Source organism: Lepisosteus platostomus, chromosome 15 (assembly GCF_059453375.1).
Source record: "Lepisosteus platostomus isolate fLepPlt1 chromosome 15, fLepPlt1.hap1, whole genome shotgun sequence".
Classification (NCBI taxonomy): domain Eukaryota; kingdom Metazoa; phylum Chordata; class Actinopteri; order Semionotiformes; family Lepisosteidae; genus Lepisosteus; species Lepisosteus platostomus.
The window spans coordinates 17,138,577-17,282,755 of record NC_142625.1 but is presented as its reverse complement, the minus strand read 5'-3'; the positions used below and the strand labels follow the sequence as shown (position 1 = coordinate 17,282,755).

At 36.7% G+C, this 144,179-nt stretch overlaps 3 protein-coding genes across 6 annotated transcripts; 2 read left to right on the top strand and 1 right to left on the bottom strand.

Annotated features, from left to right (window-relative positions):
* Positions 1 to 39,695: 39,695 nt before the first annotated feature.
* cd40 (CD40 molecule, TNF receptor superfamily member 5) lies at positions 39,696 to 53,147 on the bottom strand. 2 transcript variants are annotated; one of them, XM_088608465.1, is made up of 9 exons: positions 52,991 to 53,147; positions 47,968 to 48,052; positions 46,378 to 46,503; positions 46,109 to 46,255; positions 45,339 to 45,432; positions 44,589 to 44,647; positions 42,765 to 42,854; positions 42,126 to 42,151; positions 39,696 to 41,363 (listed from the first exon to the last, which is right to left on the bottom strand). In XM_088608465.1, the coding sequence occupies exons 1-9, from the start codon at positions 53,015 to 53,017 to the stop codon at positions 41,166 to 41,168; spliced, it is 852 nt and encodes a 283-aa protein (XP_088464591.1). In that variant the 5' UTR covers positions 53,018 to 53,147; the 3' UTR covers positions 39,696 to 41,165. The 2 variants fall into 2 exon arrangements, with proteins under 2 accessions (XP_088464591.1, XP_088464592.1); XM_088608466.1 differs by having other exon boundaries at positions 47,977 to 48,052; positions 52,991 to 53,059.
* Positions 52,594 to 110,618, top strand: LOC148648104 (uncharacterized). 3 transcript variants are annotated; one of them, XM_088608463.1, is made up of 18 exons: positions 52,594 to 52,760; positions 54,253 to 54,315; positions 71,348 to 71,473; positions 76,405 to 76,479; positions 77,229 to 77,402; positions 78,425 to 78,582; positions 80,177 to 80,365; positions 80,950 to 81,493; positions 82,705 to 82,867; positions 87,819 to 87,930; positions 90,119 to 90,209; positions 92,790 to 92,876; positions 99,882 to 100,034; positions 102,959 to 103,088; positions 103,187 to 103,219; positions 103,794 to 103,891; positions 106,195 to 106,278; positions 108,106 to 110,618. In XM_088608463.1, exons 3-18 carry the CDS (start codon positions 71,375 to 71,377, stop codon positions 108,208 to 108,210), a joined length of 2,295 nt encoding a protein of 764 aa, XP_088464589.1. In that variant the 5' UTR covers positions 52,594 to 52,760; positions 54,253 to 54,315; positions 71,348 to 71,374; the 3' UTR covers positions 108,211 to 110,618. The 3 variants fall into 3 exon arrangements, with proteins under 3 accessions (XP_088464589.1, XP_088464587.1, XP_088464588.1); XM_088608461.1 differs by lacking the exons at positions 52,594 to 52,760; positions 54,253 to 54,315 and adding an exon at positions 69,291 to 69,500; XM_088608462.1 differs by lacking the exons at positions 52,594 to 52,760; positions 54,253 to 54,315 and adding an exon at positions 69,360 to 69,500 and having other exon boundaries at positions 71,353 to 71,473.
* A 15,200-nt stretch (positions 110,619 to 125,818) lies between these two features.
* On the top strand, positions 125,819 to 141,416 carry cbln4 (cerebellin 4 precursor). The gene is made up of 3 exons (XM_088608046.1): positions 125,819 to 126,982; positions 133,366 to 133,482; positions 137,790 to 141,416. The coding sequence occupies exons 1-3, from the start codon at positions 126,686 to 126,688 to the stop codon at positions 137,985 to 137,987; spliced, it is 612 nt and encodes a 203-aa protein (XP_088464172.1). The 5' UTR covers positions 125,819 to 126,685; the 3' UTR covers positions 137,988 to 141,416.
* The last annotated feature ends 2,763 nt before the right edge of the window (positions 141,417 to 144,179 follow it).

Below are 144,179 nucleotides of genomic sequence, written 5' to 3'. Positions count from 1 at the left end.
CTCACACATTTTAGTGAAAACAATTAACCTGTGTATTTATTCAGTACATGTTAAACACACTCCTCTGTTTCAACTATCTTTTCACAGTTTACTGACTGGTGCAGTTCGTCTAAGTACTTTACTAATGAAGTAATTAATTACGTTACTAATTCACTTATTAATTAAGATCAGATCAGATCACTTTATTAGTCATATACAACTTCTTGAATTGGGAATTTGTCTTTTCGCATACCCCACCTTGCTCTCCATGAGACGGACGAAGAGAAAACCTTGGGGTCAGAGCTTAGGGTCAGCCATTTATATGGCGCTCCTGGAGCAGTTGGGGTTAAGGGCCTTGCTCAGGGGTCCAATATAGTAGGATTCCTCTTCCGGCAGTGGGATATGAACCACCAACTTTCCAGCCACAGGCTCAGATCCTTAGACAATTATTAAATCTGTGTTTTTGTTATTGTGAGCAATTCATTTAGATATATAAAAACACATGTAACAAACCAGTTACAGTATAGGGCTTTTGAATGCAAAGTTTACTTAATCAAAACACCTTGGCATTTCTTTGGATAAAAAACAAACTAGTACTCCAAAGCTAAAACATTTGTTTTATGTAACTCAAGTTCACTGTACCACCTACATCCTAAACTAATCAGAAAATGTACTGTCCAGTCATTCTTGTGCAATACCAGGTGGCAACAACTTAATCCCTTGATTTCAGAATTTCACAATTGCTACTGAAGGATTTAGTCTTAATTCCTTGTCTGATAAGTCTTTTATATCTTAAACACTTGTGTCTTGTAACTTTCCACTCCAGCAGTTATGAAAGTATGTAGTTCCACTTTTGTATATACTGTATGTTGAACTGTCACTGTGTTGAACTGCCTTGTATTGAGGAACTTGCTTGACACCTTGCTTGACTACCTTGAGGAACTTGCTTGACACCTTTCTTACATAAACAGCCAATGTTTAATCCCTTTTATGGACATGTTTTACAGCAGGACATAATGTACTGTATGTAATTTATCCATTGTGAGAGTGACCATTTAACTTGTTTACTATATAAAAATACAATACTTCTTTGGATCTTGCTTGACAAACCAGGCTCCCATATGAATTTGCAATGTTTTCTGCTGCATGAACAACAGAGTTGAAGCCTTTTAACTGATACTACAGACCTTACTAGAGTAAAAGTCAGGAATAGCCCATAAATACTCCATTTATTTCTTAATATGAGTCTGGATTTAATTCCAAATGCAAGAGTTTTATATCTTTACTCACTTTCTGTAAAACCTTTGCCTTTAGGAGATTATAGGCAACATTCCCTTTTAGGGAAATGCAGTGTATACAGCCATGTACTGTATGAAAGAAATAAAATGTGAAGATAACTTGAAAATACCACTTTTCCAACATTTTGTTTCTGTCCAGAAACACAGCAGTGCCATCACAACTTGTCTATGTTTTGAGGGAATCCTAACCCTAACCCTAACTAAGGATATGGAAGTTTAGGGTTAGGGTTCAGATTTAATTGAAAGAATCGATGCCAACCTGTACTCATTTCAGGGAAAAAATACTTCAGTGAATGAAAATAACGGTCGGACCTGACATAGCAACCTCACCAAACCAAAGATAAAGCAACATAAATGCTTACATTTTCTTTTATGTCAAGTAATCTGTTAATGGAAATTTCATGTTAAATGGTGTCCTTAATGAGCATTGTTGTGGTCTGACTGTAGCTAGGGTAAGAGTCAGGAATACCCAATAAATACTTAATTTATTTGTTAATTTGCCTTTGGATTGAATGCCAAATGCAAGAGTTTTAAAACTATACTCCCTTTATTTGAAACGTTTGCTTTAGGGCAATATAGGCAACATTCCCTTTAATGGTAATGCGTGCTGTAAGCCAAATCTTTCTGGCCACCCCCATGTTATTGTAATATCTTATATATCTTTCATCTGGGATTGTAAAACTTTGGGCTCTGGCTGTTTTTGTCTTTGTGTAGGAAAGGGCAAGAGTTTCAAAACAATGATTCTACTTGTGCTGTGTTGGACAAGGTCGATTTGAATAGCACCTCAAGGCAGCATTCATATTGAATAAGTAATAGGTTTATTCCAATGCTGAAAAGAGAAGAAAGAAAACACAACGTTTCGGCTGTGGAGCCTTCTTCGGGTGTGATTCATATTGAATGTCATTTTCATTTAGCAAACAATGCTCTTTATGGTGTTCTAAACACTTTTACATTCCGTTTGTATGTTTGTACTGCATCTGTGCTCCACATTGTCTTGTAAAACAGGGTGGCCAGGACAGGACTGTAGAAATGGAGGTGAACCACCAGAGGGCAATATTGAGACAGTCCCTGGTACACATTACTCACATTCTCATGAGGAATGTGCTGCAACTGGGGACCCCAACAGCACTCACTGTGGAGACAGAGGTGATCTATCCAGACTCTTACAGTCACTCAGGACAGAGATAGTATGATCTCAGAGTGAGATTCATATGGTAGGGGTCAAATTACTATCCAAAGGGTTTTGGAATATCTTCATACTGAAAAACTGTAGAATAACTTCTAATAGAATGAAGGATTTAAGCTTACTCTTTTGAATTGAGTTGTTCAGTCCAGTGGTGTGTTTAAAATCCCATCACATGTAGAACTATAACGATCCACATCTTTTTAAGTAACACCCCCTTCTTTTCTTCTTAGAGGAAATGTGTGGCCTCAGTCAACCAATGTGTGCATGTCAGTAAAGAATAATTTTACCCAGAAGTTTATGCAAAGCATAAATATATGCTTGTTTCCCACAGGGAGGTAATTTTACATCACATGCCAATGATTTACAAAAGTGAAACATATAAGCTCGAAGATGACACAGGTATTTTTTCTGTCTCAGGACGAGTGTTTTTATTTCTCATTAGTTCACTCTAGTATTCTACACACATACTGCAGACAGTTCATGATTTGCATGGGAAATCCAAACAGCCATATGTCTTTGTAAATCCAAACCAAAAGCATGATAGCTTTCTAATTTGCAATGGGACTTTTTTCTTATAGAAAAACATTCATATGTTATGCAGAGAGAGAGAAACGTAGAGTAATAAAATCCTGCTGAAAAATTCAACAAATTAGAGGGCTTTCTGGAAGATGCTATTTATACTGTATCTAATTTTGCCCACGGATGAAGCTTCAAGGGTGATACTATGAAAATGGTAATGCAGTGTTGGAAACTGTGAGGGGTTTAATGCCACAGTAAGGTGTAACTGGCATTTATATCCTAAGGAGAACTCCAGATCAGACTGGCACTGTGAAAGATTGTCACTTTGATGAGGAAATTGAAAAGGCATGGATGAAACCCATTGTGGTGAATGCTTTCAGCAGCTTTATCTCAAGGTAATATTTTCTCCACATAATTGCATTAGCATCTTATAAACTAATGAGACAGATCATTCTCATTTTTGCTTCAGTACTCTTTTTTATGTAAATAACTCAAAAATAGTAAATAAGAAGAGTATTTTGCATCAAACCCACATGTCTTTGCGATCTGTTATACAATATATTTTGCAGGTGGAAATATTTTCTTTGCCAGAAAAATTGCAATGCCTCTATCAAGCTCTCCTGGCCAAGCCACTTGTGTGAACTTCCTGTTACCTGGACAGAATGTGACCCACATCTGCTACTCTGAGGACTTGTCTGGTGACACAAAAAAGGCCTCATCCAGAGGAAGCCTTTAGGGGAGCAGTGTTTAGGGTTTTGGCCTTATAATTGGAAGGGTGTGAGTTCAAATCCTAGGTGAGGTGCTTCTGTTGTAACTTTAAATGTTGTGCAAGAGTAAACTACACAGCTGTATGATCAAGAACAATTATAAGTTACTTTAAATGAAAGCATTAGAAATTATACAATAATGCACTATTTTCTGCAACATATCTGTGCACAATGGAATGCTCACATCACATCCATAAAGCATTTTATATTTATATTAATATATAAATATAAAATTATTTATATATACGGTGCACAAGTCTAATATGTCAAATGACGAAGGCAATTTTCCAGAAGTTGGTGCATCTTATTTAAGGTTAATTTGTCTTCTATATCAGATACCAAGACTGTCATTACAACTCACATTAAAAAAGTGGGGTATAACTACGCAACAGCAGTAATACCTGTGGCACTGGGGTCCTGGGTTCAATTCCTGGGGAGCTGTGTTGGATGCAGTTTCTACAGTATGGTCTCCCCAGATTTGTGGTGTGATTCGGTTTCCCCCCACAGTCCATGGACATGCTGTTAGGATAACTTACTTCTGGGAAAAGTGGCTCTGGTGTGAATGTGTTCCTTGTGATGGATTAGCATTCCATCCGGGGTGTATCCCACTTTGCTCCTGCTGCTTGCCGGGTTAAGACCTGGTGTCCACTGTGACCCTGTAATGGATAAAGAAGTTAGACAATGGATGGAACCTGGAGATCATATTATGTATGTTTTGCTGAGACCTGCCTGTATAAATTAACTTAGTTAGAAAAGCAACCAGCATTCACGATAATCCAAAGTTGTTAATGAGTGAATATCTATTAGGGAACTAATATAATTTCTGTCTGTGACAAATCCTTTCAGTTTAACACTTCTTACTGTACTGTATTTACAGTGCTTTGATAATCTGATTCCTAAATGACATGATGGCTTCACTTTCTCACTGTCTTCCAACAACAGGTGTCCCTGTCTTCAGCTGTTCAGACAATACAGTCTGTCAGCTAATGATCTTGAGAAAATGAGACTGTCAGAAATCTGCATCCGTCCTTAATCCTTCTTTTTTTAAATAGCATTTGGCTAGGAACTCTCCTTCTGAGAAAGACAGTGAAATGAACCTAGTGCAATTACCCAAATGCTTCACATCAATTAGTAATATCATTAAGCTCAGAATTTGATTAATTGCATGTTAAAAGAAAGCAAGAGAAGGTGATCTTCTTGCTCATTACTAATTAAGCATGTTACCTGTTACCAGCCAAATTGAATAAGCTGAAGATCATTGGAATTGAGCACAAAAAGGAAACAAGAATTTTCATGGGGTTTTTTCAATGCAGAGTTGCATTAAATACAATAGAATAGGGTAGTTTCTAAGATATTTTGAAGAAATGTTTAGAGAATCATGTTCTTTTCTAGGTCCTGGAAAAAGACTTTAAAATTTACTGTTTTTCTACCTACAATCGCAGGCTGCCTTGCAAAGAGTTTGAAAAGCAGTAGGAATAATGTTTTCCATTTTTATATTGGCACCATCAGTTCTAAAGATAACTGCCTTGATTAAGGACTTTGGCTGCAAATATCATATTTAAATAGAGCTCAACACTGTATCAAGATTTCATGCTTAGATTTGCATATTTTTCACAGCTGATTAATATCCACATTATTCTTTGTTGACAGTCTGCTGGAGGATAGTAAGCTATATACTGTATGTGTTTAATGTAAAGGCCAAATATTTTTGTTTTCTTGAAAAATGTTTCAATTATGCACTTTGCACTGTATATCATACAGTATACTGCACAGGTAACTGCTCTACAACCCATATACAGTACAGTATTTGTACAATACCCATTGCCAGTGTGCCTCATAATGCTTACAATTATCAGGTTTTAGATATCAAATAAATACAATCATATAAATGAATTGTAACAAGCTATCATATAAAGAAATGATACAGAGTGTTATTTATAGCACATACAATAATTTATGTAGTACAAAACATAATCTTGAGAGCATGTTGCATTATAGTTTAACTGCATTTTAAAAAGCAAATATGACCATTTGTTTTCAGGCTTGAGAGATGGCATTGAAGTTATAGACTGGCAACCAGCTTTTTGAATGCTTATACAAGATCCCAGGTTTATATTTGTAGTTTAAAAAGATGTTAAAATAAGTGTTTAAAACAAAACATGCAGCATAAGGATTTTAGGTTAAGGAGAGTCACATAATATCTATGGTACACAGGAGAGAACTGCTAACTTTTTCACTTCATCTTACATAGTTACATAGCTGTTACATAGTTCTGTATTTTTTTTATTTATGTAACAGGAAAAAAGGAACAACAAATGCCTTCCACAAAAGATCTAATACATTATTACAGGTGAAGCCTTGTCTCTGTCAGATGTCAAACATGCTAATCATTAGTGTAAAACCACAGTAATTTGAAGTATGAGGTTAAATAGAAACCATCTAAGTATACAGATCCTCTCATTTTAATCCTCTAAGCAAAATTGTATTTTGTAGCCAAAATGAGGGTCTTTTGCTCAAACTAAGGGGCAGAATGAAAGTCATCCCCTTTTGTTCTTTTAGTGCAACATTAGACTTTGAAACCTTTTGAAGGATGAGCACTTAAAAAAAATGTCCTTAAAAATGTTTGTTGATTAATTATCTGCAGCACAATCAAAGTAGCCAAAGATTTAACCTGTACTCCAGACAGAAGGGAAATAAATATCTGAAAAGCAAAGAGCAAGAAGCTCTGCACTATGACAGCCCAGGCACCGGTACAATTTGCACAAAACTGAGTGTAAACTGGAATAAAAGCAGTAAAGGCTGTGATGGTATTTCTATTGAGTGAAAAATGCAACAAAAAAAAGCCAGCCATTAAATAAACTTCATCAAATGTTATATTTAAGTAAGCTTGTCCTACCTGGATTCACATTAGTATGCATTTTTATCCCGCTGCTACAGTTTTTGAGCCTGGAGACAGCGGGGTTGTGGGTGGTGAATTTCAAGTGAAATTTTATTTTTTGAGGGATGAAAGGACTTGTTATCATAAATTTAGCACTCTCAGTGGAAGGCTGGCTTCCTGTGAGTGAAGTGCCTGCATAAAGGTTGTCTTTCTGTCATTCTCCTCCTGATTTTGATGTTCCAGACAAGCCGGGCCTTAGAGCTGACACAATGGGGGCCTTTGGAAACTGTCACTGCCAATGAATTTTTACTTTCCAAGCCGACAGCTCTCTTTTTCATCCCCATAGAAGTACTTTTAGGAACATGAAATTGAATTTGGTATTCCTTCAATGATGTCCATTTTCCGAGAGAATTTTTTGATCAGTTGCATTTCCACTGCTTCTTCGTTTTCCTACTTGGCCCTATCTTATCGCACTGCTCTCTACTGATGTTTATATGAAGATGCCTGCCAAAAGGACATCATGTGAAGAAACAGATTGAACATTCTCAGATACGTCAGTTATGAAATTAGACATTCTGTGTCTGTTCTCCAGGAAAACGTTCTGTGTTTTTAGTGTAAAATGCTTATTTTCATGCTTCTTTCCTTCTTTCACCTGTAATTTCATAGTATTTTAAAATAATTATCAGTACAATTAAAACAACCAAAGCAGACAGCAGTTGTCACTATAAAATGACTTTCAGAAATCAAGTCACAGTTTGTACAACTTCAGGACCAATTCTAAACTACTGTACAGTATATACGGCATACAGTACTACAATACACATACTGATATAATGAAGCTAAATGTGTAGAATAAAAATTATATGACAATACAAGACACAAAGAGGGTAATACAACAGACGATGAGCAACCTAAATAAAAATGGTAAAACACAACTAAAACATGTAAAAATTTAAAAACATTTAAAAAGAGAAATTATTCTGTAGTAAATATCAGGAAGTGGGGAAGGTTGATTTGAAGGTACAGTATCAGGGCAGGAAGGATGAAGGAATGAAAGTAATAGTTTGGAACAAGTTGGAATGTACCAAAAACTGTGATATTCAGTAGTATATACCAATTTAATCATTACCATTTTTCTGTACCATGATTTCTCTTTTATTACTGAAAATTAACAACAGTTTTCCTGTGCAGCATTATTCCACCTCTACAATCAATTGGTATAACAGCAGTACTATGTCCTCTATACAGTATACTGTACATACTGCATATATTGGAGTACAGTACATAAATACTTACAGTATAAATTTAAGTCACACCACCACAAAAGTGACACTTGGTCTTACATCTTTCACAAGCAATATGGAATCTGGCAAAAGTTACTCTGAAACTGTGATCACATGCATTTCATTTATGTATGTGCCAATAAAACATACAAATGTCCTTGCAGCGTATACAAAATGTGGTATAGTATTTCCCACACAAATAAGTGACAATTCAATTCTCTCCTTCTTAGTGTACTGTAAATGTAAGTTGATTAATCCTTATGAAACTGGCCACATCATAGAATCAGATGGGTCATTTGTGGCCAGTTGCTATGGGGATAAACAGCAGGACAGAATAAGGAGAAGGAAAAAATAGAATTTACCATCAATTATTATTTCTTAACTAGTATATAATATAGGACTCCAATTGCTATGATACAATTTGTTTACACACATAACTATTTGTTCACCATTTAATTTCAGTGTCGCAATTCACTAAATAGGATTTTTTTGCCGTACTGGAGACCTTCTGTGAGAGCTTGTAGCTTGCACCCAGAATCTGCTGGCCAACTCACCATGCTTTACATCTTCATTAAACAGCTGGCATGAATTGCCACTAACACTGTATGGTGCAGTATTACTGAAGAGCACAGTTCATGTGAATAATTGTGTGTGGAGGAGGTTTGTTATAGTACTTTCTACTTCTTGGGAAAAACTCTTAGTCCTGATGTTAATATGAATCATTCTACTAATCCTCCACATCTTTCTACGTGAGAACCTGGTCTCACCTGTCTGAAAACAATAAGCTGTTCTGGCCAATACCTACAATGGCTTCTATTTCTAAAAATGCCTTTGTTGAGGGGTTGCTGGCTTGTGTCATGTCTGAAACCGTCCAAGCTGTTTGGCATTCACCTTAACATCTGGCATGGGAAAAACATCTGCCATCCTGAAAGAACAAAGCTGTTTTACGTCTTTCTCTGAACAGGAGGCTGTCATGTTCAAAATACACTTGTCTCTCTGTGTATCAGCTGTCATGGCTGTCTGTGCATTCCCTGCATTTCAGCTTTACCTGTTGTGCGTATGATAAGTTTCCATCCAGTACTGAAGTTTTTATACTTTCCTATTCTGTATCCACAACATGTGAGAATGTTTTCAAACATACACATGGAAGATCCTTCTTCTAGAATCTTTGTCCATGTGGGGACAGTGGGCAAGAGCCCGTAGGAAAACTGCCAACTCATTGGACTGAAGGGAGTGGAGGGGTTGAGGACATAATCTTGGCATCTCTCCTACAGTACAGTATATCCAGGATCAGTACTGAGGACAGTTTATGTGGCTGAGAGAAAGAAACTCTTTTACTGTATGTCTCTTTGATTTGAGGTGTGTTTTTCTTGTTTGAACTTTATTTTCTATAAGTGTTTCTGATTTTGTAATCACCACAGTTAATGCATGAGAATAAGAGAAGGTTATTTAATGTCACCAAACAGGGATTTGTGTGAAGATCCTACACAGAATTTTCATGCAATTACTACCATAACTGCGAGGCATGGAGGCTCACTCAGAGAGCCCCTTACGTCTGGACTTGAACTCAGGGCTGCAACTCAGGTCATATTACAAGTGTTTTTTATTATGTTTCTTGACCAAGGGGAAATTATGGTAATGAATAGGTAAGGAAAATATTGAACCACTTCAACCTGGTGGATGGGCTTCATAGTTCTTGCAATTCAAAGTTCCCTAATTTAGCCCAGGTAGCCTGTAAATTTATGTTTATTCCTTCTCTATCTCCACCTGTAGCAAGACTCTTCATTGCGATAGACAAAGTTTTCAGGTACAGTATATGAGCAGTTCAGCTTATGTCATGCAATATTTGAAAAGATTGTGTTTTCAGTTCTGTTGATACAGTGATCTTAATGGTTGTACTGTATGCATGACTTGAACGTTTCTTTTTTATGTACTGTAGTACAAAACTTTTTCTTTTTGTATTTCTTAAATGTGTACATTGTATGTTAATGAAAGTAATTGCCCATTACTGTTGTTCGCTGTGGTCATAAAAATGAAAACGAAATGCATGTTGTGTACGTTGGTTGGATTTGGAATGACAAAATTAATAGGAACCTTAATATATAAATGGGAGCAACAAGGACTAAAGGAATGGATGTGCAGAAGGGAACTGAGTTGTATTTGATTAAGTGGAATCGACCAACTCTATCAAATACTGTAGCAATTTCACTGGATTGCATAACTTGTAATATGAAACAGGGACACTGAGGCATACTCTAACTTGATTAGTCATTATGTAGCCAATCATAAGCAAAACAGAGTTATAATGAGTTTTTCTTCAGCTTTAACTTCATCTTCAGGTAACATTAAAAAACAAGGAACACTTCCAATGTCAATATTTCTGATACACACAAGGTATTTTAAAACATCCACCTTTTTAAAGTTGTCTTATTTAAAATGACATTGACAGGAGCTTGCCAGAATAATTTTCATGGTCTGAATGATAGTTTGACAGCTTCTCCATTTAAAATGATAACTGTTGACTAATTAACTCTCTACTATTTTTTCAATAAATTAGTCACAGTGGGAGAGATGCTTCTTTAGAGAAAAATGTGGAGTGGGATGGTCAGATACTTTTCTAACTTGCAGGTCTCAAAGCATCACAGCTGTATTACTAGTTAAGTGCTACTTTGGGTTTATTTTGGATAAGTAAACATGCTAAAAACAGAAGTTTAAACTGTAGGTGCAGTGCTGTTTTGTGACTATTTTGTGCTATTGAAAAATAAGTCTGTAAATAATAAGTTTCAGCACTACATCACTTCTATATGGTATAAGATAAAGTACCACTTGGTATTTTCAAGTCTTAAACTGCAGCAGATGCATCCAAAACCTTAACTTTCTTAACAAGAAAATAGGAATAACGATTCTGATCATTTCCAGATGGAAGAGTCTCATAAACGTACTATGGATCAGGTACTGAACCAGACTATATTAATCCTGACCCTGACCACAACATGGGCTATTTCCAAGGTAAATAGTTCCACTTACAACACTCAAATTGACTTAGTATCCACTGGCAAAGTGTACAGTTAGCTTTTCATTACACGCGCATGTAAATGTGAGAAGAACACATGAGAACAGCCCATTTGAAATTGAAACCTGTGACCGGAAAAGTCTGCCATTTTAGATTTCAACTCATTTAATACTGTACTTCCCAACAATGAAAATAAATGTGTACTGCAGGCAGGAGCTGCTAAAATAATAAGGGGTTTCATCTTATGAAGTCTCAGCAGGCCCATTATTTTTGTCCATGTTTCACAATAGTTTGATGTTGGCAGATCGTTTCAGCTGATGAATGAAAATTGCCTTTTTTGTTTGCTTTTTGAATATGGAGTAATGGCGTAAAAGCTCCTGTTGTTAAGTAAGCACTGTATTTTACTGGCATGTACTGTGTAATGCCATTTAATCCATACAAAATAAATGCGGCTGTAATTTTTTCTGATTAAATGTCGCGGCTGAAACCTGTGAGGTTTTTCACAGTCTTCTGGGAGGATCATCCTTCAGCACTGTCTTCCTCCTTTCCCCTACTGAACAGCCCACACAAGCATGCTGCAGACTGCTGTTTGCTGCAGAACACAGAACAAAAGAAATTAAGAACAGATTACAAAATACTCTCCAGTCAGTGAGTGCTCTATCTTTTTGGGCACAAAGACAATACATTTTTACATTTAAAAGTTATTAGTGAAATGTTTGTGTTTCTTTTAGCTTAAATACTGTACATTCCCAGATAGATCAATGAAACTAGGATATAAGATCAGGAAAAAACTTAACATTCTGTGTTAATCATGAAAAGGTACAATTCAGTTAGTAATGCTTAACACTTGTGGATTAAGAAAGTAATGAGATGAGAAAACCTTGCTGGACATGTTAGTCTTAGAGATTTCTACTCTGTTCAGCAGACCAGGGTTGAGGACTTTGTATGTTTTCCTCTAATACATGCAAAAACAAGTCATACATAATTTTGCACACTGTGAGAGGTGATTCACAGCCTAATACACCCAGCTCAAGGGTGCTATTCAGATCACTATTAAGTAGCAGTCCCGCACTTTGGGAATCCTACTTTTCCACTAGTGGCAAAGCCAAAGCTTGAACTGTTAATGTGTGGATCACAGGGCTCAATGTCTCATCTGAACAGAAAGTAATGATTTCTGATGTTACAGTATATGCCTTTCATAAATAAGGCTAATTTTATATAATAAAACACTGGGACAATGCAGGAGTTCGTAAATGTGATGAACTGGAACTTCAGATTTCAGCATATGTTTGTAAAATCCCATTTACTGGAAGAACAGATAAATTGCTTCTCTATAATATGCTTCACTGCTTGATTTTTTTTTATTTATTTGCTATCCCAGCTGATATTAACGGCTCCATGGCGATGTTAATGAGCCAACGGATTGGACAGTATTTTGTTTTATTAGTTTTATTCCTTGTGATCATGCAAATATTGCTCAGCAGCGGGCGGGATTTGCGATATTTATCATTTGGCTGTTATGAAGATTCGTTTAACAAACTATGTCTTGTGACAAAAAGCCTCTGTGCAAAGCTGTCGATAATGACTCTGTGCACACTGCTTTGAAATATAAAATAAAAAAGTGCAACTAGCAAGAGACTAACAAGTTGTCTGTGTGAGGCGGTCCAGATAATTACGCACTCGCAGAAGTCTCTTAAATCTGCATCACAGGGGCACTAATGCACTCGGTGATACATATTAAAAATAAAGCAAAAGAATAAAAGAATGACATGGAAAGGTGATCTGTAGGAAAAGAACTGAAAGATACACTGGGAATGAAGGAAGGCAGACAAAAAAGCTGGTTCTTTTCAAGCCTCTTATTTTCACATTTTAATCAGAATAGGATATTCAAAATGAGCAGCTGCTGGTGTCTTGACTCCTCTCCACAAAATCTCTCACGGTCTGGGAATATAATTAAACATCAAGTATCATTTTTTTCTTACAGCCTAAGCTATGAATAATTGAATGTAATTATTCTCTTGTTCTTTCTCCTCACAATAGTATAGAACTAGAGATAGAGCAAAAAAAATAAGAAAGAATCCTCACCCCAAATTTAATTCCTGTTTTTTTTTTCCTCTTTACCCCATTGTCTTAGAATTAATATCTTTTTGGTGTGTTTTTTTTTTTTTAATAAGGGAGCAACTGGCACTGTCACAACAATAACAATCTAAAACTGCTTTAAGTAAAAGATCTAATATGCAATTTTGTTTTTTTTATTTCTCAACTCGGTTTTGGTCATTGTAAGAATATGTGTAGGTTAAACATATTGCTCTAAGATCAGTATCTGTGCAGTGGGCAGTGATGGGAGATTAAAGGAGAGGTACAGTATATGAATGTTCACTTATACCACAGAAGACTTTATCTTTTCGGTGGGTGGGGAAGTCTAACATTTTCTTTCCTTATATAAACCTTTGCTCAAACCATATGCAGGGATCAGGATTGACTTTTAAATTGGAATTTCCTCTCTCCCTCACACCTGAAGAAGGCTCCAGAGCTGAAACATTGTTACTCTTTTCTTTTCCTTTCATCAGGGAATAAACCTTTATGTGTTCCTTTGCAGCCTACGCATGCTGACACAGCTACAGTACCTACAGTACTTGGCTTTTAAGGTGTATTTGATAGGGTTCTCAAATTTCTGCAAAGCCTTTCCATTTTTCCATTCGTCTTAATTTTAACACTACAGTAGTTAGCTAATTGACGTCTGCTGATGAATGTAAACATAAATAAAAACATTAGCATGTGCTCTCATTTTTCATTTCTTAAAAGTCAGTAAAGGCAAGGATACCAGGTGCTTAAAGAAAGAAAGGAGGAAAAAACAGTGTATGTATTCACAATTCATCAGTTTTGCAGAGAATCAGATCAGATCAAGAACCCCCACTAGCAGTTTCATCCTGTTTGGTTTTATGAGTTGATATGTAAGTACACTGGATATTTCAAGCTTGCCATCTTATCTGGAGTACAATTGGATCAACTTCAGATGAGTGAAGTTAAAATGTATGCTCTCTGGCTGTAATACTTCCTGTAACAGGTCTAATACTTTGTCACAAGAAATAGATCAACCATGCTATTGCAGTAATGAGAGTCCTGTATGTTGCACAGAATGAAATTGCTTGCAAGTACTACTATTTTCTTAAGGGAGGTTTGTTTATCTTTTAAATAAACTGTTTTCTCTGTACTATATAGAAGTAGGTTAAAAGTGTTAAAATGACTGTGTTATAGCTTTAATAATCTACTCATTTTGCTAAATAAATATATTTATTTTATGTGAAGTAGGATATATATTTTTTTATATATTTAAGCAGCTTCAGTAGGTTTAGAGGAGCACCTGTTTATTCTTCAGTTATTAATACCACTTTTCAAAACGCAATTCAGTGCCAGTGAATGAGATGATGAATAACATTAGCTACAGAAATTACAACCCACTCCTGCTACAGCATACTTTATAACAGACCCCACAAAGCAAGATTACTGAGACAGATTTTAAAGGATAAGCCAAGAACCGACAATGCTCCATATGTTCAAGTAATAAAATATTGTCATACAGTATATATCCACTTCTTTAAGGCTTTGTTAGAATTGTGATGTTCTCAACATCTCTCTATCCTTCTTACAGTGTGAACAACGTGAGCACAAATGTCATTTTTGAGGTAGCCAAGTGTCCCACATGAAGAATTTTCTCTATATCAGGCAGATGTACTAGCTTCTTCATAGGCTGCTAACTCTGAACATCCCGTGACCCACATTACACTGCACTCTGAAAGCAACAGATATCGAGCCTGCCTCACAAATCAGTCAATTCAAATTGTTCTACTGGGCCAAATAAAAGAACAATCTCTGTACTAACTTGGAATTGTTCTATAAAGGTGAGAAAAAGCCCACACCTTCGTTTAATGATTCACTTTGTGTAAAGTAGAGTATGTTGTTTTCCCCTGCTGATTTTCCAGATACCACTGAGAAATTGAATGAGATATTTCCTTCTGGAATCTGTACCTACACATCATGAGGCAGATCTTAGCAGTTTTCATAAACCTCTAGTATTGTGACATGATTGGCGGGCAGACTGAGGTTTGTTCTGTCATGAATATGTTCTTCTAGCTGGCAGCCATGTGACTGTCATAGAAGTCATGGCAGACATCAAAAGAAATGGTCTATTTTAGGCTTTGCAGCAGAAAGGTGATGTGTTACTCAAGGTTTTTGGTATATACAGTTCTAACGCTGTAAGTATTTGGCTTCTGAACACATACAGTGGGTTATTTGGGAAGCAATACACATACTCATTTGTTTTTAAGCTGTAAAGTATGTGGAAAAGTGTGTCTGAAAAGAAAGCAAATTTAAAACTGAGTAGGAAAGCAGTGTCTTCTCAAATCCATCCCTAAGTCTTCATGAGTCTTTTGGAAGCCAGCAGTTTATGTTTTTAATGGCTAGTGTACTAAAGTGTGTGGCTGTTTCTCACTTCTCACATATGACTTATCACAATTGTTGCATTCAGTGGTGCCTAATTCAATTGGCCATTTTAAAATAATTGTAAACATTTCAGTCTCTTGTGATTCAACATAAGACTTCTGTGAAGTAGTGATTCTTAACAGACTAGTAGTGAAAAGTGGTTCTTTAAAGATGGCAATTTTGCACACTTTCTAGACCAACTAGAATCTGCTTAGGTCAGTTTAAGAAAAACAGAAGAATCAGTTATGAAGGTTACAATGGCTTTTATTATATTTATAACCTTCAAACAGAATAAATGAACCGGTAGTATAAAAGAAGTCCATATAATGACCTTTGTGGTTAATTTTATAATAGAAGAGAAAGCATGAAGTACAAATGTAGCAATGTAGTTTGTCCTCAAACTGGAAGTGATAGACCCAGTTAAGTGATTAACCACCATTTAGCAGTATTCATTAGGAACTATCTTTAAAAACCACAGGTGCCTTTAAAAAAAACAAATCACACACAGTTTTTGATAATGACAATCAGACTTTCTGTAATTAACTGACAATTAAAATTACTATAAGGCTATTAGTTAAAACCATGGAGTGTAAAATACACAAAAAACGTGGAACCCTGATGTAATGATATATGTCAAAACTTTTTCTTTTATTAAATTTTGTTCAAATTATGTGTTCTGTTTTGACTTGTGTTACAGTTCTATTTCCAGGAGTGCTATTTGACATACTAAATAACTGTTTATGGAAAAATAAACAACTAAAAAAAAATAACCTCATAGAAAAAGGTCCAAAGAGTCAAGAGGATTTGTACAGAGAATTTAAATTACTGCTATAAAAATGTCAGGAGCCTATACTGCTGAAAAATAATACTCTTCAGTTATTCATGATTTTTTTCTACATCCTTTCCTTTTACTGCAAAACACTTTAAAAAGATACACTTGTAGGTGACAAATGACATTCTAATTAAAACCTATCAGAGAATTGCAAAGGATTCATATGACTCAATGACTGTGTGGTCAGCATGTGCTGTACTTCTCAGTTGGCACATGCTGCCAACAAACACTGAAGATGGCGCTGGAGACAAGCAGGTGGTTTACCTACCAGCAAGAAATGAAGAAAGGTTAGAACATTGAAGCAGATTCAAAAACATCAAAAATCATTATTTACTGAAGCAGGAGAATAAAGTTGCACACAAAGAAGAAATGCCAAAAATATTAAATAAAAAATAAAGTTGATAATGAAAGAATAACACACAAAACTAAGTCCTTTAATAGATTAACACAATTACTCTAGCACCACATAAGGTATTACATACACCAAATCCTTTGTTTGTATGGAAAGGAAGTAGCTTATAGCTATAGCCATGAGAACCTACTGTACAGTACATTCATGACTTTGAGTCTGTCAAACTTGACAGATACTGAAGGGAAATACTGTACTTGCAAAGTTGCTCACCTTTCTTCTACATCACACATATCCACAATCCACTAGGCCAGGTAATACTTAGGGTTCTGCTTTTAGTCTACTAAATCTAAATAGATCGATCTGATAATCAAAGCCTTGATGGGGCACAAGGAGTGACTTGTTTGATATGGGCTGTTGTTTCAAGAACAGGAGCTGAAGAACTCCAGTGTCACTGATTAGTTGGGATGGAAAGTCAAGAGAAGTTTTGGCATGGGGGGTGGAGCGGTGTCTCTGTGGCTAAGGATCTGTGCCTGTGACTGGAAGGTTGCCTGTTCAAATCCCATGACTGGCAGAGGAATCCTACTCCGTTGGGCCCCTGAGCAAGTATGCTCCGTACTGAACATGGAAGGTACATTAGTACTTTGAACGCTCTCCAGTTCCAACTGGAACTTTCCAACTGTTCCAACTACCTTCTCCATCAATATCTCGATCAAGGGTAAACAGACAGGTGAGGGATTAGGATATCAAGCAGACAAACTAATTGGAGAGCTACAAACACACAGTATAAAACAACTTTCATACTGCCTACTACCTCACTATTGTTGTATGGATATCCTTTAAAATTGGAGGTTCCAGAAATCAGCAAATATACAGTTTTCATCTCATCTGTGGACTGGACTGTCCTTTGTACATCAAATGGCATTTTTAGCCTAGGAAGCAAGAATCACAAAAGTCTGCTAAAACTCCACACCAGCCTTAGACTACAAAAACTAATATGTCTAATTTTTAGACAAAAACAATGGATTCTTTCCAAACCTTGTGGACCGTGGCTCTTTTGGCACAAAAGCATTGTCATAACTCTGAGTGTTAATAGACAAACAAATGAAATCTCTGGAGCTCACCTACTCAGCTCTCTGGTGTTTGTATAAAATACTGGCCTGAGGGAGAGAGAGGCTTAGTTGCATTTCTTTCCAATTGTTTAACCAGGAAAATAGACTCCAACTGTGTCTAATAATATCTGTGATTTATTATATTTTCATCACCTGTTTGTTTTATCGAGTGCTTGTGACTGCAAAAAGATTACTGGCATTACAAACCCCACAAAATCTCAAAATAAACATCAATGATGGTGTTTTATTGTCATTTTTTTCTCTTCCAGTTTTTTTTTCTAAATTCAGAAAAGGAATACAACTACAGAATGGGAGCTTTTGATCTCAGCCAATGAACTATTACTTTTTTCTGTCCTTTCAACCATGACAGTTCTCTACTGTCCTTACATAGTATGAGAATATTTCTTTTTCAGAACACAAATCGTAGTTAATGGAATTTTCATGAAAATAATAAATGTGAGTGTTTCAATAAGCTTAAAGTCCCTGTGTGTATTAAAGTTACAGAGCCAATGTATTGGTACAAGTAAAATGGATATTAATGCAGGGAAAGTGTTCATATACAACAAACCAGCAGAAACTAATCACTGTAACCTCTTAAAAATGTATTTTATGCACAATACACTTTATAAAAATTATAGCTAGCAGTTGACACCTTTAAACTGCAGTGACAGAGACAGTAGTGACAAAGCCAAGGCTTGTTTTCTCACTTACAATAGTGCAAGGCAGACACAAGGTCTGCAACAACAAAATAAATTATCGTTCCTTTTTGCCAGATGTTTTGGCTAAGATTGCGACAGAACATCTGCTTTATCATCTGGTATAAACCTTTAGCAGGGTGGGAAGAAATCGCACATTATAGGGACAAAGTGCATCCAGTTTTCAATCATACCTCATGCTTGACCTCAGAATCCGGCCTATGAAAATTGGTTCTCTTATGAAGTAACTTTTAGTTGTTGTTTTTCTTTGCATCGCCTGCATCAAAAACGAACTATTTCTCTGAGGTACTGAACCTCAGTTGAGCTTTCTTTTGAAATAACGCCACTTGGGGAAAAAGTACTGTAGCAAATATTCTTTCATGTATCTAAATTATTAATTTGCTAAACTTCAGTTGATCGAGCAAAGCAAACGAGGGGAAAAAAAGAAAAGGCTCTAGAGAGTAGTTTAGCAGAGAGATCGCGCTGTGCTTACGCTGTGCCTGAATGCATTCTGCTGAAAGATACAAGAAGTAATTAAGATGTACAAAGCAATTGCATGATTACAGCCTTGTATGGCATGGTGCCACATTGAAAAGTGCTTTCACTTTGAAACTGTTATGTCTGGAAGAAATCAAAAAGTTTTGTAGACTGATCAATACACTCGGACTGTGTGAATAATTACTGCAGATACACAAAACTCTTGATTAGAATTCCCCAACTCCGAAAGCCGAGCAGTTCTTGGTAATCCTTGCCAGTGGGCCCACAAATGTCTTTGGAGTTAATCACAACTAAACCTCTCTTCTCTATAATAGCATTTCAGAATTCAAGTTAGGAGGAGTATCTTAATCACATATTATTTTTTAGTATTACACGGAGTCAAATTCAATTGAGTTTTGATGTCTTGCTTCACAATAGCAATGGTCCCTGATTCAACTCACAATGAAGTGTCTCAGTGAACAGCACTGTGCATCAGAAAGCCAAGGGAGCTCTCCCTGTTATGTCACTACAGTGTCAGTGTCTGTGAAGTAAGCTGCAGTTTACATTTATTGTCTTAAGCCTGTTTTTTAGAAGGGGTACCCAGTTTTCACTGTTGATAAATCATGGTTCTCAAGGGCTTCCATCATCCCTAAAAGACATCTAAATTCCATCCATTGTATAACTCCTTCCTCCAATTTAATAATAATAATAATAATAATAATAATAATAATAATAATAATTGCTTACACTTATATAGCGCTTTTCTGGACACTCCACTCAAAGCGCTTTACAGGTAATGGGGACTCCCCTCCACCACCACCAATGTGCAGCATCCACCTGGATGATGCGACGGAAGCCATAGTGTGCCAGAACGCTCCCCACACACCAGCTCTCAGTGGGGAGGAGAGCAGAGTAATGTAGCCAATTCATAGATCGGATTATTAGGAGGCCATTATTGGTAAAGGCCAATGGGGAAATTTGGCCAACTTAGGGTCAACTAGAGCCTCTCCTGGCAAACAACGAGCACAAGGTAGGGTACACCTAGATTGCATGCCTGTCCATTGCAATTCAGACACAAACACGCATGAGGAGGAAACCCATGCAAACATGGGGAAAACATGCAAGCTCCGCACAGGTAGGACCACAGGTCCAGAATTGAACCCTGGGCCCCAGTACTATAAGGCAGCAATGCTAACCACTGCACCACCTGCTGTACACTTTAAATTAGCTTAATGGCTTCAAAGATGACATTGTGCTGAAGGCGTGAGAGCATCTCAGTTAGGATCCACTAGATGTTCCCTAAGAATGTCTTTTTGAAATAATCCAGGGAAATCGTATGCGCCACATGTGGTATGATCCCTTGAGGCACTTAAGTGGGTATCAGAACCCTTTTTTTCCTAATAATGAATGTCATAGGAAAAAGACATTATGATTTTTCTTGCTTGCTCTTTCTTGTTGCCTGTAAAGTTTGGAAAGATCTTTTAAAAATATTTTGATACTTGTAGGCTGATGTGGTCTTGATAGCTCTCCGTCTTTTGTCTTAGCAAATTGAATGCCAGTCTATTTTGCTCTTCCTTCAAATTAAAAGCTGTCCTCCCAGTTGGTGAACTGAATCAAGATCAGTTTTTGTCAGGAATTCAAGGTCTTAAAGACTAGTGTTCACACTTCTATCCAACCAAGGAGCTTATTCTCAAACCCCTCTATTTAACCAAGTACAGTAGCTTATTCTCAGACCCCTTACTGTAATATTTTTGTATTCAAAGCACATTTAAAGATTGCCTTTTTTTCTTTGACTGGAGACTTCTAAGATTTGTACTCTTTTGACACTGTCAAAATAGATAACAACATCTACTTTCCTGATAAGAGCCTACATAAACTCCAAAACCAGATCATTCTGTAGGAGACTTTGGGACACAGGTCATCTTTACTGATTGAGCCATTCTAGATCACCACAGAAGGAGTAGTTCTAACTTAAGTTACAAAGGTTACACATTTCGGCTTCTAACAGTGTGTTGTTTCTCGTTATAAAAACCTAAAAAATCGTTATAAAAACAAAAGGGAGCCATTAGACCAAGGTGCAAGGCAGGACTGCGATCATGTTACCACATGACGGGACCATAGAGAAAAGGAAAATTTAGATTTCCCAACCAACTGGCATGTTGGTGTGAGGAAACTGGATTACCCAGAAGAACAAAATGAGGCACGCGATTATCGGTGTGACACTGGTCTCCAGCTGAAATCCAGGAGAAACTTCCAAAACAGTTTGCTTGTATGCAGTAGTTTTCAGAAGAATTTTGAGCATAATGCTTTGAAAATTACTTTGTTGTAACTCCCTTAGGACCCCCAGCTAACACCCATTTTAGGCAATATACTGTATTTCTCCATATATTTTTAATCTGGGTGAAGGAGGAGGAAACTCTGTTTTTTTTACTGGGAGAGCTACTCAGAGTAATTGATATCGACTGCCAGTAGTAGCTAGTTGATAGACTGGCAGAATGGCCTCTCACCTGGTGTAACCTTTTTGCAATCGTACTGTATGTTGAAGGTTTTATAAAGTGTGTTTGCCTCTATCAGTACTTACTGTGTCTTTTCAAAATCTGGTGTTGGATATGTGAGTTTTAAAAATAAAATAATATTTGGCTATGTTCCTTACCTAAGCATATCTAGGGAGTTAAGAGAATAAAAAAATATTAAATGACATTTATGTTGCATTACATAGAGAATGTTGTTTTTCTTATGTTGACAGAGAAATTTCTCCTCTCACCTTCATTGTCTTCTCTTTTATTTTTATTGATCATGTGCATTATTATATACACTTTTAAAATAGGATGTTTTCTGTTGCATTTCTGTCCTGCAAAGTAAGATCAACACTTTCATGGTGTAACGCATATGGCCGACATTACAGGTTGACGTCACCGCCCTTCCCTGTGAATAGCAGGGACCTCAGCCTCCAAGCTGATGGGAGATCTCCCTTTAGCTCAGCTGGCTGGTTCCCTGTTGAGTGATGCTGGAAGCCTGGGTTTGAGCCCCCAGCAGAGGGGGCCGACCTGAGGTGGCAGCGGTGAGGGCACATACCCACGTGAACCCAAAAGCTCTACAATGGTTTTAGAAGTGGGATGGGATAGCCCTTCGACAAGGATGGCAAATTAAGCGAGGGAGACTGTAATGCATACGGCCGGCATATGGCCTACATATGTAATGTCGGCCGTATGCGTTGCACTAGCAAACTCTCATCAAACATTAACGCTGAAGACTTCTCTCCATTTTGAGATTTTAAAAGCCTCTCTTTATAATTCTGAAAAGTTAGATTGACGTTAGTAGTGGTACTGTATTGTAGGTCGAAAGTCTGCATAGCTCTCTTGTTAAGAGCTTTGTGCAGACTTCATTATTCAAGAGAGCTCTAAATTATTGAAACAGAAAAGACATCCTCTTTTGTTATTACTCATGTTGGAAAACCCTTAGAGCGAGAACTGAAAACACGGAGATATTAAGACAGACCTCTTTCTGATCCAAGTTATTTTATGAGACAACGTTGCCTGGGCCATAATGCTTCCACAATGAACATCTTTGAAACTAGATGTTTCCATGTTCTTGGTTGTGATCAAGGGAAAAAGAAAGAAATTTAACTTAGAAATATAATCCCAAAACATGTTGTTTTTAGATTCAAGGCTACCTAATATTGAGCGAGAAAAATCTGTTGTAGGAAAAAGTCATACAGGGTATGTTTCAGTGTATTAAAGGAAAAGTAATTTTGAAGCTCATTGTATTTATACTGTACATTTTCATAAAATGTGCATGTATTAGTTGAAACCATTTGATACTTAGAAATACCATTGTTATCTATGACAGTACACACAGTATCATACTGACAAATAAAATATTTTATTGTTCATTTGTGGGAGGTGGGACAATTCACTTTTCACATTTTAAAAATCAGTGAGCTCATTTAGTTGTTTAGTGTCCATACGGAGCATGACAATACCTTCTATGTTGCCTTCTTTAATTCTAACAATTTCAGAGGGATAAATAAAATTTATTTTTAAATATGCTGTAATTTTGCTTTGAGGACCTTTGCTTTGAAACTATAATGAACATTTAAAGAAAATATTTATAATATAAACTCTGGAGCATTGCATTATATAAAAAAGGAAACAAATCCTTGAACTTTAAGAAAAGGATAGTTTTCTTGAGATCACAGGGGGAAATCCAAAAGGAAAGAATTGCAGTTTAAAAAAAAAAACTTTATACTTCCTTGCTGGTAGCTTTATGGGATATTTAAAGTACTTTGTTACTATTCGGTTCAGGTTTAGTGATAAAAAAGCTATTATGTTCTGTTGCCTTGCACCAGTGAGATGTAATTTGCAGAACCCACAAAGTGGCCCTGAAGTCCTTTTGCTTTTCATTTACTGTATGTAGAAAAACCCTAGGAACTGGTTTTCAGAAATGAAAGTTATAAAGCCCTCTCAGGGCTTTACTACAATACTGTCAGATTTTTTTTTCTCTAGATGCAATAATAAATAACAATGGATTGGATCATAACTAAGAAAACATTAATAAAAAAACATTAAAGGGCAATCATGACACAATACAGTAGGACAAAAACTGTTTTCAGTGCAAATTTCAGTAAACTACTGGGGTAAATGCAGTTTAAAGATTCTTTGCCATATGAATGATTTGTTTTCTACATCAGTGATGTTTTCATAGTTCTCAGTGTTACTAAATCAATAGGATATATATTATACTGTCTACATGGGCTCTTAAATATGCATTTTACATTACATTTTAGCTTCAGTCTACAGTAAATTTTAACTGTATCCAATCTACAGTATTATGATATTATGATATTGATGGTGTTCTAAGCAATTCATCTGCAGTAGAGGTAAGTTACTACTGTATAATGTCAATCCATCTTGTAATATTTTATTAATATATTTTATTTATAAGTTGTCTACAACTTTAATTTGCGACCCCTAATCAAAGTATTGCCTTATTTCAATTGAAATATTCTATATCTTCATTTTGTGGTTTTCTTTGTTTGGAAAGAGGTACTGTACGTATAAATTGCTCTTGAATGCTCAGTGTTGTTCTTGCTGTTTGATGTGCCCAAAATGGCATTATGTTTGTATTTAAATTTCTTAGACTTTTTAAAGACTGCAGAAGTGTTCGTGTCTTAAAACAGAATGGCATGTTGAAATTGCAAAATGAGTTTAAAAAAAAACTTAGTACATTGAAAAGTTCATCTTCAGTGCTCAATTATCCAATCTTTCCATTATTTTAAATATAGCAATAGATTTTGTCTTCTAAATTAAATTCTATTTCTTCGTGCACTTGTTTTAAAATCAAAGCAGTACACCTGTTTGGGAACGCAGACGCAGGTGGCTAATATTGAAATAGACACATAGTTTCTATTTCCCAGGTTGTGCTGAAGCATTTCTGAAGACACTTGTAACAAACCTCTGGGGCAAACGCTGAGACTTCCTGTTCTAATGGTGCATAAGGTCTCTTAGGGTCTTATCGAGGATTTTAGCACTCTAGAGAAAGTTTTGATCAAAAGCAAAGGTTAGAGCTTAATTAAACAATACCATCTTCCCGGTAAAATTCCATTAATTAAAATTGGAGCTTGTTCTTTGTTATATAATTAACCTGCGTGCCTTCAGTGTACACGCCGTGCAGTGTTTGATAGTGATAACAAACAGGCACAGAACTGCAGTGGGCAGATCCTTATTAACCTTTCAGTCCCAGATGTTTTTGTCAGGAGGCAGCAAGGAAAAGCTTTAAAAAGGTAATTAAAACAGCTCACACAATGCACAGCCTTTGATATTAACCTTATTAATTCTTCTGTGTTTACTCCTGACCCTGCATAGTTTCTCTGCTTTTTTGTCCTCACACATTACAATACTCTTTTTATGTGGAGCTTTATAAACTGTAAAAGGAAAGAGGAGCAGTAATTAGTGATGGATGGGTCAAGGTCCAAGAAGTCAGTATCTCCAGAGAATGCAAAAATGCCTTAAAATATGCTGCACAAAATAGCATAGGTCTTCATATAGCCAGCAGCCATATCACCCTGCAACTCACAACTGGCAACCCACTGAAGCTAAGCAGGTGTGAGCCTGGTCAGTACCTGGATGGGAGACCTCCTGGGAAAAACTAAGGTTGCTGCTGGAAGAGGTGTTAGTGGGGCCAGCAGGGGGCGCTCACCCTGTGGTCCATGTGGGTCCTAATGCCCCAGTATAGTGATGGGGACACTATACTGTAAACAGGCGCCGTCCTTTGGATGAGACGTAAAACCGAGGTCCTGACTCTCTGTGGTCATTAAAAATCCCAGGGCGCTTCTCGAAAAGAGTAGGGGTGTAACCCTGGTGTCCTGGCCAAATTTCCAATTGGCCCTTACCAATCATGGCCTCCTAATACTCCCCCTCTATGAATTGGCTACATTACTCTCTGCTCTCCTCCCCACTGATAGCTGATGTGTGGTGAGCGTTCTGGCGCACTATGGCTGCCGTCGCATCATCCAGGTGGATGCTACACATTGGTGGTGGTGGAGGGGAGTCCCCATTACCTGTAAAGCGCTTTGAGTGGAGTGTCCAGAAAAGCGCTATATAAGTGTAAGCAATAATAATAATAATATGATGATGATAATGATGGTGGCTGTCCATCAATATCAGTGCTTAGACTATGTGATTAATTTCTGTTCATTTTAGTTGGAGCTCTCACGGTAAAGTCTGTGTTAATTTTTTTGAAAGAATTTTTTAGAATTATAGTATAGAATTTGTTGGTGGTTCTGGGCTCTTTTCTTCAGCTGATACCATTGGCTGGATACCATTTGTTTGAAATTGTGTCATCATGTATCATCTATTTCCTCTTCAGCCCGTGTCTAATGTCTATTCCACCCATGTTTCTTTTGGGGAACCTCATCCTGCTGTTCTTTGTACCTTATTACATTACATGAAGTACTTCATCAATGTTTTCCAAGCTTTAGAAGAATGTCTTCTTAGGTAGTCTAGTAACAGCATGTAACATGTAACATGCCATGGTTAAGAGAACTCTAAAAAATGTTGCTGGCAAAAACATCAATAAGTGCAGCTACTAGGTCATTCACAGACAATCCATTCACTATCTCTAAGGGCTATCTTCCCTGTCATGTGGCAGGAACAACCACTGGATAACCCAGACTCATTTAATCATATGTGCTAGTACCTCTGGGGATCACCTACGGTACACATTGCAACAAATATCACTACTATTAAAATGGAGCATCAGGGCAGACCCATGAACCCAAAATGTTAGTAACATTTAGCAACATTGACTAAATGTTTCTGAATACACTCTGTTTTCTGCAATTTGTGATGCCCCACAATGGCCCTTTCACTCTCTGTATTAACCCGATCAAGCATGTTGTATGATGACTTAGGTTGATGCTTCAGTCAATAGTTCATTTTTGCCAGATAACTTCACTGATGTGGAAAATGAAACAGACTGCCTTACCTTTGTTCTCTCCCAGCCTATACAGTGCCATTTGCATTTTTGTGTTCTGTCTGATGGTGGACAGATCAATGGCACAACATAAGAATGTTTACAGATGTGTCCAGACAACAATCATGCTTCGTATAAAGATTTTTCATATTCAATCATCTCAATTTCTTTTGTGTTCAGGTCCAAAAGATAAAATACATTTTATTATGTTTGTATACAGCATAACAGTTTAAACATAGAATAAACCTGAATTTATCCTTTATATTATTATTCAGATCTATTGTTTTGAAGTATTTTAGAGTTGTGTAGTGTATATGTTTCTGACGTGTTTCAGAGATGTGTACTGTATACAGTATGGGAACAAGTAATAGGTTTATTCCCTGCTGAAAGGAGTCAGGTGTCTGTATACAGTATATTCACCAAGGAATTATAGTCTATTATGACTAAAACAGTTCTTACTCTGGTAATGAATGAGATTCATTTTGTTAATGTTCAGGGGTCATATGGTGCCCTGGGCCCGAAAAATAAGTTATAACCTTCACAACTCATTCTTCAGACTGCAGTAGAAAATGTGAGACATTTAATTTTTTTTTTCCCATATGAAACCTTTCTCTATTGCAGAAAACCATTAAATATTAATATAACAGCTGGACTTTAAATTTTAAACGAATTCATATGTGGACTAAAATAATTAAAAATGTGTTTATTTAAGACACTACATTTGAGATACAATGCTATCTCTTAATACATTTCCATGCTTTTGACCACAAAGCAAACCTAACAGTGCAAAATGATATATGCGGTATATATGAAAAATTAAAATCATCTGCAGTAAACCATATAACCCTTACTAGCAAATTTATTATGACAAGTGTTATTACATTAGCAGAAGTTAATTACATTCTCGGAGTAACATGCATTTGTTATGTATAGTTTGATAAATGACCCATTTCAAGCAGGAGTTCACAACTGCAGCTTCAGTTACAGTCCTGAACACATTGAACACAGAACTGATCCTGCCATACTGCACAACTTTCCACAGTTTGACAATTTGTGTAAGAGACATCAAGTAAAGTTGGAAATGGTTATGAAACGGGCCTTTCCAAAAAGCTTTTTTTGTGGTGAATAAATGCAGCAACAGTATTAAGGTTTAACAGTCCTGACTCATATAAAGCTTTTTAACTTATTTTACAGCAGCAGGTACAGTATATCACCCTGCAACTGAGAACTGCCAACTCACTGAAGCTAAGCAGCTGTGAGCCTGACCATTAGCTGTGTGGAGGACCTCCTGGGAAAGCTAAGGTTGCTGCTGGAAGAGGTGTTAGTGGGACCAGTAGGGAGAGCTCACCCTGTGGTTTGTGTGGGTCCTGATGCACCAGTATAGTGATGGGGATTCTTTACCATAAAAAGGCATCATCCTATGAATGAGATGTAAAACCAAGTCCCTGAATTTCTGGTCATTAAAAATCCCTGGGCATTTCTTGAAAAGAATAGGAGTGTTAAACTTAGTGTCCCGGCCAAACTTCCCACCGGTTTTTACCAATCATGTCCTCCTAATCTGAACTGGCTTCATTACTCTGTTCTCCTCCCAACTGATAGCTGATGTGTGGTGAGCGTACTGATGCACTTTGTCACATCATCCAGGAGGGTGCCATATTAGTAGTGCTGAATTCCCCTCCACATTACCTGTAAAGCACTTTGAATGGAATGTCCAGAAAAACAAGAGGGCTGTTTATTATTTATTTCCATTTTTACAACCACAAAATAAAATTATTAATTGCTGAGTTTATTTTCTAAGAATATGTTGTATTAGACGGTTAAATCTTTGCTCTAGAAACATGTGATTGGTTTTCTAAATGTGGGACAGGCAACTGAGCCATGTTGTTGAAGTCCATGTCCTGACTTCTTTCTGTCCTCGAAATGATGCTTGATCAGTTAGATACCAGCAAGGAAGGAAGCTAGACTGGAAAACTGGCATCTCATTTGCAACCTTCCTTCTGTTCTTAATTATGTATCCTATTCCAACAAGTTGACTGTTCCTTTGGAACATGTCCTGCAAAGAGAGAAGAAACCTGACTGATTGGACTGCAAAAACAACAAAGTGCATGACAGCAAAACTGAGAGGTACTGTAAGGAAAAACACAGTAAATACTCTTTCACTTGGTTAGTGGAAGCTTCTCCCTCTCTCTGTTTTTTTCTCTGTTACCAGTGTTAGAAATTAGCCTGGACAAGCCATTTAGTGTTGAAAACCCAATGTTTCTCTTTTCATCTCTTTAAGTGGCAATAAAAACACATTTATTTTCCCAAACTATTTCTTACGACTATGGAGTTAACCCTCTCAAAACAAAAGTTCAGAAGAAAGTCCAACCCTACTTTTGCCCATTTCCACCTACTGTACATGTGTATAAATATCACAGTTTTTGCTGACTTGCTTGTGGGATTCATATCTCTCCCTGTATCCCGTCCCTCGCTTAAAGGTGGAGTCCTGTTATTGTTCAAAATGTCCAGTTATAATAACAATAAAGTTCTTACCTCTTATAAATTAACCGAGTCTAAAAGGAGTAAAACTAAATTTTGGGTTAAATATAGTTTCAAAAACAATATTCAGTCTAATATATGCTTTCAAATAATTTATATGATTTGTGCTGTTTTTATTCATTTGTGTAACATTTTTGTAAAATATCAAACTGTTTTTGTTTGTTCTTTTTTGGCTTAACAATATATATATAGTCTAAATTTTTCCACTGTAGATCATTTAATGATTCATATACAGTATATTTTGAAATTCAATAAAATAGAAAAACAAGAAGATTAAATCTATCGTCTACGACTTACCTATAAAATGGTCCTTTTGACAATTTCAGATTTAAATTGTGTCCAATGTGTTTTCTTCCAGCTTGTTGAATTGAAATTGCTGTTTAAAAGTTTCAATGTAAATTTTCAAATCTATAATTTGACTGATTTCTTTGACATCTTTCAATCCCTGACGTTGGTCTTTCCCTGGGCTTACTGTACCTTGAAATTGAATGTGATCAGCTTTTGTTTCTTACATGATTTTAAAAGAAAATCATGGATCCCTGACGTGTTAGATCAGCTATTTGACAGCCAGAAAATTCAAATAAGGCTAATAACCAGCCACAAAATGGAGGAGACTCAAGCACTAGCACAAAAATACTATCCTTTTTTGGAGGGATATTTCTCTACAAGCTGCACATCTTTACTGAGAAGAAAAAGGAGATAGAAGAAGAAAAAAACTCAAACTAAATGTGTTATCAGAGGCAGCTCTGTCTCGGCAATATTTGTTTTGTTGTCCTCATTTGCTAACAGCGTAAGGTATTTCCCAGGGTGATAGTAGTCCTACTGGTAGTAAAGTGTATTTAAATAATAAAATGACAAAGAAAGAAAATTTTAATTATTCTTGCAGAGTCTGCAGTTAGCAAAACCAGCTTTTCCTGGTGGAATGCACAGTGAAGTGTGCACATACTGTACAATAAATGATCTGACTATATGACACAGAGAAAGACAAAAATACCCCTGGAGCTTTTAGACAAAACAGATTTGAAATAATAATAATCCCCAATTTTAACTAACAAGGTTGTTTGTTTTGCCTTTCACAGAATAATGGAATTCATCTCTGATTGGAAAAAGCCAAGAAAAGTAAAAAAGTGTAGAAACTATTATTAATAAATAGGCCTAAACAAGAATCCATGTTATTTTTAAATTCGCAACTAAACTGATTAATAAATCAGGCTATTTCCCCACTTCTTTATATACAGTATCCCTTACAGCATTTAAGTAAAAACAATTATAATATTTGCATGGATTAAAATGATGATTTTTAATCAAAATTAATCACACACAGACATGAATAGAGCAGACATACACTGTATAGGGAACACAGCAGGGCCTCAGAGGGAAACTATAATGGAGCACAGAGCAATGCTCGGTCAGACCCTACATACCCTTTTTCACAAGGAGCCGGTGAAGGAGGTGATTACTCACAGGTGAAGCAAGCTCTCTGTCTGATTGAGTTTCTATGGCAACCAGCCTGACTGACAGGTGGGAGAGGTGTGGCCAGCTGCTGCACACCACAACATTCCTGCGAGGAAAGGTGTAGTATTCACAACACATTCTAACACTACTTCGGTGTCTCCATGTCTTCCTTGTTGGGCCCCTGAGTAAACTAAACCAGTAAAGGCACACTCTCCAAGCACAGGTCTGTTCTCCAGACTTTGCAGGTCCTTACCTGGGTTGTGACGAGTCTACTGTAATTGGCATTCCCCAAGTGGAAGCATGCCGTTTGGCTGAGTGTCGTGAGGATTAATTCTGGGCATAGGCAGTCATGTTAGCCAACAAGGAAAACAGCATGTCCTATCTGTCCCTGCAGGCTAGCAGTGACATCAGTTAGAAAACATACAGTACTGTACTAGTCCTTCAGTCCATGCTAGGTCTCCAGTAAGACACTGTGGAGCTTGCAGGACTGAACAGTATGTCAAAAGATGGATGGACCTGATGGATGGGCCAACCATAGCAGCATGTCAGTCCATTCTCATTATCCCTGTGCAACACAGCTGAAACATTGTGTACACTCAGAGAAAAGGGTGTGCTACAGTATAACCATTGGATGGCATGTAGAGAATGGAGCAGAACAGAAGCAGAATATTCAGTGAGAGCAGGCAAGCTCACCACCATCCCAAGGAAGTCTTCTAATCGGTTCTTTAATGACCCCCTTATTTTAGCTACAGCTGCTGAACTGTTCCTCAGGGTTGTTGTGCACATCACCATTTCTTCTGTCTCCTGCCTTCCGGCTGCAGTTGTTTGGGGCGGAGCGGTGGCTCTGTGGCTCAGGATCTGCGCCTGTGACCGGAAGGTTGCCGGTTCAAATCCCGTGGCCGGCAGAGGAATCCTACTCCGTTGGGCCCCTGAGCAAGGCCCTTAACCCCAACTGCTCCAGGGGCGCCGTACAATGGCAGACCCTGCGCTCTGACCCCAAGCTTCTCTCCCTGTCTCTGTGTCTGTGTCTCCCTGGAGAAAAGCTGGGGTATGCGAAAAGACGCATTCCTAATGCAAGAAATTGTATAGGGCTAATAAAGCAACATTATTATTATATTATTATTATTATTATTATTATTAACATTACATTAAACTGAGCTTCAAAATCCTTGGGAGTGACCTGTTCTTGGGCATGCAGACCACAGCCTACAGAGGTTATGGGAGTGTCTATTATTCAGTCTGCAATTTTAGGCTACATGTAACTCAGTAATTGTTAACTGTAATGTTTTTTGAATAACATTATATGAATAAGATGTCTCTTAGGATCCCTTTTCTACCACTGAGTGAGTTACTTTATTTAATCTCTTAAAATTCAATGCAAGGTTAATGCCTTCATTAATGTGATGTTATTAAAACCATATTGTTTTAAAATTTTACTTTAAATCTTTAATTGTCCCATGAGTTCTGAAATCTATTTATTGACCGAAATATATTACAATCCTACAATGTAACAGCTGATACAGCCTTAATCTAGAGCTGAACAAAGTACCACTTTGATCACAATCTGCTTAAAGGCTTATGGGACTCAAAACAGCGAATCTTATTTTATTTTTGATGACTCAGAAATTAACCAGATCTGTAATCATCCCAGTGGGGTGCTTTTCAAAATGACTTGTAAGATGTACTGTATAACACTTCTCTCCATAAAACTCCCCCTCTGCAAAGAGCAGCACATACTGTACAGTACATAACATTTTTGTATGATAATATCAGTGTGAAACACCTTCCTTTTAAAAAACGAGTCCCATTAATTCTGTGGTCAGGGGATTTGAGACTTACATTACACACTTCTCTTAAAACCATATAGTCCAGAACAGTGGCCAATGACTTTCAAAATGTACATGAAAAGTTGTCTTGTGTGCTCTCAGGAGCTACCTAACCACACATTGTACAGGTTCTAACTAGACAGTACCTTTAACATCTCCCATCAACTTCAACCACCAATTTCCATTCTTACTAGCTTGCTAGCCATACCTGTTCTTACACTGTACATAGGTATCGTGCATTTACCAGAAGACAAGAGTAGCATACTGTATTTGAATCTTGAGGATGTCTATGTACTTCAGTTAGTTTATATGCAAACAGCAAACATTTTAAGACGGGCCGTGCTCCTTATATTATTAGGTATTGAGATAGAGTTTCAATGTATATGTGCTGCAGTACACCAGGCTGAAAGCAATCCAAATATTTTCTCTGTAATACTGAAAATACTCTCTCAAGCAAAGCTTATCCTATTAATCAAAATATGTTTGTGTGTAGGCATGATTATACAGTTTAGAGACACAGTCTGTGAAAATGTCATCAAATATAAAAATGTGACAAACAAATGATGTGGAGACACAATGTTAATTGCTTTTTATCTCAACTGCATAGCATTTTCCTTTAGAAGTGCCAAAATATTTGTTTTTATTCTTCGTTCACAAAGTGTGGGTCTTGAGTTCCGTGGAGCATCCATCAATCCATCCATCATCACTCCACTATTCCTGGTGAGGGTCGCGGTTGTAGCAGGCCGAGTAGATCAGCCCAGACTTTCCTGCCCCCAGCAACAGATCCCAGCTCTTCCTGGGGGGTCCCCAGGCGCTCCCAAGCCAGTCGAGAGATATAAACGGGTTTGCCACAGGGTCTCCGCCAAGTGGGACGTGCCTGGAACAGCTCCAGCAGAAGCCGACCGGGGGGGCTTCTTTATAAAATGCCCAAACCACCTCAACCGTCTCCTCTCACTCCAGAGGAGCAGTGGCCCTGCTCTGAGGCTCTCCCAGAGTGCCGAGCTCCTCGCCCTGTCACGGAGAGTCTGCCCAGCTACCCTGCGGAGACACCTCAATTCTGCCACTTGTATCCACGATCTCATTCTTTCGGTCACTATCAACAGCTCGTGACCATAGGTGAGGACAGGGACGTAGATTGACCGGTAAACTGAGAGCTTTGTCAGTGGAGCATATAATGAAAAAAATAGGATGTAAGTCCTCTTGAATGTAGGAATGCAAACACATGAATATGTGTGTATTAATTCAGGCTTAATTTGTATCAAGGCATTAAAGATCTGTGAATGTGGAAATAAACACAGAACCTACTGTACTATAGGAAACTGATTGAAAATGGCATCATACCCAAGGTGTGGCACTTTAAAAACTCAACTACAATTTTGCTAGAAACAGTAGCTCAGCTTGTACAATGTAAATGAAAATCGTAGTATGCTGTTTTTATCACTGAGTATTACACATCCTCAGAAACAATCATATTTCTGAGGTACTCTTGGAATTCTGAGTTCTTAATATTTTCCATTAACTTCACACAATATGGATTCTGGCCAGCAGAGGGCAGTGCTGGGTCAAGTGGTTAGAAATTTCAGCAGCAGGTGCAAAGAATGACAAGTAAGGGCCTCTGCCTCAAAAAAATGAAAGACTGAAATGTAATCCTAAATCGTTTATATTGCACAGGCTCAATTATGAATACCCAGGGAAAACACAAAGACAAGGAATATCAAAAAGTTAATTTGCCTTTGCCTAATGATTTGAAAACAAGGAAGCCCACAGTGCTGCACCCTTGACATCTGAAAGCAAACTGAAAGACATCTGCTTAGAAAAAGTGCACCTGTTCGTGTAAACAAGAGCACCTGTGAAAGATTAATGCAATCAGCTAGATATTAAAAATCTGAGGGATACGTTGACATTTTTTTTTCTTCTTCATGATGCAAAGCAATGTGCTACGAAAAACGATTTAAGGTAGTAAGACAATGTAGCAATTGCTACAGTAGCAATTTAAGTTTCAACAAAGATGAGTACTGTTCAGGTGTGAGGATAAATCAACTTTCATTTCTGTCCTTAGCATGCACCTCTTACTTTGGGGTTAGTTCCTGTGAATAAATGCATTTAGCACATTCACTGAGCTTATGTCTACACCTAGTGGCATGTCAGAGATTTGTTTCTGTCTCAAGGATGGTTCATTTATATGAATCAGATCATACTTTAGCAAGTGTGGTCCTGAGGACCTCCAAACTCATTGGTTTCCATGTCACTTAAGATTGTTTTGGAGATTGCATGTTGGAGATCTTAACCTACTGCCCTAGTAGTCTACATCATAGACAAATACTGTAGATAGTAATTCTGCTCAGATTGCCAAACATCTGATCCTAAGTACTGACTTTTTGCAAAGAGTCTGTGAAAATTAGGAAGATGTACTGTATGAATTAAGAGAGTGCAACAACCAGATCTGCATAATAGTTTTAGTAGTGCCAAGTGATAATTCAGCAACATCTCACATTTAATAAATGATTATTGTTCAGTTGATGTGTTTCTGCTTAGAAGCAAGGTGACAGACCTGCTCTGGTTGAAGGGTGAGCATGGGCCAGTCAGAAACCGTACTGGGAACCACTGGCCTAGAGCAGTCTATATAATCAGATCACTTTGTTAGTTGTAGTTTTGATTACATGTTATTAAGTTCGATCACAAGGAAACATGTAGCATTTTAGGGACGATTGTGCAGTTTTTAGGTTTTCATTTGCAAGTCAACCGGGCAATCAATTTTTATTTACATAATTGTTCGCTACACAGAAATTTTTCAGCCATTGTGGGTCCTTCAGATAAGGAAATCAGTCTTTAATACAAGCAGGTGGGACAATTTTCTGTATGAAGATTTATCCTTTGTGTAAGGTTCCTGAGTGGAGCAGTTTTTCTTACACTTTCTGTTTGTAATATAAGAAAATGCACAAGAACATGAATAAGCGGTTCCATTATCAACAATGGAAAGTAATTAAAGTGCAGGGTTATAAATTGACAAATAACGTCTCCCCAATCTCAACTTTCTTGCCAAGACATAGACATGAAAACCTGTAAGAAAAAACATGTTAAAGAATCAAACATCCAGGTGGATGCTGCACATTGGTGGTGGTGGAGGGGAGTCCCCATTACCTGTAAAGTGCTTTGAGTGGAGTGTCCAGAAAAGCTCTATACTGTATAAGTGTAAGCAATTATTATTATTATTATTATTATTATTATTATTATTATTATTTAAACATGTGAGGAACATGATTATCAGTACGTTAAATGATTAACTAACAGCTCCACCTAGTGGGAAAATAATTGCTTAAAACAAGTGCAAATCAAAATGCATCTTACTTAATTATTTCGTTTTGTGCCGTGATGTCCTAGTCTCTACTACATTTTGTGTAACTTTTGATTTGTGTTGCTCTATATGTATGTTTAATGTGCAGTGTTTTTAGGATAATTCCGCAACATATCAGAGATTTAAACTAAACACTTTTCACTATGTTTCCAAGCAGCCAGAAGGATGCTTAAAAATAAAAGCACGTCCTGTATTCTTTGGATGTATGAATTGAGGAACTCAGTATGGACATTTTAGAGTGCATTATAGGGCTCGTAGTGCTGCTGGTAATATCAGGAGCTTAATGTTTAGCCTTCTAGTCATGTACTTTGCTTATTTAGTGTCTCGTGTCAGTGGAATTTGTTAAAGCCTAGTGAGAAAATAGCTACTTGTGTTGTAAAGAAGTGCAAATTAAAATGTATCTTATACAAAACTTCATTTTATTTTCATTTTGTGCTGTATTAAAAGGGATTGAAGCTGAAAAAAAATGTCTCTGACAACCTGTTATTCAATTCAATTTTCCTTTTTACCCAAGTCAAATCTGTCTTGGCAATATATTATTCGATAGTCAATTATGCACTTATGCTTTTAGAAATTGGAATTCAAAATGTATACATTGTACAAAGAGTATTCACCAGTCATATTTTATGGACATGCACATGTAGTGTCTGTCATTATGAGGGAAATGAAAGGAAGCAAGAACTTGGTGTAAATACTGCTGAGCTATCATGTGGTTTTGATGAAAAGGAGCCTGTGGTAGCGCTGTGCATGTATAGGCGTGAGTAGATCATTATCACATGCAATATTTGCAGTTTATTATAGAAGCCAAAGGTTATTGCATTCAAATGGCTTGTTTTTAAAAAATGGAAATTACCCATTTTTCCAGATAATGATTTCTGATTGCAATGGGGTATTGTACTGCACAAGCAACATGGTGGTGTTACAGTTAGTGCTACAGCCTAACGGCTCATGAGTCTTGGGTTCCAGGCTTTGGGACTTTATACAGTATGGAGAATGTGCATGTTCTCTCTTTGCTTGCATGGGCTCTAACTTTCGTCCTAAATTTGAAAGACGTGTTTTGCTAGGTCCGTTTCTCTAAATTGTCCCTGTTTGAGCCCTGTGATGTACTAATGTTGTTTTCCGCTGAAAGATGGGTGTGCTATACGCAGTAATATTTTATTATAAATAGCATATTTGTTCATGCTACGTCTAATGTTCATATTTGATTCCACAACTAATAACACTATTGTGCAGAATCCTGTACAAAGAAGGTCTACATTCAAGCTTCTCCGGAGCTCCAGTTGACATTAGGTCCCCATGGAATCACCAGTTTTAATGACTTTACTGTGATCAATTCCACATGCAGTTTGAAAATGAATAATTTTGAGATAATCTGGAACCAAACTCCTGAGTACTTTTCAATCCCACAAAGATTTCAGTTCTCTTAAGCAGTTTACTTGCTCACTGATAGAAGAACTAACATAAATTAAGACTAACTGGACTGGGGCTCTCCAGGCTCTCCCCTACAAAGATTCTTTTGGCAGTTCCAAGCAGCCAGCAGAATGCTTAAAAGTAGATGCATGACATGTGTACTTTATAGTTCAGGTGGGTAGCTGCGTCAGCATGCATAGGCTGCAAAGGAACAAGTAATAGGTTTATTCCATGCTGAAAAGAGAAGAAAGAAAACAACATTTAGGCCGTGGAACCATCTTCAGGTATGAAGGTGTTCATGTGTACTTTATGTTTGCATTGACTAAATCAGTATGGACTTTTTAGAGTGCACTACAGGACTGAGTACCGTACAGTACATGGCAATAACAGAAAAATAATTCCTTGCATCCCAGGCTTGTATTTTGGTTAAATAAAAATCACATGTATTACTTATTTATGTGTTTTTACTGATTATACTTCCTGGTTTGTAGAGAACTGTGGCCTCTATTTATGATTCCTTGCCACCTACTAAATGTGTTTCTCTTAGTTTTGGCTGTGAGCAGAACAGAAAAGAGATTCAATGGTGAGGTAGTTCCTTAGGGGTACATAACATGGTGTTTATTGCAGTAACAGTGATAAGAAAATGACTTCTCACAGGGCATGCATCCTCTGCATAGGAAGTCAGACTGTTTAAAGTGACAGTGATGGTTTTGTTACCCAAATGTTTAGTGTTTGGATTTTGAACAGAAAAAAGAATCAAAGTGATAGGATGCCATTCTGCTTATTTTGCTTGCTTGTTTGCTTTCTAGTAGGTTTTTGATTCAAGAATCCCATATACTGTACCATGTTAGTAAAGAGCCAGCAGAATCTGTTTCAACTGAAGTAATGGGCAGGTTTGTCCAACACATCACACATTCTTTTAAAGAAATGTGCACTTTTCTGGGGGTTATACACACTACAACACTGTACATGAATACAATACATTCCTCATCACCATTCACGCCTCTTCTTTTCTGTGCTGTGATACCTTATTTCTGTTTTCTCAACAGGGGTTTAACTGAAGACAAGTGCATTTAGGAGCTTTTTTAATTATAAAGATAAATTGATTTGTTTAAAGGATACAGTAAATACACTACGTACAGCACCACTTTATGCATTCAGAAAATAATCTAAAATATACAGTATACAATCCAATCCTTAAAAATTATAGTGTTTTGCATGGAATTGACAACAGAGGAACAAAGTAGTAAGTAACTCTCTTATTCCAATAGAGGGTGCCATACAACTAACAATAAAAACATAATATACAGTATGTGCTCATTATATATCCCAGGCTCTAAAAAATTGATCCTTAATGTGTATTTGATGAAGTAGAGTTAAAATCATAATATTAATTCAAAGTAAAAATAATTTACTAAATTATTGACAAAGAAAAATAGTATTTCTCTAAATCTGTTTAAACCTACAATCTTTGTTGCAGCTTTCTTAATGACAATTTGACCATTAACATACTGTATATAAGGGTTTGAAAGTTTCAAACAGAGGTTACAGAAGTTTCACTCTCTGTAAATATTTTATATATCCACCTCTGCTGAAAACTGTTATTATGCAACTGTAAAAGGTGTGAAGTCAAATTATCCACTTCTTTTTTAAACCTCTCATAGATAGCTGGCACAAGTATTTTGGATGGTAGACTGCAGTATTCCACAAAGTTATAATAACAGTTTAGGACGTCATAATTCTATCCCCAAACAAACGTGATATCTCAAATCACTTGTTAATGCTTAACAAACATCTTCTTAGGCAAAAATTAAGTATTTTGGAATAGTTTACATATCTAATTCCCATTGCACTAAGCTGTATAAATGTTAAAATATTACAAGATGAGATGTAATGTTAGTACTCCTCAAATCTTGCATATTAGGTCAAATTTAGTAAAAAATCTAGGTAAACTACACATAATGGGTCCTGATTATCTTCCTTTCCTAATACTTCCAATTACAAAATTCCCAATATTTGTGCATGTATAATTAGTGTAAGTGTTAAATGATTCCAAAGAAGAGAATTTAAATTCTGAAGAGAATGTTTCTGCCCATGGCTCAATAATTCACAGAGCACTATACTGTATCATAACACTTTAAATACTAGCACTCGTCACCCTATTCTTACTATTAATATGCAGCACTTTCTGATGTTGTATTGCATTTTAGATGTTCAAAGCTTTTGAAAAGGCACATTGAAATTGTATCAAAGGGGTCTGTGTGCTCAGTGAAGGTGTGCATTACATTTAAACTTTTAAACTGCTCTTAGAAATTGTCTGTTATTATAATTGTCAGTTTGATATTTTAAAATGAAACCAGTTTCCATGACTTCTCTTATGGATCATCCTCTGTACTTTCCTTCTTCTTTTATCCAGCTTGAACCCTTGCTCACTTCGCTACAGTGAAGTGAGACTACCCCTTTGGATCATCCTTTTTGCTCTCCTTTCGGACTCCTGCCTGTGTGACTACAATTTCGGACTGTGTTATGGTTTCATTTCAGCCTGCCTGTGCACTGCCTGCCCAGCTTCTGCTCCTGAAAGTGGATTTGGCCTCCTGTCTCAAGACCACTGCATTTCATCAAGTGAGTGTTGCAGTACAACACTGTGAAGCTAAAAAAACACAAGTAACTGTAAAAGAGAGCCAAGATCACCATTACGTATCAGAAAATAAAGGAGGTTAAAGTTGATTGTCTATGAATTTTGAATAAGAAAATCACTGAATCCAAAATAGATTTAAACTTTTAATGTTTCATAGGTGAGACAAAACACTAATAGCTGTACAAAAGAAGTAATACAGTAATACATTGAATGTAAGTACTGTACTTGGGTGAAGTAATGTGCCACAGAATTCAACACATTTAATTTCTTCTTCTACCTGTCAGTATCAAAAAGAATTGGAATCCATAGCAAAGGATGCACTGTCGAGAAAGCAATAACTGAATTCACTATTGTAATGTCTAGAAAGCTGTTGTGCACTTCTGACAGCTCAACTTCACAAAAACAGTTATAGAATTTTAACAACAAAAGTGTATACCTACACAGTTATGATACTACCTGAAATGTACAGATGAACTGTGCTGGACCAGTTGCTTTATTAATAAAGACCTTCTAATGCTGTAATTACGCTGAGCACTTAAAAAACGTAATTATTTTTTCAGAAAAAAAAACTGACAGCTGCCCAGCTTACTTGATAGTTCGAATAATAAATCATTAAACATTAATTCATAGGTATACAACAAAAGTCATTTTTGCCTTAGATCCTGTTCAATTACAAACAAGTTATATATGTATTTTACGGATTATATTACTATAATTGGGGCTGTCCATTTTGTGTGGAATGAAAATTAGAAAAAACTCAGAAGCAATCCATCATCAAATCTCAGAACATCTGAAGAATTTTCTTTCACATAGTGAAAAACATCAGGTTCTCTTTTTGCTCAGATTGGTCTGGAAAGCAAGTCCGATAGATTATGTCAAAGCTATTACAAAAGCTTTAAACACATTACATAATGTTGCCATCCAACAACATTTTATTTGTTTTTTACAATTTTTTGTTACATTCTTCCCAGTTCGATGTTTTACATTCCACCAAGCCTTGCTAGCTTGAAATGAGTCTTACTGAATTCGGATGCAACGCCACAACAATGTGGTTCAGTTATTACGAGATTCTTATTCTGCTAGTGTTCACTCATTTTCTATGCAACAACCACTAGCCACTGAACAAAAAAATCTATGCCATATTACATGCAAGCATGCAAGCAGTAGTGTAAACGGCTAATGTGAACAGATAAAGGAAGGGTATCTTGAGAACTAAACACAAGCCAATATGCCTTCAGACTCTTTTCTTTTACAATGGTACACAGTATTTTCTGTGGCATTTACAAAATACTGCTACAGGTAAAATTAGGTTTTGTGGGTCTTTATTCCTCCATCCTCTCAGACATTCATTGAACTTTCAAAATGAATGTTGATCCACCCTAAAAATGTAGGATATCCCCCCAAAACTACAATTAATGCTTGCAACCTGTTCCCCTAAAACAGAGATTCAGACTTACAGTACACCTTGCATGGTAGGATAGATTATCTTCAGCCATATATTTGTGCAGTCCACAAATACATCCCACACACAGCACAGATGAAAAGGTGCATTTCACTCTCATCTCGGGATTCAATGTCATTCCATACAGATGTTCTTTTTTCAACATTGAGTGTTCTGTGAAACCTGCTGAGACAGATTTGCATCCTTGCCTTGCTCCTGAGCCACAAGCCTGTGGTTTTCTGTCATCTGTGGACTCTGTGGAAGGTCCTCCTGAACAGGTGAGCGGGCGTCGGTATCAGGAGTTTCTGGCAAAAAGTGATCTGCTGGCTCAAGGTGCTCATGATGGTGACGGCATTTCTAAATTAAGTCAAAAATCAACAGAACAGTGTATAAGCAAATCAGTTTGGCACTTAAAAGGATTACCATGTACCAAACACTATTTTCTGAAGCTGTTAACAGTATATACTGTAAGTGAATGATGCTCTGCGATTGCTCACTGAAAAATCCGAAAACAATTACAGCAGTGTTGATCATTTTTTTATTTGTAAAGTTCAAAATACTGGTTTCTGGCTTTTCATTTAAGTGCTACTTGCATCTGCTAGTAGTATCTAATATTAAGCTTCTTAGACCAACTGTCATTTTTGTTATACGTGTATATTAGATTTGACTTTGTTTAGAACCAAACATATTATATTTACTTATTCTTGCATGCTTCCATAGCATCAGAAATATTTTACTTTGTCTACTAATATTAAGTAAACCAACTGAAAACTTATTATTGTTTTATGAAAATGTACGGGGCTTCTATATAATTTCTAGCTCAGTTTTTTGTACTTCTCTGGTATAGCTTTGGGTTTTTTATTTTTTCATTTTTTTTAAATACAGCATTGTTAAATACAGTATTTTGAAATAAAAAGTAGTAGAATTTATTTAGGCTTAATATAAGTCAGTTGTATAATACCAATATAATACACAGTAAGTAAGTTGTATGGTACTGAAAACCATTGAAGTTAAAAGGTAACATTTGCATATTGACCTACAATATCCGGTAAGTTATCATTCCATTTTCTTGCCTCACATTTCTTTCCAAACTCCTAAAGAAATAAAAAAGACTCTTACCGTTTCATATAACTTTCTTAGATGACCTGAAACAACATCAAAGAAGCAACAAAGAAAGATTGAGATAACACATAAATGAATTTAGATGTATTTTACTTTAATCAAAGGTATTTTGCGCATGTAACTTAAGTGACAAGGTGAAGACTGCCTGTAGCTGGAGAGCTAAAAGCATTTTCAAACATCATATAATAGAGCACACTGCCATGCTTTCATTGTATGTTCCTGGTATTAAAGCTCATGAATGTTACGGCACTGATGTGGCCAATTAAGGTAGCACAAATTTAAACTATCAAAAAAGTAAATTTTTGACATTGATACATAAAAAAGAGACTTTAAAGGAGTTGTATATAAAGGTCAAATTTTCTATTTACTAAACTTAATTCTAAGTTTGTACTGTACAACATAGGAAATGTAGGTAATGAAGGACTCTCTACAATACAATGATTAAAGTTAATGAAGGACCTCTGTAGCAGGAGACATAAATCCAATTTACTGTAAGCTAAAGTTTTAACTAATATTTGCCATACAAAGGCCAAATGATAAAGAATACCTGCACTTCTGTTGTCATCAATTTCTATACTACTTTTAAAATGGTTGTCTATAGACCCAAAGTCATATAGTAACAGTAAGGGTTATTACCATTTTTTAGCAGATACACCATTATTGCTCCAGCAACAAGAAGTAATATAATTGGTATTATAATTGAAACAGCTCTTCTGTGACTCCAACCTAAAAGATACAGAGACAAAAGTGTCATGCATATCAATCTCAGCTTTACTGGATTCATTGTTATTTTACTTTTTGTCAGAGTTTTTGAAGAATGTTCAAAATTACAATCACAGCAAAAATGGTAGTTCAGAGCTCCCGTGTCTGAACTCTTAATTGGTTTGAAATGATCAACTAAGAAAGATGCTTCCCATGTAACAGAATATTTTGTTAATGGACAGAAAATTAACACAACTAAAAAAACACTTAGTCAAACAGCAAAAGAGAACCCGGTATACAGTACATAACTGTTAAGGATATTAACATGCACATAGTCTTTTAATTAAGGGGAAAAGCCCAAAGGTCAAATTCTATTCTAAATCCTGCTTCCTCAGAATCCTGGAGTAGACAGCGAAAGAAGTCTTGTTTCAGGAAAGAGCTGGCCCAAGAATCATGATACTGAATCTAATCATCTTAACATATTTCAAACAGGAAGGAAAGTCAGTCATGTGTGAGAGGCTTAGCAATGAGCAATAGCTGAAGAACTTGTATTCCCATAAGGAAAACCTTGGTTCGTCACTGTTTCGTTTCTTTCTTTTTTTAAATAACTCTTCACAGAAAAATGGAAGTGAATCTAGCCGCCCACCATCGTTTAACTTTCCAGGTTCCTGTTCACATGTTTACTCTGTAGACCTCACTTCCTCTGAAGAGGACTGAACATCAAAACTCATGACAGCTATTAAAACCAGACAGCAGTGCAACACTGGAAAGTTAAAAATATCCCTGGGGCCGAGCTACCTCTTATGAAGGACAGCTTTCATTTACTCTTATCGGATATTTAAAAATGGAATCACCCATTATATTTCCCTTTTATGCCCTCTCATTTTGAAATGTTCACTTTTTTACCCCCAAAAACAGTACTAGAAGGGAGCTACTGTAATACTAGTGCACATCATGACATGACTACTGTTAATTGATTTGCCATTTGACACTATGGAAGATCTACAGTACCCAATACAGATTTAGCATCATTTTGATGAGTGATGTATCTCTCATTGACATATCTGCATTCTCCTGGACACTTAGTCCGTCTTACAAGTCAATGTAACAAAGCAAGGTGAGGATATCTTGCTCAATCAAACCTACAGTAGCCAATCCTGCTGGTCGATCGCACTGCTCAGGGGCAGACGGGCATTTTCTAGAACTAAGGGCCCCACTTCTGCTAAGCTGGTACTTTTACTCGTTGAGCCTCTTGCATGCCTATGTTGTTTAAGACCGGTACAAAGTTAGAACCAAACTTATGAGTTGTGTATTTGTGAGGATTGATGAAAGAATGCCTGAACGAAATGCATTAACAACTGAAGTGTGAGAGCAAAGGTAAAAACCTTAGCCACGGCTAATAAAATTTAAATCCAGTAACACCAGCCCTCTCCCCTTCCTCATCACTGTACAGTACTTCCCTCCCTCCACCCCATCTTCACTCATGCAGCAGCCTCTCATCTCATTGCAAATAGTGAGGGAAGGGGGTCTTTTCATGCACGATGTGAATTCTATAAAGCAGTTCTTCCTATCCCAAATGACTGCACAACTTTGGTGTATCAGGCAGTCAAATGTCACAAAAGGTGCTCTTTGACTAGACCTGAGTGTGGAAATTAGCATGATTTACAAGACTTAAGTAGCCACCAATTTCCTAAAAAAAGACTGGATTGGCAAAAGAGTATTCTTTCATTCTTGCAGGAGGTTCATAATCATACTCACCACAAACTCTGTCGGATATGGGGGTTCCTGCTTTTATTTCTACTGAGTCCCCTGTACACCTTAATGTAGATAGGAAAAATATGTGTGAGTAATCAGTGTCATTACAAACAGCCCTATAGTTCTTCATAGAAAATGCATAAACACTGTCTATAATAGTAAGTACACCTGAGAGGTATGCAACACAGAGATCTGCCTTTTAATATTTCTGGACATGTAAGTTAGTTCTACAGTATATGAAAGTAATGGATTTAAGACAGCAAGACAGTTTTGCTATTTAAATTAAAAGAAATATGTTATGATTATTTACTTAGGTTCTGTTTAAAATGGCAATGTGTGCCATATCTGAGCTGTGGATTAAATCAAGAGAAAATAAAGTCGTGTTAAGCATCCTTGCATTATAGAAAATAACACACATACAGTACTACTGTATATATACAGTATATTATACTATAATACTATATAATAATACAGTACATAGCAGCACATGATACTAAAAATGAAGAATGCCCCTTTAACCCTAAGTATGTTATTTTATACACAGCCATTTATTCCGAAAACAATCAGCATACCAAGGAACTATATTTATAATTAGATAATTTTGCTGAGTTCATATTTTACATATTTCATTCAGTATAAAAATGGGATAGCAGAAGTCATGATTAAGTTACAAAGGAAGGAAGACTGCTCAGAACTTCTGCTTTTTTGTTTTCTCCATTACTCTCCAGAGTAAGAAAATTCTCAGTTTCTTACTCTGTCCATTTGAGACATTTCTCCACTGCAGAAGTGATGTTAGAGAAGCTTTCATTGAGGCAGGACTCACACTCAGTGTCTCTGTCCTTTGTACCTGTAGAGACAGATCAAACATCATTCTTTTTCCTGTATTCAGGCCTGCAGAAACTGGTTACCACTGTTCAAGTTAGTCAGCAGTGCCGTAGTGGTTGGGACTCTAGACTGAGAACTGGAAGTTTGTGGGTCACTGCTTTTGTGTCCTTGACCACCTCACTCTGATTGCTTGACAGATACACCCTGCTGTGCAAAGGGGTAGAAATGTAACTCTCTTCCAATAAAAGCAGCAGACAAATAATCAATTAGTAATAATCGTAACACAACAAGCAGAGAAAGAAACAAATCTGGCAGACTGAGTTTAGCCCCAGGCACAAATCCACAGTAGAACATGCAATGATATAGTATATCTCCGTAATCTTCACATATGTTTTTTTTTCTTTATCTACAGCTTTGTTTTCCTGTGCAGTATTGCTTAGGTTGATACGAATTTACAGTATGAAATAAAACAAATATCAAAATTATTGATATTGCATTGATCCTTTTTGAGTTCTGCAAAAGCTGAGAAGTGAAACACGTGCAAGGAAATGTAGTTCATTTATCTCAACATATATAGAAATAAACACAATGACATACTGTTAGACTCACTGAAGATTATTTGAAACACTTTGCCCTTGGGTTAATAGAATAAACAAAAATCTGTAGTCTACTATGTCAAACCGGAGATTAAGGTTTACCTGGTCTTTGAACTCCTTCTCCCACTTCGCATTCTGTGTGCTTAGCACAGGTCACACAGTCCTCACTGCTGCAATGATAGCCCTCCTTGCACACACATTTTCCAACCTCCGTCTTGCTTCCAGGATCCTCAATGATGAAGTTCAGATCTGCACATGCAAGCCGTGTATGGATGTTAATAACAAACCAACAGAAAGCATCATCTGGAGACCAAACACGAGAATTCTATTAACTCGTCTTATTCGACTTATAGCGTGAAATGAAAACCTACTTCCATCACAGTTAGGCTGAATTTTGCATTTTGTGTCACTGTTGTAGTTGGGCATATATTCACCATCCCCACATGGATCGCACTTCGGTTTATCACACGGTTGGAATTCATCTTTCATCTTCGTTCCTGACATACAGAAATGCACATAGGTCATTTGAACAGAATACATTTGATATGAAGAGAACTAGGTCAGTTATTTTCAGGTATCGTATTTCTACAGAGCAAGAATCATTATTAACATTAATCTTTTTCTCTAATAGTGTACAGTAACATAATGGACAAGAGCGTCTCATCACAGGAAAAACTACTGGTGTGTATATCCATCTTAGCTGTACTGGATATTTTATTAATTTAGATACATATGTTTTTGAAGGCTATACACAATTTAAAATAAAAAAAGTCTGAAAGGCTTGAAATGATCGACTGAGAAGGATGCTTCCCATGTAACAGGTTTTATTAATGGATGACAATTAAGCCAACTAAAAACATTTTGAAAAACAGAATACTGTTGACAAGACCTACAGTACACATGATATATTACTTAATTAAAGCATTTTGTAAAATATATTATAAAGAAATATTAATATTATAAAGCACTAGAATTGTCCATGTTCAAGGTACTGTATCTAGGAGTCAAGCAAAGTTGAAAAGAGGGAACTGGGAATTAATTTCCTAAATTTAGTGTCTCATGCAAAGCCATTGCATGAATGCATGAGTACAAAAAATGCAAGCTAGAGAACAAGTCTTTAAAAGACTGGCAGCCGAAACTGCAATATCTGGTAATGACAACCCTGCCAACCCTTTTATTAATACACACAAGGAAGAAAATATGTTACATTTTTTAAATGTAAGTATAAAATGTCCAAATGAAAAATACTTAATCATTATGTTAATATAAATAATGTGATTTAAATCTCATTGCAGCACTAAATATGTATAAAGTGATGCTTAAAAACTGAAAATATTCTTAGATGTTTGTAATCTACTAGTGTTTGTAGATCATGTTTCTTCCAGTAAATGGAAGTTCTTAACTTGCACTAAGAGTATCACACACTCTTATTGGCAAAGTCAAACTGACTTTCATCGTGAACTGTACTAAAGATTGTAGTGATAGTATAACTGATCATTATTAACCATATTTGTGAACATGAGCCATTTTCTTCCAGTTCTGTTCTTTGTTCGTCTTTCAATTCACGTCCACAGCTCCCTTCCCCAGCACTATTTGTTATGTGCACTGTATCTCAAAGCATATTAACACTTGCAAAAATGCATTTTAAGATGCAAATTCACTATTGTAAAGAATAAAGTACAGTATACTGTACATGCAAGATGATGCAGACACTTTTATAGTTATTTGTACTCTTAGTTATCGCCACATTGTTGACCCTCACTATCTACCTGGTTAAGCAAGAAAATAACCTAAAACTACTCAATTCTTGATTGCTTTTATACCGTTTGAGTTCAGTTGTGCTGCCACCATGCACCTTTCAAAATGATGTGTTAAACTTTGTTGCAAGTAATAAATTGTGCTGCAAATAACATTTTGCATGCACCACGTATAAAAGCTTTGGATGTACAACTAAACCTCACCTGGCTCACATTTTTTACAGCATTCTCCATTCTTCATATAGTTCGTTGTCTCATCGCAGGTCAAAACAGTGGCAATCAAGGACACCTAAAAACAAGCAATGAAATTAACCAGAAGCAATCCCTCATAGTAATAAGTACGAAATGTATTTTTTCTGATTTTATGTCTAATGCATGTGTTTTATGTATTTCTCAGACTTGCCAGGTATGATTGGCTGTATCTAACTGTTCCATTCTCTGTGGCTCTGCAATACACTACTGTTCTGTCTGTTGGAAAGCAGTCACGTGCTCTTAGTCCTGCCTGGCATCCTATGCTTCAAATTGAACATCAACATAAGGATCACTGCAGTATAATGAAGTATTACCATATAAGATGCTTTATTTAATATAAAGCAATGCTAGTAGTTTATGTCATAGCAACAAAACTGTTTTTTCAGAACATCATTAAGAGGTATGATGTCTAACTGCACAAAGACCATTGATTAAGAAGGCTTTCTGACCCATCAGACTTATCTGCTTCTATTTCAAATACTGAAATATAAAGTTCTATATATTCCTATAACCAGAACTGGTTGTACAGAAAGCAACCCCAAGTATGAAAATCCAATGAAATTCATCACAAAGTTCTAACCTGCACCCATGTGAGCATGGGCAGAACTTAAACTCTGCAAAGACAGACTTCCCAGCCATCAACTGAGGCCCTATGAGGCAGTAGTGCTAATCACTAACTCCAATATAATAAACTCCAATATTACAAACAAGTGGCTTGTTAATGAGCTGCACTAAGGCTGCTTGCAAACCTTTGAATTGCTAGGTTTTTCATCCTGAACAGACTCGAGTTATTGTACATAATTTTGTGACTTTCCTAAACTCCTGTAAAGGATGATATGAATTCTGTACAACAAACCAAAGAGGTGAATGAAAGTGTAATATTAAGCTTTCTATTAAACAGCTTTTTCACAGTTCTTAATGCTTTATAGGTAAATGTCTCTCTTTATATTTATAGTTTATAGTTTATATTAAGATAATGATTAATAGGCTCGCAGTGTGAACCCTAAACCTTTTCAGAAGATGTAGCACTAGATAGACAGATTTTGTCTGACTAGATAAATGAAAAAATAACAAATCCTTCCAATCTCCAGGCCTAACATATCCAAGGCAGGCCCGAAAGTTTTTTAATGATCTCCTGAAAAACTTCCAAGTTTTCCCCTTTTAAAATAGCACATACAACTGGGGTGAAACAAAGATCTAAGAAATCAGTAAATGCATTCTGTAAAAGTGATAAAGGGATACTGCTCCACCCTAATAGCTGATTTTAAAGACCAAGATGTATAATAGATGTATATTTTTTTCTCCATCATGAAAAGGTGACTAGGTTGGGGTTCAGATGAACTATTTAAAGGATATTTTTAATCTTGCCTCTAAATTTAAACAAATCAATACAGTACATACTGTAAGTTTAGCATTAATTGACAGATAAATTGGAACTGGTGCTAATTGTTAGAAAACATTAAAATACATTGTTGTTGCACTATATAAACAAACTAGATCTAACCAGAATATATATTTTTTTATAGGTTCTACTGTATTCAGCAGCTACAGTACATGCTAGGAGTTTGATTTTGTATTCTTTTGCTAGTATATTCCAGCAGACTGTTCTCAGGACAGAAGTAGTGATGCTGTTCAGACCAGTGCAAGCTCGGTAAACATAAAGATGCATTCACCTATTCCAGCAGAGGGGGTTTCACGCAAAGCTCTTGGAGGCATGGTGTCATTGTGGTCTGTGTTGCTGTTTCACAATTCACGAGCTCTTTGTTCACTTCTAGACTGCAGCACCTTCTGTGTGGAGTTTGAACTGCTCTCCATGTCTGCATGGGTTTGAACCAGTTTAGTCCCAGCTTCTAAAGATATGCATCCCACTCCCTACTATGGACTGGTACTCCTAGTCCTTTCTTGTGCCTGTGCTTCTAGGATAGGCTCCAGGTTGCTGCATCACTTACAGGAAGCGAGTTGCCTTCTGATTAAGGATGGATGAATGCAAGGCTCTTTCTGTCACAACATGCCTATAGTAACTGATATGAGGCCCGTTGGGAAACCCAGGTCCTGGAAAACCCCAATGCAGCAGGTTTCATGCATGGTCATGAAATCATGATGTAACCTTAGGTCCTATTTGCGTTTTCTTCCGTTGAGCAGTTTGTAGTGTTTTTGAGTCGTGTGGAGTCCTTTGGTTCAGTTGGTGGCTAGGTTTACGGTACTGTGACTCTGTGCCTTCTGATTAGTTATGGGGGGAGAACGTGACGAGGAAATGTGGAGATCAAGACATGAGAAAGGGAGAACAAGTGTGAAGAATATTCGTCTCCATCCTGTTCCATTCTGTACCGGCAGAATGTTAACAACCATCACATGGACCCTACAGTTACAATTATTTCTAAAGTCTCTGAGCAACTTCATTGTGAATAATTAAGCAGGAAGGGATTTGCTAAATTAATTTACTAATCACCTGTTGAAAAACAATTCTAAGTACCCCTCAGACCTCTGACAAACAAAATTATCTTAATTGAACTGTATACTGTACGTGTTTATATGGCCAAGAATTAGTGGGCTTTCCCAAGCTTTAGAAACAGGTACTGTACAAAATCAACTGGATTGAAGCTCTTTGGGACCAAGGTTGGAGAGCATTGCTGTATAGTGACATTTTCTAAGTGGTATTTAAAATTATATCCAAATATTTAAACCAGATGTGGTGATGTGATCAACTTTGTACTGTGTTAATACACAATACACAATATTTTGTTACCTGTATTGTGCATTAAAAATATATGCTGTAACTTATTTCCATTTCAAACACAATGTGCACACAAAAAATAAAATAATGTGCACAATGTTTTCGACATCTAAGGATGTTTTTTTTTCAAGAAGTAAAATGTTTCCAGACCCAGATATACAGTATGCCTTTTTGTTTTGTCTATTTTGCTACTAGTGACAAAGCAGTTCTTAAACGTTAAGGTTCCTCCCAAAGTAACCTCAAACAAAACACACAAAGAAACAAGCTAGCCTCACTGTAAAACACCTGCATGGCATACGTGTTCATATGTGGTTAGATCAAAACGATAACACCTCATCTGTTGTGTGAAAACCCGAAACTTTTACTAGGACCGAAACGGCACAGAAAACCTACTTTTTTCTAAATAAAAAATTCTAAATAAATAGAAGAAGATCATATCTATTCTTTATAAATACCGTACCTGTATACAGGGATATTTTAAGGGAAAAAATGGCAATAACTGTGTGATTGTATAATTGTGTACACAATAATGACTTTGTGATTGTCTGTCTTCTGAAAGTGAGTGCACATTCATATCGCAATCGTTGTATTAGTCAGACAGACCTTAAATACAAATCAGCAGCCAGAAGTGTATATTTCTGTTCAGCTAGATAGCAGAGAGCGTGTGAAATTAACGATGGGGGTCGGCAGGTGTCAACAACGCCGCAAAACTGCTGGTTGTAAGAGCCGTGACCCTGGTCAACATAAATTGTAAAACATTGTCTGATGCACAAGATGTAAAATGATTAACATAAACAGAGGGCATTACACTGAACTACCAAGTGCAGAAATACTGACATCTGTTTGTATAATAGAAACTGTTGCATTCACGGATAGCACAAACAAAATTATATGATACCAGTAAACTTTATAAATAGCTACTGTATATAAAGTTATCCGTCGTCCTGTTTTGGAGAACGTTTTCATTTGATCGATATGATTTTAAAGACATCTGACATTTTGAAATCAACACCACACCCTATACAATGCGTTAAATAATATTTTTGCAAGACTTTCTTTTGGAATAAATAAATAAGAAACATTGAATAATAAGAAACGGAAAGATCAGCTGCACATGCAAGGGGGCAAAGTGTATTTTATACGGGTCACTATTCATTTTACATTCAGAAGTTAAATGTTTTAAAAATGAAGAGATTTATCTCTCAAGGCCAGAGACATAAAGCCATAGCGGTTAAACTTGCTTCCTTTACGGAAAGTCCCCTCTCTAAAACTCTGCTGTTAAGCCAAAAGTCCCCAACATACCCCCCGAAGTTCAATTGAAAAGCACTGTTTTTCATAGAAATGCTTTAAAACTGTTAGAAAAACATCACTGGAATGCCCAAGATATACCAAAAGAATTGACAAGATGATAATTTACGGCATGTACGACTACTAAATATCACAGATTCTTCGGTTTTATTAGAACTGTCTCGGATTTTAACGTTATTTCACGTACCGGTAAAAAAAACAAACAGTTGAAGCATAAAGTCTGTCGTTTTTTTTTCATTACTTCAATTATATTTATAAATTATATCGATAATTCGTATACGTACTGTATGCAAGCAAAGGGGAAAGTACTGGTAAAAGTATAGGTCAATGCAATAAAAGTAGCATCTAGGCATATCCAGGAGGATTTGTGTTCTTAAAACAATGCGTCGTATTTCTGTTAGAAAGAAAGCGAAAATACAGCAAATTGTATTTGTTATTACGCCATAACGACACATCATCTGCATGGGTTGGAGAAGGTGGGAGTTGGGTCCTCTCTTGTGAGGTGACACCCCTAACACAACAACCAAGTCTCAATAGCGTCTACTTTTCTCCAGATTCTCAATCTAGCAGTAGTAGCGACTACATGCTGTACATAAACATAAAATAAAGCTGTAAATTGGACTGCGTGCAGAGAAATCGAAAGTAAAAACATTAACGTCATACTGCAGTGTCTCGCCTGACTGCCCCTGCCACCTAGACACTGGTGAGTGATTTTTAAAAAGAAAATAACACATAGAAACCTAACGCGCTCCTGTACCAAGCATAACAGTAATAACACACTACAGTATATCGCATTTGCACTAGGAACCCTGACATATTTCAAAGTACATGAAAGTATGTCGTTTTTACAACATTTAAAATGGTCAAAACTCTAGCTACTCTAGCTCTACGAACTACTGTACAAACTGTACATCGCTACGCCCAGGTACTTACCACCACGATGATATGGAAAATATTCATTTCTGCACTGTTGTCTGGGTTGTTCTCAGTCGGGTACTGCACCGTACTGACTGCTCGATATGTGTCGACTGCGGTTATCGAAGCTAGCTACATCAAAACCCCGACCTGCTCCAGCCAATCACTGTGCACGGGGGATTTCCAGAGTACTCTGCAAATTCTCACCAGACGTTGAGTATTTACACTATAACAATTTTAATACAAATGCATAACATAACTTTTTCATAAAATACACACAGAAAGGCTAGGACATTTGTTTCTATCAGTATTTGTAAACCTACACTATGTGCTGTACAGATATTATCTGAACAGTAAGTGAATAGATATCCAAATTGCAAATTGTCTGTTCTGGGAACAATAACATGATAGGATTAGGGATTAATTCCTGTTCTTGCCACTGTTTGCCATTTGGTCATATTACATACTGTAAATGTATTTTGGGGACAGGGATATTAAGACTGTGAAGCTGCAGTCTGTATCTGGAATGGAGTCTGACATTGCAGACACTATGATACTGTAACCTGTTCTAATGCTTCTGCTTCCTTCCATCATTAATCTGCATGGTAATGTGAGTTGGGACAGATATCCTACTTGGAGCAATTAACTGTGTCAAATGCAAGTGACAGTAATTTTCCTTCCCACACTGCCAGCAGTTATTGTCCATTGATCCAAATACCATCTCCAACAATTTTGGATTGACTGATATATTTTGTGTGAATGGCCATGCTTGACCGTGTGTGACCAGAAATGACAGGAAAAAGTTAAATCAATGGAAAAAAAAATAGAAACCCAGGAGATTCTGGTAACATCCTATGTGCTCGTTGCAGTGAATAATAATTTTAAAAAAATCATTGTGTGCAGGTGAATATCTGCCTTCATGTTTTGTTATTGCCTACTATTGTCATTTTATTGAGAAAACATGTGACGTCTCCCTTAGGCTCATGAATGTGTTCTGCCAGATTGACTAGGATCCTGTACCTTTAAGTCTGGTTTGACCAATGCTGCACGGGGTTGCCCATAGGTTCTCATACAGTACAGTATTCACCTTGTATTGACTACAGTATATGCAGAATGAGACTTCCTCTATCCTCTAACATTATATACAACTTTACATATTGTATATTAAGAGAAACTATAAGACTGGTTATATGTACAATAGACTTCATCTAGTTGCAAGTACTGTAACTTGTTGCTATTCCTAGTGACTGGTCACCTGTTGCATTCTTATCTATACCCAGAAAAACACCTGAAATTTAACAAGAATCCTGTCCAGGAGTTCAATAGAAAGAAGGGGATTTAAGGTGAGTAGCAATATTTTCTCATTTGGGAAATTCAGCAACACACTGTGATGGCATGTCTCACTCATTGTTCGTTTGGCATCATAAACTTGTTAACCATGTCTGACTCTAAGATGGTAGTTTCACTTCAAGAAAATGGTTATAATTTTTCAGAGTAATGTCACTTAAAACAGAATGGTCCCCCAAGTAGGACACTTTGAATACAGTATATTATAGTCACTTATTGAAATGCATGTATCATATCACAAGTGAAAAAATATGCATTTCACTTGTCTGTCCTCTTTGGATACTGTACTATTGTAAATGAAGCGTGCCACCACCTTCAGTTTTTCCTCCAAGCACTGAAAATCAAAAGCTACAAAACCTCAAGAGTAAAGACTTTAGACTTTGTGATAAGATATCACATCTTTGGTTGGTACTTAAACCTTAACATCTGAATAAGTGCAATGGAATTAGTGGAACCAGAGTAGCCAAGCAGTAGGATTAACAGACCGAATGCCCCTGGAGATGAAGCCAGTTGATATCTTTTATGTTCACAAAACTCTGTGTTTGGTTATGGTGCCTCTTTTCTAGAACTTGCAGAACTTACACAACTTTTTAAGGAGAAACAAACTCTTCTCCATACTTTTCCATTAGGCTTCAGACAACACCATAGCACAGCCCTGGTGAGGGTGTTGAATGAGCTGCTTCAGATTCAGGAGTGTTGGTTGTTCTGCTGGACTTTTGTGCTGCCTTTGACACTGTTAATCACGAAATACTTCATAAAATAAAATAAATCATTTTAGAGACTTATGTTAGAATCTCTGGGGTAGCTCTTATTTGTTTTGGGTCTAGGTTTCTGTTGAAAAGAAATTTGTGGCTCTGGGACTAATGGCATCTAACACCGATTTACTGAATCTTGGTGTTCCACAAAGCTTTGTTCTAGGGACTCTTCTCTTCACTTGGCCTGACCTCTACTGTGTTAACTTATATTGTTACACTGATAACTCTTAAATTTCCATGCAGGCTAAGGCAGGCATGGATTGAGATATCAATTCTTATGAGCTGTTTCTAAGATATTGATAAAATGGGGGTTACAAAAATGGTGAAAATCAGGAATTGACCAAGCAGTAGCCAATAAGTAAAATAATTGTTCATAACTGATTTTTCTAGAATACCCAAGCAGTTGGTATAATTAGAGGCACTTGAATTCCTTATTGTCTGGCACAGCTTTGTTGAAAAGAATAATAATACAGGCACACTTGGTTAAACAAATATTTATTAATGATGACAATACAAACACTATACTACACACAACAAAACATATACAGTATAACACAAATTACTCTATGTATACAATATTTATAGACAAGGCATTTCAGAGGCCTAGCATTCTTATCACTCAGAAAACCCCCCAGACTTCTACTGAGTATGAAACTTTTAAATAATGCCTACAGAGGCCAAATAAGAGATAAGCTGCCTTCTAAATAAATGTAAAACAACTTGCAGCTAAATCTCTCTCTCTGCACCTGGATGCCACAAAATAAATGGGAGCTATTCTAAAAGCTCACTCACAAGCAGGAAAGACATCTCTAAGCAAGGTATCTTTTACCCAGGAAGCCCAAGTTCCCTAAAAACACAGAATTGCAAACTCTCTCTAGCAGGGCTCAGATAATAAGCTCCAATCAGGTTTTTGTTTGGATGATCATGGAGTACGGGCTTTCGCCTGGTGTAAGCTTCAAGTTCAAACTTCTCTCATGTGGTCTGACCTCCTTTCCTCACCTCTACTTTCTCCTTTTCTCGTTGTCTCTCCCTCTCTCTGTGGTCTTAATGTGATCTTATACAGTGTGTTTCTGGACTGCTCATTGATCATCATTAACCCACAACCTATTGTAATTACCTACAGTAGGTACTGTATACCAATGTAAGGGAAAGCTTTGTTAGTATCACAATTAAAATAAAAATCACCTTCAATGTTCTGTTTACAATACAAGGGCTTCCCCCGGTTGCTTTTGTTTCCTCCCACAGTCCACAAACATGCTGGTACTGTATTTAATTGGCTTCTGTGAAAATTGACCCCAGTGTGATTGAGTGTCTGTGTCTATGTCTGGGTCTGTTGCTTGCCCAGATACTGCAGATTCTAGCTTCCCCTCAGCCCTGTATTGGATAAAGTGGTTTGAAAATGAAGGGATGGACAAATTAGAGTGATTTTGAAGTCAAACATATTCTTTAATAGTAGGTTTATGCTTATTTATACTTTATGTTTATAAATTAATTTTCCTAAAAGAAAACATAATATCTGTCCATATATAAATCCATGATTCATGAGCTAGTCCATGATTGTGTTTAACTAGCACAGAGAGTTGAAGTTGCTGCTACAAAATAAATAATTGTGTAGTGAATGAAGCAAACATTTGCTCAATGCTTCTTAATTATTTCTGAACAGAACATTTTCTGTTCAACTATGAATTAACAACAATCGGTTTAGTTTATCTATCTAATCTTGTAATGTCTTATCTTTCTCACCGCAAACAGCCATCTAAATTCAATCTGTCTGACTGTGTACCTGTGCAGCTTTGATCTGCAGTTTATACCAGGACAGAAAATCCATCTACAGCTCGGATTGAATCAAACCTGATTTTGATCTAATCTACCCCCAAATTGCAAATCACAAACCAGGAACAGGATGACAAATGTTTCTTTGCCAGAGACTTTTTTTTCTTCTGGCTAAATGGAAACCCATCATCACAGGCTGGTTATTTTTTCAAATTACTGTAAAACATCTGTCTGTTGGGAGTTTATGAAAATCTCCAATTCACGTCATGCAGAGTCATTAAAGCCACGGGATATTGACCTTTTGACAACATTTGTGGGAAAAGCCGAGAGACTCTTTTTAGAACCACTTCTGTGTTTTCAATAATATTCCAGATTCTTCCTGTTTTATGTTACATGTAACTCCTTCCCTTCTAACATATTATTCAGTGTGTCAAACTATTTGTCCTCCTTCCAACTAGTATGGTTGTATATGCAGTACTGTTGTATATAATATCAGGATATAAATAATACCAGTATATTACATATAATATATATATAAACATACTGATCAATATATCTATATATTTAGACTTGATCATGTATTTGAATTAAGAATTGTTTAAAGACTATAAAACAGAGAATTCAGATTGGGGTGATGCAGTTAGCAAAACAAAACAGTATCACAGGGGTCTGTGTTAGGATCACTCTTTAATGCTGATACGGGTGTTACCAAAAACAGGTTAGAAAACACCACAAAATAAATTAGAAATAATCTTTTTCAGAGTTCAACACAGGGCACACCTCTGCCGGATGATATTTAATGCAGACAATTGAAGAGTTTTCATGTAGCAAAAACAAACTAGAAATACAGAAGAGGAAACAGTGAGCTTGAAATTAGCAATGTGTGAAAAAAGTTTTTATGTTGACATACTATAGTTTTCATCTTCTAGACAGTGTGTGAAAGCTATAAAATTGGCACGTAATATTATAATATGTAGTCAATTCGAATACTTTAAAGGGACTTTATGTTAAAATTGTGGAATGCCCTAGTGGAATGACCTCATTTTAATAAACGTTAAAGTTTAACCACCAAGTTACAAAAAAGATACAGTACAGCTGCTTTGGAATCAATCCAGAGTGGGTAAGGTATATTCCAGGTCTCAAAGGAATTTCCTATTTTGTCTAGCTAAAAGAAATCTTTATTGTCTCTAAAAGAGAAGTCTAGCAGTGACTTAATTAAAGGCACTGGGCTTATTGGACTTCCTTAGAATTAACAGTGAAACACAAACCAGAAGACACAAATGGAAACTATTTTTTTAAAAACTCATATCCTGATTTGTGCTTTTCTTAACTTTGAAGTTAGCTGAGTTGATTTCTCTTCATGGTTGAATCTGTGCTCTGAAGCACGCAACAGAGCAGGTGTATTTATTCAGAAATCATGTGAACCACTATTATTGACTTATGTCATTTAACTGATTGTGTGACTTGTAAAAGTAATTTAGTGCACCTGAATTTAAAAACAAAACTACTTTGTCATTGCAAAGTGGAAGAAAACTTGATATATTTCTTTTTTTTTGCTACAGAATTTGTTAAATGTTTTTAGTAGATGTTTAACTTTCAGCTATTAAAGTTTGAGTTTCAAGCTTGTTTATAAATATTAACTTTGAAAGCATGTGTACGCATTTATACACGTAATTGTACAAAATGAGACATCATTGGAAGGGTGTTAATTGTTTTACAAGGCACTGTAAATATTCTATGTAACATACATACATGTATACATAAATGTTAGTATTTTGTGTATTTTATATAGAATATTTATACTGTAGTATATATTTTATACAGTAGTTCTTTAAGTAAGAACTACTGATGCCTATCAATAGTGCTGTCAGGTAGGAAACCCTGTTTTTAAATTACAACCAGGGAACTTGAGTCATCATTTTTATACTTATAAAGTGTCTTGTTGGCAGTTTCTGTCTTAAGGTACTAATGTACAGTAGGTATGTCTATGTTGTATTGCATTTTGAGTCACATCAAATTGCTGAGCTTGTCTTTAAATGCAATTTCTGTTCTCGTGTGAATTATATGTGAGCTACTCTGAAGAAATGAGATTAACAGCTAAACTGGTGCGAAACTACGTTATACAATATGAAGTTCACACATAAATGACTTTCGATGATATTCAGCCTTCCAATAGCAGCTTTGATATGTGAAGGTTTTCATTGCTCAGAAACCACAAGCAAAAGATCCCTCATTCTACCACATCGTTCTCTTACCTTAGTTCTCCCAGAATACAGCTTTACAACCAACAATGAAATTAGTAATTTAGCTAGAATAAACACCAAATGAACCAAATGAACACCTCTGGTTCTCAAGTGGATCTTGAGAACCAGAGCCGCAGATGAAGATACAACCAAAAATACTGTGAGTTGCTACTATGCTACATTGAAAATCCCACTGGCATTGTTTTTTTTTTCATAAGATGTCATTGTAAAGTTTTATCTACTGAATTAACCAAAAAACACCCACAGACAACCTGAGCCTACCAAGATCCTTGTGGATTCAGGAATGTGCTATTGTCAATAGATTTTGTTCATTGGATTATAGCAAGAGATGGATACCTGATAAGATGGATGGGCAGGCATACAATCAGAAAAGCTCCAACGGCTTCTGGAGTATACACTCTTTTTGATGTTTTCCAGATTCTCCTTTTTCAACTTCTTAGATCAAGCTGTGTCAATTGTGTCAATGGTTTTATGGACGTTAAGTCCAATCTTGTGTTCCCCTTATTTGCTTGTAAGAGATTTAGTCTACAGTTATCGAATGTCAAAAGCACACAATTCATATTATGTTGTCCAGAAAACCATCATCTGGAACAGGCACACATTATCTTTTAATAGGAACTCTTCTGTGAAGTAGATCATAAGACACCAGGTGCAAGACTATTGTAGTTCCTTAACCTATCTACAGTATTTCCACCATTGCATTTGTAGAATTGATTGACAGCTACAATAGCCTGCATTTCACTCCTCATTTCCACTGCCACTCTTAGGAAGACAGCAATATTTTTATTAGTGTTCTGTTCAGTATTCTGTTCAGGTCACCAAACGCTTTAAATATCAGGTGAGTGCATTAAACCAAAACTGAAATGAGTCTGAAAAGCAGATGGACCAAAAATGATTAATTTATATGTGGCAGGTGAAACTAATATGAACCAATGCTCTGTCCTCTGCAAGGCAAGTCTCAGAAATGACACCTGTTTGAAAAAGAAAGGAATCTCTAGTGGCCTTAAGAAAATAATGGGTAAAGCATACAGTATCAGTTATCGATCCCTTGAAACACATATCTTGGTACTTTCCCATAGTAAGCCAAGAGTGTATATACAGTAGGTCATATTTGAAGAACTCATCATCAGACTATATTAAATCTATTATAAAAGGGATAATTTTATGATGATGTTCTGGCTGAAGTACAGATATTTAGTGCCATTTAATGCCACACAGTATGTATGATACAAGTTCTAAACATCTTTTCTAAACATTGCATTATAGTTATTTTCTCCTTCACCTGTGCATGTGCACCTATTAACTTGTTTCCATTGGTGTAGAAAATTAATTAAATTCAAAAGGCTGTTCCAAGACGATACTGTGCTTGTGATCACAGACCTCTGCTATGGGAATTTTTGCTGATGTGCTCCTTGTCATGATCCTTTGGTTATTTATCCACTAAATCGAATAGTGACAATACAATAAAGCAATTAGAGGTAACTGTGCCATTCTGATGTTTTCATATATGATGACTGATTTATTATTTCCTGTCTGGTGGTATGACTAAAATAAGGTTTGTAATGTTGTTTATCATCACCAAAAATAATTCAGTTGAAATTAGAAATATTTAGCAGAACATGTATGTCTTTTTATTTTATCTACTAGAATATTTTGCATCTGAGTCAGCTGGGTGGAGGACTTTTGTGTGTAAAAAGAAGACCAAATCATTCTTAGACCCCTCTTCCTGCTCACTGTAAACAACCATGTATTTACTTTGCCAACAGCTAGATAAAGGCTAAAGTTATTTTACTGTTATTTCAGTATGATCATTAGTTAAGATAGAGTTGTTATTCAAATAAAGAGTGTAAGCTTTTCAGATAGTCTTGATCTGAAGTTCTTGTGGCTGTACTTTCATGTTTAATTGTTTTTACAGGAAGCACCATGGAGAAGTGCCAAGGTGAGGGAAATACAGTGGAAGTGGATTAGGACTGTGGATGTTTCCAAAGCCTCTCATGTGACTTCTTGGAAATCATTTACTTTCTCTGATTCTAGACACAGCAGTGCTTCCAGTGCTGAACTTCAGCATTGCATCTGCACATTTTCTGATTTTCATGGAGAAGGGATACGTTTCACTTTTCTTCTGGCCATCCTACTAGGATTATTGTGGAAGAGAAACAAGAATGTATGTCAAATTTGGCTGATTTAAAGTGGAAACGATTGGTATGACTAATTTAGAGGAAAAAAGCTCATTGCCTTAATATGAAAACACTAAAAAAGATCTGTACTAAAACAAAATGATTAGGTTTCTGGAATTGTAAACGATTTTTTTTTCTTTTGACCGGATGTATTGTCACACCTCTGTACAAATTTGAAGTCCAAATTTGAAAAGGCGAGAGTTAATTTTAAAGTTTCGGATTTGATGAATAGTGTAAGGTTGTGAAATAGGAAAGACATCCCCACCTATGTTGGACTCAGTTTTACAGAGTTTCCTGTTTTCCATTATGACAGAAAAGGGAAAATAGGAGGGGATTTAGTTCTGCCAGTGTCTCACAAAACTGTTCCAGGACTTTTATATTACACACTGTGCCTTACGTTCTTTGAATGATATTCAATTTTGTTCAATTACAAACAAGATAACACATTTTTTTAATTTATGATGAACATTAACAGCTGGACATGCATCACACACACTCCTGAAATGACTGTTATTTATTTTTCCTTCTGTATAGGTTTAATCAGTTGCATTTCATCTGATATGCCTGAATAAGATGTGCTTTCTAAGTGTTGGCTCTTCAACGAAGCACTGACAACTTATTTCTGAGCCTGCAATTCCTCTTGTACTGAGCATCACATCGGAGGAGGGTAAAACTAACTTGGCTCCTGACCATCTAGCTATCTTTGCTCACTTTCCTATTAGTGGGTGAACAAGCCAGTGCTTGGTGATTTCTGCTTCACAATGACAGAATGAAAAGGCAATGTTTCTGTGAATGCTCGGCCTCTACATACATAGGGTGCATACCAATTACCAATCCATTTACCAATTTCCATACCTATTACCTTTTTTAAGAACTGTAAGCAAATTTAGTAATGTACCTCAAATACAAAATAAAAAGTGACTAGCTTGTAATTAAGACCTTGGCTGGAAAAAAAACAACAGAAGATGGGAATATCCCAGGAACCAATCTCTTCACAGCAATATAAAATGTATACCATTTGAGAAATTCATATTTGTTCATTGTAGAAAATCATTCCTTTATTGTTGTATATCCCTTTGTTTTAAATTGTGTTCATTTATCTTGTTGTGTCACCCATTTAGACCAAGACATATAGTCTCTTAAATCTACCTAGAGTCTGATCTAGCTGCAATGCTTACTAGGAGTGGAAAATCACCATCCTGGAGGTGTTAAATAAAAATACAGACCCAAAATTACAAATTGCATACCCCTTACCTTTCAACAGCTTTACCTTTCCCAAGACTTTTTCCTTCTACAAATAAAAACTGTTTATCAAGTCCTGGGTTTGTGAATTGTGAGTGGCAGGTGGATTGAAGGTTGAGTTATTCTAGGTCTGAATAGTATGAATGCCCTTATAAAACAAATTTACTATTGTATTGTTTTCAAAGAAAGCATTAAACTAAGGGTGTATTGTAATTAAAGGAGGCTGTGTGAGCAGAGTAGTTGTTGTCTGGAGGAAGTATAGTACAGAATGAACAGGGAACAACACTTCCACATTTCTGTGATTGCTAATCTTATACAGTAGTTACATCTGAAAGGTCTTAATTTCAGCTTTGTCGGATACACATCTGGTACTTTAAATTAATATATATATTTTAATACATACCGTATGATTAATTAATTAAGAACAGTAACATATCTCTCACAATTTGAAATGCTAACTGAAGGGTTTCACTATAGAAACCCTGTACTTTCCCTAGTCACCTACTCATCTGTATGGAGCTAATTGTTTGTAGCAATTGTTGCAGCATTATTATTATTATTATTATTATTATTATTATTATTATTATTTTATTATTATTATTATTATTATTATTATTATTATTAGTATTATTAATAAATACTAATAATAATAATAATAATAATAATAATAATAATAATAATAATAATAATGCCATTCCTTTACAATGCAGTCACAATTTGCTTGTAGTTATTTTTTAAAGAACAGTATTACCAAAACTGTCTTGATGACCATAAACTTCAGTTATTTTTCCTCTGCCTTATAAATATAATTTTGAAGACTGGAATTATTACATTATCTAAAAAATGTTTGTTTTGTTTTTTAGTAAAAAGGAATTACTGGGTTTTATTCAATAAGTTTGACATCTACTCAAAATTCACAGATTACACAATAAGATTATTGAAGAGTTGCTTTCTTTCTATCAATAAAGGGCTTGTTTTATATGAACAATAGTGCCACATTTGTTGATTCGTGAGCAGTACATCATCCTAGTACTGATCAGGCCCAGCCTTGCTGAGCTTTAAAGATCTGGCATGATGGGGCCCACAGAATAGTAATACTGCTTTACATGTAATACATGTTTTTATGTTTTAAACTTGAAACATTTTTTTTTTACTTTTGCTTGTAAGCTTTTACAGCCCTTATTACTGAGTGGAGAATACACTAGGGGTGTAACTATGGCAGGTACTGTAAATTTGTATCTACACGAATAGTGGCCAATCACTCCCTGTGTGTCTCTATGCATCTGTTCTTCAGAAAAGTTATGTTTTGCTCTTTTCTCCCTCCTAAACACCCATACATTATTTTCCTCCCTTCTCTTTCAGGAAGTTTTACACTTGTGTGCTTTAGTCTTCCTTAGTTTGAAATATCCTTGTCCACAATTACAGTACCATGTCTTTGGCAACGTTTCTCACAAACAGACCTGTCACCTTTAATTTATTTATAGGGAAGTGCCAAAACTACCTACCCAATGACCAAGCAACCCAGCAGGTTCATCTGCACGAACAGAAAACTTTCCATGCAATTTTGAACAAGACAACAGAAATTACAGTTCAAATCAGCAAGGAATTAAACTATGAAAATCCAGCACAAACTTTGAATGCTCTATCAGCCATCCACAAAAAAAAAATGAAAAAAAGAACAGGAACTGATACCACCTGTATATTTGTTTTTATATGTCACCAACATTTCCCTCTTACTTTACACAGTGTAACGCATAAAGGAATGCTCTCCTAATAAACCAATTTTATACAAAGTACATACAGTACACGGAAATATTTACCATAATGTCAGCAAACATTACAATTCACTAGACATAAAAATACAGATGGGTCTAAAGGAAAGGGGGTGTGTTAAAAATAAAACAAATTTAGTATCATGTTATTTAACCTTTGCCAAGAATTTTGTACTGTATGAAAAGGGGAAACCCAACAGCAATTCTCAGGTTCACCACAAGCAGTCACTGCACTTTAAATGTTATTAAAAAAAGAAAGAAAGATTAATGCTAGATTTCCCCCCAATCAAGTATGCACACTAACATGGTTTAGCTTTTAACAGCAACTTATAATGATTTTATTTACTAATACAGATGTATTCAGTTCTGCAGCCTGAATAGAAATATGTAAAGCAAATGCATTGATAATTATATTTTTTTTATTTCTCTTAGCACTGTCTCAGATTATTTTGAAATATGGAACTTAGCAATTAAGACTTTTTTAGGAATATGTAACATCTTCCTTTTCAGGTATTAGCAAAGCACAAATGACTATTCACTTATGCACTCTTCACATCCACAACCTCCAATTACAGTAATCTAATTTAATGTTTAACATCACTTTATTAACCCTTACAATTTCTTGCATTAAGAATGATCTTTTTGCATACCCCAGCTTGCTCTCCATGAGACACACAGACAGGGAGAGAGCCTGGGGTCAGAGCACAGGGTCTGCCATTGTACAGCACCCCTGGAGCAGTTGGGGTTAAGGGCCTTGCTCAGGAGCCCAACGGAGTAAGATTCCTCGTCTGTGGGATTTGAACCAGCAACCTTCTAGCCACAGGCGCAGATCCTTAGCCACAGAGCCACCGCTCCCCCCCAAATTTTTTATTGATATTATTTTAAAAAACACCCCAAAACCTTGCTATTCACTAGCCCTGTGTTACTGTACCTTCCTGTATTCCATCACACTCTGTGTACTCTTTTTGCCTTCTTACAAACACCACTTGCTTTGTTGCCACTAAAGAATTGTAGACCCAAGAATCCTCCATTTTGCTGCAGCTGTACTTCTTGAAGCATTTATATTTATGTATAGGCCTTCACAATCTAAGAACAGTATCTTAAGAAAATGAGAAATACTTTAAAATGTGAACAAATAAACACTGAAGCGAATGACTAATGTGGTCAACATGGAGGTAGAGTGGTTAGCATTACTGCCTCACAGCCTGGGGTCCTGGGTTGAATTCTGGACCCGGGATGCTACTGTATGTGCGTGGACTTTGTATGTTCTCCCTGTGTTCACGTGGGGTTTTTGAGCAGGTGCTCTAGTTTCCTCCCACAGTTCAAAGACATAGTGAAAGGTTAAGTGACTTCTGGGAAACCTGGCCTTGCACCTGTTGTTTGCCAGGATACGCTCTGCCTACCCCACGGCCTTGTATTGGATAAAGTGCTTAGAAAATGTATGAAAGAATGAATGCCTAATACAACTGAAAATAAATCAACATAAATCTCTTTTTAGGTACTGTACTGTATATGTGAGATTGTAACAGAAATTTGCACTCATTAATGGAAAGTACAGTTGAGGTAAACATCGGATACGACATAGTGCACGTATAAGCCATTTTTTGCTTCCTTGTACTGTATATATAAGGCTAGAAGGGGAAATTGCTGTAGACATTGGTTTACAGAACGTCAGAGTGACCCTTGTTTTGCTTTTCCTGCGCTTTTGTGTTAGAGAAATCGAACAGTTAGGTGTAATCCACAGTGATTCATAAATTGAATGGGGGGGATTTCCGATATCCCAAGGGGTAATAAAACATAGAGATTTAGGTAGAAGGCTGAAGTTTGTAGACCAACGGAATTCCCCCGGCAAGACAAACACTGCTGGCCACTCAAGTGGGTAAGGCTGCACCTGCTAGCTTGGTCACATGATTAGAAACAGGCAGCAGCAAGTAAATCTGAAAGAACCTTTGATTTTAGTCTGACTGATCTCCTAGCTGTTGGAGACTCTTTTGTTGTAAATGTAAAGATAACCAAAAAGAGTTAGTAGTGGTGTGAACACGATGGGTTTATGTTCCTAACTAGACTGAATATGTCAGCAAAATTAAAAGAAGTCATCAGCTTTACAGTTGGTTAGCTCTTACCTTGGTTGTTTTCAAACAACACCATTCTTCCAGCTGCCCAACTGTCCTTTTCTCTTTGATCACTCAATAAAACTCGATAGAACAGCAGTACCATCCAAGAGCAAGCCAGTAATTAGTTATCCACTAGACAACCAATTTTCTTCCTAGAGTATCAGGGGACATGGAGTCTACCCTGGCAACATACAGTACAGCCTTAGGCAGAATTACTCCCTGAACAGGATGTCTGCCCATCACAGGTCACATAAACAAGCACCTACTAACAGGAGGATTTACAGACACCAGTCAACATAACGAGCTTGTCTTCTGAAGATGAGAGGAACAGAACACAGGGAAGAACACAAAAAAAAGGAAAGACATGTTTACCTCACACAGAAATATGGAGAGGACATGCTGATCTCTCACAGAAACATAGGGAGGTCATCTCACCAATGAATATACCATAGGGAGGACATGTTAACCTCACAGAGATGTGTAACACTGATTTGTGTGTTTACACATGAAAACCCAAGAGTAACCTATTTTTACCTCTTCACTGCTTAGCTCCTTGCAAAAATTGTGAATTTCTTTTTCATGCTCAGCAAAACACTCTGTTCAAACACGTTTTTTCAAATATGTTTACAAGGGTTCTTCTCAGCTAGCAGTGTTACTTCCACAGTATGTTATTTTTTTCTCCGAAAATGACACAAAAACTACTAGTTAAGAAACAGATTTGTTTTTGGTTCATCTCTGAGCACATACCTTATTGCTCATTAAGTGTCAGAACTACAGTCTTAAATTTTACTTTTAATTTCTTTAAGCCAGTCTGCATTTTCGCTGAAAAACAGAAGTTTCTCTTTCCTACACTGACCTCTGCTGGAAGCTATTAAGAATGACTTACATTTTAGCCCAAGACCACCCTAAGGGCTGTTTAAATAAGTAAAATCAAATATCATAATGTAATTTTAGCATATACCTATTTTTTCTGAAACTTTCCAAAAGAAAAGTAATCATAGATTAGTTGCATAGGTATAAGAAACAGGCATAACTAGTAGATGGGTTCAAGTTGTGTAAGTAATATAAATATTATATGAAATAAATAATACAAAAGGAAATTTTTAGTCTGTTATGTTACTTCCTGCAAACCACCTAGGCTCCTCAGAGCTACACTCACAGAGTAAGATGTAAATATTTGGTTTGTGATCATACTGAACGTTGACAATGAGTAAGAGAAAGCAGGCAATGCTTGCACTAAACTGAGACAAAAATCTTACAGTGTTGCACGATTATTTTCTCGGCACAGATGTAGTGTTGAAAATGGGATGCAGCTGCATCTCTTGCACAGTTGCATTACTTTTCAAATGAACCCTTACTCTTTTGAAACTGACAAGAACAAATATGAAAATTCCCAAAAAGAGTTGACATTTATGCAACTGAAACTTTCAATACTGTACCTCTAACTTATAAAGATTCCTATATTTTACCTAGGTAAGACGTACAGTACAGTACAGCTAACATTCATAGAAACGTAAAAATGTACGTTTTTAAAATATAATTTAACACCACAAGAATTGCTAACAGATATTAATGCACCTACTGCATTTCCAGTACTGTTCTGTAAAAAACGATCCAGTAATTAAAAAATAAAAAAAATAAATAAAAAAAACAGTCAAAAGAAAGAGTGTAAGAAAGTAGTGTAAGAAGCTGCACTAACAAAGTAACAAAGTAGTGTTGTAAAAGTTCAGTGAAGGGTATCGTTAATTTATTCTGTATCGCCATTCGTACTGTATACTCACTTATACAGTATCAATGCCAATTGATCATATCCACGAAGTGAAGTGACATGGAACCTAATATGTGTTATGGAGAGTTTTATATATACATACCATCTTAGATTTAATACATAAGTTTTGTATATACCTGTATCTGTGTCGGGACGAATACCTGACATTCAAGCCAAGGTCCCAAGGTGACAGTAAAAAAATGTTTGACTGATTTCTGGTCTTCCAAAACGAAGACATCTGTTCCCAGACATCTGTGGTCCTGGTGGATACAGTAGATTAATAAAGAGATACAATAAATAATGTTTTTTTAAAAAGCTTGAAGGCATAGAGATCACATTTCTAATATTTACAAAGAAATAACAGCCCCTAATATTGAAGAGCACCCTTCATCTTTTTTCTTTACTTCATGTAATTATGTTCCGTTAAAGAATGAATGACTTTAACATTAAGGTCAAAAGTAGCCATTCTTGAGCGAATTGAGCCCTCTGGTGTGTAATCAAAACATTGCATACGATTTTATGGGTGTCTTTTCAGGTTGCAGCCTTTATCTCTTATCAATATAACTTTAGGAAGCAAGTTGCAAAGTGCTTTTGATTAATTGTTTTCGATGGAGATATACAAAATCATAGATTGGAGAATTTAAATCCTGCAGCTACTATGTTTGTTAATTATGGGAGTATATGCACACCTATATTCTGGTATTATAAATTACATTTAGATTACTTGCTGTACACAGACCAGATATTTAAGGATTGTTAATCCACATTACAGCGCTAACACAGTGTTAAGCATGGTAAAGATATTATTTTAATTAGAGAATATAAAACAATATCTATTAACAATATCTACAAAACACAGTATGTAAGAAACGTATTCCTTTGAACCTTATATTAGGCGCTATGCGTACAGTACGCCGAAGTACACACCTCCACTGTGGAAAACCCTCCTTGCTTCAAATCCTAAAGGGAAATGAAATCTGATCTCCTCTTAGGTAAAAGCGTCGGACAGTTACTGCTTCAGTGAAGCAGGTTCCCCAACTGCGGTTCTTGCAAATCCACGTTTCTTCTTGAATAAGGAAGTTGTTCTGCGGGTAATTAAGGTGTGTTCTCACGACCGGGTGAGGAAATAATAGTCTCTTTTACCTATGGCACTAAAAGGACTATTCGCTGGAAAAGGAAGTCTCACAGCCGAGAAGCAACGGTGGCTGTTCAGCTCTGTGAGAACTGGGAGGCTTACTTTCGGACAGGCTTGGGATCTAATGAATGAGGACGTGAAGACTATGGAAATGCCTAAACTCGCCATAGACGTCCCGCAGGTGCAGTAGAAAACCCGTTTTAAGGTTATATAGATATGCAGAATATAGATATTGTTACATTGTCACAGTTTGATTGTCACTGATCTTTCCTGCTGCTGCAGAGTTACAACTTGCCTTGGTGACAGAATTACTGTACGTTCGAGTTCCTTGGATGCTTATCTGGTGTTTTATTAAAGCTGTAGAGTACTTATAAAAGTAAGTAGAGTAATTATAAAAGTAGAATATTTGACTAAATAAAAAAAACATTTAAAAACATGCATAAATACCATTGACGTACAACCCAGTGTATAACATCAAACATATAGCCGGAGATGGAATATTCTGAGAACGGTGATTGGGTTGGTTTGTTGGGTCAGTAATCTGCAAGGAAAGTACAGTACGTCTCACGTGTACCGGCTCATACGGTTTTGAGCTAGAAATGTATAAAGCCTCTCTAGAAATACAGATCAGGCTTTACATCTTACAGCTATATAAATACCTCAGATAACCCCACAGTTCCATATACAGTACACACACCCAATACCAAGTGTTGTTGTAGAAGATGCTGTCACTTGAATGAAGCATATTCAGAATCTGTGTAAACTGTGGACAGTGTTTGGTGACTATTCTTTGACAGTTGTAAACGTAACGAAACTAAGAACATGAGTCCCTAATTCCGCACTCTTAACGATCCCAGTAGTCTTTTATGTGCTATGAAAGTAGCTGTTCAGATGATTTCTTTGAGTTAGAAGTGCATTTTAATTTGAGTGCGTTTGCGACATTTTGTACTGTTTTCCAGAAAGGATATGCGAAACGTTAATAAAATTATACATCATAACATATGACGGCTGTCTTCATCAAATGCTTGTATTGAATATAGCAAGCTTGAAGTTTATGAAGATGTGGAGAATTCCAAATTATTTTCACATTATTCTGTGAAAGCATGTCATTAACATTCATTTCCTTTTTAAAAGAAGGTAGTAAGCGCAGCTGTTCATTCCCTGGTAGTTTTCAGAGCAAAATAGAACTCACTTTTACACATTGCAAATTTGTACACTTATGAACTATTTTATAATTATAAGTATTATGGAATATTTATCAATAATGTGTCATTGATATGCTGTTAATACATCTTCTCTGAATCATACTTTAGATCTGATAATTATCTGAATAATCAAAGGTCTCTATCACAGTAGTACTGTCTCTACCCAGTACTTTTTATTTCGAAACCATTTTCTACACAAAATATCATGCATGCAACAATTGTACAGTACATGTTTATTGTGCAAGTATTACAATTATAATCAGATGGCATACTGTACATACTGTATTATGTCTACAGCCATCAAAGGGTTTAAAAAGCTAAGAAAAAGTACAAAAGGGCATACAGAAAACTGACGGTGGGTATCCAAAATCAATACTGTATTTCTGATGCTCAGTCTCCAGTGGAATTATCGCAGGAGTGCAATATAGAAGGTTACACTGTGGAGTGATCACTTGTTGACCACTTGTTGTGTTTCTTATCTGTTTACTGTGTTCCTTATTACTGTAACTGCTGTTCTCTTTTTCTGCTGGTCACCAGACTGTTTGACTCTCTGAAATCCCAACTTTTACTTTGCAGATCAGCTGATGTGTTTTATTCGTGTCCTGCAAAATAAAGCCCTTCAGAAGCAATGTGCTAAAAAAGATAATTATATAAAGAAATGTAGAATTAAATAATGCAGATTATATGAAACAATGTAGATAATATGGTTGAATGCCTGACTTTGTAAACTATCCTTTTTATCATTTTCTTTGTACTTAATTGAGCAAGCCAGATGGAAAACAATTAGTGTGTTTTCACTTTTTCTTTTGCACGTGTTTTTCAGCTCAGCAATGAGAAGCAGCTCAGTATCATGAATATGGTGAAGAGAGGGGAGCTGACCATTGAGGAAGCTTTAAACGAGGCCCGGAAAGAGAAATCCGAAGTCCTGAAGCAGAACAGGCTATCCCATGTAAGGACAATCAGTACCTGTCACTTTGCTCGATGTACAGTTCATGCAATGGCAAATGACGAGATGTTTTATCTGTATTTCCAAGTGCAGCACTTTTTTACTATAATAGGAAAGTTCCTCCTATAACTTGAAAACAAAAAAAACTGTGGAGGCCATTCAGATGTGCTTAGGTGCTTGAATGTGGCTTTGACCTTCTGAAAGAAACATCAAAGCAAAATGGACCTCACCACTTTGTTCATAATGTTCCCTGTGCACTAATCCCCGTATTGTGTGTCGCCCATCAGCTCAGCGTTACAAGGAACAGTGTGAATTACAGTATTAGCTGCAGCTCTTTTTTTCTGCTGGTCGCCATGGCCAGACTGCTTCACTCTCTGAAATCCCAACTTTCACATTGTAGATCAGATGGTGTGTGTTGCTCGTGTCCTGCATGTCCTTCAGAAGAAATGTACACATTGTGTTAAAAAAAAGAGTATTATTTTTTGGTCCTGAAGTACTTTGAAACCCGTTCAGTTACTATATGGATGTAACCTGGTAGTTAGAATGCAGAACATACAGTATGTGTTGAAGTAAGACATCAGAAAGATATTTGATTGGAAAATCCTTGAACTAATACACTTATTAGATATGGATTTTGCAGTCAGTTTCCCAGTAGGTTTGTATAATAAAAAAGCTCTATTTAGAATTGCATCAACCTTGCTTATCGCGAGCAGAACTCTTACAGTTCTTAGATGTCTCTTTAAAACCAGCTTATTTGATTAGCTAGAGTTATAGAACCCTGCAGCCTCACAAGTACTGAATTAATGGAAATTTTCACACTACTAGTAGAGCGCAGAATTGATTTTATAAGCTACCTGCTTACTTTTAAATCCCTTTATGAATATACAACACTCTTACCTGGCTGATGTAATGATTCTAAATATTTCGAAACAAGCCCTGGGAAAGATTAGAGTTAGAAGTTCTTAGAGCCTGGTGTTACTGTAATTCTTTTGGCACTTGAGAGAGAGCTCTCCTTATACCCTCCTAATGTCTGCAGTACACCAAGTAGATTAGGCAAAACAAATCTTTCTTTTAGGGCAGCATGGTGGCACAGCACAGAGGTTAGCATTGCCTCTTTGCTGCTCTGGGTGGCTAGGTTCAATTCTAGACCTGGGGTGCTACAGTATGTACAGTATGTAGAGTTTGTATGTTCTCTTTGTGTTTGTGTGGGTTTTCTCTGGGTGCTCCGTTTTCATTCCACAGTCCAAAAACATACCAGTAGGTAAATTGGCTTCCGGGAAAATTGGCCCTGTGTTGGACTGGGGTCCCACCTAAATGCCTATTACTTACCAGGATAGGCTCCAGCTCCCCTATGACTCTGTACTGGATAAAGGGATTAGAAAATGGAAGGATGAATCTTTCTTTGTGCCATATACAGAGAAGCTGCTTTTCTGCAAGGGAAAGGACAATAAATTAGCCCTTTTTACAGCTTTTGATCAAGCCTGATAGCCAAACCCATTCTCTTACATTTTTTGTGTTTTGGGGATTCGCTTCCCCTTCATAAGACCATGTGCTATAGTCCCGAACCTGAAGCCTTTTTAAGGACAACTTAGAAGAGGATTTTAATAAGAAATTAATTTAGTTCAAGTACCGTAGGTAGTAGTCACACCCGAAGAAGGTTGTGTTTCCTTTCTTATCTTTTTAGCATGGATTAATATACTTCACAGTCCTCCTCATTCCATGCATCCTGAAAGAATGTTGCATAACTGTACCATTTCTCCTCCAGAGAACATTTGTTTTGAAAGCCAAAACCTACCTAACAGGACTTGGAGCAGATATCTCAGTTGTAATATCCTAACATCAGCCATGTCCCCGACTACTAGATAGGGCCAAGCCTACAGTATATGGATTTATAGATCTGTTTTATTTAACTGTTCATCTCAGTATCTGCAGAAACATCTACAACCCAGGTGTTAGAGTGAGCTTCCCCATTGCAGTCAATAGAACACTTCAATCTGTAAATTTAAAAACGGAACAGCAAAACCCTTGCATGCTTTTTAAAGGTTCTCTAAGCAAATCATTAAGCGTTTCTTTTGGAAATGAGGAACTGAGATATTCTCTAGGAGGAAGTAGAAATTAGGATTTCCACTACCCATAATGATAAGACCAATTTAAATTGACTACATGGTGTTTTAATGTTGTGGACAAAACTCTCTGTGCTAACATATAAGATGTGTTTGCTTCATGTAAAGGATCACTGCAGAATTGGATGGAAAAGGGAGAAATTTAAAAGGAGGTTTAAATGCAAAGTGTTTCATCACCTTTTTTTATACATTACATGATAACATAGTGGCCGATGAACAACTGCACTTGCTAATGTTTAGCATCGATAAGGTGTTCAAATAAAAAAAAATACTTGCATAACAGTACAGACAGTAATAGTAACTTTCCAAGGTTACAAAACTGCCTGTTTTGGCAGAGCTAACCTTCACACCCTGAATGACATGATCTCATGCATTATAATTACATTGTTCTATTATTAGGAAAAATACGCATAAAACTAAGATGGGAATTGTCATATTTTCCTCCAATAGCAAAATAACCTTCTAACTTGCTTAAAGTAAATGTTAAAGTATGAATACACTAATAATGCTAGAGACAACATACAGTACATGTGAATACAGAAATATACTGTAAGTTAAATTCAGTTTCATTATGTACTATAACATAGTTTTAGGATTTCACTGGGGTTTATTTGGGAAGAGAAACAGTGGGTCATTTTTTCCACTTGAGCTGAATGCTTTTGAATGTTACCCTGTAAGTGTAATAGTATTTAAGGATCTTTGGACAGCCCACTGATTTTGAGTGTGCAGTGTGCTCTGTATCGTTGTTAGTTTGGTTAGCCATGTTTTGTCATTAATTGAATTAGGCCCAAGAGCTAATACAGAGAAAGGAGGAGGGATGCAAGGTGACAATAAGAGGAAAATATAGGGTTTACTACCCATATGTGTGGTTGGCTGCTAGACTTAAATACACTGATGCACAGCAGTGAGACTATTTAAATAGTTTAGTACAGTGGGATGATAACAAAAAGAACTCAGGCCTTGTGTTTGATCATTTAGTATTTTTCAGAAATTCCCTAAAATAGTTAACCCAGAATCTTTACATGAAAAGAGTGTTACATGAGTATAAATAACTCTCTTGAGTGATGATGGTGAAAGCGTGATTGAGGGTGGCCTGTCTGTGAGAGAAGCTGCCTAGAGAATAATATGTCTAGAGTATCCAAGAGATTAGGCTCTTAACTAGAGTGTCGATGAACCTTCTAGTTATTCATAGCAAATTAAGAAAAATATATTTCTTTAACAGTGTGATGAATGCATGTCATGTGCATGATTCAGTAGTGGATAGTAGGTTGTTTATGTTCACTGGTATCACCGTGAGGTATGTACAGTATGTGCAGGAACAGTTTTGAATTAGCAGAGAAGACATGGAGCAGTGCTTTGGATGCAAAAATACTTTGTCTCAGGGTATTTAGGGGAGGAAGAGGGCTTGTGAGAAACAATTCTTCAGCTCTTGTAAAAGAAAATAAAAGAAAATGCACTGGCGCTTATGGCACTTAAAAGTACTCGTACAAGCCAATAGGGAGAAGATGTCATGATTTCAACTCCCGGCAGCAGCTTCATAATTCCTGAAACAACAATGTGGTTGCAAGAGCCAGACATTTTGTAAGCATATAAAAGGACAACAAAAATGAGTTTCCAAGTTTCTTTTCCCCCAATTGGCATAGAGGTTTGTAATTTACATTTTGCCTATCCAATAACTGAAGCACCTGAATTTTTTGGAACGTGAAGCGTAGTCGAGGCAGCCAAAGGTGGTTTACAGCTGTAGCATAACGACTTTGCAGAAATATGTCTCTGTGGTGGGCACAGAGAGTGGCTGTTATACAGAGATAGAGGATCTGCCTGCAGCTTTGGGTTCATTTTGATCCAGAAGGTATATGGACCTGTGCCATGGTGCCTTTCTGCCTCCTGGCCACAGACTTCATCTGCAGGTCCTGCTCTCTGAGGGGGAGTATTGCACTACTGGCATTGCACTACCAGTCTGGAGTTCCACTGATGCTTTGCAACAGTGATGAGACATTTACAGATTTGTGTGAATTAGGATTGTTATCAAAATGCTTTGCTTATCATAATATCAAGACATAAATAAGAAAACACAGACCAGATAAGCTGCAGGATACTGTATTGAAACACCCTGAAGACCTCTTTCAAAGGTCGCAACAATGGTAATAAAACAATGATTCCTTACGTGCTCATTTTAAGTTCCTCTTTTGAAAACTTCCTCTTCTGCTTAGTATTCAGTGGAGTTTTGTTTGTCTGCAGAGCACACCCATCTGAAAGACCTGTATCAAAACAAACTGAATAAGATATAGATCATAATATTGGATTGTAGGCTGCAGAAAGAGCAAAAATAAACCTGATGCTAACAAGCAACCCCAATAGTAAAGATACTTGCTCTTTAACACAAGATGGCTAGTTTCAGTCTGTGTTACTTACCCCCTGTCCTTGTCTGTCCAAATGGCAGTACATAATTCTGGCTAGTGTCTCCAGAGCTGGCTTGGTTTGAGTTGACCATGGTGTCCTTAGGTTCTTGCCCACAGTGACTTACTGAGTATCATTTAATTGATGAAAAAACTGAATACTAATTAATTAATGGATGACAAGGAAACACAATAGTGAGCATTACAAGTGAAATTACAAGCAGCTAGCTTTCCTTAACAGCGAGCATCACATCAGAAGAGGAAGCTATCTATCATACTGTACAGTAGATGCTATAATGTTATAATTTTTCATATACTGTTGATATTATTTTCTGAATATTTGGCCAGTAGTAATACATAGGATGGATTTGGCATTGCAAAAAGAGTCAGATAACATGTTTTCCTTCCTTTGTAGGAGGAAGACATTACACAATACAATTTCAGTGTCTACAAGTACAACAGATATCGATGGCAGAAACGCATTTTGCAGGTAAGCGAAAATAACTGACAGATGCAGGGAAACAGAAGAATGTATTTCCATCTGAAATCCATCCATCCCCCTGAGAACCATGAGAATTGCTTCTCAAGAAAATTGTTTCGGTTTTAATTAAAATAAAGACAAATGTTTGTAAAATTGAATACGCGACATACTGTAGATCTGTGGCATTGTTCAGATAGTTAATAATTAAATTACACTCAATTTAATGAGATATATAATATTTAATTACTGCCTGTTATAATGTTTGTATCAGTAGAATGCAAGAGGAATGTTTATACTACAGCATGTACTTTCCTGTTTCCTATAGATTTTTATGAGTTTTGTAATCTTTAACGTACTGTATACTGCATTCAAAAGGACCTGCTGCTTCATCTATCCATTGCAAGAAAGCAGTAAAGGTTGTGATGTGGTAAAGGTTGCAATCTGTTCCACTATGTTGTCTGTTTCTATACAAAGGGCACAGGGCACATCTATGCCACACATAGGATGCCAGTCCTTTACAATGAATCAGTGTTCAGTAAGATCTATTAAGATTCAAAATTGCAAAACATCAACACCGTGAATGGGGCTGTGAAATTCTAGCTGAATGTTGCTCAAGGTCAGAAACCACATGGAGATTCCAAATGACATGTGCCTAGTTAGACCAAAAGTATTGTAGGTGGTGATGGAATCTGTGCAATTGAAATGTTACATTGAAATTGAAGCAAGGAAACTATTTTTGTTCCCTGTTTTTCTTTCAGATCGATTTTAAGGCAAAAGTCATCTGTAGTATTGAGAAAGGAATTGTCAAGAGGCAGCTGCCCTTTTCAACTGTGAAGTCGTGTGACGATGGGGTGGGGGCCAAGTTCTCCATCTCATTTCAGGGAAGGCATGACTATGAGCTGGAAGCATCATCGCTGGAAGACAAACAGAATGTGAGAAGACAAACACCCTGTCAGTGTAGGACAAAGCAGTTGAGACAGGAAACCTTCGCCTTAGTCCTTCACCCCTAAGGGCACTGTTGCTTTAAGACAGTGATCTTATTGCATATTCCTGCAACACCAGTCCTGCAGGTTTTAGATGTTTGTTAAAAATGTTCCATAACCTGTCGGGAAAAAAATGTAAAATATTTCATAGATCCCTGATACCCTGTCTGAGACTGTATTTGACTGCTCTTTTGAAAGTTGTGGGTTTTTTTACTTAATTTTGAGTGATTCATTTTAATATGTTTACATGCCAAGCTGTGTCACCTTTGAGACACATCAGCAGATGTGTGACTGTAAATGCACCACAACTTCACTTCTACTCTTGCTTCTGCAAATCTCATGCGCACCACTGGAGAAGCCATATTTCTCTAGTCTGTTCCTCAAGGGCAATAGTACAAGACCTCAGGAGTTAAATTAAGGTTAAGATCAAAGGTTAAATTAGCACGATCGTCTTAATAGAACCAATTAAACCTTTCTGCAGTTTCTAAATTTGTTGATGATTTTAAGGAGACCTACAAAACCTGTTGGACTGTTCACTTTAAGGAGCTCTGCACTAAGTGCACTATGGATGTATATCATTAGTGACACTGGTCATGGTGCAATTTTTGAAACAAGCGCATTTTTTACACTGACACAGAGATCTCAGCATCTCAGAACTCAACCTTATTCAAGAGCAAAATGGGTTTTTAAAACAAATATGAAGGCTAAGAAGTTAGTTTTAATATTTTCTGGAGGGAAGATCAGCTGCCGATTAAACCTTAATAAACTTAAAGCCAATCTATCCAAAATACCTAGTAATCATTCTGATCAACTAAAAAAGTAATAGAATCAATTACTTGACCTGACCTGAACTGTTTTGCAGGTTTCTGTGTGTTTTGTATACTTAGCTCTTACTTTAAGTACAAATAACTTTGGTTTCTCAGAAATGGATGTTTTTCTAATTTTGTTTTACTTTCTGTCTCCTTTGCAAGATTATGCAGCTAGTTAACACAATCATATACAGCAATATTTATGACTTTCCAATACCACCCAACTCGGATACCTATGAGCAGCCTGCAACATCAAATACCATTCGCGAAGGACCACTGGATTTACAGAGAGGGGGCTTGGCCTCAGTCACATGGGTGAGGTATGGAAGGTCTTGTTCCAGTAAGAAATTGGTGATTCCTCAAAAGTTTCATTTGTACCTTTAGCTCAACAAACACATTGACTCTGTACATGGCTTCCACGTGTTTAATCAACAAAAGTCTTAAGAAAAGCTTAAATCCAAAATCTTATTCACATCTGTAGTTAATCGGTTCAAGAACACAATTAATAAGAAATTGGTGATTCCTCAAAAGTTTCATTTGTACCTTTAGCTCAACAAACACATTGACTCTGTACATGGCTTCCACATGTTTAATCAACAAAAGTCTTAAGAAAAGCTTAAATCCAAAATCTTATTCACATCTGTAGTTAATCGGTTCAAGAACACAATTAAGTTCACAATTGTTTTCTTGAAAAATGTCGTTTTTTCTTCAAGAAAAATGTAGCCACTCTCAATCTGGCTAAGGGACATTAATGCTTGTCACACACTTTTTCGTACAGTGATTTGTACAAGGAATAACATCTAACTCTTAAACATTTTAAAAAAGAGAAAAAGGAAAATAATTTGGTGGTTGTAAATTTTAAATAATGCACCATTGTTCATAGAAAATGAAAACACTATGATAGTAAAATGTCCTCCTTTGCCCCAGAGGTCAAATGTAAACTTCTGCAAAAAGGTTTGATTGTTCCTAATAATATCAGCATTGTATAATGCATGAGTGGTTTTAGCTTTTAAATAGAGGACTAATATAATGCATTTGCCATACAACTGAAATGACATGCTTGACAGGGAAACATTATCTCTGTCATTGTAATGTACCTACAGCAGTAATTCAGAAATGTTCCCCGCAGTAATTCAAAGACAAAAAATTACATTAAATCTGATATAAGGTCCCATACTTACTGCATAGGGATACATTTTTCTTTTCTTATGGAATGTCAGCTTTGAAAGGAAGGCTCTACATGCACTGCACAGAACTATTTAAAGAAAAAGATATGGTGTCACACTTTAACAAAAAAAATGAACAGAACTATTATGCTATAATCCAATTTTCCTGATGTTCGATATAGGCTTTCATGATGGATCTAATGATGATGGATTTCTTTTAGGATTGTCACGCGTGTTTCACTAGCAATGATTAAATGAATTGAAGTTCAGCTTCTACGAGGGAAGTGTGTTAGCCATTCTTTTGTTAAGAGCGGTGCTTATTAATTTTGACCTGTCTTCCCTTCACCAGGCCTTTTGAGGCCAAATGTCTGTGTTAAGTTATTAATCATACCGACAGGCTCTAAAAGAGCACTTTGAAGAAACCAAAGCCAGCGCTTTCTTTATTGATTTTACAGGTGTGGTGTTACAAAGTTGGGATTTTTGCAAGGACAGTTTCCAAAATCAATATCTTAACCTTAAAACACAATCTTGTGGATTGTGGTTCTGGGACAGTAGGGTTGTTGTACAGTAAGTCAGTTGAAGTGGCTATAAAGTGTCAGGGTAGTTGCATGGCCTTGCTCCTGCTTCATGTGTTTTATGCAAAATCCTGTTTCTGACACATTAGGTATACTGTACAGAAGTATAATGCCTTGTCTGAAAAGAAAAACTATAGCTTATTATCAACATACTGTATCTGCTTTTCTGTTAGGTGCATGGCTAGACTTCAAGAGGGAGAGCTTGTCTTGTCTCCTGTCGGTAGCGGCCAAGACAATGATGACATCAATGCCACATCCCAGTCCTTGCCTGTGGTCATACACTTCTCTGATGGGAATGCCAGCGTGGAGAAGCACAGAGGCTGTGACACCTTCACAGTGCTCACCAAGAAAAATGAGTACCTGTGAGTGATGGTATCGCCCTGCTATCTCCTACTCTGGCTCTGCAATGCTACTGTGCTTCAGGTGTTGTACCATGCAAGGGATATCCATCTACTTGCTTGCTTTATCAGCAGATAACCAAGCAGTTACTTCTGGACTTGTTGAAAGTGAGATTAGATATCCCCACAGTGGTGCAAACCTTTAACACTGGCAAAGAAATAGGTATTCAAAGTCCCTGAGGCATTCCACAATGCATTCCTTAAGTGAGCAGAGCTATCTTAAGTTTTACTTCTCAGTTTACTTTCCATTGGCTTTGGGGGAACAGGTGCCATTCTGAATTGCTGAAGTGCCCTGCTTTTAAAAGGCTTGCAGAAATGGATTTTTACCATTAAAACGGCCTTATCTGAAAAAACCCGCACAGAGTGTGGAGCCTCTTGATTAAACAGCCATGACCTGCTAATGCATTTTTTTCTTACATTTTATTATTTTTTGTTTCCCTACAAACAAAAAAGCAAGTCTACAAATGCTATACAAAGGGAACAATCTATTTTTCTCATTTATTCAATGCCATTTCAAAAGCTCATTTAAAGCCCATTTCTTCTTTTAGGTTTCGGGTACCTGCTAGTAATGATGTGAACAGCACAGAGGCCATTAAGATGGATCGGAATGAGTGGGTGCAGGCCATAGACAAGTTCTGCCTGGATTGGAAACGCAAATCTCAGTCAGAAGACAACAGTATATATGAGGTCATCAGAATGCCAGAGATCCAGGAGAACAAGGAGGAAGAACAAGACAGGAAAAAGAATGAAGAAGAGGAAAAGGTAGCAGAAGAAACGAAGCCCGCTGTTTTACAACTGGAAGGGAAGAGAGCCTCTGGAGAATCAGATGTTGCCCAGGCTTCAACTCCACATGCCCCTTCACCTTCTCTATTTCCTCCTGTGCCTGCAGTTCGCAAATTTACCCCTGCACTGGTCGGTTCTTTCACCCCTCCGCCTTCTCCCAACGCACCTGTGCTTATCCCTGGATTTGCCATGAATCCTCCTCCGCCACCTCCAGTTCCTGCCCCACCTCCTTTGCACAACAGATTGAATGCTAAACCCACATCAAAGAGAACTAAAGCGTTTCACTGGGACCTGGTGTCCCAAGAAAGGGTGAGCATCTTTATAAAATTAAATTGACAAAATGAATTCAAAATAGCTTTTCATATACAATACAATGATGACCTGGATATTAACTTCCATTTATACAGCTGGACATTTCACTATAGAAACTATCTTACATAAGGGCTCAACATCAGTGTCCCATTCATGTTTGAATATACAATATTACAGCTGCAGAACCATGACTGTTATACCACAGTGCTGTTTCAAAAATGCTTCTTATGTTTTAAAGTATTAGAATGTATTAGAAAGTATTCTAAATTATGAGAATGGACCTATTCTGAGTGCATTATTGTATTACACACTGTACATTGCAATAGTGCATATCGTACAACACAACTAAAAGAAGTAAAATACTTGGAGTAAACAGAGAAACAAGGCTTTTGCTGTACAGTAATTTCATACATTTCAAAATAAGTTAAATTCAACTTGATCAAATCACCTTGCAATGGGAGTTGTATTGTGTCCATTAAGAACTATTACTAAGGTCAAAGGTTAAATGGCTTTATACTGTATGCCTAATACAGTGTTTCTTTGCTTCTCAGAACCTCAACACAGGGACCTACTGTATTCACTGATGTCAGCAACAGCTTTCTCATGCTTTGTAGCTTTGACTAAGCTTACTGTGTAACCCCAAAAAATCTTAAGGATAACAACTTTTCAGAATTCTTAAGAAATTAGGATTTTAAAAAAGGTCACTCATCTTTCAAATCCTCTAGCAGTCTTACGAAAGTCTCCAGTTACATAAATAATAATGCTTACACATACAGTACTAGTACTTTTCTGGACAATCCACTCAAAGCACTTTAAAGGTAATGGGGACTCCCCTCCACCACCACCAGTGTGTAGCCCCACCTTGATGATGCAACGCAGCTAAAGTGCACCAGTACACTCACCACACACCAGCTATCAGTGGGGAGGAGAGCAGAGTGATGAAGCCAATTCATAGATGGGGATTATTAGGAGGCCATAATTGGTAAGGGCCAATGGGAAATTTGGCCAGGACCTACATACTTTTCTCTCACTATACAATCTCCTATTGTAATGTCACTTTTTTACAAATGACTTTTCCCATACCATCATGATTAATTTCTATAATGAATGAGTGCCACTCAGTAAGGAAGGTGGACTGTAGTATTTCTAGTTGATTATTACTGGTATGACAATATTAACAGGTTGGTTGTAAACTGTTTTTTTGGCAGATTGGGAAATCTGTGTGGACACGGAGTGATTCTGGGAAAATTAAAATTGACGGAGAGCGGCTGTTTGAGCAATTCTCCGTTCAGGATGTAGGAGTCATTGGAGGGTTGGAGTCGAACAACAACCCTCAGATCATGTTAAACCAGAAGATAGCCCATAACTTCAGTAAGTCTTTTCTATCTAAAGAAATACAAAAGCATATATATACTGTATATATTTTTACATTTTATACTGCACCAGATTGGGAATCATTAATTGGTAATCGACTAAGATAGTGAAGACAATAAATGTCTTTCTTCAAAATTTACAACAGCTGGTGTTGATGGCACAGTAATCTCATAGTGTTTGCTACTAAATTGTATGTAGGAAAGCACAGATTACTTTGCCCACACAAACCAGTGTTGTAGTTATAGTCGAAAACCAGTGCTTGAAAGACTTTTTGTGCTCTGAATTGGCTACGTTTAGTGATTGAGCCATTAAGTATACACTATATTTACGGACTACATTGAGTCTTTTTACTTCAGTGTCCTGCATTAAAGTATTAGAGCGTCTCCACAATATAAAAGAAGTGTAAAATGATTTCACTTCTCCTCACTCTCTTTGCCCCTGTAAATAACCAGCTGGCTTTCCAATAGCACAAACTCATTAACTGTACTTGTGTTTTACCAGAGGTTTGTGTGTGTATGTTACACAAGCTGGATGTGCTTTTGTTAAATGCAGGGTCAAATAAATACACAAATGATGTGAGTCATGCTGTTATAAAATTGCATATCTATTTAAATTGCTGAATCTTAAATCAGCTGCATTTTTCAGAACAAAAAAGTTCAAAATCTTAAATACAGATGCTACACATGTTCAGACCTTTTTTTCTGGCAAGAAGAAATAGCAGTACTGTATTAGTAAAAGATCAAGTATTAGAAACAAATCAACAGCCTTGTACTGTTCTCTATTAAACACTATAGTTACTTTAGGTGTTACATAAGGCTTTGTTAAGAAACAGAGCCTTCAGCTACTGAAGAGGAAGCATATAATTTTAGTAACAGTGAATAGCTAGATCAAGACAACAATACATGAACTGCAATGAATTACAAGGAAATAAAGCCTTAAGGGAATGCCTGACAAGATAATGTATGAGAGCTGAGCACAGGTTTTGATAGTAAGAGAAACTGCTGAAACTGGTACAAAACAGCTGTTAGAAAGCATTTTGTTTTAAATGCAAACTAAAAGATTTTTAGATAATGATTTTTCTTAATTTATATATGTGTATATTGATTAATAAATGATTGAGAAGCAGTCTTTATTACAGTAAAATGTCTAGACACAGTCATGGGTAACATAAGGAAACGAAAAGGACTTTGCACAAGATGGGAGAAACCAACTGAAACTGAAAAACATGAAGCACTATACTGTACAAAAGTCAGGTTTTGAGCAACACTGATTTCTGCTTTTCTCTGCAAGTTCTATTTGGGCTTATTAAGTTCCATTATAAAACAAACAAATACTATTTAGACAGTTATACATCACCCTCAGATTCACTCATTAGACTTTGTTTAGGAATGTGGAAATTCTAGATTTGATCTTAGCATCCCATAACTGACACCAGGAGGTTACCTTTGCTGTGATGATGTTGATAAAAACCATTCCAAATCAGTTTCCCCCTTTAATGGTTTGGCAGCATTTCAAAAGGGAGGTAGAATAGACATACACGTATAACCAGCTTCCAAATTGTCTTAGTCTGGTTTGTAAGGGGGCAGATGGTGTTCTTCCTCTCAAATTAAAATGAAAAAAGAATCTAATACAGGTGGCAGTGGCCAGAGAATCCAGTGCAAACACTCTTCTTGATAGAAAACACAAAAGACACACAACTGATTTATTTTCTTTAGGGCTGTCTGTTAAATTGCAGCCTGGTTAAGGAGAGGGGAATTCAAATCATATGGATACAATAGATATACAGTACTGTAACAAACTTTATTCCTTATTTTTCATGTCATTGAAAAAACTACAGAGTTCATCTGTATTTTTGCCCATTCTGATTTGCAAGAACTGTCCATTAGAGTAATTACTGATTGTCCTCTCATTCTATTGCAATTAGTTTCCTTTACTGTCAAAAAAAACATAACCAACAGCCCTGATATCCACCGCTGGTCCTGTATATGTCAAGGAATCTAATCGGTAGAATAGGAGGATCCTTGTGCGTGACCGTGAATCCCACAGAACACAGAGTAGCAAAGGGACAATCCAAAAGACAAGATCCAGAAGCTAGGTCAAAAAGGGTCCAGTAATGAGAGACACCCAAAAAACAATCCAAAGACAAAGTCAAAAGGCAAGGTCAAAGAGTTAGTAACAGGAGATCAGTCACAGGGTTTGGAAACACACACAGGAGAATACTACAAGAGACTTCTCATTAGTGAGCTGTCATTGGGTTGGGGTGAGAGGGAACCTTAAATACTGAAAGGAAAGGGATGTGGTAGGATAATTGGTTTGGGAGTGAGAATTTTTGGAATCTGGTGCATGTGGGAATGTGATGGGTTAAATTAGGAATGTGATTGTGAAACAGTGGGTTTGGGAATGCAACGGCGTTTGCGAGGGAGAGTGTGGGGCGTGACAGGAATGGAACGGCGTTTGTAAGGGAAGGTGTGGGGCGTGACAGTATGGTGGCCGTATCTTCCAATTTGCATTCTACACTGGAGTGTTAATGACCTTACAGTATTTGAATTGACTGTTCACTTAATGTGTCTATTTTACCACTGTTGCTGTGCAATTACACACTGGAAAGTATAGGTAAGCCTCAAAACCTGGAGGACTGTGCCCCTTCAGGCTCAGGAGTAAACATCACTGACTACAGGGTTTCTAAAATACTGAACTAAGCAGAAAGCCCGTCTGGTCTGTGTTTGCAGGATTCATTGCAAATATTATATTTACTGTATTGCAAGTGCATTACGGAAAAGTGCATTTGATCCTGAAGTGAGTTTATCTTCTGAAACCCAGGTGGTGGCAGAACCCAACTACAATAGTCCGTGTAGAGAAGTGTGAAACGTGTCAAGTGCTGTTCTTAAACACTATTGACAGGTGAAAAAACTGAGACATTTTTAACATTTGTTTTGTGAAGTGCTTCTCTTATTATCCAAATGTTGATTTTTGCAAGACATTCTTTACCCTGTGACATCAACAGTGAAAACACATTTCTGAAATTCTTCTGAAAGCAAAATACCTTGAAAAGATGGACATGCACTCTGTGACATGACAGGCCTGTAATTCCACATATATTTCAAAGTGAATTTAAGTAAATTTAGCTTTATTGTGCCTTTAGAAACTAGCTTACTACTAATGTCAGACGACTATTCAATTTACCATTTAATCATCTCTCAAAAAAATCATTGTGAATAAATAAAAGTCCCTTCCTAGTTGTTCTCACTATAGATAGCAAACTGGACAAAGCATACCATGCCCTGCTGGATACCTAGATACAGTAAGTTAATTGAAGCAAAATTAATACTTTTGTCAGTGAAAAAGTATTCTCTTTTTGTAAATAGAGAAAATGCCCAGTTGATGGCAGCAACAGACAGCAGTAGGAACTTGGTGCACTTTTCAGTGTTGGGTTGTCTTGTAATGTTTTTTGTCTTAAGAGCTTATGCAAAGTGTTCATTGATTAAAGAATGACTGATATTCTGACAAATCCCCACTTACAAATGCAAAAGTAGTTTATTGAATAGAATTAACCATTTATATTCATTTCACTTTGATAGGTGAAAAGGCCTCTAACTGGATAATATTATAATAATACTATATTTAGTTCAAGTAGGAAGCTGTGTCAGCATGCGTAGGCTGCAAAGGAACAGGTAAAGGTTTATTCCATGCCTAAAAGAGAAGAAAAGAAACACATTTTTTGTGTTTCTTTCCTTCTCTTTTCAGCATACTACATTTATACACTGTTTTTCAGGCAATGCTCCCAATGTATTTTACAGCACTGATAAGTAATTACCTACCAAAATGATCTACCTCAAGAATGAGTAAAGTAAATTAATACGTAAATTAAATTAATATGTTTTGAGGTCTAACTTAATAGACTCAATTGTGCCAGCACTATTGTTACAGAGTGGGATTTAAAATGTTTTCTTTGGAATCACCATGAGATTAAAAATCACTTTTGGTGGTGCATCCAAAAATCACTGCAAGTTGGCTGAAAACAAATCCGAAATCACAGAGGTATAAATGTTTACCTTTGAGCATATTGTAGAATAGCATTGTAATCAAAGTTTATCATTTGTAGTAATCTCTTAATTAAATATAATACTGCAATCAGCTTTTACTGTACTTCTATTTTCCTGCTGATACCATAGCATACTTTACATTCATCCCTAGTTATGAAATAGAGGCAGCCAATAAAAAAGTGATACGGATGTAAAAAATAAGAGTAATAAAGCAATGCCTGGGTAATTAGTAACTGAATAATTAAGTAATTGTGTAATTGGTGACATTCTAGAAGCTGTGTCTTTATCTCTGATGGACTCATTACTTTATTGGAATTTACCAAATCACACAGCCTGATTTCATCTGATTTAACAACCAAAACACGTAAAAAAAATTTGGTTTTACCCCTTGGTACATTAAAACATTGACATCATCACAAACAACATTTATTAAGCTTCTTTGAAAAATAATCTTGCATGAAAGCATTATATCATCTCAGTCCTGCAGAAGTAGGAATCATGTGTGAGTCTCAGTGCTGGAAACTGGGGGCCTATGATATCATGTACATGTGTGAGTACAGCAGTCAAAACATATTGTATCTACATATGTATAAATCAAAGAAAATCACACTCTATTATGTGTTTTTTTAAAGAAAATAACAAAGGACATTAAAGTAAATGGAAAGCCTGATACTTAAGTGTTTGTCTTTTAGTATTAATTTTCTAATCTTAAGTTCTTAAGAGTTCTGAAACTGCATTATTCAAATTTTAATGTTAAAAATCCTTCATGGTATTTTATATTCAGTCTTTCTTTGTTAAAAGAGTACTTTGGGATTTAACACTCAATTAATGTTTTTTTTCCCTTTTTGTTAAGAGTAGCCTTTGATATTGTGGTGAACCACTTGAATTTTCTTTTGTTCATACAGATATTTTCCTCAAAAGTTTTCCTGTGAGGCCAAATGAAGTGAAGGAAAAGTTGTCCATTCTTAATGAAGAGGATGGAGGCCTCAGTGATGAGCAAATTGCTTCTCTCAGGAGGTTTGCTCTCTCACTACCACTCATGGCTCTTAAATGTTCTTTAAAGGGGCAGTTTATCTCATCCTTACTATACCCTTCATTTTACTTTTCTGTTCTCTATTTGTGCTGTATGAAGGTTTCACCTCCTGCTTTTTTGTCATGCTGTTAAATCTGTATTATACAAAAATACTTTCAGAAAGATTCCATAAAGTTGGATGAGAGAGGAGAGTATAGTATGTTTGTGCAGGGTGTCCTACTCTTGTCATAGAGTAGACCATGTCATATCATGAGGGAGACCCCAACTAGGGATTAAGAAGGTCTTCAAATACCCTCTATAACCCACACTAAATACCTTTCTGGGTAGGTTGTAGACAGCGGGCACTTTCCTAGCTGTTGTTTAACTGGCTTGACATAGCTCTGCTTTCCTTTAGAGTGGGTTGAGTTGTGAGGTGTGTTTTCCAAACCTGAAAACTATAATCTATTTTGCATGCATGAATTAGTGTGCAACTTTAATTTATGACAGGCTGCCAGTGCTTCATAAATGATCTAAAGCACATATTTTAACTTTTTTTTTCATTTGCACTTCAATTACTTTAACCATATATTGCCATTGTGTGCAGGTGAGGATGGATTAAATTTTAAACTCACTGTGGAACTGAACTATCACATAAGCAAGATGGGCTTGAATGATCTCCTTTCATTTGCAGCATTTCTTACATTCTTATAATGCCGTTGGAAAAAAAAGACTGCATTGTTGCTGTAGATTAAGTGGAACACACACTTATATACTTAGTTATTGATATTTATAATCAAATCTATAGTAGTCCCATGAACATATTTTTAAAGTCAAAGCTTAAAATTCAGATGAGAGGAGTGAAAACAAAACCTCTTCTCTTACTGTATGATTAAGGAGAAACTACTCTAGTACATTACTAGGAAAATTTATGATTCCTTTTGTGGTCATTCTGAGAGTAGTTTACACTTTGAACTTTCCCACAAGGAATGCAATAGCCCAGTTCTATTCTTTCTGTGCAAGTCACTGCTAGATGATCTTGGGTGAAAAGGGAGAGTACTGAACTTTCTAATGTTGATGGAAACAAATGCCAGAACCTTTTAGCAAAACAGGTGCATAGCTCTACAGCTGAAGGTCTTATGATAAAGTGCTCTAAGAGGCACATAGAATTGAGTGACTCTCTTGGGCACAGGGTCTAAGAAATGATAAAATGATTCTTCAGTTGAATCTTTGTGGAATGCTTGATGTCTTGAAAAGAGACTGTGGTCAAAGACATTCCATAATTCAAAAAGAAAAAACTGTTTTTTTTCATACAATACAATATGTATCTTATACTAATTTTTCACTCATAACAAAATGTTAATATGCTGTAGCTGTAGCTAGAGAACTGAATATTCCCCCTGGTTATAAACTTATGAAAAGGTTCGGTTCAGACGTTTGAGCTCTATATTGAAAACTACTGTACACAGTATTATTTGGGTCCACTTGTAGACTGGGTCAAATGCAGTGCAATTTAGACACAACTCAGCATCAGCATTTTATGTGGTTTATAAAAACTGTTTTTGGTTATCTGAACAATATGGCTTTCTCTCTGAGCAGCTAAACACCCGGGTACTGTGCCATGAGATAAAGAGAAAAATGTGTGATTCTCTTGATGTGTGTATTTTTATAGAAGTAGCACAGGGTTATAACACCAAATTTCCAATAATTAAGCAGATGCTAAGATTTAATTTTGGATAAAATTAGTCAGACTAATGGGCAAAGGCTGTGATGTTTTGTAAACTAAAACATTCATAATTAATTTACCACCACATCCTTCATTTTATGTGAAAAATAAGACTGGAGCAGCTATTTATATACTATATGTATCTTAGGTCCAGGCTTCCCTTGTTCTGTTTTGTGATTACATCTGTGTTAATCAAAATGTCTCAAATTGTATGTAATTAGAGGAGCAAAACGCTCCTATGAATTGACTGACTACACAGCAACCTCTTCAAACTAATTTTAGTTGTTCTGATTTATATTATTCATTTTTATCTTACACCACTTAGCAATGCACAGTACTAGTACTGTCATTTCTGCTTGAGGACTGGAAAAAGGAGAAAATGACAGCTGTTAACAGTCATTAAGCATGTGGTAAAATCAAATCCTTTATTATTTCATCTCACTGTTACTGTACTGTATATTTCCTAACAGATATGTACCCACTCCAGATGATGTGGAGATGTATAAGTCTTACAAGGGGTCACCCTCAGAGTTGCACCTAGTCGATCAGTACATGTTGGAGGTAAGGAGAGGCATCTGATGTTTTCTACTTATGTCAAAATTAAGTTATTGTTTGCAATGTGGAATCTTTTTGCTCTGACTTATTAAATTAATTTTAATCTAACACTGAACACCTCTCAGATTCTCTTCCAGCAACCCTTTTAAAGTAACTGTGAGAACACATCTCCTGTGGTATTTTGAATGGGCACTGTGGAAGAGAGCTGCAGGTCATTGGCTTAAAGTGCAGTTCAAACTACCAGCTTTTTTTTAAGATTCCAAAAAGGAGGGGCACAAAATGTAGCAGCAAAAACTTAAAATATGGAAATTTCTGTTTTTAAATAATAACCATTTCAGGGATTTACAATTTTACAGTGGTGCTGACGCCATTTGTGAAGCCACTGAATTTTTATATAGTATTACTTTTACTTGTGAATTCCTCATATTTCATACAAAAGTGCTCAGAAATATGAATGTAGTGCCCAATCCCTGTAGTACTGTGGATTGTCTTTTATGCTGATTTACTATTTCATAATTTTCATTTGCTGGACTTTCACTAAGTGAACAGACTTCTTTATTAATTGAGAACCAGTGTGGGCAATGAGTGGACTCTTGTGAGGCAAACAGATTTCAACTTGTCCTCCCAGGGAAAAAATGAGGTGCACTACCTGAAGAGGAAGGCACTGCTCTATAGCCAGTAATGATGCTGAGTGCATTCACTGCTCATAGGGAAATCAGGAGCTGTTCAGCCATCAAATGAGGGGTCTGAGACCTCAAATCCAGGCAGTTGATGCCACTGTCATGGTGTCCATGTGCATGAACACATGTCTGTTTTGGAGGAGCAGAAGAAAATGCCAAACTGCCAGGAAGACCATAAGATCGGTTACAGTACATGCCCAGAGTCACACTTTAACAAATTTCATACACCCAACCCTATAAGAGTGAGGCATACATTGCATCAAAGCCTAGCTGAAAACCCTGGAATATGAACCTAAGATGGTTCTTCTTCCTGTTAGATAACCTGGAGATGGTGGTCTGTGACAGGGGCTGTATGGGATACAGCTACTGTAACCCTTGGACAGGACACAAATTACAGTAGTTTAAGTGGAGAGGGAGCTATGTTCATTCCAGCATTTAGGAGTTCTGTAGAAGACTGCACACCAGGAAAAGGTGATTTTTCAGGAAGGTCCTGGTATGATGATGCTTCTTTTTGGAAAAGCCAACGCTTTTAGACAGAACAGCACCCACAGTGCCCAAGGGAAATGCCAGTGGGTCCCACTGCTTCTGTCCTCCACATGGAAGTGAGGTCTTCCAAGATATTACCTGCAGTATTAGAGGTTTATGCCCACAAAGAGTTTATTTCATTTTTAACCAGAACACCTATGTTTTTTCTTTAAATCTATCTGCATTTTCATGTTCTTAAAGACAATAATTTCAAGACCTCTGCATATAAAATAAGCAACTTACCTCATTTTTTTTTTCATTGATGTAATTTAATCTCAGGTCAGTCAACGAAACATCATTGGCTTAAATGCAATTCACCAGTCATAGGTACCAACCAAACTGAGTTACAGTAGATACCATCACTGGCAAGTATTTGCTAGAAATAATTGACTTAACCAGTGATAAAATAAATAAATTTGCTTCTATTTCCTGAAGGGTTTAGAGGTGAGGAACTGAACCCTTAGCTTCTTCCTATTTACCATGTTGAATTTAACCGAAACCAAAAGACTTAAGGAGCCATTAGATCTGCAGAAAGGCTGGTGCTGAATGACACCACGCTTTGAATTATTGCTAGTTAGTAATGACTATGTGCTCCATTGAATAGCACAATCTCCCCTATAAGAGCTCCTCTGCTTTTTAATCATTCTTGTCAAGCTTCAGTTCAGAAGGAACCATCCGTTTCTTGCACCACAAACCTCTTAAGCGCTCCCTCAGATTTAAATCTGGAAAATACTCTGCAGTAAATGACAAATGGACAAGCCAAAACTTTCTGTGCGCTAGGAGATTTCACAGTTTGCTTTGAGGAGTGCTTTCTCCTGTTTGTGTTCATTCAGCTGAAGCCTTTATGCAAGGTGACTTATGGAACTCCACTCTACATAATGGAGCATTGTAAACAGAAAGGTAACTGAAAGAAATGCATGGTGCCATACTAGAAATAGTGACCTGATGGATTGCAGGATGAAGCCATAATGGTCATATCTTATCCAGTGAGGCAATATCTTATCACATCTTGGCAATGTCATATCTGATCCATTTAGTTGACATACGGATATGAACAAAAACAACAAATAAGGTATAGGATGCAATGCACTTAGAGCAAAACAAAGACAAAGTTCAACACAGATGCTTCTGTAGACGTGCCTTGCTGTTTTGATGTGCAGAACATTTATTAAAGTATTAATAAGTTATTACTTTATTGTTAAAGTATTAATAAAGACTCCATGAAGATGTGTCATAGACAGTAAAGCAGTAGAATCCAGTTGTGGTCTAGATGAAAGTGTGATGTTTTTTATAACAGTATTTATCCTTGTACCAGATTATTTGTTGTGTTTGTTAATGGTATTTTCAAAAACTTTAAATACTTTGTTTTCTTCCCCCTCAGATGTGCAAAATACCATTCTTGAATAATCGATTAGATGTACTACTCACCATCAGAGAACTTCCCATAAGCATGGAGGACCTGCAGCCAGTGAGTTTAAAACTTGAATATTTCTCCTTGAGTGTATCTGTCATATACACTCAAGTCATATGTTGGGACACTATCAATGTCAATTGGCACTGAAAATGTTTAGAAAACTGCAAGCCACATCTGTACTCATTAGGCTGGAAGATGCATTTAAGAAACCACAGTAACACACAGAGGAGGGAAGAGAGTGAAGTAACAGCACTCAGTTCATTCTCTCTAATGACATAGATAGGGAATGCTTGAGACAGGTAGAAAAATATTCCCAACCATTCCTTTTTTGAAGATTACAATTAAGTTGTCTCAGCAGAGCAATCTGCATTTGTTGTATTAATTACAAGCTCCAATTCAAGCAGTGGTATGTTGCAATTCTAATTTCATTGTAACTTACAGTGAAAATGTCTGTCTCCCCTTGCCAGAATTTTTTGTCCTTGGTTATTAATAAAATTACATGGACTGTTTACGTAGACAAACTTCTAACTCACTTTCAAGCCAAAACAGAAAAGAATGGTGTCTTGTTTTTATATTGTTACTATTTAGCGACTAAGCTTTGAGTATCTGGTTTTCTTTTTAAATGTTTGGGATTGCAAAGCAAAATGACCTTCTAGTCTTATATGTGTGTCTATATTTATTAAGCTGGTGAAAAGTGAAGTGTACTACAGTGTGTCGTATTACACTGAAATGGGTTTTTTCGATTTGTTGAAATATTGCATCAATCTGCAGTCTCCAATATCCCCTGGATTTTCACTGCTGTCAGGTTTGCTTATTGATGTCAAGCAAAACGAGTTAGGAATTACTCTATTGTCCACACATTCAGAGCTCTCTACTGTGCTGCGCAGAGACAGGTTTCGTTACAGGTCAATTGTATAGACAGTCTAATGATAGACTGAGCTTCCAGGAAAAAATAAATGGCTGTCATGTACATTTTTATCTTGTTTTATTGCTGCTGTAAAGTGCTTTAGTCATTTTGGACTCACATGTTCCTTCTGATTTTCCATAAACAACGAGGACATTTAAAAAAGCAAACATTATTGCACGTGTTCCAAACCTGCCCAGACACCTGCAAGCTTGTGGTGTTGCTGTGTTGTCTTCTGCAAGGCTCTGTGGCGTTTCTGGAGTGTGAAATGACAAATGGCAGCTAGGGGGCGCCCTTGCTCAGGTGATTGTTCCCACCAGTGAGCTGCAGGAGTGGTAACAAGTTGAAATGACTGACAACAGGCAATACCAATTTATAATGTTTTTAATGTAGAAAAAACTAAATTTGATCGGAAATGGGGCAAATTATCATGAAATAACATTATTACCACAGAGGGATTATGGAGTTTTTGGGGACAATGCAGGACTTTTCCTAATGAGTTCCCTACTTGAATATTTAAGGTTATGAGAACATATTATTATTGCTGAACATTATATACCCAATAGGATTACTATGGAATGATTGTTATAGCTTTTAAGGCTGAAAAAAGATTTAGTTTTTTTAATGTACCTTAATCTGACTAGTTTAATTTTAGATATACAGTATGGCAATATTATTGGTATTTAAGATATTTCCAAAATAAATACTGTAAATATTGTTGCATTAGGGGCTCCTAGTAGTAACAAAGGTTTAATGTTTGGTTCAGATTACTTAGATCTGTCCTGACACCAGCCTGAGTACATGATAATTAAAAAAATGAAATAATCACACGCCTCCAACGATCAGAGAATACTGAGTGAGGTCCTGTGGCCTCTTTAATGTTCTGTAAACAATTTGGAGGTTGGGAAATAAATAGGAACTTACTTACAAGATCAATATTTATTTAGCTAACACTTGAGACACAAAACCCTTAGCTAATATTTGCAGACTATTATTCAGAATAAAACAGCCTAATCCCTTTAAATCATATACTTTGCTACTGAGAATCCTTGAAACTGGTTTCATTAAATATTTTTCATGGGTGAGTCTGCAATCTAGACTGATGCCAAAAATTCCAAAGAAACAAGAGTGACGAACACTGCCTGGTAGATTTAAATAGAAAACACATCCCCAAATCCAAAAAAATAGCTCCTTCCCCTAAAGTCTCTTCAGTGCCCTTTCTTGTTTGTTTCTAGAACAATATGTACAGTACAGTACCAAACTGATGTGTGGTGAGCGTTCTGGCGCACTATGGCTGCCGTCGCATCATCCAGGTGGGGCTGCACATTGGTGGTGGTGGAGGGGAGACCCCATTACCTGTAAAGTGCTTTGAGTGGAGTGTCCAGAAAATTCTATATAAGTGTCAGCAATTATTATTATTAATTATTATAGTACAGTACTGGGACACATTTGCCGTGGTGGGCTGAATAGTTTCTTCTTATCTGTGGCTACTTCCGATGTCTTATCTGTTGTCCTTTTCACTCCATAGATTGAATTTCTAATCCATAATTTTCTCTTTTAGTATCTTTTCATTGTTTGTGCTTCTGGGGGTGGTGGAAATTAGCTAACAGATGGCTTTGATTGCCAAGCAATGATACGTTTTCTGTTCTTCATTGTTTTTGCTATGTATAGCTTAGGGAGGGATTTGCATTAATTAAACTGCGAGGTGTTAAAATATCACCCACATAGTGTCAATGTGGCGCTTGTGAGAAATATTTTCAACTGGGAGAAAATGTTAATGTGTTGCAGGTTGGTGTGGACTTTGTACCTTCTTTCTATATATAGTACAGTATATACTGTAGGTTTTCCAGACAGTATTCCTGTTCCCTTACTCCTCCCAAAGAAATGCAGAATATGATTGGCTACTTGAAATTGTCGCTTTCCAGGATGGGTTTCAAGAATTTTATGCGGGAGGGCTCTCTCCCAGTTGCACCAGTACTGGCTGTCAACCTATAGAATAACATAACCAAATGGGAACAGTGGATTGAATGACCTTCTCCTAAGCTTTGTATCCTTGTTGTCATGCATATGGGCCTGGATCTGCTGAATCAGTTTTCTTTCTGTACAGAAAGTTAAAGCAACAACAAAAACATAAAGCTTTGACTAAAACATGATCTAGAAAGCAGAATATTTAACAGAAAGCAGAATAACTTATCCTTTACTTAGTACTTTAAACCTTTGAATTTAGGCTTAGCATTGTTTAAGCTGGGGGCATCAAGAAGGATTCATCTGTCATTTCATAAGCTTGATGATGGAAATAATATTGAGAAGCAATGGGCATGCTTCACTGTGAAATTATGGCTAGAGTGTTTCAGCTGGCTGTATGACAGAGGTTGGCTAAACATTAAAAGCCCAATAAATACGGTACTTTGCTTTGTCTGGCTCAAGGTCAGGAATAAAATCATGGAACCCTGATGGTTTTGTGTCTTAGATCTGTATTTTAAGTGCATGATTTGTGTTCTCCCTGACCTATCATTGCTTGCAATTCTGTGAACAAAATGTTCAGAGAACTCCATGTGTGGATTTTCTTTTTGTATTCAAGACACATGGAAACTGCTTATGTGCAGGTGCACAAGGTTACAGCTTGAATCCTTATTTACATATCCACATCACAGCACCGGTACAAGCAAAGCAGGGGACGAGCTGTGAGGAGGCAGCAGTTAAGTCCAAATATATGTAAAAAACACAAGGGGCTGGAGTTCCCCAGCAAGCATGAACATATGGATAGGTGTTACTGAACGACTCTTAACCACAACACAATATGGTTATTCAACAAATTCTCTCCCCCCCTCACCCTCCACCGTCCAGCCCCAGTGGCAGCAGTGCTTATACTGTACAGTAGCTGCCTTTTTTAAACAAAATCATGCATCAATGTCAATAGAGGAAAATGGAATATTCATTTATGTTCTTAGAACATTTTTAGTATCTTTTTTACCAATCTTCCTTGAAGAGGAAACATCTCTCTATTATTATGATTTTTATTATTGTTATTCATTTCAAGCCATATGGAGATATTAGGTGTTGGTTTGAATATAGGAAACAGTGTTTAAGCTAAAACATTATGATTTAATTTTAGATAATTGATGCTACACTAAAATGTGTTACACAGGTGTTGCGAACTTAACAAAGGTGGCATTGGGGAAGTACTGTATAAGTCGTCCTCTCAGAATCAACATATGGCAAGATGTGACTTTTAATTGAATTCTTTAGAGCAAGCATTATAGCACAGAGGAAAGTAGAATCTAAAGATTGTCATACTTGAAATATGGAATATGTGAAAGTGCATTCTCCTTTCAGATTTACATTCTTCTTTGAAATTTACAGTCAGTGAAGTTCTTTTTCAATAACTGAGAAGGGCTTCAAAATATGCATTTTTCTTCTTTTTCATAGCCAACACTATTGACATGTGACCTTCTACTTAGCATGTGTATCACTAAAGAAATGTCAAGCCAGCAGCCATATCACCCTGCAACTCACAACTGGCCACCCACTGAAGCTAAGCAGGTGTGAGCCTGGTCAGTACCTGGATGAGAGACCTCCTGGGAAAAACTAAGGTTGCTGCTGGAAGAGGTGTTAGTGGGGCCAGCAGGGGGCGCTCACCCTGTGGTCCATGTGGGTCCTAATGCCCCAGTATAGTGATGGGGACACTATACTGTAAACAGACGCCGTCCTTCGGATGAGACGTAAAACCGAGGTCCTGACTCTCTGTGGTCATTAAAAATCCCAGGGCTCTTCTCGAAAAGAGTAGCCCGGTGTCCTGGCCAAATTTCCAATTGCCTCCTAATAATCCCCCTCTATGAATTGGCTACATTACTCCCCACTGATAGCTGATGTGTGGTGAGCGTTCTGGCGCACTATGGCTGCCGTCGCATCATCCAGGTGGATGCTGCACATTGGTGGTGGTGGAGGGGATCCCCATTACCTGTAAAAGCGCTTTGAGTGGAGTGTCCAGAAAAGCGCTATATAAGTGTAAGCAATTATTATTATTATTATTAAGATGAGTGTGCTGTTTGTAACAAATAATCCCAGTGTACTTCACATACTGTGACTACCCTGCCACCACTGAAGTGAAATATACACCTGGTGCTGTTGTAGATCACAGCACACAGTATGTATATTACAATAGATTGATAAATTTAGCTACTGTAGGACACTGCACGAAACCACTAGTCTTACAAAACAGTGCCATTGGAAATTCCATGACCAAGTAGTCACAACCTCTATCTACAGTCTTATGCAAGAGAAAACCCCTCCTACAGTCCAGTGGTCCTGGGGCTTTAATTGGTTTGGAAATTTTAATCCAGAAGGAAGAGTGACGCCAACTGATCTACCTACATCAGTCACTGCAGTAACCTTCTAGTTTTCCTTAGATTTCTTCTGTCGTAAGACAGGTCAAGCTTAATGTTGCTAAACTTCCAAGATCTGATGAGATCCATCTACAAGGTCATAGCAGTGTTGCCTAACGTCATGATTTGGGTGATGGTGCAAAATTGCAATAATGCCACGGTAAAAAAAGTGTGGTTTCATGGCTAAAACATAAGTGTTATAGCATTGTCACAGTAACTCAGGTACAGTATTTATTATAGGTCATATGTTTTTTTTTAAGTGCTGATTTTTTTGTCATTATATGCATCCAATTTAGAGCAGCCAGTTGTGTGTACTTTATGTCTCTGCTCATTGCAAACCCTGTGACTGCACACAGGGGCGAATGGGGAAATGAACACTCTTCTGACCTACCGGCTTTCAAGGCACTCATCTTTAACACTTCACAGGCCACAGCCCCGTAACTGAGGTTTGGCTTGAGGTGAAACAGAAGCACATACCGTATGTCACCAACAGCACTACAGGCCACCACGTGCCCAGGAGGCCAGATGGGGCGCTGTGCTGCCAGCAGCTGAGAGAGCTCTCTCCTACGAATCCCACCCTGCGCTTGGTGCCTAGCCTTCCAAAAACTATTTGTAGTATAGTGTCTATATTTCTGCTACATAAACCTGTTTCAATATTTCTTCTATTTTCGAACACTTTGAATCTGTGTAAGACAAAGTTGTCTCAGAAAAGGAACAAGATGACATTTAAATTTTATGTTGCATTGTCTGTATACTGTACTGTATGTTGTGGTTAGCATGGTGGTTAGCATTGCTTCCTCACAGTGCTGGGGCACTGGGTATAATTCCAGGTTGTATGTTGTCCCTTTGTTCACCTGGGACTCATCCGGGCTCTCCTGTTTCCTCCCACAGTCCATAGGAGGCCATGATTGGTAAAGGCCAATGGGAAATTTGGCCAGGACACCGGGGTTACACCCCTACGCTTTTCGAGAAGCACCCTGGGATTTTTAATGACCACAGAGAGTCAGGACCTCAGTTTTATGTCTCATCCGAAGGATGACGCCTTTTTTCCAGTATAGTGTCCCCATCACTATGTTGTGTTAAAAGGAAAACACAAGGCAGACTTTGCTAATATTTTTCTGAGGTGTTTGTCTTAGAGGAGAACTTAAATTAGAAACTAGGCCATTCTGTAAAGCAGAAGTATTTTGGAATTTAAAACCAAACAAGGCTGTCGCAAGCTAAATATGTGCAGGTATTACAGAACAGCTTTAATTTGGTGAAAAAAAAACTGTCATTACATATTATGATGTAGGCTTCCATTAACAGTAGAAGACAATTAATGTGGTAAATCAATGTCTTGAGTAATTGTGAACAACATAAAGGAAGTTGACAAAATGGTGATCTTGGGGGCTACTGTTTTTATTTTAAATTTTAGATCACTCTCAAAGTACTTGGGCAAGAACCAGCAACAGTCATGGCACTGTAACTGAAAAAAACATCAGAATCAAGAAGAAAATGACCAAAATGACATTCAACCACACTGAGAGTTTTTGCTACTTATGATTCAAGTTACATAAGCACAAAAGTAAATGTAATACCTGTATGGTGTAAACCATGACAGTCCCAGAATACCACTGCTCATGTTACACTTAAGGCAAGAAGCATTTCTTTTTTAAGCATGTTGCATTTTTATATTCACAGCTGATTATGTTGGAGGCTTTACACACCTGACTTATTTAATCAAAGTTGATGCAGTTGTGAATGACTAATACATTTCTTTGTATATTTCAGCTGATTGACCAGAAGATCAAAATGTGCTCTCAGCTGTTGAATTGCAAGTCGTTTGTCTCTGTGCTGGAGTACCTTCTTGCTGTGGGCAATTACCTCAATGAGAATGCTGGGAAGGAAAAGGCCAAGGGATACCGGCTTTCCTCTCTGACAAAAGTAAGCCGCTGTCTTCTGTGTCTGACCTTTTTGACAAACACTGCAGTTCAGTGCTAATGAGATTGCTTAACAGTTTACACCATGGGTCCTCCTTCCACCTTGTGTAGATCACGTTAGCAGAGTTTTGCAGAGTTCTAAATCAGCTGAAGCCATTTTTGTCCAGCAATACTAAGTCTGTAGTTTGAGTTTGAAGTGAGTAATTTGATAGTTTATCCTTTAAGCATATACAAGCTTTTCACTCACAATATTAACCTCTTCCCTACACATGCATACTGTACTAACCAGTACTGTTTCAATATACATTATCACCACCTTCCCAGCCCCTGAAGGAAACAATAGTAAGGTGCTGTATTGTACTGGAAATAATTTTCTAGTTTTTATTGTTTTTGGCATATTCAGTGTCTTGTAACACTTGAACATGTGAAACTTGTTAAAAAACGAATTAGTAAACTAAATATGCTTATGTTCACAGAAACAACTGTGAACATAAAAACAGTGGAAGGAACCACTGTGTGCACTTCAGTATACTGAATTATCTTCTATTATAGACAGAAATAATTTTAATCTGACCACTGCGTTGAAAACTACAACTTCCGCTGACAATGGTATACTGAGTGTACTTTAACGATTAATAGTTATAAACAGAAATTTGTAGCTAATCTGTGGTAGTGAGTAGTAAGCTACTACATATTTTTCTTTTTCTGTAGTAAGTTTATTTTCATGGATCTTGATGTTTGTCTTCTTATGTTTAGATTTGCTCCTTAATTGTTACAGTTGTTACAAATTATTTGCATGCTGATGAATTTCACAAAGTCAGTTTTAAAGCATATATTGTATTTAAATTCACTTGGTTTGATTCCAATAGTTCAAGTACTTCACATTGATGTGCTTTCTCACCTCTTTATACCCAACATCCCACCCCCTCCCAAAATAAAGATTAGAAGCTTGCTTTTTTAGGACTCTGTCAGATGTTTGAGGCAGCCAGCCAAATTGCTTGACCTGTGGAATCGGCTCCCTATTTCTTTTTCTGTTTGCTTCATAGAAGCACTGAACTACAGAAAGATTGGTGATGTCATGCTGTCAGTTCTGTTTTTAGTTCAAAGGAAATACAGGATCAACCTTTCTGTGATGCTTTACACATTTCTTTTGGCTTAGTCCTTGGAGATGGTGCAGACATGAAATCGGTAAACAATGTTAGGCAGAAAAGACAGCAAATCTCATTACAGAATTAAAGGGTTCTCTTGCATTTAAATTAAGAAGCACTCAAAACTATGCAGCAGTCAGTTGAATTTGGAGACATCTAAGTTTGTGAAACCATTAACATTTTAAAACAATCTCTGTAGGCCTCTTCTTTTGAAGAAATGTTTGGTCCCACTGTCAATTTATAACATCCTTTACTTGATATACCTAAAGGAAGGAGTGAAGAGATTTTAAGATAGTCAGTAAAACCTATTTATTTTTTTTGGTCTTCACAAAAGATGCTCCTTTGTGTTCTCCAAAGGATAGAAAGTCCTGCTCTTTTAATGTACTTGAAAAATAATTCCAGAGCTGTGTCATCTTGTGAAATGACCGCCATGAGCACATAGAGGATACAAATGAAACTATGCTGCTATTATGCTGTTTAGTGCAAGTAAACAACTAAACACAAATGAAATGGCATGAAAACATGCTGAGCCTGCAGAAGATGCAGATGCAGAAGATCATATAGCCAGCAGCCATATCACTCTGCAACTCACAACTGGCAACCCACTGAAGCTAAGCAGGTGTGAGCCTGGTCAGTACCTGGATGGGAAAAACTAAGGTTGCTGTTGGAAGAGGTGTTAGTGGGGCCAGCAGGGGGTGCTCACCCTGCGCTCCATGTGGGTCCTAATGCCCCAGTATGGTGACGGGGACGCTATACTGTAAACAGGTGCCGTCCTTCAGATGAGACGTAAAACTGAGGTCCTGACTCTCTGTGGTCATTAAAAATCCCAGGGTGCTTCTCGAAAAGCATAGGGGTGTAACCCCGGTGTCCTGGCAAAATTTCCCATTGGGCCTTACCAATCATGGCCTCCTAATAATCCCCATCTATGAATTGGCTTCATTACTCTGCTCTCCTCCCCACTGATAGTTGATGTGTGGTGAGTGTTCTGGCGCACTACGGATGCCGTTGCATCATCCAGGTGGATGCTGCACATTGGTGGTGGTGGAGGGGAGTCCCCATTACCTGTAAAGTGCTTTGAGTGGAGTGTCCAGAAAAGCGCTATATAAGTGTAAGCAATTATTATTATTATTATTATTATTATTATTATTATATAGAGGGCTGATATTTGTAAGGTGTGAAAACACTTTAAGAGTTTTGGTGGTTGTTTTAGAGGACCTTCACTCTTTTCATTATGCAGGGCTATAATAATGATGCTGTGTAGCATTTCATAAAAACATAAGAAAGGTTATGAACAAGAGGAGGTCATTGAGGCCATCTAGCTTATTTCATTGCTAGCAGCCAATTAATCCAAGGATCTCATACGTACTGTACATCCTACCCAAAAGAGCTCAGGGTATTGGCTTTGTGAATACTGCTGGGAAGCCCTAAATTATTCAAAGTCTAGCTAAAAAGTAAAGACCTTTTTTAATCTTCAATTAGGCAAGTGAAAGATTTTGATCCTTAAAATCTTAGTTCAGGAAGAAGGGTGTGGGTGAGTCCCATTTCACCTACGTTCAGCTTGTCTTTCACTAGAATCCACAATGGTGAACCCGTTTTCCAGAACTCAATCAGTGTCTTTAGAATCGAAAGACCTAAATAAGAAAACTATACTGTCACTTCATACTAAACAGCACAATGACAAATGCTCGCAGAGATAAAGCCCTATAAGGATTTTTCTGTGCAAAGCCCTGCTCTGTGTTGGGTGGAGCAACATCTCTACAGTGTCCACTGTTCTTCACAGCTCTCACAGCTGCGTGGGAAACACAGGAAGTTCACCTTGCTGCATGCCCTTGTCGAGCAGATAATGTTACATGATCCTGCCGTGGCACCATTTTTCCAGGAGTTGACAGAATTTGAAGCCGTTCCAGGGGGTAAGCTAATGAAATTTTTATCAAAACTGAAAATCACTGGCATCATGTAGTTGATAATTAGTTCAACTAACACTTTTTTTTTTCCTTTTTATTTCTAGCATCAATAAAAGGACTTACAGCAGAGGTGGATGGTATGTCACTTAGGAAAATGTCCTTTAATGTCACACAGTTTTATCAAACAAGCTGTGCTTAGCCCTCACTGTACAGTACTGTACAGTACATCTCATGTATTTTTCTTTGAAGAAGCTTATTTGGTTTTGTCTATGACCATTAATCTAAAGAACAAAGTTATATTAGGACCATATAAAGCAGAGATGGCTAATTTATTTGATTTATTTATTTTAATGAATTACTAATTAATGCTGAAATGGTCAGTTTATGTAAAAAGATTGAAATAAGGGAAAGAAATATCCAAACATTTAATTAAATGTTAATTAATCTCTGTTACAAATGAGAAAATGGTTTTGAATGCCTTATTTTGTTAATGCCTGGAAATGTACATTTCTTACATAATTCTTATGTGACTCAACATGCATTACTGATTTTTAGAATGTACGGAGTAGTACACAAAGATGCACATTGTGCAATTTAGTGTATAACTTAAAATTGATGTTATGCTTCAGTACGTATTGAAGTTATGGTTATTTATTAACCTTCAGTGGTCAATTGCAAATATGTATGATTGTTACAATTTTCATCTTACAGTTCTGAAGAATGAGCTTCAGAAAATTATTCAGTACAAAAAGGCTTACAAACCAAAAAACCAAGGAAATCAACATCCAAAGTTTTGTGAAGACTTGAAGGTATATATTGTTACCTTATATTTTTAATATCTAACAGGCAGTATACAGTATAACTCAGAGAAAACAGTTGTACAGTAGTTTCCTATAAGGGTATAGAAATCTCTACATACTACTGTATAACAATTAAACTGAACGAAGCGTGTTGTATCTGTGGGTAATCCATAACTCTCAAGGCCTTCATCTTTTCCTAATGTAGTTCATTTACTTAATAACACATAATGCTTCGAAGCACTACATACAGTACAGTATAAAGGTTATCACTGTGCTGAAATGAAATCTAATTTTAGAAAAGTCAATGTGAAGACCCTCAGCATGTCAGAAAGAATAAAGTGTACATGTTTCTACCATTTGGAAGGAAAAAAAACAGGACATTTTCTTGGAATCAGGAAAAAGATATGATCCAGAGATTGTGGAAGTATTTCCAAGAGATTAGAAGTACAGTATTTGTAGATTGTTGTAGTTTGTTAGTTGATCACAGTACAATTTATTGACACTGAATATGGTCCTTGGAGCCATTCATTCTCAAATGTAATAATTGGAGCACAATATCTCCTATTTTCCACCTGAGTTTTTAATTTGTAGGACTAATGTATTCTTTAATTAACCTGTGCATTATCTTTATTATCTTAATTAAATATCTTTAGACCATTTTCTGCTTTTCGACTTCCATTTCATAAATGTGCTACTGTATATTAGGTGTTGTGTTGCAAAGACATTTAGTAAACAGAAATCTCTGTTCACACTGTCCTCATGTTAATGGATCAGTGTTTGCTTCCCAATGACTATTTAAACTGCTCTTCTAAATATTTGTAATTACAGATGTATAGACAAAGGTGGGAATTATATCCCAACTTCTCAGCTAGAAGCATTAAGATATATAAATCTCTATGCTTGATGGTACAGTATGATACCAGCTGTACTTAATGAAGCAAGATTTATTAATAGGGTATTAATGTACATTTTCCTTGAGACAAAGGTAATACCAACTGATTGGAAAAATGGCAGTGCAGTGGTCATCCATAAAAAAAGGACACAGAAACAAGTAATTGCGGATGAATAACTCTTATTTTTACTACATGTAAGATTATGGAAACAGTAATTTGAAATAAATGAACAGAACATCTCTATCATGTGAAAATTCTAAGGGAAGGTCAACATGGATTTAAAAAAGATAGGTTTTCATTAAAAACAGCAGTAATGGATATGGACTCAACAGAAAATATGGTACAGTATATTTCAATTTTCAGAAGTCTTGAAAGACGAACTCAAAATCTTATACAGTAAATAACAAACCAACTCAATGTACAGATTTAGAATTAACAGTGAAACATGAACCAGAGGATAGACATGGAAACATTTAAACATTTAAAACTAAGAACAGGAGGCACATCTTCACTCAATGGGTTGTGGGAGTATCCAACAAACTGCATAGTCATGGTTTTGAACCTCATACCTACTGTAGTTTCTTCTTTCAAGAAACAGCTGGTTGAGATCCTTGAATCAATTAACTACTGAGATCTAAAAAAAAAATGCTACTGTAAATGGGCTGGATGGTCTTTTTTTGTTTGTAACTATTCTTATAGTCTTAGATAACTTCTAAGGAGCTGTTAGAAGGCAGGGAGAGTTCTCATTCCTTGAGTAAAGGTCTCTTTACTGAGGAGGCTTATGGGGGAAATGATTAATAAATTAAATTGAGGAGTACACCATTTGATGATCAGAAAATGAGTCTCCTAAGTACATGGAAAAGATCCCCACTTTGTTTTCAAAAGCTACACAGTCTCTGCAGTTTTTACAGTGAAAGCCATGTTTTCAAGGACTAAAGATTTGGAAGCAGTAATTATTAACACTGATTAAATCAATAATGAACACAATTAAGTCATTATGAACTGAGAATAAACTAAAAGATGCTGTGTACCCTCCAGGCCCATGAGTGTCATTGGCTTTACTTTAATGCATTTTCAGTAAATTTCTAATGTTATTTTAATTGAAAGTGTAAAAAGAAAACCAGTGTTGGTTTATGTATAACCACATGTGGAATGCAAAAATGTCTAAAATTGCTTTTTAATGAGAACTTTATTTTCATCATAAGGTTCCTTGTTATCCATAGGAATGGTGTATTTCCGCATTTAGCTCTGCCAGGTTACTTGTTCTTCAGGCCTAATGACCACTTTCATTTAAAGCTAAAATGATTCTACAAGGTGGTCATGCTTTCTAGATCTCACAGAAGCATGTTTATAAATCTTCATGTATAATTGATACACAAAGTAATGAAAGGTAATTTTATGTTTTATTATGTGCTGTAGATAGTCATCCGGAAGTATAAGGCTGATCTATCCCATCTGACGAAGAAATGCGATGAGATGAAGAAACTCTACTCTGACATATTGGTAATCCCTGGCTTTTACATGTGATATCTTTGTCTTTTGGTCTCTCTGCCAGAGATAGACAGTTTCTGAGCTGGCAGTGTCTAGGTGGCTCAGTTTGATTTTTCATGGTTTACAGAGAATAGAGGAGGAAGAGTAAATATTTTTCAGAGATAATAACTAAAGGTCACATTGGCCTGCTAGATATGTTTATTAACATGAGAGAAACTAAATGTCAGTTGCAGTAATGGATGCCAATGCTGAAAACAAAGCTGCAGAAAAAGTGTAGTTTATTTTTCACTTGTTTTAGTCCTTTTTCTGCATATGCTACTGTATATACTGTATATGAACATTTTTGTGCCACATAAACTACTGTATACTGGAAACTATTTTAATCGGCACAAACCATTACTATATACATCTTAGAAAGGAAGCATATTTTCACGAAGTATCTGAAGAATGTTTGAATTATTCTGCTTAGGTGTGCATCATTATCTTAAAGAAAGCATTTTGCCATCAGGTTCCTTTTTGCTCCACATTAAAAGAGAAATTGCGCACATAACTAAAATTATCTCTGCACAATGAACACAATGTTATTTTCGTTTTTGCTGTGTTGTGTTTTCGTGAGATTTGCAGACAGCTCTACAGATCATGCCTTATAGATCACTTGTTTTATTTGCCATAATTTCTTGAAACACCCATGTACTGTAAATTAGCAAATATTCTACATCACTGAATGCTGGTTCTCTTCAATACTTAAAACAAACCCCTAATAGTGCATAGCAAATTCCTATTTCTTTGTTAAGCATGGGACATTATAGTGTAAAAATAAACTAATATAAATTCTAGTTAGCTATTAATGGGTGTTTTACAGCTAGCTGGCCTAGTTGCCAGCTTGTCAAGTGATCAATCAAAAGCATATTTCAAGTTATGTAATTAGCAAGCCTTGACAGGACATGCAATTATAGAGAAATCGCCAGGGAAACTGCTATGCAGTCTAAGCTTTTCTCACACTTGTAAAGCTGTTAATGAAAGTAAATCAGTGTTGATATACAGTAGAGGAAATGTTGCAATATCCTTCAGCCGAGAAGCATTACAGAAAATAACACTTTTTTAGGTACTCTACATGAATTCTATTTCACTTCCAAAACTACAGCTGCCTTAGCTGTTTGAGAATTGAATCTCCTCATTTCAGAATGAGAGAGGAATTTTCGTGGGTTAACAATGCTTCCATGCAGTGGTACCAACCTGCCAATCTGCAGTGATAATCATTGCAGTGGTTAGCAATGCATTCTAGCTGTGCTGGGGCCCTAGGTTGAGTTCCAGACCTGGGTTGCAATCTATGTGGAGATTGTAGGTTGTGCCTGTGTTCACATGGTTTTCTTCCCATAGTCCCAAAACATGCTGGTAGGTTAATTGGCTTCTGGGACAATTGGCCTGAGGCGGGTGTGTGCCCTGCTACTCACTGGCATCCTGTCCAGGGTGTATCCTGTCTTGTGCCTGTTGCTTGCCAGGATAGGCACCAGCTCCCCTGCAGCCTTGAATTGGATAAAGCAGATGGATGGATGGGATTTTCATGGTACACAAAATATAATGCAGTTGAATTGTTTCTAAAAATCCATGCCGTTTTATTTTTCTATGTCATTTTCACCATTTCAATTTGATATGGGATTGCAGAAAGGAAGGGGCTAGAGCTGTTGCTTCTTTTCAGATGTTCCATTCTTCTGATTTCATCCGATGAATTTATTTTTTTCTTCTTTCATCCGTTTATACTTTGTAGGAGTTTACCGTTGAAGTGATAGAAGCACTAAATAAATATTTTGAACAGATTTTTTGTTTGTTTTTTTTAAGGTTAAATTTGGAGAGCCAGGAGATCAGGATTCTCAGGAGCTATTTGGATGGTTGTGCACATTCATCAGTGATTTCAAGAGGATTTACATGGAAATGGTGCCATAAGGACCTTTAGAAAAAGCATAGCATGTTGATTTTCAAAATATTATGTTATTTTGTTGAGACTTTACAAATATACAGTAGCCGGGTTTAATGAATGATAATAAGCTAATAACACTATGCAATGTCTTTCTCTGCATTTTTCTTTAGTAACAAAAAAATAGGATACAGACAGCTTCAAATGACTTCATCCTATTGATAACTAAAATCTGCTTAAAGGTCATCCAAAGCATGCTATATCTACAGCCTTATGCTAAAATGAGGCCTGGTGAAAACCACATTGGTTTTATGGATTGATGAATAGTTAACATTAGCCAGCATTTAATGTGTTGCATTCAACAAGAACTCGCGTTCAGGTTTATAAACTGGTAAAAGTAATACATTTTTTATTTGTGTGTAAGCTTCAATAAAATTAATGTTTAAACATATCGTAGCCCTAAACTACTGAGACCTTAATGCTTAATGAAAAATTAAATGGAACTTAATCAATAAATACTACCTTTCATCATAGCTTAGAATCCCAAAGGGTTTGTCGAGAGGCTGGATTACTTTAACCTGAAGTGGATTAGTCCAGAATATGAGCATTTGTTCTTTTGCTCAAAGAATTGCCACAGGAGTCTTCAGTGCCCTGTGAAAAGACTTGAATCTGGAGTAATATCTCATGCTTTATTAAGTCACCCCCTATAGCCAAGGCTTCTTTTTCAATGAGTGGGTTGTGATGGAACTTGATTTGTGATTTTTAGGTCCTAAGAGAAGATGACTTTATTTAGAAGATATCTTTGAACATAACCTTTGCCATCTCCCTGTTTGGATAGCATGCATTTGCTCTGGCTTGTCAAAGTCAGCCCATCAATAACTATGCAGTTTTGCACGATTCATTACTGGAAACTTCATTCTGAATGGAACTGAAGTGCTAAAATGTTATACATCAAAATAGTAACTCAAAACAGAGAACATCCTGTGTCTCCTGCTGCCCCTAATAATGCAGTGCTTCTGCTAGATACATTTCTGTTAAGTATTTTTTTTGTCATGGGCAATGTATTAATAACACTCCGTAATTGTTTATCAAAAACTTTGATTTACAGTGTGTGTATTTTAAAGAGATTTTTTTTCCTTGTTAGGGTTCTGATTTAGTTAATGCATACAAAGGAGACTGTGTGCTCCTTTTTACTTGAAGACTGAATTGCCTTACTTTTGGGGAGTAAAATGCATCCAGGAAAAATGCTTGTATTCTACTGTGCAGTGTTAATCTTTCAAACACGTGCAAGTTGTTTCATTTGTTGTTAATGTTTTCTACTATTTTTTAATTTATGTACTTTTTAGTTGCACTTTTGTACTTTGAAGCATTTGAGTTGTAACCAGAGAGATCCTGGTTAAATGTTTTGTTGAATACAGAGTCCTGGAAATACAATTTCCCACCTTGCTAAACAATAGCCAAAAAGGTTATTTTCAGTTACAGTATATAAAGTACAGTATGTGATATGGTGCATGTTTTGTAATGAGATTAAGTAACTACAATAGGTAAGTCAAGTTAATGCTGTCATTTAACAACCAAATACGAAGAAGTGAGTTTTTTTCTGACTTTGCTTTCGTAAAGTTTTTATTTCTGTGATGATCATTGGCTAAGCTCAGACAAATATTTTATATTTCTGTTGTGTATTAATAATTATAATGTAATGAAGATAAAGTTTTCTCTATTTCCTTTCTTTTTAATTCTTGGGATGACTAACAATCTACCTTCAGAAAACATTTTAGAGTTCACTAATCTGTTTGGCAATGTTGTCCCACCCCATATGGAATAGTTCAATGTTTTTTTTGTCTTGGTTCATAGCAAAAACTTGTGTATTGCAGACTCCTATTTGGTAAATAAGCTCATTTGTCCAGCCCACACCCTGAGTCATCAGGCCCATCAGGCTCTTAACAAGGCCCAAGCTCCACAGTGCCTTACAGGAGAGCTGGTGCTGATTGGAGGAGCAGCGTATTACTCACTGATGTAACCACAGGCTTACAGGTGTCTAACAAGTCTCAGAAGTAATTTGTCCTAGAATATTAAAGAGCCCTTGCCAACTAACCCCAGCATCACTCTTCCAATTGTTTGCCATGCCTTGGAAATCTTAGGAACAAATTAAAGGTTTATTCCATGCTGAAAAGAGAAGAAAGTTCAGCTGTGGAGTCTTCTTCAGGTGTGAGGGAAATCTTAGTCACATTCAGATAGTGACATGACCTTGGACCTTGAACTCACAACTTCCTTTGCATGGAGGTCAATCTGTTCTCAGAGCCACTACTGGTACTAATTGAGTCCTTGAATATCATATCGTATTCTTTGGTTTGAACAGGTTAGCAGAAAATCATACTGTATATGACAAATTATGAGAAGTGTTTGATTATTTCCTTAAGTAAAGAATATTTTTACAGTTTTAGTTCTAATTTTTTTTCATTTTCCCTACTTGGCAGGTTGCATTTCTTGGTGTGGTGTAAGTACAGGCTTTATGATGACAGTGGGAACAGGTTCACTCCACATGAAATGCTTGAAAACTCTCTCGTTTCAAGTGAAGAACTTAACAAATGGAAAAAGTTTTTTATTTTGCAATAGTTTGCGCTGATGGACCCTCAGATAGACAGGTGAGTCTATCACAAGAACTACAGTTCAATGCATTAATAATGTGAGGCACCAGAGGAATGCATAGGGTCAATTCTGATCTCATTTTCATTTCCTCAGTGGACACTTCTAGAATGACAATGCAGGCCAGAAAAGAAATGACATGTTTCAAGTTTTGTCATTTCCCTCCATTTCAGCGAGTCTGATCATAGCTCCTGATATAGAAATACCCATTAGTAAATAAATTAAAAGGCTTTAAACTCTGGAAGACAAAACTTTCTATGTCATACCCAGGAGTGACATTTAGCTCTGCTTCCCCACGGCTCTTGGGTCCTGGGTTTAATGTCAGCCTAGTGCCTGGTAATGCAGTTTTATTATCGTCATGCAGACTGGGGTTTGCATTCTGCCAGACTCACAAACTTTGCAATCTCAGAAGATGGGTAAGTTTATAGCAGAGCTTGCATTTTCTATTTATTAATAGAATGAGTGAAAGTATTGTAACTTAGTCTTAATCAGATAATTAATAGTTACTGTTATTTAAAAAATCAAAGTATCAAATTGGGTCCTGGCTATTTTAACAGCTGGTGATTTTTATTAGACTCCTTTTTCCTTATAAGTCCATCCATCAAAGTTCTAAGTGTCTTATCCAAGGCAGGGCCAAATGGAAACTGGAGCCTAAACCAACAAACAACAGGTGCAAGGCAGGATGCACCCTCTATAGGACACTAATCCATCGCAGGCACACACACTCGCACCAAGGACAACTTTCTAAGAAGCAAAATAACCTACCAGTATGTCTTTGGACTGCCGGAGGAAACCAAACTGAAGGAAACCCACTGGAATAGCACACCAGGAATCGAACCCAGGGCCCCAGTGCTGCAAGGGACCAATACTACTCAATATAATATCTTACAATATTGAGTATATTGTAAGAGTCATATTAGCACATTACCTAATTTTGTCCTTGACTTCAATTTAGCCCATTAAGTTCAAATGAAAGAAAAGTTTTATGAAGAAAGCCTATGCACATTAGACAGACTTTTATTCTGGATTTTTTCTAAGGGATATAAACTGGAGTGAAGGACCTTGTCAACCCACCCACCTCTTAATCCAACTGAAAGTCAACAACCTTATTTAGAAAGCTAGAGTACTGGTTTGGGAATCTCCTAAAGCAGACACAAGATGTTTTAAATGTAAAATTTCCTTCATGATATCAGTGGGAGGACAAATGGAGATTTCTTTTATTGTATATCGATGGGAGGATGAAGGTAGATTTCACTTTTAACAGTAGTAGTTCACAGGTACATGGCAAATGACAGGGGTCAGTTTTACAGGTCACGTCAGTGCTACAGTGTCTCAACTTTCTCAACTATCTCACTTTTCCAATTGTGCACTGGCTCATGCCATCACCCAAGTCTCAACCAGCACTGTCTGGACCACATGGCTCAACCTGTACTCTATATGGGCGTTTTTCCTGTATGACCTCTTTAGAATCCTTGGGATCTCTTCTGTATGGACAGAATCCAATCCAGTTCTCAGGTCATTCCCAGTATTCCATCAAGTCATCACCAAGCATGTCTGTTAGATCATCCTTGTTATGAATCACCTCTCCTCTGCATTTCCTGTCAAGCACTCACTACTCCATGCTGTTGATGACACTGCCATCTGTGCCTTACAGGCATCCAAAGGCACATTTGTTTAAATGGTTGCAGTACAATGATCCTTCAGTGCAAAAAAAATAATGCATGTAATTTATTTCTGTTAAATACTGACACATCACTACCACCTTGGTTTCTGTTTCAAATGTCAATGAATGTCTTCCCTTTGCTGAGTCCTTTTAATATTATGAGATAAACTTGGTAGTCTACTCACGCACAACATTTATGGGCAAACATAAGCATAAGGGAAAAAAGTGCTTTTAGCAAAGTTCATTAATTCCTCTCGTTTAATTTCCTCTGAGAACATCAATTCCATTTTTCTTCCCATCGTTACTTTAACCCATGCAATTTGGTGTCTTGACTGTAAAAGATGCCACAGCTTCTTTAAAATTATGCTTTCATAATTACCAATTGCTATAAAACATTTACTTAGCAAAATTGAATGGTTCTAATCTTTTACAGATAATAAAGTGGATTTTATTCCATTCCCATCTTTAAATCTTGAATCAAAAACAGTTCCTTGTCTTATCCCCCTGAATTTTTCTGTAATCCTCTCCCCAAACACATAACCAGTAGACCACTGATACTGCTGGTTCCTGAAAGCCCTAGGGTCTAGTGATATTCTTTCTATCCCGGTTCTTAATTAGTTTGTAAATTATTCATTGACTTAATTGGTCTAAATTACCAATGTTTCCAAGCCTTTAGCTACATAGATTTTAAGGTAGCACCAAAACCTACAAGACTAAAAACAATAACTATATTAAAACTACAGTGTTAACACAACAGAAGGGTATGGACATCCCCAAAAAACATTAAATGTGCACACCTCTAATGTTTTGTCAAATATGAATAGCTGGAAATAATGATATTGAGAGAGATTAAAAGAGATAAAAAGTATTGGAAGCAATAGCATTTGTTGCATTTTTAATGCCTCTCAGTATGTCTCCTAGCAGAGCAAACATAGAACAGCTGTAAAGATTTCAGTATACTTCAGTGAAGATTGCTACATAAAGAAGGAGCTACTGTTTACTAAAACTGTGTTGAAAAACAATTAATAGGTTAATTGATCACTCAGGTTGCAACGAAACCTGAAGACTCAAGGCCTGCAGAAAATGAGTGTGCAATCCCTGCTATAGTCCAATCTGTGGTTCTTTTAGTCACTCAACTTTCTTTGTGGTTTTAAGAGCACCTACAGGCAGGGATCACACGTTTTATACAGTATGAAATTATCTTCTTATATCCCTTAGAACACATCCAATCAATCGAAATTCTAACACAAGGAAAATCAACATCTTAAATGACCGGATTTTACTACTGTAGTGCCTGAAACACTTTCCCCATATCTTTCTCTTTTATGTCTTATTAAGCCCCATTCCTCCAGTATTGGTAACTTGTCAAGGCTATATTACATCCAAAAGCATGGAAGTCCTTGCATGAAGATAATTAATATACAGCAGTGCTATATTACAATCCCAATATATTTTTAGTAAAAGAGGATCACTTTAGTAGAGGTCCACTGCCAAGGAAACCTCTTGAATGCAGAGTATTTTGCATGTCTGCTGCCTCTTTATACAGTAGTTCTGTATGTTACAGCCCTATGATTTCAAGCCAGATTCTACAAATTCACTTTTCCGCAGTGTGTCAACACTTTTCTGTGCCTCCCTGTCCATGTTAAAGATTGTGGTCTCCATGTTTAGTCTTTTCTCCGGTTGTTTGTTCCCTTTTTAAATCTCAGCAGTGTAGCAAATTGGTAAGGGTTCTGGACACCTGACTGGAAGGCTGCAGGTTCACATCCTTGGTAGGAAACTGCAGCAGGATTGTTGAATAACATATGTTCTCCATATTGCTCCAGTAAAAATCCAATTGAATGCATGGATACGAAAATGTGCATGTAAAAAGAAGCAAATGTAACACCTCTGAGTCACTTTGTATAAAAGATTTAAGGAAATAAATTGATAAATAAGTAATAATCTTCATCCACTAGGCCACTTCTTTCACTCTGTATCTCTATCTTTCATGAAACTACCCTACAGTATTGGAACTCAAATTCATATTCAAAAATACTCATTGTCATTAGAAAATTACAAGTAGCAGCAAAACAATAATATATAGTGTATCATTACAGCGAGAGATGCACATCTTGGCTTCAGTTATTATAGCCAGCAGGAAAAATGCAAATAAAAAATATTTATACAATTTCACATTTCATTCAGTTAAGCTACCAGGTCCACTGCATAATGTTTGTAATAAATGTCTCATATGTAAGCTTACCTTATCCAGAAGCACTTATCCTTTAGTTTTCCTCTGTAAATCAATTACAAATAAAAGTTATAAAAAGTCATAGACTATACAAAAACCTACAGTTGTAAGTTACTGTTAAATGAATGAGTACTGGTCTATTTTGACATACTTTCAGTTGCCTGAGATTGCATTATTTTCAAAGTGTCACATTATTAATTTCTGACAAATTTCAGTGGAATATTTTCCTCTGACGTGTTTATGGTCTGACCTCAGATTATTTTCATGTACTGCTTACATCTGTTTTCTTTTATCCTTTTTGACATTTCTGAAGAAAAAAAAAATCAATATTCCACAAGGCTTTGACTTCAGATTCATTATTCATTTGAGTGTTAAAGCACTCTCTGTATGCTGTAGCAGTTTCTGTAAAGCAATGTAACTCCTAATTAATTGCCTCTTTTATTGCTTTACACTTTATATTACCTGGCTATAACTTAAACGACTCAATCGCAAAGTCTGAAGGATATGAAAAGTGGGATGCTCTTTGAACTTGCTTTTAAACCCTGGTTTTCTTCTATTCTAGTTCCCTGATTAAATAGAAAACAACAGATTTATATGACATTGAAAAGGAAATCTGTTGTTGGGAATTATAATCTAGCTTCACAATGTGACAGAGAAATTCCAAGGACAGCTTTAAGAAAATTATTTACTTTAAAAGCTGTTCTTTTCTTCTCACGAAAATCTGCCCACAAGCCTTCAGGACGCTCAAAACACAAAAACAAAGTCAAGAACACAGATTTCAATGTCTGTCAACACTGGAGATATTTCTTAGAAAGGGTTTACATGATCCATTTATATTGTTATCCAAACTAATCCAACTAGTGAAGATTATGACAGGATCAGGAACAAGTATTCAAAGTGCCCCAAGGCTTCGACAAAGTCAATGAAGCAGATTTGCTCAACAAGTGAATGAATGAATCAGAGGGCACAAGTGGCAATTACATTGGAAATGTGGAAGTGCATTTAAAACTGAGAATAGCAGGTGCTTTTTATTGAAAGGTTTGTGGGAGTCTGGGACAACACCTCGACTCGTTAGACAAACGAAGAATAAAATTGTGATCAAATTTTTATTTCTTTTTATAATCCTTTTCTAAGCATCAAAGTACATCTAGAAAAATGTATTTTTATACTTTTAGAGAATTCATGTTTTAATCACTTAAAAATGGTCCTTGTGATACATACTGTAGCAACAGCAGGCTTGACAGAATCTTTCACTTTCATTCTGCTGTTAATATTCATTAACAGCTTAAAACATATTTAGTGGTAAGAGAAGCATGTTCCACTTTATTAAATCTATACTAAGTCACCCAGCCTACTCTGCTAATATATATACCCATTTATTCTACTGCTAGGTGTTCTTATCAATGCTTCTTTTTTGTTCCATCAGTAACATTGTGTGAGTGTCGTCACTTGTCATTGTTCTCTGAAATGAGCACAAATGGGCTGTCATATTCAATGAAAAATATTTTCTGTTACAATATGAGCTTCTGGTTTTCTAAGCCCTTTCACCTCAATTATATTTAGCAATATGGTCCCTAAGATTGTCTGACCTAGAAATGTGACTAGTAGCCTAGCTAACCTAGCACAAACATATACTAGCTGCCATTTGGCTCATAAGGTTTACTGTATAACTGACTCCCCTTAACACCAGGAAACACAAAACATGAACACACTTGACGAAATCATAAAGTCAACAGTCATAAAGTTGCATTTTTCCTTATTTTTATATTTCAGTGAGCAATTACACCTCTTTCTTTTTATTTCTGCGCTGTTCCAATTAAGGATGAAATGGTAATTAGACAGGCAGGAGTGCAACAATGAAGTTGTATAAGAACTACAAGGCTCATAGTAGATGCTTGTGCATATACAGTATGCTGTATCTGTATCCCCTATTTCCCCTGTATCCCCTATTTCCCTATTCCCTATATTACTTATTTGATTTCATTAGTCCTATCACATTCTAGATATAGGGGAAAATAATTATTTAATGAATATATTTAAAAACAAATAGTTCATAACCTAGTGTATGTCTCTGCAAAAGTATGTTGTTTTACATATTCTCCTGTTATTTTTGTTAGTGGCTCACCGTTCTAAATCGTCTTTAATATGCAGGGGCTTCTGCCAGTAATTTGGAACTGCTGAAATGAGATAAGTTATACATATAGTAAGCCAGTATTCCAAGTCCAATATTGTACCCCCTGAAGAGCATTGTCTTCTAGGGCAGAAAAATGAACATCACATGTTATCCTCAGATGGGTTTTTCCAATGACATACTAATTAAATAATACTACATATTTAATTTACATGAGTCTATGTGAATGTCTTAAAACACTACCTCATTCACATTAAAAGCATGTTTGCCCTGTGGTTCTGTGCAATAATTCTGGCAGGAATTCAAAGTTTTGCTTATTTAGTAGTCAGACTGATTCTGATTCCCTCCAAATGGCTATGGGTTACACACATGAGTTTAGCACTGAATGCTGCTAGCTTTGTTCCAAGGGAATTTGCTTTTCATTACAAAGCCAAGTGACATAGAGACCTTTCAGTACTATCTGCCTTTTTCCTAGTGGAATATATTGAGCAGATGATCGGAGTCAATCAGTTCCTTTGAAGAGCAGTGGGAAATAAATAAATTACTCTAAAATGACTCCTGGGAACAATTAAATCTGTCAAATGTTGACATCGCAATTTGGATCCTGAAACAGTCTTATTGAGTTTGGTTTAGTGAATTAAGATGGTGCTTGTTTTCCAAATCAAAGCAGTGAAAGGTTTAAAATATATATATATACTGTATACAGTACGTGTACAGTACACACTGTACAATATAATGGAAACATTTTCACAAACTGTGTGACATAGTAAATGCTCTAGGGTCAAGTACACTGAGACAAACTTCTTACTACTGTGAAAACGTAAAATAGAAATGAAATTTGCACTTCATTAACTTCCGAGTGTTTGATTTTAAGAAAACAAATAGTCCTTTCATGTCCTTAACATGTTCATTCGCAATCCATTTGTTTTTCATCATATGGTTAACAAGAAGGTTGTTCTAGTGCTTTGATCCTGATAAAAGAGCTAAGGTGTAATAACTCCTCATCAGGCAAAGTGATGCTCTTCATTTTCTAGGATAAAGAAACACTTAAGATTATGTTGTATAAATAGATACTTAGCAGTTTTGATGTTAGATTGACGTTAATGTTAGGGTTAGGATGAACATTATTGATAAAGATGTTATATAGATACTTATTGAGCTTAGTTGGTAGTATATTGATCATTAATATTGTTATAAAGTGAATCTAGATACAATGGGAACACCTGGCCAGTGTCAACATTTCCAGTCTCAAAGCAAGAGGATGTTTGCTGAGAAGTAGTGGTCCTAGATTCAGGGATCAAAGTAATCATACAGTTTACCTTGATTTACCTTATTTAAGTTCTGGGTGAATGACTTAGTGTCAATCAACAGTCAAGGAACTTAAAACAGGGAGACAAGTATATAGGGGATAAAAGGAAGACAAGAGAAGAGGGGAGGCGAGGGCTGCTTTTTCTAGATCACCTGAAAAGATCAGACTGGAGCTAAGTATTTGAACCTTGTTAAGAGAGCCTGCTATTCTGTGCTTTTTTAGGGATCTCTGATTTCCTGTGTAAAGAATCCCTCCATTTAAAACACCCTCTCCTGGTTTTTGAATGCATTTTAGAATAGGGAGATAGGTTCCCATTCATTTTGTGGCATCTGGGTGAGCAGAGAGAAAGAGAGAAGGCAGCTACTCAAATACTTTGTAACAATCTTTTTTTTTTCTTGGTGACAAGGATGTTAGGGTACTGAAACACCTTGCCAGAGAGCAAAGAACTCATATGCTTCTAACTATACCAACTGCTGAGGTATATCCATGGCAAAATCTTTACAAGTTGGGGGTTTTGATTATTTATTTTAATTACTGATTTATCTGCACAGTCACATGGTGCTCAGAGCAAATAAAAGAGAGCAACATTTACGTTACAGTGTATTTCATGTAAAGAGCTATATAAAAGTATCAGGTTTCACCATTGATCCATCACCCTGTCCAAGAAAACATAAAAAACTTTGATTTGTCCTTGTATATTTATCCTACAAGTTCAAACCCAAGATTTATTTTCCCATCTTAATTCTCTTGTGTTGTTCCACTCTTTTGCTTTATTCTTCAGCAGTGTGCAGGGGTATATCCCTTGTGTTGGAGGTCATTTTATTGTCTAGTCTAGCTGGCCTCTTAGATCAGCAGAAGAGATTGTAAAGTAACAATATTCAGAAATGTATTGTATTCATTCCTCTTAGCAATGCATCAATTCTGCATAATGCTGTCATCTAGTTTTTTTTTAAACTAAGAATGTAAAAGACTGTAACTTTTTACTTACATTGTAGAGTGTTCCCAGAGAGCCCGGATTGTGCTTCAGGCAAGTCTTCTGCTGTACGGTACCTGTCGTAGTTTTCTACTGAAATGTCAAGCTCGGTACTCATGTGAATGGTATATTTCAGAACTTTTCTCAGCATCACAGGAAATTGCGATTTCATGCTCCTATCACTTTACAAAAGCTCCAAGACTTAATTATTCACATTGACCTTCTAGTGCAGAACACCCAGTATTATACCACATTAATCTGAGAATTAATTTATCCTTCAAAGGAAGGAAAGCTTTAAGTTGGAAAAAGAGAAGATAACTGGGAAACACAAAGAAATGCACAGCACCATTTGCAAAAGTAAGAAAAATGAGGAATGGGTGATGCACACACAACTTCCCTGGAAAAGGATGTTTTGGGATGTTTCCCTTTTCACAAAAGTTGGATAAAAGATCCTTTTCCCTTTCACAAAGCTGCTAATGGGCTAAGGGAATAATATAATTGTACCTATGTGTTTCAAACCCCTTCAGTACAGTACAGTTGTACAGTACAGATGCACTGTACTACTGTATATCAACCCAGTTAAAGGCAAAATAATGCTTGTTGGAATTTCAGCTGTGCCTGTTATTTCTTTTGTAAACAAAGTGCTATATTTATATACAGTATCTCTTGACTCCTTTCATCCCAGAATCTTTAAGAAAATCAAGTAGGAAAGTAACATTTTTTTTATTTCTCAATGTTCCTCTTCAAAGCTACCTTTGCTTATTTTACAAAATCCATCCTGAAAAATGCAGTGACTGATGTCTTAGGAATAACAAGTAAATGACAAGATGGAACATATTAATATAATTAAGTACCATTAGCTGCTGTTTTTATTGTACTATTATTTATTGGGTTTTATTGTTATTTTTATTGTGTTTCATGTAGAAAAGTTTTACATATTAGTAACTAAAAAAACAAATATGACTAACACCCTTTATATATTGGTAATATTAAACATTTTGCTTGTCATGTATTTGCTGTGCCCAAACAACAAGTCTGCGACAGTGAAAAGTGAATACTGTATGTTGCTCTTTTTCCACATCACTGATGTGGAGAAGTGTGATAGTTTTTAACATGGCTAACTGCAATCGGATTTGTTACTCATCTCCCAGGCTAGCCTTTGGGTCTCAAAACCAGGGATCATTAACATTTATTTTCTTTCAGGAATATGTATTTTTCTCTTGATTTTCGGAGCAATATAACAAGGTTTGAAGAGTCAAATAACGATGATCCCGATAGACATTCTTGTAAATCTATTCCTGACGATTATTAGTTGGAAATATAAAGGCAGCTGTTCTTACGGGTCGCATTGGAATTCCTGTTTGACTTTATAATGTCAGGTTTTTCTATCTTAAAAAAAAACCCAAAACACTTAAGGGTTGCAAATGCCTTTATTAATGTTTTATAAATAGAATATATTAATGTACTGTAATAAAGTGACTACATTAATAAAATGACATACATGTGATGATAACTAATCTCTAACTGTAGATTTGTTACAGTACATTACACTAACAAAACCTAAATCTTGACCAAAGCTGGAATTATACCCTTAACCCTTCAGTTATGGACAGCTGACGTTTTTATAGCAATAGATTATAGGGTAGATGTGAAATATCTGCCACGGCCACCACTCATCGGAGCTCTACCTGTAAACAAGTTAACCAGCTTCAGGGGTTTCCAAATGACACCAAACGTCGCCACAAAAGTTAACTAATCATCTCCTGCTGTTCTTCATGATCTCATCACCAGTTCACCGCATACTTAAACCCTCACTTCACACTGCTTTGTGCCCAGTATTAGTTTCTCCTCTTGAGAGCTCCTACCTCGCCTTCGTAATCTCGCTTTCTCTCCTTCTGCTACCTCTTTGGTTTGGGACTTTCGGATATTGTTTTCGACTACGACTTTGCCTGATGTTTCAGATCATAGAACCTGGCTTCCCTTCTACCTCAACCTGTTTGACTGTCTCTCAACTTCGCATAGGATCCTAAAACTTTTTTGGCTGGTGTGTCATAAGAAGATCCCCTTTAGTTGATACATGACAGCATGTCTAGCACATGAAAACCTGAAACCAAAAGCCTATCTTTCTCTCTGTGGCAGCGGTTATACCCTCAACCCATTTGATTTTGTTTGGCCGGTTATGCTCATTAACCTTCTTCTTTACCAGCGTCCCAACATGGAAAGTGCCTGAGACCTCTACCAATAATATCCAGTCATAACCTAGTGTATACTCTAATGAAGTATGTACTGTAGGTACTGTAACAAACTCTCCCTAAACGTTTTGTTTTTCTCATTCTTAGTGCTCACTGTTCCTAGAAACCTTGATAACGATAATGTCTTACAAGACAACATCTGACTGCTCAGGCACTGCCTTTATGGGGATCTGGTGATTCCAGATGCAAGCAAATCACTGACTTTGTGAGAATGTGAAAATGCACTTCTCTGAATGTGGCGACTCCACCCTGACTCATAATATTTTATAATATTTTTCACAAATTAAGTGTCAAGTCAACATTTTGGACAAAATGGCAGTTGCTAAAAAAAAGCAAGGTTAGATGTTCGGTCATTTCAACAATTTTGGAGAGAGGAATATGGATTTGTTCAACATCAAGACCATGCTGTTTGTGATCTATGTTGTGAGGACGTTGTTTGTCACACATCAAGTGTCCAATTACTGTACATTTTCAGAAACAACACAAACACTTCAAGGATATGGTGGACAAGGCTGAGGCTATCAAATTGATAATAGTGGTGTGAAAATAACAAAAAGAGGTGTCTTCAATTATTTCTGTTTAAGTAAAAATCAACCACAGAAGCAAATTATAAAAATTGCACTACGTATTGCGAAACATGGAAAGCCTTGTACAGATGGGGAATATACAAGAGTCTTTTCTTAGTTGTTCAAAATTTTTGTTTGATGTTTGCCCAACAAAGACACGATCTTGAGTGGTAAAAGACTTACCTGCATTCTATTACATCTGTGGAGAAATGCGTAAGTGAAATGGCCAACAATGTCAACAAACATTGTGTGAAAAGGTCCCTCTTTTTGATAGCAGTGCAGGGGGTCTCCACATGAACTGTAATTGTGTCTTCCCCGGATAGCAGTGGCAATAACCTCTCTCGGTCAATTTCAGTTGGCCAGATACGCTCATTAACTGTCTTCTTATTTACCGGTGTCCAGACCTGGAAAACGACCAAGGCTGCTAGCAAGTTTATCCTGCTATAAATCTTCTCTGATTTGTAGTGCTTAACGAAAACCTTTATTTCCAAATTGTCTTTTTAAATATTTACTGTCTTACTAAACCGTAAGGGTCCATGAAAAGACAACCTCTGACTGCCCCCTGGAACTGCTTTTACAGCGACCTAGAGTCTCCAGGTGCTGCCAATTCAGTGATTTCCTTGTGAGAATCTGAAGAATGTTGATCTTCTAAATGAGATGACCCCCTCGGAGAATTCACCCGTGTTTCCTACCTCTGCTTTGCTACACACAGGCATTGCCATTAAAATCTATTTTTGCAAGATCTTGTGACTCAGAAGGAATTCAAGAAGAGCGTGCTGCCTAAAAGCCACAACTACAGGGAAAGATATAGCTGAGAGTTTTGTTAATCATTCTGAGGAAAGAGGAATTGACTTAAAAGATTTTCTGTGATGACTGACGGTGTACCTGCTATGTTCAGAAAACAGAAGGGATTTGTAAAGATCATTGTGCATGACATTGGCCACCCCATAGTGAACTTCCATTGTATTTTTCCCATCTAAAAATAATTTTGTATCAAGATTTTGAATTACTATCTTAATAATGTAATGCCTACAGGGGTGAAAATCTTGAATTTCTTGTTGCTAAATCTGCCTTGAGGCACAGGTGGTATCAAACTCTGCTTCAGGAAATGGACAGTGCGTTTCGGAAAAGTAGTGTGGACCCTATGCATAACGTCCAGAGATGTTGTCGAGTGAGCAAGCTGATGTCTGTAAGCCGCAGGTAGTCGGACCAGGGCAGAAGTACCAAAGTAGAAGTGGAGCTTTGAACCGTGAGGAAGCTGAAAGTCAAAACCAGAACAAACAGTAGAAAGCCAAAACTGAAACCAGGGTCAGGAAGCCAATATCCAAATATCGAGTCACAGAATAAACCCAACACTGAGCAGGCAGATGTGTGTGAAGCAGCCTTAAATAGGCTGAGGTTAACTGACTAATTAGGAACAGTACTGGAATGTGAAGTGGAATGATGAGTCCTCCGTGGGCATGGCGTAACACAGTGTATGCAAGGACATTCTGCTTCACTGAAATGTTCATTGGCTAAGCTGTGGGAAGGTTTTCACATGCTTTGTGAATTGTATTAATGCAATCTACTGTAGATCTTTTTGTCTGAAAAAGGTCAAAACTACACCAAACTGCACAATGAAACTAATGTTTCTCGCTGATGTCACCACACATACTGTATGAATAAATGAAACCTCCATCCGCAGGTTCTAGATCAAGATGTTGTGTCTTTTCGAAACGTGGAAGGCATTTCTTGCAAAACTTGCCTTTTTTTTCCTCGGGACATTGACATCTCAACTTTCTGCTGTTTCCAACATCTTAAAGAACTTGAAAAAAATTGCACAAACCATGTTGCTGAGTTTGAATTGCACTGTACATGCAAGAACTGGCATCGCCATTTTCTGTCAAGTTACATAATCTCCAATATTTAAGCAGAATATTTTCTTTTCTGATTAAACCAGACAACTCTGAAACTAGAGACATGGATTAATTAGTGTTTCTGTGGATGGGTGTTGAGGATTTTAAATGGATCTAATTGAATTGGAACTCAAAGTTCTGGAATCTGTGAAACACACTGTAGGCTACTGAAAGTGATCACAGCATCTCTATCATTGCCTGTTAGAAATCCCTGCCAGTGAAATTTGACCATTTGAAGAAAGTGGCATAGTCACTGCTCTCAGCATTTAGATGAACATACTGTACCTCTGTGAACAGGTATTTTCACACATTAAGTCTATTCTTTGTGCCTCCTACAGCCTGATAACTGAAAACTTGCCGGTTGCCTGAAGTGTAAAGAGCCTGATATTGGAGAACTCAGCAAGGGAAAGCCAGGGTTAGCATCACACTCAATGGTAAGACATGCTTATTAATATATTAATTTGAAATATTATTATATTTTTTATAATAAAGTTTTAGTAATCAAATTGTAAGAAGGGCTATCATTGACATTAAAAAGCTACTGTAGATCGTATAGACAATGTTGTGGTTATTATTTTGCATTTGCATATATAATAAACCGCATGTATACAATATGATTCATAGTGATAATAGAACATATACAAGTGAACTGTAAATCATCTCTTATAGGGGGAAATATGTTGGTTTATTCCCCTATTATTGCTGAATTTATTCTTATTCTGCCTATGACTATGTTCAGTGTGTTGGACATGGTTTTCTTGTTAATCTCATATAAACCCCTTAAAGTGTCCACTTGCTGGTAATTCCAGGGAACGTGTCAGAGTAGTAAGGATCACTGATCTCTGCAGCCAATACGGTCTACACAGCATATTACCCTCGACCTACCACCACCTTAATTCGTGATAACGTTCACACTGACCTCTCCATGTCGCTTCACAATGATTCAACCATGATACCTACATTATGCTTGACAAATCTTACAAGCCAACACATTGTTAAACTGGGTTCATGCTTTTCCCCACATGAACCCAGGTCGAATAATCTCTTTATGAGCTCCCCGTTTATTTTCATGTTGCACCCTTTCGCACCTCCCCGCATCTCCAACTAGACGTCCTCCTTTTACGCATGGCGTTCCCAGGACAGTTAAATAACCTCTCCTCTTTTCCATTTGCTCCACCCCAATCTTTCTCTTACTGTATGTCTCTGCTCTTTCTCCCTCTCCTGTACACACCCAAGAACCCCCAGTCCAGACGTTGTTAGTCTTCGCTTTTCATTCTCCGTGAAAATAACCTGTGATTCTTCCCGTGTTCAGATTGTGCTGCTGACGCAGCTCATCGTTCTAATATCTTTTTAGGTCTGAGTCTAATATTCAGCACTTCTCTTCAGTGTACAGCTCTGCTTTTATTACAACTTACAAATGGAAATAATTACCATTTTATCGCGATTTTTCATGAATTAAAAATGTTCAAAATAACATCGTTACTTCCCTCTGCACGCACAAATTGTGCTCCAGGCAAACGTCCCTAGAAAGGAATGATGTTTATCTAACATTAGAAAGTTCAGTCCTTTGACTCCAGAGTCATTTACAGTGTTAAACGATAAACAATGAGTATTTGATTAGAAGGTATAGATATTAATCCACAATGATTTTATTTTCTCTTAAATACATCCAGTTATACATATTGGTTCCAGTCTTGTGTCTGTTATAATTATAGACCACGGGCCTGGACTATAGGGATTGGTTTCAGTGATATTATAGGTTAAAGGGCAAATAAAGAGAAATGGTCTGGTGTAAATTCCTCTGAGAAATCATGAATCCAATAGTCAGTGCAATCTCCCCTCTCTGCTTCAGGATTGTACTCATACAGTACTTCACAAAGGTTTACGTGACAAAAAAAAGATAACCAGAAGTTTTCTATCGCGCCAGCTACAGTATTACTATTAAACATCAATGTGCAACAGGGCCGTAGCATCACTTTACATACAGTAATGTGTTTGATTGATCGAAGCTGCCACGCAACTTGCTTACAAAAGCCTTATAACATTAAGCAGAATCAGAACCTATAGCGATGCCTAGTAAAGCAGTTACAGTGTGTGATCGGAGCGCAAAGATTTATTTTATTCGATACGCCATCGATCTTGGAGTTCTCTTCGCGTTGTTTTACAGTACATAGAAAATATATTCTAATCCGATATTTCTCAAGAGATTAATTTTACACAATGGGATATTGAAGATTATTAAATGGTGTTCAATCAGTGCATTTGCGCTTGTGTGAAGGAAACGGCGATTAAGAACTAACCAGAGACGAGAGGGGTGCATTTGGCACCTCTTGATACAGAGTTTTAAATGAATTAAAGAATGGGTTCATTAATATGAGTTCAGGTAAATTGAACGGCTTCGTGACATGACACCACGGGGAATAGCAGCTAGCGAATCTCAATGTGCAGTAGTCCCGGCAATGAAATCAGACACAGTGTAGCTCTCTGCCTGGCAGACTGGAAAAGAGCTACCAGTCTGTAACCCCTGCAGTCAATATCGCATTACATCCAGATTACACCCAGGCTGGAACAGGCACGGTCGAAATAATCTGATCTGGAAAGAAAAGGGAGGTAGAGACGTGGGGAAATCATGGCAACGTCAAATGTTTTGTTATTTCTCGATCTAGAGCATCAATAATTCACCTTTGAGATTCTCGATGTCGCAAAGAGATTGCTAATTTGGCTCCCTTCATTTTTCTAGCATCAAATCTAATAAGAAACGGGACTAGTGGCTTTCAGCTGGAGTACCGGAAAAACAAAAGGAACAAGACTTGGAAACCAGTAGCGGGGATCGCTTACAATGGTTTTGATAATGCTACTGAGCAAGGCTATGTTCACGGTCGTGGTTCTTCTAATCGGGTTTTCTCTGTACATCGAGCTTGTCGTGGCTCAGAATGACACGGAGCCCATCGTCCTGGAGGGCAAGTGCCTTGTGGTTTGTGACTCTAATCCGGCTACAGATTCCAAGGGCTCCTCATCCCCGCTCGGGATCTCGGTGCGCGCAGCGAACTCCAAGGTGGCATTTTCAGCGGTGAGAAGCACCAACCACGAACCCTCAGAAATGAGCAATAAAACTAGAATCATCTACTTCGATCAGGTAAGGCACATTGGAAGTCTGAAGGGAATTAATGGGACTGCCTGCATGAGGCAATAGACAGTTTCCCTTGCTTTCATTTTTAAACCTGATCCCTGAAGTTGTCTGGGAGAAAAAAGTTAAATCTCTTGGGGCTTTTTTTAACCATTAGGCTCCACTATCTTTAGAATATCAGAACATACTGTAGACGTATTCTATTGTCATGCTTTGGACCAAACAACACTGGCTATTTTTTCTTCCTTTATTAATGGAGAACCCGTGCGCACTTTGTACTAATTTGACTGAACAGGCTTTTTGTAACACAAATTGTTTATTTTTTCAATTCCGTAGTTTGTGTATCATACGGATATAACATAACTGAAATGATACTCATTTTTATTAATCTCTGGCTAATAAATAAGACTTTCCAGGCAGCTGGAATTATTTCGTGGAAAACGCGCAACTGTTGAATAGATTAGACCGCAGTGTGATAATAAATAGATAATCGTTTTGTATCTACAGTATACTGATTGCTGGAATAAATGTTGGTGAGAACAGGCGAAGTTTGTAGAACATCGTCACGCTCTGATATAAATGACTTGCATTTCGAGGGATTCCATCAGATAGCACATTCCCGCAGGACTAAATAAATGTTAGTGCGCATTTTATGGACCATGTAGAACATGGAGCCTAAATGGAGCGGGAAAACGAAGCGAGCCGAAATAGAGACTACATCAAAAACAAAGCAGAGATGAAAGATTAACTTCTGTGCATGTTTGTGGTCTCACCTGTCTCACCGACACTCCTTTATCCGCTAGTAGACATACAGTACGTTTCTGATGATAAGCAAACCAGAGAATGCAGTCTCTCATGTTATGTCCAATAAATGTATAATTACGGTACTTGCAGCTATGCGTGCTTGTGTTAAATTAATTGATGCACTAATTTTGCGTCACATTAACGTAATGCTCATTAATGTTACCCATGGAAAATGTCTTTTTTTACGCACAGAAACAGAAATCGTGAAAAGCAAAAGCAATCGACTAATGTTAAGATAGTAATGAGTTGTGCTTGTCTGTTCGTTTCTAATAACTTCAGTTTGTTTACGTTTATGTTTCAGTTATACAGTACATGTCAGTGTTCTTTTTTCTGTCAATATGGAAATATGTAACGATGCGCTCGTTACATTTGGCATTTTCCAGTAGTCAGAATTATATAACTTATTTTCTTTAGCTTTTTTGTACATGTATAGAATGTATACCTGCTAATGTTCGAAATCTGTATATTCCCTATGCGTTATTAAAGAAAAAAAATACTTCATACAGTATGTATACAGGCGAGGTGCGATCTAGGCCCTTTGTAATTACCAGATTCATTACCTAAACTACAGCCCAGTCTTTATTCCTATTCAGTTTCTTTTCACTATAGACTAACTTTGTGTGAGCTAAAGGTGTTGTTTTAAAACGTAGACGTACAGTAAGCCTCTTCAAAACCAGTTACAGTATGCACAGTACGAATTGACGTATTCTGTACTATTGAAGTTATGAAAAGGTTTCGTTAATGATATGATGTAGTATGGACTCTGTTCGATATAGAAAGGGCTGTTGAACCTATTGATGGCTTTAAGAAGTGGTGATTTCGTACATTGGTAGAGAGCAAGAACGGGGACAAAAATGAAGGTTCAGTGTGTTAGATTCTCGTAATGCTGTTGTCCCAATTCACATTCAGAATATTGCTACTTTACGGGTCCATGCATGACTTTCTAATAACCGCAGTTTGTGGTGGTAATGTTTCCTTTCAATTATGCACGTCTGCGATGCTTAACTGCGTTATGCAAACAGTACCTTGGGCACGGTAGCGCTCCTCTGGGCATTTTTTGACTGACACGCTCGCTGTGTTCCCTTGGCGCATTAAGTCAAGCACCCAGACCTGACGCTCAGCGTAACAGTTAAGAAACCCCAATGCGTTTCGACTGTATCACCCCAATACTGTATCACAAACAACCTAACCTGTCACAGAATCCTTTTTAATACTTAATGTACCTGTATCTGCATACTTTAAAGAAAAGGTGAGTGTTAAATCTGTTTAAGCAACTTTGAATGCCCCAAAGCCAACAGCATTTTATATCATTTCATAATACGTACAGGTATATATTGTAAACTTGATTTTGTAATATACAGTAGCTGATGGTTAGTTTAACGTTACATAATGTACGGTTAATAACTGAGTATAATATCTTTGGGTTTACTTTCATGGATGCACATAAGCCATTTGTAGGCCATTTCACTCGCCGCACGCTCTGCCATTAAAAAACAAATCCTACTCATATTAGCTCAAAATAAGAAAAAAAAAACGATTTAATTATACAAGTTACAAGCCTATACAAGTTATATTTTATTGTTTCTCACTGAAAATGAATGTTAAATGCAAGATAATTTTTTAACTAGTCATTTTAATTCTTATTTGTCTATTAAAACGGTAGAACGGCAAGTACTGTACTGTATATGAAAGGAGACCTGCGTCAGCGCAGTGAAAGACAACAGACACTGACATGTCATGATTGTATTGCAGAGTAAACCGTAGTTAGCCGATTAAATATTGACAATAAGATTCCTCGATCTTAATAGTGCATCAATTATTATTTTTGCACTATTGTTTTTACTGGATTTTATTATACTACAGTATGTCATGTATACTAATAAGGAAAAATAATCTGTTATAGAAAATAAACTTGTAGAACATGTACTGTATATTATACCATTAAATACTTATTTTATGTAGGTTTTGGTGATGGAGTCTTTGAAATAGCTAAAAAAAACTTAGTAATAAAAATGTAAGTTTAAAACATAAAGAAAACCAATTTCATTTCTCACATTTCCTGGTGCCTTATTTGGTTCATCTGTTCATTTGACTATTTTTTCAGGTTATGTTACACATTGATATACAGTATGCCCTAATGTAAATAATGGTTCTTTTGCTTTAACCTTCTGAAGCTTCTGAATAAACATGATTATTTTTACAAAATGCTGCATAACTGAGAATTCAAAACTGGGATGCTTAACTAAATAGGAAGAAACAACTTTTTTCTAATATGATTGCGTTAGAAATTTTACCATTTTTTTTTGTTAAGATAGGCAAACAAAAATCCAGTTTGGTTTAAATGAAGAGCATTTGCATTCAGTAATGCTGCGCACTTGTTGCTAAATTTAGGTCAGCATGTTTAATTCATTGTGCCTCTGAATGTCCTCAGATGAGTGCATGCAGTGCACTGCCAGACGGGCACTTTCAAAATTAAATAGGAAAGTGTTTTGTGTCAAAACCAAGATGCCAGTCATCAGCTGTAGCACCAAATCTGATCTAAACGGCCTTGCCTAATCTAAAATCGTAGCAATGGGTTTAAAACTCCTTTCACTCCAAAGTCACAATTAAAATCAGCTTTTTAGAAAGAAGAAAAATACAAAAGAGTGATCAAATGGGGTGCAAACGAATGATTGATCAAAGAAGCGAGATTTAGAAAGAAAAGATGAGGTCTGGTATCACCAGGGAAATCTAATTCCAGTTATTACTCATGTTGTCTATTGGCTTCTTTCAAAAGAAAACTGCATTCCACACAACTCTACATACCAAGAGAAATCAGCTTGCCACTGACAAGAGGATAAAAAAACAGCTAATTATTTCCCAGAGGGATCTATTCCATGAGAGCTATCTGTAAGGATTGATATTCTGAACGTACTGTTAAAAGTGAATAATGATGTCACAGCAGATTGGAGGCAGAGGTGTAAGTTACTAAAGAGTAAGGTTACCCATTCTTATAAGGGGTACTGTATATTCAATTTCAATTGCCAAGTATGAGAAAATTTCATTCTTGTCAGGGATTGACTTTTTAATCTGCAATTCAGCTGAAGCCAATTTCCCATTAATACCTAGGAAACATTTATTATTTAAATTGACAAATGTAAGTGTGTAGCATGGATTGCAGCATGTAATGGAGACAGATAATGTTCCAGAGATGATGCTGTGATAGAGTCTTTGGAAGCACCCTGTAGGTATCATGCGCCAGCAGGCCCGTTATACAGCCGATCCAGGAAAGATATGAGAATTTACTTTAATTAACCTAAGGGGGCTTTAAAAAGGTGAGATTGTACAAACCCAAAGAGAAATTTAGCCAGGATACTAAGATTATCACCCCTGCCCTCACACTGAAATCTTTCATGACAAAGTAGCCATAACCTTAGTTAAGCATCTCATCTTAATTACAGCACCTACAGTACTACCACAACATCTGGTCCCCATATTGGGGTATGGATGTTCACATTTTAATCTTAAGGAAAGAGCTCCAACTATTGGTCCACAATCATCAATTGCAGTAAAAATCAGTCTTGCATCCCAGTACAGGTCAGGCCTGGACTTGCTCAGCTTCCAAGATCTGGTGCGATCTAATTTATACTCACTGGCTTAAAAAGCAGAACTCCCCAGACAAATGTACAAGCTCTCTCAATAGTAGACAACAGGAAGCAGGCTTGAGGTGCCTGAGCCAGATCTCTATTAACTTCTGGGGTTTTGACAATGCAAAGACTGAAAACTGGCTGATCCCTTGCGAACCCTCACTTACCACCTCAGCTTAGTGCAATGCAGCTAGAAGATAGAGATGATAATAATACTTGCTTTCTGGACACTCACCTCAAAGCACTTTACAGGTAATGGGGACTCCCCTCCACCACCACCAATGTGCAGCATCCACCTGGATGATGCGATGGCAGCCATAGTGCCCAAGAATGCTCACCACACATCAGCTATCAGTGGCGAGGAGAGCAGAGTAATGAAGCCAATTCATAGATGGGGATTATTAGGAGGCCATGATTGGTAAGGGCCAATGGGAAATTTTGCCAGGACGCCGGGGTTACACCCCTACTCTTTTAAAAAAAAAACCTGGGATTTTTAATGACCACAGAGAGTCAGGACCTCGGTTTTACGTCTCATCTGAATTACGGTGCCTCTTTACAGTATAGTGTCCCCGTCACTATACTGGGGCATTAGGACCCACGTGGACCACAGGGTGAGCTCCCTCTGCTGGCCTCACTAACAGCTCTTCCAGCAGCAACTTAGTTTTTCCCAGAAGGTCTCCCATCCAGGTACTGACCAGGCTCACACTTGCTGAGCTTCAGTGGGCTGCCAGTTGTGAGTTGCAGAGTGATATGGCTGCTGGCAGATAGGATTGGAATGCAGTATTTTTAGAACATTGTGGTTTTCGTTACTCCCCGCTCAAGCACTTTTTGCTACTTGTTGCAAGGCCCAACATTTTATTTGGTAGGGTGTTTCAGTATTTCGGTGATTGATTATAACCGACTTCAGTTTAGTTCTTTTGTTGTTGATGTAGAATCTTCCAGGTGCAGGTTTTAGTCAGTAGCTCATCATTTCAATAATACATGGACCTTTAAACAATTTCAAACACGAATTCAAATTTTGGAACTGGAGGAAGAACAGCACATCTCGGCTTCTGAACCACAGAAAAGAAAATGATGTGTTATGTTACAAATGAGTTTAAAATCAAATAAATCAGTACTTACCAGTTGCATATGTACATTATTACATTCTTTTCTATTATTGATTTTATTCCTTGTATTATTTGGCATTCTAAGACGCACTTGCGCTGAAATTAACATTCTAAAGCCTTAATTTAAACAGAATAAACATAAATGAAAAGATTCACAACTTGCTGAGAAGTCATGTCAGAAGAATGTCATTCTTCCCAACACCGGGGCCATCAAATGTGTCATTTGTGGGGTTTACACTGCTAGAACAATCTTAGCACATTCCCTTAACAAATAAATAAAAAGCATTACTGTCTGGGAGCTTCAAGCCTACTGTATGACCAGTTTAAACTCTTATAATTATTCAACAGTTTTAATGTCTTTAACGTATTTTCCTTTCTATAACCTGCCCTGGCATACAGACACTGTAGAAATCACAAAAAATAGTTTGTTCACATACTGTACTGTATATGAATTCTCCTTGAAATAAGTACCTCCATTATTCCCAGCACAAAATACCAATTGAAAACTCCTCAAATACCCATAATATATTTTCCTGGCTCTATTTATAGATAGCCTGTGGTACAACTAAGGGTTTGGCATCAACAAAAATTTAAGAAAAATGAAAACAAAGCTGTAGATAGAAAAAAAGAATGTTAGCATTTCCAGGTTAATTTGGTCTATGTTTACCTACCCCCGTATGAAACACTATCCTTTCTACTACAAATAATCTGTATTTTCTTCTTGAATGGTTGTGTACCAGTATATTGTACAGTGTTTTTCATTCTTCACACCCACTGTACCCTGTTGCTGTGTTTTCTCTAGTTGGCAGGATCGTGGTGACTCTGGCTCTAATACCATCTTTTTGCTTTGCAGATCCTTGTGAATGTGGGCAATTATTTCACCCTGGAATCTGTTTTCGTGTCGCCCCGAAAAGGGATCTACAGTTTTAACTTCCATGTGATCAAAGTGTACCAGAGTCAGACCATCCAGGTAGGTTCTGTGTTTCTGAATGTATTTTTTAATGTTAATGATCCAAAGGTCGTTTTCTAAGTTCCTGTATTCTGCTATAAATCAAACTAAGGAATAATTGAGCAATGCTCTCTTTGATTGTACTGAACTTGTATTTATCAATTTACCTTTCTTAAACATTGTTACCAATATTTATGTTGTAAATCAATATACTCATATTTACACTGTTTATTTCCCTGGATTTTCAAAATACATTGTATCTGTGAAGTGTTGTCAAACATACTGTGTAGTGCAGCAGCAGACAACAAGACATATTTTTCCATGCTGAAATATTCCAAAACAAAAAAATCTTACTGTGGTGCAGATTCTGCTTTAATAGCAAGACGGTGTTTATGACTTGTTTTTATAGTCTTATGTGTGAGTGTAAAGACAAGTCATAAACATAATATACTGTATGAAGAATATATTCATTTATATATATTTATGATTCTATTCTTTGCACCTTATCTAAACACATTTTCTATTCAAAAACAAATGTTGTTTTAAAAATAATGTATGGAGAGTGCTGTGTATGTGTATTCATGTACCAGAAAATATATTAGATTACACAGTATAGAAAGTATTTAATATGCATAATATTTTACGTACATTTTCTCAGATTTTGCACACATGAATCATACAGTATATTTCTGATATATTTTATTCTAACTCAAAGACCCTGGGTTTTAAAGTATATGGACAATGGGAGTCATGGTGATGTTGCAGTTAGTGCTGCTTTCTCCCAGTTCTCGTGTCCTGGGTTCAGTTCTGGGCCGGGGCACCCCCTACAGTATGTTGAGTTTGTAAATATTCCCTTTGCTCATGTGGGTTGGTTTTGCTGAGCACTGAGGTTTCCTCCCACCTCCCAGAGTCATGCAGGTTAGGTTAGGTCTGACCCTGTCCCCATTAGCTAACTGAATGTGTCCAACAAGGGAGACACAATCCGGGTCTGTATGAAGCAGGCATTACCTTTTTTACATATGCATTCGGGAGCCAAAGCCAATGAAGCACTGACTCAACTTATTGATACAAAAGGATGCTTTTTGTACAAAATCCCAAACAGAAAACCCACCCAGAACAGTTCCAGTACAATTCCATGCCATACAGTATATGGTGTAAAGCCAAGGCTGCTAGCCTGGATACGTGATAAACTGTAAGAATATTCTTGGGTTCCTTTGTTTGGTGTTTAAGCAGACATTATGTACTTCTAGATTTTGTTAATCATGGCAATCGGGCGCTCTCAGTTCTGGTCAGGCTGCCTGGAGCTGGCCTTGGCCTTCATGTTCCAGGCATGCAGCCGGCTCACACTTGAGCTGCAGTTAGTAATTTTCCATTATTCTATAGCAGGATAGTTAGTAAAATGATGTTAGTACATTATTTACACAGTAAAAGCAAACTAGTGAAATAAGAGAGTGGAAAGAGATGTTTGATCCTTCAAGTCTCTCTAAAATTGGACAAAGTATCATGAAGGTAAACATGTTACCTTTGTCCATTGCCATGAAATTAATCATATTACAGTACCTACTGTGAAACCTGCAATCTTCTCTTTGTTTAGTAGACTCCTGTGGTCTGAATTGCACTTCTTGTTGGTAGCGTTATCTTATCTGCAAACACCTGCCTGTATACCCTTGAGGCTGCCTGAATTGACACATTGCTCAGGTCTGCTATAGACTTTTGCAGTACATAGACCAGTGGCCTGCAATACATACAGCCCTATTTCTTGTTATAATACATACATCAATTCATCTTTCGTAAAGTTTAACAAACTGAGCAAAATTTCTGGTTTGCTTATAGTGTACAGTTCTCAGGAGTCATGGGATGTGCAATGTTTTGGAACATTCTCACGCCATGACTCTTTAAAGGAATTAACATATCATTACCACAGATTGTGAAATGGAAGTGTATTAATTTTAGTTTTGCATGTCTTATACTGTAGGTTTAATGTATCTTCTGTAAATTATTTTCCTAATTTGCACCATCTCCTTTGGGTCAAGTCAGCATCCCTGGCCAGGTATTTACTTGGTTCATGACACAACAGAGTGGACAGCCGATCATTATTGTTTTTTTGCTGTACATGGTAATTACATAATGTTTAGCAAAAGTGGGACACTTAATTGATTCATGAATGTCTCTCACTTTTCAAACCCCATCCTGTCTCAGATCTCCCTTGTTATTATAGAGCCAGATGGTCAGCTTGCTGAAGTTTCCCAGTCTTGTCTTAAGAAGGGTGGCTGCCAATTTTCTCTATTCACTGTTTACATGCATTTAAATTAATGTATTCTTGTGGGAATGCGAAGGTGGACATTTTAAAATACTTTTCATGTTCTCTTAAATAAATAATTTTCAGAGCTGATTTATTGCTCAATCTGTTTAATCAGAAAAACTGACTCTACTCTAGATTCATTATAGCAATAGGCAATCTTATGTCTTTGATTTGTGTGAATAGTAATATATGGCCTGAAATTTCAAATATGTTTAATATCCTAAATATAGAGAACTAACAATAAAAATGAATGATTGATTCATTTTTATGCTAGTACATGTTAGGTAAAAAATGCTTGACTCTGTTTCAAGTATGATTAGATTGTGTTTAACCATCTTTTCAGATGAATATTTTGTAATCATTTAATGCCTCTCCAATGTACTGTTCACTACCTAACTAAAGAGGCTCTTTTGGTATTTTGTTGTGTGTGTCCTTCAAAAAGTGAATCATTAATACTTGAAACAATATGATGCATTCAGTAATAAAATATCTGTACTTAATAATACATATTTGACAAAACTAAAGAAGTGGTCAATCATATCAAACCTTGGTGATCATTGCAGATCAGTTTAGGATTCCCAAAACCAACAAAAGTCAAGATGTACTGTAGCTCATATAACATTTCATAAAACAGATTACAGAGAGATTGAATCTAATCTATCTACAACACAATGCCATACTGGAAAATACTGTAGTTGCATTGCATCTTACCTGTTAGCTTTTCTATTTACAGTTTGATATACAGTAATGTCCACAAATTTATAACATCAGCCTAAATGTCACAGGAAAAGCACGATTATACTAAAAAATACTAAAAAAGTATTTTAGGAACTTGTGTTGAGTTCTGCAAAAAATATTTTAATCAGTTTGATCAAATGATGATCTCCGATAACCCTAGTTCCCATAAATGAGGACTGAAGACTGCACTATTTTATTGCATTTCTGAATGAATATGTAAAGAAAAAAATGCTCAAAAACTGAAGTATAAACAGACAATTATACAGTGAGATTAACAGGATTACAACAAATTAATTAACTCGAATATATAAATTAGAAGACCATATATTATATAGCTTTAAGATACTCAGTTACACTGACTAATTGTTATTTAAATGGTTAAAATGTTGGTTGTAACTAAATTATACAACTGATCAGAAGCGATGATTAGAAGAGCTGTAGGTTGAGCAGGCCTGATCTGGCCACTTTCTAAAAATACGTGTGCCCAATGTGGCCAAATCTGCCTTGAACTGTAATTGAAAGCAAGGATAATTAGGATTTGAGATAAGCTTGACACCCTAAAGATCAAGACACCAGTATGACACACAGAATTGTAAATATTTTATGTCATTTGCAAAGAGTTTGGTTAGGCAGGTGGTGGTGAGATGAAAAAAAAAGTGAGATGACAGTATGCAGACTGATTTAAAACTTTGAATAGCCTGCTTGCTGAGAATAAAGAAGAAGTACTGCAAATTCATAATATTGTAACTGTTGAGTATTGGAAGTTTAATGCAGGTAAACCCCTTATCCATCTTTGAAGAAGAATGGATTGTACCTGAGATGCACTGCTACTGAAATATATTTGTGGTGGCCTTTTAAACATCAAAGTCACATCTACCACTGCATAATGATCCCTACTATTTTAGTAATCAGTGCTGTTTAGAACTACAGGCATACATTTTTTTCTGTTAAAATGAGGCTTATCTGCATAAAACATTTAATTTAGACAGTAGATTAATATAAGATTAAATGCTAATGTCACGGATAAGGCTGGAGTTTTAACATAGCTGGTATGTTGGGTACTTTTCTGGGCCTTGTGAGTTACGTGCTCAGAGGTATCTGACAAAGATTCTAGCAGCACATTCTATAAAAGCAGCCCCATTTTCTAATAATAGGTTTGTTTGTTGAAGACCTCTTAAATTAATTGCATGTTTATCTTTGAAGAGTACATACAGTAGAGATCTCTACTACTAGCCAAACACCAAAATCCTTTGCCACCTTTCTCCTTGTTGTCTTTTCTGCTGTCTAGGTAAACCTGATGCTGAATGGCCGGCCGGTGATCTCAGCCTTCGCCGGCGATAAAGATGTCACCCGCGAGGCAGCCACAAATGGAGTGCTGCTATACCTGGACAAGGAAGACAAAGTCTATCTGAAACTGGAGAAAGGGAACCTAGTGGGAGGATGGCAGTACTCCACTTTCTCTGGCTTCCTCGTTTTCCCCCTGTAAAAATATCAAATAAATCCCCCAAATGGGACTGCTCTACTACATTTGTAAACCTACAGTCAAGTCATCATTTTTGTGCAACTGACGAATTTCGGCATCAATTTGGATTTACACCAGTGGATGATATTTGATTCTATGCTGTGACTTTTGTTTATGACCTGCAAGAGGAGAAAACAGAGGGGAATATTTTCCCTCTGAATCTGAATTAGCGACATGACAAACACTGCTCCAGCCCAAAGTGGTATGCCCCCCAAAACAATCATTTGCTTGTATACTGTAGATATCTGTTTCTATTTTACCCTTGCCTTCATATTGGCCAATCTCCATGTGCAGCATAAGAGAATCTTCCATTCTTTGCAGTTTATCAAGGGGATGCCTGCCCAGAATACTTGTTTTCACGCATGTGTATTAAAGATCCTTTCAATCTGATCTTTTTAAAAATATTCTGTTTAAAAAACACATTTTCGGGAAACGGTATTTTCAGGTGCTCTCTCTGAACTTGTATTTCTCTCTCTCTGTCCTTTGGGAATATAGATTTACCTTCATTGTTATGGGTGGTACATTACCACAGAAGTGCTTGGAGACATATATCGCCCGTTAATTCAATTAAGCCTCCTAGCGTACATGCTCTTGATTTCTGGGTAGTCCGTGTGAAGTGTTTTATACTTTGAAATGTAGTCTGCAGGGCAACATTCTTCTGTATAGCTCTGTGTAGAAACAGTTCAGAGAAAGAATATTGCAGCAAAGAGCCAAGATTATGCGACTGTGAATATCCTGATAAGAAACAGGTTCAAGATTGGTTAGTTAAATTATCTTCCTTTTGTGGTTAAGAAACACATAATCCAAGTTTTGAGTTTGGAAGTATTCTGGGATGTGCTGTAGTTTACTTTTATTGAGAGCCCTGCTGTTTTAAAACAGACAGCCTTGACATACAGACAACATGTCAACAACAGATTACCAAGCACAAAACAGAACATATCCAAACACAGTAGTGCCTTGCAACTTTGCTTTCAAAAATTGCTTTTAAATGCCACTTCAAAAACCAAAGGTTGTCCACACACCTCCTTTAGGAAAGACACTCTGAATGGTGTACAAATCTGTAATGTTTCTTTTATTCATCCATTTATTCTTTTTGTAAATATTTTAAAATCGTTTTTCATAGGTATATTGAAGACTACAGTGACTTTAATTTTGTCATTTATTTATTATTTTGTCTGTTAAAAGGTTTTCTTGTTTGTATTCCCTTTGGCTTTTATGAAATTACTGGTATAGAACATTCTTGTGAGGTTTTAATCGCAAGGTTGCAGCACACTAATGCTTCAAAGTATGGATTTTCTATTTGAAGGCACAGCTGGAGGCTCTAATATACACTTAATATTTGCTTCTATTGACAAATTAACTGGAGTGAAATAAGATACTGGAAAAGACTAAGGATATGAAAAATTAGCTAGGTATTCATCATACCAGGATGACACATTTTTAAGTTTTAAGGGATTTCATACTAAAACAAAAGCCTGAACATTTTGCTGCTATTAATTTGATTTTGTGCACTTAGGCACAATTATAAACATTACAGTAGACCTATTAAAAGTAACGCTCACATTTTCAATGGTTAAAAGTGAAAATTCCTTTCGTTCCCTTAAAAGTTGCCCTTCATACTATGCCTTTTATGCAGGCAACCTTCTGCTTCTTCAATCTTCAAGGACTCCATCACTGTAGCTAATAAGCTAATTCAACACTTTTCCTTCTGATGACCAGAACAGTCTAGAGATGCACCGACATCATTTTCATTTCATTTTGTGTCCTGAAAATGATATCGTCCAAAGATAATAAATCAGTATTATATAGAGCATTGGACATGACATAAACTGATTACAGTTAATTTGTTTCAGTTCCAGCAATTAGCAAACAATTATAAGTCACTGATCAGACAGGTAACTAATTTTATAGCACAGTACATTAGCCTATATCTACACGTTTGGTATGAGTATTAATTTGCTGTTAATCCAATCACAAAGCTACAGTGCTATCTTATGATTTCTTATTCCTGTAGCATTTCAGGATGAAGAACTAGTTAATATTTATGCCTGCTGTATAATTCATTGTGATGGCCATTTTTAAGTCCCATCCTAATTTTAAGTGGTATCCAAACCATTTAATCATCTATTTATTATTGCAATTAATTATTTAGTAAAAATACCAACCATAATATCCATTCCTTGCTTGATTCTGAATAGATCTAGACGTTCATAATTGGAGCTTGTGCTTCTCTGTGCTCCCCACCTTGAAAAAAATATTTAAAAATCTGTCACCAATGGATTATAAACACTGCCTGTTATACAGTAATTAGATGAAATTCACAGAGCTCATTTTGTACAGTAGTTAGCAGAATAGTCTTTCATACATAACATTTTCGTAGCCTCCTTTAATGTTAAAAAGGAAGCTAAAAAAAACATGCAAGCAATTTGCAAATGGGTATACTGATTAGAACAGGTACACACAAGTGTTACTATTATAGTATGTTTCATTTTTCTTTTGTTAAGTTTGGGTGCTTTTTGTGAGGAGATTGCATGAATATTCCCTGTATTCATAGGAGTTTTTCCTATGTGCTCTGGTTTTCCCCACTCTTGTTATCCAAAGACATGCTAACTAGGATAACTGGGATCTATAAATTGTGCATGGGTGCTTCTTTGTGTGTACACTATGATGGGCTAATGAGCTGTAAAGGGGAAAAGTCCTACCTTGCACTCTAAGAGTCTCAGACAGGCTCCACTGTGTCACAAAACTAACAACTTTTCTATTAACAAATAGAGTTCCATTGGCAATTATTGAGGCAGTTGTGCTGTATCAATTTTTGCTTGTTCAAGAGGATGTGTGTGACAGATTTGACACAAAGTGAATTGTGAAATTAACTTTGGAATTTCAATGAAGTCAATTAACTAACAGGAACTGAGAAAAGAGAGAGAGAAATGCTTAGTTCAGAGAGTCCTCAGTTTGAGTTTTACAAAAGGTTGTTTCAGAATACACTGCATGCTTTCTCTTGCAGTTTTTACATGTAACGCTGGAGCAATAGAGCAATCCTCTTAAAGAAAGAATCTGGACAACAAGTCCTGTGAGAAAGACTGTGAATTGGTTTGAATTATAAAGGCAGTACTAGAAGAAAGCTTCATCAATCATATTTTTCCGAATCCAGGATTATTTTTGCTCCAATTTTCTAACGTCTTGCAAGTTTAGTGTGTCACTGGATTGTATTTTTGACCACGATGCCATTCTGTTGCCTACTGTACTGTACATGAGAAGATGTTGCTTTCAACTAACTTTGCTATGGAAAAAGCTACAACAGCTAATTGACTGAGGAATTATCCACAATGATGATAAATCTACTGTAAGTAACTAAAATAAATGAGGAAATATAAAAGATTTTTGTGGGCTGACTGCTGGAATAATGCTTGGGATAATTAACAGGACACTTGAGTGAATTGCTGAAAACATCATAACCTTGTAATTAGGATTTCACAGTAGATTGGGCTGATTTATTAACTGGAACTTATTGCTCTGCTGAACTGTTGGAAACATGAAGTTCTTGTGCAACGACACAGCCCCTCCATCACACAATCATAACTTCTCAAAATTATGTTTTCGTACTATTTTTGTTGCTGTTTAATGTACAACATGGTCCTTCTCAAGTAAAATCTAAAGGATCAAACGTCAACTACCATGCTTTCAGCTGGTAAATGAAATCTGAACAACATATATATATATATTACATCTCATGTTTGTGTCTGTCAGGCTTGTGCAAGTGAATCAGGATTGTTTTGGAAAACAATCTGACCACTCTATGTATGTTAAACACACACTATCACACTGTTTTCCATCAAATGGATGGTATTTATTTAGAAGGAGCTGAACCCAAATTGTTTGAACATTTTTGTGACTAGCTAATGAATGGTGATATATTTTGCACACATTTTGTTTCTTGGTAAAAAGCTCTTGGCTTGCTAGGCTATTGAACTACCATTTGTACCGCAGTTGGGGGAATATGGGAGGGAGTGTTTTATTTATGTGACCAATGCAGACATTCAGAAGTTTTTAAGAAAGGTACACTTGTACAGATTTCTTTGCAAAGCTAAATAGGATTGGAAAATAATATTTCCAAAAATTGGTATCTCAGAATATGACACATCTGTTGCTTGTGAAGAGTTGAGGTTGTAGATTGAAAAATCTGCTCAGATTGTTACATTCACACCATTCTACTTAAGACTTTTTACATCGCATACAAATCATAGCATAAAAAATAGTGTCCCTTGTATACATGGTAAAAAAGAAGTTTGGTCACTATGTGACCTAAATCCATTTTTCCCTGTGTGGATGACCAAAAGATTAGGTTTTCCAGGCTAAAACACACATCATTGAGAATTCAAAGGTAGCAGTTTATCAATATGTTTATTCAGTTTCACCTGCCATGCTCTAAAACACATAGTGTGTACTGGATTTATGCTTGTGGAATTTGATTCATTCAAGATGACATTTTGAACTTGTTATGTGAAGAAGTATGGATTTGCAGTGTTAAAATAATTTATATAGAAATTTGGTTTATTTGACTGACATTATTAAAATATTAAATTCATGCACAGTGATCAGATTAATACAAAAATACCTGTACTAAACCTGTGTAAGACATTGATGTGAAGTTATAGGTGGAATTAAAAACGTCTGGAATGTCCAACTGTTGGTCATCAAATATTGTATTTCTGCTCTTTTTGTTCTGTATGCTGTCGTTCATTTATTTGATTTTTACTGTTAAATTAAAATTGAACTATACCTTAATGTTGTTTTGAAAGAAATAGTTTGACAAAAAAAGTCAAAAAGCAAAAATCATATGAGAATGGAAATTTACAGCTTGAATTTATAGACATGACATGGGGTTCCTCAAAATATTTTGGTTTAGGTCATATCATGAATTGTCCAGCATGGACAATTGGTAAGGATGGAATTTTTCATTTGTTCATTTACATAACTGAAACATGCAATTCACAGATGTCCAGAAAACCATCCCATTCCAGGTGTTACAGGTTTAATCTGGGAATTTGTTGAATGTATTTATTTCTTGTCTGGGTAAGAAATTTTATTTTGGAAGAAAGTGGTCTATGACAATCTGGGAGCCGTATTTGACACTACATTTTGCAGACAGCCTGTGGATTTTCAATTTTTATGGTGACAATGAGTGTTCCTAAACACCATGTAGCAGACTTTTCTGAAGAAGTGCAATGTGGATTTCCGACATGATTTCCTGTAAACCGAATACACTCAGAAAAAAATGTCTACTATTTATGCAGGGATCTTTGACTAGCCCTTCCTTTTTATAGAGGCATCTTAATCTGAGCAAGGAGAAATCCTGCAATGCAGACACTAAGCTGCCATGTGCCCTATTTGATAAACCTTATTGCCCTCAAGCTGTTGATTGGCAACTTACAGACAATCAGCATGGTGAAGTAGTATATTTACAGTACCTCTTTTGTTTTTTCAGTGACCTTTTTATGTTTTAATATAAAAAATTATGTTTCTCTTTTTTAGTGGGTGGTGGGGGTGTTCATTTTTTAAGTGTTGATTTTGTGCTATGGTGTTTCAGTTCCTTGTTAGCTTACTGACCACTTGTCCACTGCAGTGATGAGTACAAATTGTGTAAAGCTCTGATGAACAGCGATGAAACACTGCACTATCATTAAGATTTGTATTGTACGCCTTCCCCTAACAAAAGATGCATGTGTGATGCACTGTGAAACTAAAAGCTTTGTCCCCCATGCTGAGAAGTGGGTGAAATGCTATCAGATGATAGATGGCCCTTCAGCAGTACAGACCTCTTTTCAGAGTGTGGATTTTGCTGATGCTCCATAGATCCCAGGTTGAAAAGAGGGAATATGATTAACCCACAATGCCAATAAACAGGACTGCCCAAGAGGCACCACAGAGGGGCTGCTAAGGTTTGGAGTGTTTGCCATCAGCTATGGTTGCCTCAGCTTGCTGCACAATAGCGCCCCCTGCTGCTTTCCAGCCATATGTATGCTCAAAGTATCCAGGACACCTCAGGTAGTCTTCTGATATTCTGTGCATCTGATGCTGGTGCTGTAGATTGTGAAGGTGGAAAGAAGCAAATGTGCAGAACATATATTTGTACACTGCTTCCATCTCTTCTCA

Coding starts and splice junctions, on each gene's coding strand:
- cd40 (XM_088608465.1), bottom strand. CDS start 53,017: ATGAATATTTTCCATATCATCGTGGTG. Junction 45,433..46,108: donor AGAAGGAGTTCAAAGACCAG/GTAAACCTTAAT, acceptor CTGTCTCTACAG/GTACAAAGGACAGAGACACT. Junction 41,364..42,125: donor TAAGAAAGTTATATGAAACG/GTAAGAGTCTTT, acceptor GACTTAATTTAG/AAATGCCGTCACCATCATGA.
- cbln4 (XM_088608046.1), top strand. CDS start 126,686: ATGGTTTTGATAATGCTACTGAGCAAGGCTATGTTCACGGTCGTGGTT. Junction 126,983..133,365: donor GAATCATCTACTTCGATCAG/GTAAGGCACATT, acceptor TTTGCTTTGCAG/ATCCTTGTGAATGTGGGCAA. Junction 133,483..137,789: donor ACCAGAGTCAGACCATCCAG/GTAGGTTCTGTG, acceptor TCTGCTGTCTAG/GTAAACCTGATGCTGAATGG.
- LOC148648104 (XM_088608461.1), top strand. CDS start 69,330: ATGGCACTAAAAGGACTATTCGCTGGAAAAGGAAGTCTCACAGCCGAG. Junction 100,035..102,958: donor GGCTTTCCTCTCTGACAAAA/GTAAGCCGCTGT, acceptor TGTTCTTCACAG/CTCTCACAGCTGCGTGGGAA. Junction 106,279..108,105: donor AACTCTACTCTGACATATTG/GTAATCCCTGGC, acceptor GTTTTTTTTAAG/GTTAAATTTGGAGAGCCAGG.